This window comes from Drosophila subpulchrella, chromosome 3R, assembly GCF_014743375.2.
Source record: "Drosophila subpulchrella strain 33 F10 #4 breed RU33 chromosome 3R, RU_Dsub_v1.1 Primary Assembly, whole genome shotgun sequence".
Classification (NCBI taxonomy): Eukaryota; Metazoa; Arthropoda; class Insecta; order Diptera; family Drosophilidae; genus Drosophila; species Drosophila subpulchrella.
In genome coordinates, this window is record NC_050609.1 from 18,446,416 (window position 1) to 18,554,515 (window position 108,100).

The window sequence follows — 108,100 nt, forward strand, 5'->3', positions numbered from 1 at the left end:
GCTTGGCGCTTTGTTTACACAGCGCTTTTGGGGGCAAAATCGGGGGTTTCGTTCATTTAAAACACTTGTCTTTCATATATCTTGTGCAGTCCCCGATGCGATACAGGAAGTCCGCACATCGCTGTCAAAACTAAAGCCCCCAAATGCCAGCAATTGAAAGCGTTCGCTAATCAAAAAATCTAAATCGGAATCAGCGCAGAAAAATCAGACATTGTAAATCAGAAATCGGACAGAAACAGAAGGCAGAAGGTGAAATCACTTGAGATGGGCATCTTCCGACAGATGCCCCTGCCACAGGGCACCCTGTACAGGCCCCGTTGGCTGTGATGCACTGCCTCCACTCAGCTGTCGAACGCCGGCCAAGCCAAAGGAAAAATCTGAAAAAAGAAAATGGAAAGGAAACGGAAAAAAGAAAAGGAAAGCGCATGAAAAAGAAAAAGACAGCGCCAAATGCCGCCCGGCCAAATGGCCAGTCGGATCGGCCCAATATATTCCGCCCGATTCAGAGTTGTTTGCGCACACAGGGTATCCATGGAAAGACAAGGTGTTTTGGACAAGAGGGTAGGGAAAGAAGTATTAAAAAACCATTAAGAAAGTGATATGTAAGATAACATTTAAACTATAGGTATTTAACAAAGTTATAATAAGTTCATAGTACCAAAACAAGGAAACCTTTCTTATAAGACCTATAAAATTAACCAAGTTCACGAAAGGAGTTAAAGGAGTTTTTTTAATTTTGTAAAAGAAGTAGATATGCTTTACCTGATTATATTTTAAGATCATTCTCTGAAACCAGACTTACTTAATACTTTGACAAAGGAAAGATCTCCTTTGTACCTTTCCGTCTATATCATAACATTATTATCTAAATCATTTCTAGGTACCTTCAAGCCCATACTTTTTTATAATACTCATCATCATCAGTCTCTTTTTTCTGGCTATTGTTAAATCTACCGAAAATAGCTCCACGCACATTGACAAGGAGAGTGCGTGGGTCTTTGGTGGGGAGTACGAGGAGTATGGGTAGTACGGAGTATATGAGACAGCGAATGAGGGGTGGTGGCAGTGCGTCGGCAGAGCTTCACTTTTTGACGGGCCTCAGACGTCCGGCAGCCGCACTAATTGCACTCGCTTGGCCTAACGGAGAAATTGCAACAGGCGGACAATTAGCGAGCGAACTCATTCGCATTCATATTTCACATTCGCTCAAAGAAAGAACAACGACAAGAAACCAGTTCACGGAGAAAAAATATGCCATAAAATATCCCCTTAAATGTAGATGTGCACTTTAAGATCTTACATTAAAAGCATTTATACATTTTTAGGAGGCGCATCTTATAATTTTAAAGAAACGCTCATCGTTAGATAGGATCTAAATTTAAGAATTAATAGTGAAAGGTTGGATTATATCACCTAAACCTCCTTATCTCAATATGATATGAGACATTTATATCCAAAAGAACCCAAAATATATGTCCTATTTAGGTAATATTTGTTCTCTGTGTAGAGACAGACAAAGTCGAAAAGAACGGAAAGCAACAAAAGTTTTGAAACGAGACGAAGATCAACATTCAAAATTGAGCAGACGTCAGCGGCGGCAAAAGATCGGTAGCGAAGAGCGAGTGAGAGTGTGGAGAATTGCTCCCGCTCCCAAGAGAGACAATGGGGTCTCTGGCTGTCCCACTCACACTTGCTGCCAGCCCATTTGGGGCCTCTGCCCCACTCGACCCTCCGGGACTCAGGCCATCTCGCTCTGCTCTCCGGCGTCGGTTCCGGTGGCAGTCAGAAGATTCTAACTAGAAGAATTAGAAGAAGCTAAGACACAGGCAGCAAGTAGAAGACCCGTGATCGTGTAATTCGCCTCGTGTGCGTTCCGTTTTTCCGTAATTATTCCGGATCTGTTTGCGAAACAGGCTGAAGTGATGTTTCTTTAATAGCAACATTATTCAATTTGTTTCGCTTTCTCAGCGTTTTGTCATCACGGCTCTACGTTGTTCCGTTGTCCCATTGTTCCGTTCTTCCGTAGACCCCATTGTTCCGTAATTCCCGTTCTCCGTTGTTGTCGCGCCTTTCGTCGCCGCTGGTCGACGTTCCGCTTTTACAGTTCGAAAATCAAGCACTTCCCGAGAGGATCGAAGGCTCTAGCCCCCGTACAACCCAAAGGATCTATAAGACCGCATAACAATAGCGTTATCAAGTCAAAAACAAGTTTTTTAAAAAGCTAGCGCGCCGTGAAATTCCACTTGTTTATATAATAATCTGCGGCTGCCAAGAGCCCAGCGGAATATACAAAAAATATTCATTTTTCTAGCTCTGGTCGTTTATATTTTTTCAGGCAAAGAAAAAAACCAAGCATTTCTGCGTGTTATGTGTTATTGTTGTGATCAGTGATCAGTGGAACAAAACCAAGTGAAAGTGAACACAAGAACGAAAGAGAAATCAAAGTGAAGCAACTTGAGTCCTATCGAGAAAGGGATACAAATCAGAGATAATGTCGGACATTGAGGATGTTTTCGGTGGCTCCGCCGAGGAGACCAAGCCCGAACCCGATGCCCAAAGCAAAAGCAGCGTGGTCACCGAGCAAACCGAGGAGGTGATTCCCGGCGAGACCGAGAAGATGGTCACAGAGACCATCGATGAGGACGGCGATGTCGTGGAGGAAACCACCGAAGTTACCCGCAAAACGGTGAAGCGCACCATGAAGATCACTGAGGTGAGTGAAGTGTGATCTATCCAAGGTTTAAAGTTATCCAGTAACTTACTTTGCATTTCGGAAAAATTAATACTTTGTTTTATAAATTTCTTGAGTTCAGTATGCCTAAATAAAAATGATATAATTAGGGATCTCACAGTTTACTATATGAAATTGAGGTAGTTTTTCTCCACAGCTTTCTTTCAATTTAATTGAAAATTAGCAAAAATTATTTATACTTTCTGGAAAGATTTCGATTAGCTATAAAAACACTTGGAAAATTTCTAATGGGAACTATTTCTAAAAGTCTGAAAGTTAAGTGGATATTCACAATCATTTTAAAGAATATTTCATCAAAGTTTATCGAATAACATGGAAATTTTTATAAAGTTGTTTTCGTTTCGAGTGTTGTTTACGCAGTTTTCCTAGGAGAATAAGCCGCAAAACAATAAATTTAAGTATAGAAATAATACATACATTTCTTTCCGATAACGATTCCATTCATAAAAAACACTTCATATTTGTGAGGGACTTAAAAATAGTTTAAAAGGCCTTCTTCATAAATGTTATATATGGCTAAAATACGATTTCCTCAAAAATTCGCCACCCTTGAAGCGCTTTGCTTATGAAACATCATTAATCATTATTCACGATTTCTGAAGGGATCTTCGGCCATACTGATCTCTTCGCTTGTGAAATTGGCCAAAAATCTGGCGAACTCTGGCTATATTATTTATACCAAATGCCATTTCTCTATGTGCGTCTTAACAAATTGTTTATACGGTCCCACGAATATTATAAATCTTCCCCTACATTATACATCACACACACTGCGACACAGATATGGGCGGACATATAGGCGGTTATATATAATATAATATATGTATTGTATATATCACTCTGGTGCGGCCACACTTTCTATAGGCGACGTTGTCGAAGAAAAGCCAACAAAAAATAGGGGAAAACAGATTTTGCAGCTGTTTGATTTCGGCGCAAATTATCACAAAAGATTTCAAACAGCAGGCGTATAAAAAGCCAAAAAATAAAAATTAAATTATTATTAAGCAGAAATCACTTAAATACTCGATGCTGAACGATGCCAAAAAATCCCAAATCCCCAAAAAAATGTAAAAAAATTAAATGCAATAAATTCTGTGCCGCCAACAAATGCAGAAGGCAAAAAACAAATATCAGAAAAAAACAGAAACGAGAAAATCGCAACAAAAAATAAATATTGAGGTTTCCGTGTCTTGCGGTCTGGCGCGCACTGAGGAAAATTGCGTGGTGCAAGTGGTGGGGCAGCAATTAATTGCCACAAATCGTTGCACAAAATTACAAATTGCATTTCCGGCTTGGCGGGGCAGCCACGCATTTGCACCCGTTTTCCCCCACCTCGGAAAATCTTCGATTTTTCCCGCTGCTGTTTTACGACTGTCTGGCCCCCATACCCAAACAAAAACGGAAAAGGAACACCCCACCCGCTTTTCTTCAGTCGAGTTTTATGGCAGCCAAATTAAATTTGCATTGCAATTTGCTTCTTTTTTGGGTCGGTCTTCTGGCCTTTTCTCGTTTTTCTCGTTTTTATGGGCCCGAAATGGAAATGAAAACGCATGAGCTGTGTAAGCCAGAGTCCTGTGGCTAAGGATGGGTATAAGGATGTGCCGTTTCCCGGGCATATGTCCTTACACTACGCACATATGTGTACCTATAGGTATATATGGGATCCGCCTGGAGCAGCTTACCGAACTAATTGCACTGGGTCCCCGGCTAAAACCCGTGAACTGCTGAACTGCTGAACTTGCCACTCTCACTTTCCCACATCGACTTTCCACCGCCGGCTTTTCCTGGCCAGAAAACCCGGCTAATGAGTCACGTAGCGCCTTTGTCATTTTTATGCGCTTAACAGGTCAAAGTTCCAGCCGCAGGGATACGTGACCGGAGTCGAGTTCGAATTGAAAATGCAAAATTAGTTAAATAAAGTCGGAGATATGCTGGGTACTTTCCCACCTCCCACCGCCCCCTTTTATTATGCGTAATTTAAGGTAGCCGGAAAACTGTCATAAATTTCACAGTTGATTTCACCGCGGTCCGTTTGTTTGCCGATTTGATTCGCTCATTACACGGCTGTTATTTGCGCGATACAGGGTATGATTTATTATTCAGGGGGTATTCGCAAAATATATTAAATAATAGAGGATTAAATAACAAGTCGGGGTTATAAATAATCATATTTGTGACTTATTCATAACAAGGATTGATTAAATATGTTATCATAACATATTTATAGGAATTTAGCACTGCTCACAATATTTAATATCAAATACATAATAATCAATATGTACTACTAGTAAATCATTGGATTACATTTAATGGAAACATGATAAATATGGTATTTCTTTAACCCCCAAGAACGGGTAGTTTGTGGTCGTTCAGTTTACCCATATCATCTTCGGAATGTATTTAACCAAATCTTTGCTCGGATTCGCCGTCCCGATCAAATGGGGCATGCTAATTTGTGCAACAAGCCGTAAACTCACATAACCAGGCACAAACTCACATTGCACACAAGTCCGTAAACGGACATTCGAGGGACACACAGGATAATGGAATTTCCTGTGGCCTCCGAGTCGCATTGTCCTGCTGTCCCGGCCAGGATTCCCTTGATTAGACATCATAATATTGGACCGAGATTAATTGGAAATCCATGAGGGGGCCAGCTCAGCTCCGGAGGGATTTAGCTGGTTCGGGCGGAGATCTTTCAGGGGAAGCCATTCAGAGTTTTCCGAGCGATTAGCCGGGCCACGAATCGGTATCGTAGACCACAGCGTTTTCCCCGATGAATTCATTCTGCTCGCTGGCATATTAAATTGTTTTCAAATTTGCCAGCGCATTCTGCAAACTGCGGAAAGCCGCAGGGCTAATCAGAGCGGGGACAGCTGTGCACCACCCGCTGAACCACCCCCTGCACCACCCACCACCCACGCCCACCATGAGGTCCCTTCGCCCTTCACCCCCTTTTCATTGACAGCTGTCAACGCCGTGGCGCCTCTTGAAGTCCAAACAAATATTTCACTGGCAGCCATTGAAACGTGATTGCAAGTGTGTCTGTTAGTGCGGTATGTGAGTGCACTGAGAGAAATTTGAAATTAAAAAGTATTTATAACTGTCTTAGGGTTTCAGAAAATATAACCTTTGACTGATGACAAAAAGTACTAAGACAGTCCTAACCAATTTTAAATTATTATTTTGGTTCATCTTAAAGATCATTTGGAATAGAACACATTAGGTTGCCAATAATAACATATTATATTTAACAGGTAATTTTTTTAAATGTACGTTAAGTAATATAAAAGATTTTATAGAAGAATGATTAAATGATAGCCATGAAATGATTACATCTTCTTTTTTAAAGAAAAGTCTTCGATTAGTAAAGACAAAAATTAAATATTAAATTATTTAATCACTGCAAATTCATTGAAAATCTCTCACTCCCCAGCTTACTTTCAAAAAATTTCACTTTCAATTTATTTACAATTTTTCCCAGTGTACTTGCAAGAGTGTGTTGGTTCTTTGAAAGGCGTGACACAACAAGTTAGGCATTTCAATGTCAGGCGTCTCTTGGCCTTTGACGCTCGCTTAGCTTCCATTCACTTGTTGCAGTTCCCAAGGAGACTTCCCCAGATCACAGTCCCCCCCCCCCCCCTCCATTCACCCTTAAAAATCGAGAAGAAAAACCCACGTCTATTCCAAATTTCGAGTACATTTGGTCAGTTATTTATGCGCTTCGCTTTCATTTCATTTTGGTTCGTTTCGTTTCGGCTCGTTCTGGGTTCTGTGTTTTATTTATTTGTGCCTTTGGCTGCTCAAACAATTTATAATTTTAATGCACACACTGGCCCCCGCCACCGAGCACACTGAATACAATCGAAATATGTTTATATAATTGAAAAGCAAACGTTTTGCGTGAAAACATAAGGCGAATATGTGTGGGAAAGCGTACCATATAGTAGCATTCATGCTGGGGTATATAAATAAATCTGCCAAACTGTGTACACGGGGCGTATGATGAACGTGCCATTTATTCCGCCGAGCGATTTACCATCTCTATCTCCCTCTGCCGAAAATCCGCCTTATGACTGGCATATATTTCACTCAATTTTCAAACACTCCGCCTTATTTATTTGTCCAGATCAAATCGAAAATCGCTCCTTCGAATCAAATTGTTTGACCTGCCGCAACGGAAATTTAACGTTGCTCAGTGTCTTGAAATAAAAGCCCCTGGATTCTAGATTTCGAATTTTACAGCGCGTTACAAACAAATAATTTCATTGCCTGCCATCAGCTTCCGCCAACTTTTCGGGCGGATATTCCCATTGAGAATTTATTTCAATTACATTTGAGCGCGCCGCAAAAATCTCAACAAATAAAATTCAATTTACAAAATGTTTTGCGTAGTTTTCTGCGTGCCGGGCCAAGAAAATAAGGGGTTTGGGGGGTTAAACAACATTGTTTTCTGTTGGCGATTGGATGAGGAAAATTTGCAGATTTTCATGAGCCTTTGCAAAGGCTTTTAAAGCCCCGAATGCTAATGAAAACAGGGCAATCACCTGGAATTGGCTGAAACTAGGGGATCAGTCTGATTAAATAGACGTAGTCACCTCGGGTTATTAGCATTTCCCTTCAATTAATACGCAGAACCTACAAACTTACAAACGCAATTTGCAAATTAGTTCAGCCGAACAAACGTTTGCCTAACCCAATTCAACAATAAATTAACAACACAGCTCGACGACTGCAAACTGACATTTGCTTGTTTACACAGAATCATCTTGCGGCTTCTATTTTCCACTTTTCCCCCTCGGAAAAGCATGCAAATAAATAATCCCCATAAAATGTTATTTCCATTCGGATGATGACCAAAGCGACTGACCCCTAATCCGGTCTATATTTCCACAGACCGAAAATTGACATTCGGCCATGCCCTCAATTGACTTTGTTTTTCGTTGGTGCAGTGCAGAAAAACTATTTATTCAAATCTTATTTGAGTAGTTCGCCCTCTGGCTACTTTTACCTCACTAAAATCGATTTCCATAAAAGTAAAATATTTTAGAAGATTTTAATGCGACTAAAAATAGATGTGGCTGAGGGAGGGCTTCAAAATATAGTTTATGGCATTTATTAGAATTTAATTCAACAGATTTAATTTATTATATTTCATTTATTTAATGATAAAAGTAAAACCTTTTATTTTGTGAGTATTACATTTCACCGCTGACTTTCCTAAAACTCCCTTAAAATGTTACATTAAAACCAATTAAATATTTCGGTTTTCGTAGCATTTCTGAATGCGAATCGCGCTGTTCGCATAATTTATTCAGTTATCGTATTTCTTGTTTTTCATTACGGCCTATATATTTTCGCGAGCTGCAAATTAACGAATGTAATTATTGCAGTCTGGCTGCAATTTGCGGTTAATGTGCCATTAATATTCAAACGAAAGCGGCTTTAATTGCGACCAAGTGGCCATAAGTCCGAATTAAGGGGCCCCTTGAAGAATCGACCACTTGGCCCTGACAATGGCCGCCATTTCCGCCCGTCGTCGGGTGAAATAATAAAAAAAAGAATGTGCAAAGACCGCGGGGAATATTATATTAGCGAGAATGCCAGGAATTTGTCAACGGCGAGAAATCGAAAGTTAAACCCACACCGCCGTATAAACCGATATATAGAGAGCAACAGTATAGAAACAGCAAATACTCGACGTCAATTGGCACTTTGATTGCATTTCGATGCAGTTTCCGACTTGAATTTGCATTCGCATTCAGTTAGTTGCATCGCAAAAGCACCAAAACAAAGCAGCGCGCATCGCGCACCAATCGAACCGAAACTATTGATTTATATAGATACAGACAGAACCAGCTGGAATGGATTGAAATGGATTGACCCGTCCAGTCAGTCAGTCGGCCAAATAAATAGATTAGTTTCGGATTCCTCCCCCGATTTTAGTGACGCGCGATCTTCCTGGTTAGCCGTGTGTGTAGTGATTGTGTGTGCCAGTGAGATCCAAAAAATATATATAGAATATATACCATTCATCGCAGAACTAGGAAATTTCAATTGAGTTTCTGCGCAATAGCCAAGATTGCCCCATTCAAGTTAATTTCGATTTTGGCAAAAGCGGATTAGACCCCCAGGTTTTCCCCACCACAAATCCCTGCACCACCTATAGGAATCAATAGAAAACCACCCAGGAAACCACCCAAGTCCACCAGGAAGCCAAGCGGTCATCATGGCCATCACTGACGATAAGGTAAGTCGCCCAGCGGGGGGCTCAGAAACGGACCTCGAGAGGTTGGCCCATTGTTCTCAGGGATTTATTTGCATATGCTCATCCGAGCAGTTTTCATTGGAAATTAAAGGCTCTTAAGGTACGCCCACTGCTCTCGGGGATTTATCTTGATCTCGGTGCTGTTTTCATTAAATATTAAGAACCAAAGGTCACATAAGTTAGTTTTGGATATATTTATCTCACGGATTAATCTCTATGGCCATTGAGTTTTTAGTAAAGAAGCTTATTTTAAAGGCAGAAACAATAAATATATTTTAATTTTTAAAAACTTTTATAAAAATATATTATTAAACATATAAGTTTTGTCTTATATTTTATATATTTTATACAAAAAATCTTTTATATCAGGGTCATAAATACTATGTATTTATTTTAGAGCTTAGATCTATATGGCTTAAATAAACCTCAAAATTTTTCAATTTATCTATACCTGCTCTAATAAATTTCATTTTAAAACGTAAACTATTCAATCATTCCAACCAGATTTGTTTAGATAACGAATTTATCTAATAAATTGCCTCTCTCAGTAACTTAGTTTCCTAGTTTTTCCCACAGCAATTTACTAGATTTTATGCCATACCCTTAAAGTTTTCTCACTCAATCATTCGATCACATTGTGCCACATTTCCAATGGTCAGTTCTCCTCATTTTTCCTCTGGCCTCCGCCACTCAACAAATTAAAACCGCCCGGGGTGAGAAAATCTATCGACTTAGCTAACTGAGCCACACGAACAATGCCCCAAACAATTTCCTTCAACAAATTTTCCAAAAAATAACCTAACGAGGGGGGTTTTCGGTTTTCCGGGGGATAAGGCTGCCCCAAAACAACTCAAAACTTTTACCTGTTGTTGTTGCTGCTTTTGTGTGTTTTCCTGCGCTTGCCACTTAGGTGTGAAAATCACTTGTCAATCTTTTATGTAAAGAAGTCGCCGTCGTCGGTGCTTTTGTCACCTGCACACCCTGCCACGCCCCCTGTTCATCGCCGCCTCTTCGTTTCGGCTGCTTGGCTCGTAAAATTTTGTCGTCTGCTTCCGTTTTCTTTGCACTTAATTGTGTCTGATATGCACAGGGAGAAATGAAGTGTAAGTTTTAATAAAACCTTAAAATGTCACCATGAAGGTAGCTTATAATTTAATAAGCCCCAACATACTACAGAAACAATAAAAGTACAACAATATTTATAAGATCGTAGTAAATAAAAATTAGTTTCATAATATTTTGATTTTCATAAATCTGATGACATTTTAAGGCACTAAAAATTATACTTTATTAAAAAAACCATGCTCTTTTAACTTAACACTTAAAATTATTTACCAAAATATTAAATGGCTTATATATTTCTTGAAACACATTAGTGTGTTTTATTGAATGTACTTGATTTTGTCTGAAAAATAAAAACATTTGCTCTTGCTTTTTTATGGTTTTTAAAATATTTAAAATATTCTGTATGGGTAGAGATGATCAGCTGATGTTTAAAATTTTAAAGATATGTTTCAAAAGCTTTGTGATTGCCAATTCACTATGTCTCATTACATTCTATATTAAAGTAGTTAAGCGGGACATTCTGAAAACCTTAAAAATATTTGAAACCATGAACTATATTTCTTTTGGTTCCCCAATCTCTCCTCTTTATAAAAGTGTATATTTTAGCGAGCGTTGTGCGTGCGGTGTTGTTCGGTGTCGTGTTGTTTCTGGCGTTGTTGTGGTTCAAGGTGAGCCAACATCGAAAACGACAGCAACAACGACGCTTCGACGCATCTTTCAATCAGATATCCTCCGATTTGGCCCGCCCCCTTTTCCCGGCCGCCCTCCCCGGGGGAAAACCCGTTGAGTTCGGTTCGTGCGAACGCTTTCCCACTGCCAAGGACTTCGCTTCGGTCTCCCGCTTTTCTTTCCCTCTTTTTTTTTGGTTTTTGCCTTGGCTTTGGTCTGTTTATTTTGGCTGCGGGTTATTTTCTGCCTTCGTATTTTTCACTTAATAAAATTGTTTTCATTCGGTTCGACCGATGCCTTAACTTAACCGCTTCTTCTTGCCTTTTCAATATGTTTAAAAATAAACGCTGCCTGCCTGCTCTTCGCTCGCTTAATCGCTTTCCCGCTCGGAGTTTTCCTTTATTACTTGTACTCTGAGCTGCTATCGACACACTTTTTATCTGCCTCGGCCTTTGTTGCTTTTCCCGCTTTTCCTCTGCCCCTTGCCCTTTGCCCTCCCCGGCTTCCCTTTTTGTGCTTTGTGTTGGTTTATTAGCAATTTTGCTAAGCAGTTTGCGGTCTCCTTCGCAGTGTATCGCTTAAGCAGCTCACAGTTGCACTGAAAAAATTATTTAAAGCCAATGAGAGGGATGTAAGCTAAATTTGGAGAAAACAGGACTTTATTTGGCTATTTTACAATTTATTATTGACCTTTTACTCAGCTTTTTAGCTAGGGAAAAACACTTTTCACTTTAGCCTTAGCATCTTTAAGATTAGTATATTCTATTATTTTTTAGATTTAATATTAATTTAATTAATACAATATCGCTAAAAAATATTTATATAAATATATGTTAATATATTTGTTAATTTGTTAATCAGCTTTTAAATTAGATCTTCACTCCTATCCCAGCATTTCAAATTTTGTTATACCACTACTACTACTACTACTACTACTAACTTCTACTACTTCTATAGCCAACCTTATTTATTTTCTGATTTTGTATCCACTTAACTTATAGCTTGTAGTCCATTTTTCTCAGTGACTATACTAAATCGGTGGACTTCCTTCATCTTTCAATTTTGCTGATGAAGAGGATGGCAAATATTTATATCTAGCCTTGCACTTTTTGTGTTTTTTCCAGCTCTTCCGCTTCTTTTGAATTGTTTTAGTTTCAATGCTCATTCTTGTATCTTGTCTTTAGTCAAGAAATATCTATATATTGTTCAAATTACTCTTGAGCCACTGCCCATTTTCGCAACATTGTTTCAGTGAGCAGCTTTCACCTTCGGAATTGTTTTTATTTAATTAGTGCGTCCCATGAGCGATTGGGATTTTGAGGTGTTAATTTGATGAGTGCTCCCCAATGACTTGGGGTGTTTTTGGGGGCGTTCGGGGACCGAATGCATTAGATTGATTAAATGCAGACTGCGGTCACTGCAGTTTCCCACGCATTGGCCATTGGATTTTCACACAGAGCAGCCAACTTTCCGCCCACAGCTGCAGCTGTCATGAATATTTCCCCGACTCTCCTCATGATTTGAACATTTCGGAAAATCATTTCCCAGCGCCATTTCCCCATTGTCTTGTTCAGCTTGCAGCGTTCGCGCAATCAATCAAAATGCGCCATGCAAATGGGAGGAAGAATAGAAAACAGACACATGAACCTGTTTATAGACAATAAAACGAAGATTTTATGCTCTTGGTAAACATAAAACGGAATTAAACATTGGGGGATTATAACACTATCTGTTGAAATATGTTGAAATATTTAATATGGCTTTCTGTTTGGTTGCCAAATATTTGCCACATAATTCTACCAACGCCTATTTTACGTCATTGTAATTAATATTCTTGCAATGTGTTAATCCATTCTGTTCTCTGCTTGATTCGATGCTTTAATTCATTTGAATAAATTACGTTTTTTATGTTTATATTATTTCCGCAATGAATTTTATTACGCATTTTAACCATTTGCTGCTTTTGATTTAACAGCACTGATTTAATTTAATTACATTTTCTCCACAAAGCAGGCTAATTAATTCCGTGCGAATAATCCACTAACTGATGGTTAAGTTTATTAATTTTGATGGTCACTAATGTGATAAGTGATCCTGAAAGTATGCAACGAAGGGGCTCTCGAATTATGAAATTCCATGGCAGTGCATTATCGAATCCTTCTGATGGCTTGGGAATTTTCTTAGCCCCGCTGTCTGTTTTCCCTTCCTATTTTCCCAGCTTTCCAAGTAGAGCAAACAAAGCAAAGTCAGCGAAAACGGCGGATATGCACAGGAATCGGAGGAAACGACAAACGGGCAAGGCAAAAAGCAAACAAGCACCCACATATGTACTGCAAACAAAGATGGCTGACAGCTGAAAACGCTCGCAATCTATCACAACATACAAAATATGTTCCAAAAGATTTTCAATTTATTTTCACTAAAACGATTTTCCCTGTTTTCCCTCGCCCGCGATGCCAATGCATTCGGCGATATTGCTGATGCCTTTGCAATAGAAAACACAAAGAGACCAGCGAACAGAAAATCGATGAAATGAAATAGAATTGAAAAGCGCGACCAACTGCAAGTCCCCAATGAGAAGTCGATCGCCACATGTGCCTCTCTAATTAGTTGCCTGCCCCAAAAAGGGGAAAAGCAGGGAAAACGTGGGCTGGGGAGGTGGAAAACCCGGCAGAGAGAAGGAAAAACTGATCCCGGAAGTGGGCGACGACATTTAAGCACTGCGACATGCGAACAACTGCAATTTGATTGCTAAATCGGTTCGACTCGGCTATTCTGGGCATCTTCTCAAAAACATATATCTCCAATTTCGAATGCGTTCAACAGGGCGTATGATTGATGATCGAAAGACAAGAGCTTTCAAAATTTCAAAAAGTGTTAATACTTTCAAACATTTGAAATAAATGAAAAGAGGATTTATCTTTAATTTTAATTTTATAGAAATTACTTCTGGTAATTGCATATTTCCATACTATTACTTATTTTGCAAATGCAGAAGAATTTTAATTCAACAGGGCGTGTGATTGATACTCGAAACACCAATGCTTGCAAAACTTTATTTGTGTAAATATTTTTCAAGCAATTGTATCAATAAACCAAAAGGGGGATTTTATTTACATTTAAATGTATATCCCACTTAGTTTGTTAATAATATACTGCACTTTGCAAATGTTAAAATATATTTAGCAGAATATATTTTAAGTCAACTTTCTTTGGAGGTGTTTTAACATCTCTTAAACATTTCTAACATAAATCTAAAGAGGATTCATTTTACTTTTTAAATTCTTTCAACTTAAATAAACTTCTGGGTATTTCAAAAATGCCAACATATGTTTCCAAGCTCATAATAATTTAACAGGGCATATGATTGATATACAATCCACTGGGCTGAGAACTATTAGCCACAATCACAAATGCATAGAACCAGGGGACAAAAAAACATCCATAAAAATGTCAGATGGCTTTAGGTCTCGCGTCCATAAATCAACTGCCCATTAGCAGGGTCCAAATAAAATGGGAAAAATTATTAATTTACACGAGTCCAACATGCAGAAGCAGCAAATGCAGGGAAAACCACTCGAACAGCTCGTTAAATGCAAATTGAATATCAAAAGTCCGAGCTGAACCTCACTTTCTCCCTCCATTTCTTTATTTCTGTCTCGTTTTTATGGCTGTCATCGTTTGATGATCATTTTATGAGTACATTTCTAATGGACTCTATAGATAAACCACTGGCTGGTGGATATTTTTCAGCAGGGGCCTATAAAAGCAATATTATTTTATTTATAGGTATGCTGCACAATGCACAAAATTTATTTGTACGTTTTCAGATGTCTTAAAAAAGTGGTAATATTTTAGATGGGCTTACAGTTCATTGATCTGTATTTAACAGTATTTTATTTTTGTATTTTCTCGACTAGAACTCGAAAAAACGAATGAATTATGTTGACCATATAAGTATAAATAGATATCTTACAAAATTATATTCTAGTCGATACCTACATCTGGAAAAATGTATTCGAAAATATATCTTGATGATATCTCAGCTGTAGAAACATTTAAATTTAGTCCAGAGCATTACTCATTACAAAAATTGATTCATTGATAGACTTTGGTGGGCCCAAGCCCATAATCCCTGAACTTGTTATTTGGTCACCCATCTTCTTTATAGCGAGACCCATCAACACACTTTGACAATAACAAAATCTATAAATATTCCGCCTAACACTCGGTTCTCTCCGCTTTTCTCTTCTATATGTACTCGTGTTTTCTTTTTTGGGAGGGCGACCCCAGACGAGGTGAAATTCTTCAGCAGCATTTCTGCCTTCCATTTGATGTTTCGCCTGCTCTCTGCGTTGTTCTTTGTGTTTGATTATTTAAATTATAACCTACATAATTTTAATGGCTCGGAAAGAAACATATATAAAATTAAATAATATTTATGGGGCGTAGACAGGCACATGGTCAGGCGAGCCAAGCATTCCTCTGCAGAAGCGGTTAACGAGGGGATTTTCGGTGAGCGGAGTAGTCCTGGGATTTGCTTTATGTCTCTGTATTATAACCATTATGTGTGCTTAAGAACAGGCAAACTTTTCGACTTGGATTTCCAATGAGCGTTCTCTGAATGTTTAGCGTTATTGCCTTGAGATTATTTTATTCATCAAAAAGGACATGTTCTTAAAAATGTATATTAATTTTTCTTCTTTGAAAAGTTTGTTTACCAAATTTAACAATAAATTCAATATAAAAATAGATCATTTAAAAAATTCACTTCTTTCCAATTTCAACTTCAAAACTCATCTAAGTGGTGAACTCACCTTAATTTTAAAAGTGCTTATGAGTATTACTTTCAAAAGCATATTAAGAAAAAGACGTTCTCCCAAGATCTTCTGAAGTTGTCGTTTTCCAAAGACAGCACAAATGTGAAAAATTCGCATTCTCTTTTTTCCTATTTCAACTTCAAAACTCACCTCGCCGGCGGTGAACTCACCTTCTCCACGCTGAAATTGGAAATGATTTACCTTGAAAGCGATTCGGTCACTCAGCTGAAACTGTGAATCAGGTGGTGAGCACTCACACACTCACTCGAGAGCCAAATAAAAATAAATGAAAATGGGAAAAATAAAAGAAAAGGCCGCGGGAGAAGAAGAAGCAACAGTTTGCTCACCTCAAGCTCTTTGATTATTTTATTTTCATTTTTTGGCAGGAGCAGCAGGTGTGTGCGTGCCAAAAAGAGCTAATTATCGAAGAGAAAGTTGCTCTTAGCACACCTGCAACTCTTTGGCTGTGTGTGTGAGAGTTTTCCTCGCGGCTGTGTGTGTGTGGGAGAGTTTTCCTTGGCACCTGTGTGCGTGTGTATGCGACAATGTCAATGATCACTTTTGACACAAAGCAGTGGGCGGAAAATCGAGGGGGAAAACTCACCTTGACTCACCTCGCCAGTGCTTCTCAAACTGCTAGTGAATTTTCCTTTCCGCCGCGCATTTTCCTACATTTTCCGCCTCGCGGGGTTAAAGCCCTTTAACGCCTGTCACGCCCTTTTCCCCGCCGATGATTTATTTCCCCCCTTCGCTGTTTGTAAACATCGATAGGAAAATGCCAGACTGCAGTTGTTTTCCCCCATTAATGCTTTCCATTTATCTAGCCCGATTTTTACCTTGCAGTTTGTGTATTTCTCCCATTTTTTCCCCTTTTTGCGCTGCATTTGCATCTGTGATTTTTACATCAACATGCTGCAAATCCAGCTGCGAATTGGAAATTCAAAAATCATTTCGCTGCATATTGATATAGGTGCGCATACACACAGACGCCTTGGGCTATAAATAATATTTTATTTTCTCGCTTTTTTGGGTGGAAATATCCGAGCGATTTATTTTTAGCAGGCGCTGTGCCTACGAATCGTTTGTTGTTGTTTATTTATATGGACCAGCTGGAGGGGGTTTTCAGTACAACTTTGTGGGTCGAAAAGAAAGAAAAACTTTTTGGGCCCGCGGAGTGGGGGGTGAAAAAGTAAAAGGCGCAGCAATTAATTACACGGCCAAAGGGACAGCTGGGGATTTGGGATAAAGGCGGCCTTTATACGCGAAAAACCCAATCAATGCTATTCAAATTAAATGAAAATTTCGGTTTAATTAAAAGCAAACAGCTCATTAGCCGAGATTTCCGTCGTTTTCAGAGTGATTGCGAGATAAATCCGGGGAAAACTACGAGATCTTCCTGGTACACTGCAGCGCAATTTGTCCACCAGCATCTATAAATACTCTTAGGAAAAACGCAATAAGCACGCGACAAGGATGATGGAAAATCGTCAGTGGAAAGGGGGGAAAATCAGGGGGCTGACTGATTAACACCCGGGAAAGCATCAAAACAAAAGGTGAGACAAAGGCCAACAAAGCAGGCAAAGTAACATTCGATTGGGAGTGTGATCCGCAGTTCAGTTGGCCACCAAAGGCAGTCGCATCTACACACCGAGATCGAGGCAGCCAAAAGTCAAAATTCAGATTCGAAAATCACACTTTCGAGTGTGCGAATATATTTCGGAATTTCGCTTAATTTGTTTTTCGTGTTCGAAAGTCGTGTGTTCACCTGTTTTGGCAAGTTCGCGAACAGCAAAGAGAGAAATTACGCATACGAACCGTTGACAAGAGCCGCAAAGGGTGGAAAATAATGTGAAAAATATGATAAAAAGTGAGGGAAATGTGGCAGCATTTTCCCACACACACACACACATATGCATAAGACAAACAATAAAAAACATAAAAAATAAAGTGTATAACATAAGAGAGCAGGCTGGCTTTTCATTTTGAAGATGATGAGCGAATTGCGGAATTTTTCAGCTCCCCGCGGCCACATTAAGTGCTGATTGTGTGCGCCGCTCTATTAGCCAGCTCTCTTTTCTTTGGGGGAAAACGGCTCCCCGCCTTTCGCCGCCTTTTCCACACATTTTCCGACGGCCAGCCGCGCTGGCAAGGAAAATTCGGGCCCACTCAGTTCGTTCGACGCGCGTCTCTGTGGCTGAGGCTGAAAAACCGTGCCCGACAAATGTTGTTCCACCTAAAATAATGCCAATAATGCCATAATACACCCATGTAACACACCTCTGGTAAACCCAGGGAACCCGAAACCACGCGCTATCAATGCAAATCGAAGCCGATACAAAAACAGGCACTAAAAACACCACACACGTATACAAACAACACCCAAACGGACCCAAAAAAGTGCAACACGCCACATAAACAGAAACATGCAACCCAAATCAAACAAATAATAATCCAACAACACCACACACGCAAAAAACAACATCAACAACAGTGATACTAGAACAATTCAATGCAAACAAATGATTCAGCGCCATAAAAGTGCATTAAAATGGAAATGCTTTTGATATAAAACACTTTTTCGCCACAAAAACTGACACGAATTTAAGCCCCGCCGACACACAGTCCGCACAATGAAACACCAAAAACTGCAGCAGAATAAACAAAGGCCCATACAGATTTTTAAACATTTCAATTCATGAACTTTTTGCACTCCCCGGAAATATTTTTCCAACCCAAAGTTTCTTTTCACTTTGCATTTAGTGCGGATTTTAAGCCCTCAATTTTATTACACAATTCCTGGTTAACCCCAAAAAGGACATTTTCATGCACAAAACAAAATTCAACCACACAGCTTGTTTCCTTGGAAAATATAATTTATAAATGCGAATAAATACGAATGCTTAAAATATTTGTCAAGAGAATAGAAAACATGTCTCTTTGAATGTTCAAATATTTTCTGGGCAAGTTATTAGCCTCTTACACAATTTTTTTTGTCGCTTTACTTTAAATTGAAATTGAAAATATTTAAAATCGTTACGAATATTATTTAAGCAATTTTCTGTGTGTAAAGGGGTTTATAAACTGTGATTTCTGTATGAATCACAGCTGCTGAGTTCCCCAACCGAACATTTCTTTTAATTGCGATTTGGCTTATGAAAATTTCTTTCTAAAATTAAGGAAGTAATTCGCTTAATTATAGACAAAGTTCTCGCCTAAGAACCCACAAATGCGGTTCCCAGAAAAAAGGATGGACATAATTGTATTGGGGCAAAGGGGTTGGCTCTCCATAATTCATGAATGTCAAATCCTTATTTAATTTATGGATAAATTCCCACGCCTCTGGCGGATTTATAAGTTCATAAATCTGCGTCCATTGCCGTTTATTTACAAATAATTACAGAATTTAATTGCCGGCCAAGTTTGGCGCACAAATTCGCACTCGAAATTGCTGTTGATGTTGTTGGTGAACGCGTTTAATTAATTACGGCCAAGAATTTCACTTTTCGGGGCAGCTGCAGCCATAAATTCGCACCGGAGAAAGCCGCAGATTCTGGCAAAATAATAACAAAAATCAGCGTTCGAATCAAATAAATAAATAATATTTTATTCAAATTCAGGCGCAGATATCAAAATAAAAACCGAATGTGTTTCCAGTGAAAATGAGCGAGAAAAGATGTTCGTGAGTCACACACTCAAGGCGAAAAAGAAAGAATTCAGGAAAATTATACGATAATATTTGTGAGTGAGAAGAGTGAGAAGAAAGCATTTATGCGAAGAATTCGGGGCTAGAAAGGATTACAGCACTCTCGAAAACATACACTCAGCATGGCAGACTCTGCCAAAGACAAGGACGTCATCGAGGAGGAGGACCTGGGGGAGGAGGAGGAGGAGCAGGAGACCACCACCACCACCACGACCAAGAAAACCTCCCAGTGGCGCAAGACCCGCACCACCAAGGTACGAAGGCGGAAAAGCGGGTGGAAAACCACCCCGCCCCCTGAAAACTGTCAAACTGACAAATGCCCGACGGATTGAAAGTTCCACTCGTCGTTGATTTTTCCGAGAGAACGTCAGTGTGTCTTTAAAAATTCTTTATGTTTTTCTAGTCGTTTGGGAAGGAAAATGTCTGAGGAAAGGCATTGACTAAATTTCTGTTTTTATTGGGTTTTTTTCTGAATTTCTTGAGGAAATAGTCACGAGATTTTAGAAAAATAGTCATTTATTATCTTTTATATTGTTGTAAGAGAGCCAATAGTCCCTACACGTGTGCATTCCTTTGTTTTATATTCTAATATTCTATATTTACGCCCAGTTAAAAAAGAAAAATTGTTGATAAAAAGGAAAAACTAAATTCCTGTTTCACTAAGTCTTAGATAAATTTGTTCTATATTACCCATACTGTAAAGGAACTTGAAAATATATTTCCTCGAAATATTCTTAGCCAGCAAATCACATTTTTATTTAATACAATCAACTTAGCCTTTTAACAAAAATCAATTAGCACTCACTTTCCAAGATTTTTGCTAAAACACGTTCTTCATTTATAAACAAAAACATTTATTTAAAGCAAATTTGCGATACTGCCTTGGTTTATTCATCGATGGCTAATTAACCGGAGCATTTAGTGACGCTTTTGCGCCTGGCTGGGTTCCCAAAAATAAACAAAAACCGAGCCACATTAATCACCATCGAAGGCAGGGAATTTCCCCCAGGTTTCCACTAATGCATGCACATACTTTTCCGGGGGGAAGAAAATTCAGGGAAGGAACTGTTCGACCACTAAAAGGGTTCCAAACTTGAGAAGATGAAGCATTTCCACGTCGCTGGGCCTGAGTTTCAGGAGGAGGAAAGGGAGAAGTTCTGGGAAAACTGGGCGGATAATCTTGGGGGCGGAGAACGGCCATTGCCATTTTGATTGTACTCAGCCACATGGGATCCAATCTGGTGGTTTCGCTTGCTTTCCTTTGGGGGAAAAGCCTGGACGCATAAATTACTGGGGCGTACTTATGTAGATATATATATATATGGTGGGTAATTCGGGACCACCACTTAGTTGTTAGAGATTCTGGCCCACCTGTCGCCGCCGGAATTCAAAATGCTGAAGAGCAATCAATCAAGCTGTAAAGTATTTATTAAACGATATTATGGGGTTTACCTGGCTCTCGGATAAAATGCTGAAAATTGCGAAGGTGTCAGGAAAACCTACCCACTTTACACGGCACACATATAGAAAACTGAGGAGCTTACATATTTTTTTTAATAGCTTCATTGTTTCGCTTAACAGGATTTCATTTCACTTAATGTACCAACACTTGGGTGTCCTCGGCATCGCACCGCCCCCCTTTTAACCACACCCCCACACACTTTTTGTTTGCCCGCCTGGCGTGTTTTCCTTTGCCCGACGGCATTTTGGCACTGCCTTTCTCAAATCAGAAAAAAATATGGGAAAATAGGGAAAGGTACAGGAAAGCAGAGGAAAAGTAAAAAAGCAGGATGAAAGGAAAATAACATTCTCCGACTGACTCCAGCTGGCACGGAGCAGTCCCACATATGAGCATTCCTACCGACTAGCACTTATAAGCACACCTGGAGAAATCCCTACATTCTTGACCAGTAAACATGTTTCTAGGATGCCTTTATCTACCTTTTAATGAACCTAAATTTTACATAAAACCAAAAACATATAATTTGATATTAGAAATATCTTTAGAATGTCTTTTCCCACTTGTCCTTAAATTAAATAATTCTGTCTTCTCAAAAGGGTAGATTAACATAAAATATTAAAAATTTAAGAGAATTTAAACAAGTTCTTTTCAATATACAAAATATAATTTATTTACATTCCAATCATTTTTTCCCGTGTACGGCCCGAATAGTTGACTTTTTATCCGCAGGTTTTCATGGCAGCAATCAAGGCGCAACAATAACAACAGCTACGCAATCCACACACACACTTCCGCTCTGTCGCTCCCTGACTTTTCCTTTCTCCCCGTTTCCCCATTTCACCTTTCCCCGGCCTTCGTCTCTGGGTTTTCCTTTGGAAAACACCGGGCAGAGTTTATCAGGGAAGTGGGAGCGAAGCAGTCAATGCAGTCTGCGGATCGATTCAGGAGTTTAAGCCATTAAAAAATGCAGTAAACAGGAAATCGCAAAAAGGAGAGTAGAAGTGAAATCCTGGATGAGCCGGATAGTGATACAAATATCCGTTAAGCAAAGCCATCAAAGGGCTTTTGATGGGATTTTTAAAGTGCAGGTAGTTTGTTTATTTTTTATAACAAATGTCTGTAAAAGAATTCATTGGATAAGGGAGATTATCTTTGGAATAGTAATACCATTAAAAAGGTTCTTAAAGTAAATTATGTATAAAATGTTTCTAAGTCACGTTTATTTTATTTTAATTAAATATAGAACCATTTGGTATTTAGTCATAAATCAGTAACTATATTATTTATTAAATGAGTCTTAATAAAATATTTTTCCGTGCATTTATAACTTAATTTAAACCTCTTTGTTAGACCCATTTAAACTTGCCACTTTTACACTTGGCAATTTTAATTTGATCCCTCAAATGCACTGCTCTTCAGTTTGAATTTGATGATGATTTACATATTTCATTGAATTAAATTTTAATTGACTTGAGAGAGCGCTTTAAGCTCGCATTTCCCACACTTCCCACCCACTTTTCCCACTAGCAGTTTTCCATTTGGCCCTTTATGTTTTCCCCCTCGTCCTGCGGCTCGGATGCCACTTTAGCTGTGTTAATTTCTTTAACAGTTTCTCGTTCTTCGTTTTATGCGTTTTGACGCGTCACCTCCAAAGGCGCATTTCCCCGACCATTTTCCCCTGAACCCGAACCACCTCGTAAACCGTTGGACAGGGAATTTTTATCTTTTAATTAAAAGTGATGCCACTTCTCCGCCGCCCTTTTCCTGTCGCATTTTCCCGGGAAACCCGACTCCGAGCAGGACTGCCCCACTTTTGCACCTTCTCGCATGTAGGTGGGCATTAATTAAGCACTTTACGATTGTTTCCCATCTGCAAAGGCGGCCGGGGAGTGAAAATCCGAACAGGACCATAATGTGGAGCCTCCTCAGCCATTTTGTTTTATTCGCCGACTCTAATATATAAATGTTTATATGTGCCGTAAAATAAATTATATGTTCTTCAAGTGGCTAGGCGGCTGGCGGCAGCTGGTTTTCACTCATTTTGTGCAATTAACTTGGTCAGAAGGGGGAACAAAGGGGCTTCCCGGGATCATTAGGGTTCACTCAAGAGGCTAATTGACTTTGAGCTGCTTTTGGCCTTTTGTGGCTGCTTACTTTCGATGGGCGAAATAACCAGATAATAAAGCGATTCATTAGCAGAAATTATATACTTCAAATTTATTTTTTGCCATCTATAACATCTATATCTATTATGCGCCAACTCATTTGGCAAAATTATTATTTTTTGGCATTACTCACATGGTCAGCTTTGTTTATTGTTTTCTTTTCCAGCTCCCATTTTGCATATAAATTGCTTTAATTTGAATAAAACGAGTCGCACTATTAAGCCACATTCAATTATGGGTAGTATGTTAGGATTTACTTGAATTTGAAATCACCCAAATTTGTTCTTTAATGGAAATCTATCTGCAATCTTTTTCTATCTGAAAATCTTTTTCTATCATATTTATCAAAGTTTTTATATTTAGGAGTTAAACTATTTTTACATATGTACTTAACAAATTAATTTGTTTAATATAATTAGGTGGATTCCCTAATTCATCTATATTTTATTACATATTTATCTTCCATTTGCCAATAAATTTGTCTAGACAAATTAAACGTGCCAGAATTTATTCGATCAACAGTTTTATTTGTACTAAAAATAGTTTACAAGCTTTTTATTTTAAAATATTAGTATTTCATTTAAATTTATATATTTGCTTTTACTTGAATATTTAAAATCATTTTTTCGTCATATTTCTCTTTTAAAGGCCTAATCGGTTCTATCAGGAATTTAAATTATGGTTAAAAATACTTTAATAGCTATATATCAGTTTAATTATTTGTTTATTAGCGCAGTCGTTCATCTGCGAATATGTATATCTATCTGTATCGTAAATAGTCAACTAATTTTCCTCTTTCTTTTGCATTCTCTTTGCAGGTAAGCAATCCCCATCTTCTGACTTCATCCACGCCCAAATTGTAGTATTCCCGAGTAAGTTTGGTGTTCATTCATCTAAACAATGCATTCATTCACACACTCGCTCCATGGAAAATGCTACTCCAACTTGATCCCACGATCGGATGGAAATAATTCGAACTATCTTATACACATTCCTGCTGGCCAAGTTAACGCAGCTGAGCGAAAAGAGCCAAAGAGCGATTCGTTTCGAAAATAAGACACAGATACAGATACTTATCGTGTATAGATATTTGTGATTGTGCATGAACAAGCGGTTATAAATAATTCTGGCAAAAAATCAGCAACTTTTTCCGTTGATCTCCAAGTATAGAGCGTTGGCTCGCTGCCAAGGCGAATTGCGCATACGCCGTGTGGTCCATTCCTATTTTTCTGGCAGTGTGTTTGTATCGATATTAGTTTGTATTAGTTGATAGATGTATGTGGCTATTCTCCCCCAATTTTTCTCTCTGGAGAAACATCTCTTTTCCTAAAATTTCTAAATTCTAAGGGAGCTTCTATGAAGACTGCTCTTTTGTTTGACGGTTTATTTTGATAGTCCACCAGATTTCCTTCATTGGGGGTGGGGAAAACCCCTCCCCTTTGGCTGTCCACGCTGCCAAATTGTTTGTCAGCTTCTCACATTTTCACATCGCATTTTCATCACATTTGTTTTTCTTCTCATCTGCGCCTGCTGATTTTCTCGGTGATTCTGTTGTGGCATGGCTCATTAATTTGCGTCTAATTAGTTTTGATTTTCGTTTGTCAATTGGGTGGAACAAGGACCCATTTTCCTGTTTCCCTGCCCCGTCCCTCGACTTCCGCGCCTCATTTTCCTCAGCTGACTTGGCTTTGGCAAAGAACTTGTCGCTGCTCAGATCAAAGTGGGCAGGCGAATGACACAAAATAAATATTAAATAAATATTAAATAAGTACTGCGGGTTGTGTTGTCCACTTTTCCCCATGTAGTCGATCTGATTTTCCCGCATTTCCCACTCTCTTGGTTGCTTTCCCAACCTTCGACAGCTGTCGGCCAATGCCAAGTGAAAAATTGACTGTCGGCTGTTTTAAGCGTTTTTCGATGGGAGATCTGGCGATAAGTCCAACTCATATTTCTGTTGTGCTATCCAGATTTTAAATATCTGACATTGTGACATTTTACTGTGTATTTAAATATTATTCATAACTTTGCCATAAAAGATTTAAATCTCTTTATTGATTTTAAAATTTTGTTTAAAAGTTGAGATTGAATTATCTACAGTTTTTTGTAAAAATGTTTCCTAACTAATAAAATAATATCTTAATAATTACAGTACTACAAAATGTTAAAATCTTAGAACAGATAAAACAAATAGTAGTTTATGGTCTTCAAAAATTACAAAGCTATTCTGAAATGTATTTCGAATATGTTTTTTCCTCTGTACATTTTTTTCGCATCAGTTTCCCATTCATTTCGTTTCATTTGTTGACCAAATTTGGTCAAGGCGCAGTTCATTGTAATGCAATAAAATTCAGCAAACGAGACCAGCGACAATAATAATAACAAAAATCCATTTCGGTGGCATTTCGGCCTGCCAAGCCCCCCTGCCGCCCCTGCAAGCCCCTTGCCCAACGCCTCTGTTCTTTGTTTTTGCTGCTCGTCATGTCCGTTGGTCTTTTGAAAGCTCAGACATCTTGGCATGCAATAAAAACAAACCCCAGTAGGAAAAGGGAAAAGCAGCAAAAATGCAGTGGCCCCAGGAAAATTCATGGGAGGGGGTTTTTTGGGGCGGAGGAGACTTCACAAGCTTGTTGCATACAAGGAAAATAAACCAGATGGGAAAACCGAGGAAGGGAAAATGCCTGGCCGGCAGCTTTTCTTTCTGCATTCTGGACGAGAGCCAAAAGTTTTGTCCGAGGACCCAGTGACATGACAAGCGGTTTTCCACCGCTTTTCCCGCTCCTTACAGCTAAATGGCTGAAATAATGTATTCGTTTCTCCTCATGCCAATTGCCCAATGCCATTTAACACTTCCTCAAGGGGCTGCAAAGTGAAAATGGGAACGTTAATGGACTGGTCACTCAATTCGCCAAAGCGGACGAGCCCAGGGGGTCAAGAAAGGCAGGCGGGCCCAAGTGGGGTTAACCTCGATTTTTGATGCTGAAAAAGAATCCCAGATGATCCTGTGGGATGACTGCATTGCAAATTAGATGCAGATTTTCCGTAGTTTATTATGCATTTCAGCTTTTTAAATATTTTATGGAAACTTCAAAAGGATTGCTTAGGGGCAGCTGGTGATGTCATCTTTTGTGAACAATTTAATTTAATGTTTCACTTTAGCATAATCAATTACTTGGATTTATCCTTTATTCTTTTCAATCCTTCCCCCAAATAAAACTCCACTTTTTCACTCCTTTTTACCAAAGAACATTTATTCGCTTTATTAAATTTATTTCGATTTTCGCTTCGATTTCATTGTTCAGATCTAGCTACAAGTTCGATACAATTTAGGGTGTAATAATTGTTTAATGCTTAGCACTTATCGACCGACAACTAAGACTATTATTGTTCGAATGTATATATCATATATCTAAGTATGTATAGTTGAGTATATAACCGTACTCGTAAAATGTTCCATTATAATAGATTTGCATGTAAGTGTAAAACTTTATAATTTTCGATTAATACATTTTGATTCTCCTTCGATATGGGTGTGTTGGTGTGTGTGTGTAGGTTTCCAGTTTAAGTTTCAATTTAAATTTCCAGAGTGGCCCCTCGAAAAACTCTTGGCAAACTTGGCCCACATCCGCTTAGAGAGCTCTGAGCGTTTGATGAAACTTTAATTTCCATTTGGACACACTGACAGCAATCAAGTTAAACCGCCCCGGCAAGAGTTAAATGCCCGGCCACGCCCCCTGCTCCGCCCCCTTTCCGGACCCATTGTAAAGTTTCAATGCTCGGCGCTTTCAAACGGGGTCAAGTGTGTGTATGCCCCTCGAGGACTCAAGTGCTCAGGCTCAAAAGAAAACAATAAAACGCGCTGCGGCGTGCCAAAAAGAAAAACAACCGAAAAATATGAAAGCGCTACAAAAAAATGTAGAAAGTAAAACAGCCATTGAACAAAAAGCAACCCAAAAAGGCTGAAACACAGCCTAGAACTCGATAAAATAAAAAAGTTCCAACCGTTTTCAATTGTCGTGGAATTAAAGCCACCCAGAAAGAAGGCAATGAAAATTTAAAATGAAATTTTCTCGGTGTCACATTCAATCAATTACTTTAACAACAGAATGTGAATTAATTTCATATACTGTTGGAAAAGTACAGGAGTAAAAAGAGTGTAATGAAAAACAAACAAAGGGTTGGCAACAAAAGTGTTCGATAAAAAATGCAAAAAATTATGAAATTAATTTGTGCTTTTTGCCCGCTTTCTTTAACGGTGGAAACTCCACTGAATTCTTCAGCTCCTGCTGCTGGGAATTTTTCAGTGGTTTTTCCTTGCCTTTTCCCGTGGCGACCTGTCGCTGCGGAAAACTTTCTTTGTGTATGCAGAGAAAAAAACCAAAGCAATATCACTTTCTCGATTACAAAAAACATTAAAACCATAAAACGAAGTGTCTAAAAGTATGCAAAGATATATATCAAGACCGAAAAACGAGGGATTCGCTTTTCCATTGCATACTTTTAGACATCTTTCAAAGAAATTGTTTGATTTTAAATGGAATAAAAATCATTTAATGTAAAATATCAATGTTAATTTTAATTTTAAACGGTTCAAATATATATTTTCCCTCAGTGTATGCATGTGTTTCAGTGGCTTTCGTTTGTAGTGGTGTGTGGTGTGTATTGTGCACTCCCAAGACTACCGTTACTAATTAGCGAGCAACCTAGTTTAACAGTTCTTCGAGGGTTTATCTTCCTCCTGCGGTGATCCCCCCTCTGATCTCTCTTTCCCGCCATTTTCCGCGGAATTTCCCCTCATCCCCTGCGCTTTTTCCCACTTTTCTCGCTCAACTGAGAGTTGAACCTAGTTGAGTTGCCTTTCTTATTAAAAGGAAACCACAGCGACTTGACTTGTAGCCTTTGCTTCCGTAGCATCTTCATTTTCCAACCTCCTTTTTTTATCCCCCCAAGGGTGCACCGGAAAAAGGACCTATTATGGTAGTTTTGATTATGGATATGACTATTGTTCGATAAAATTTTAAAACTATATGCGAACGTAAACCTTACCTTATTATAAAGGCTTTCTAAACTGTTAGATACTTTTAGTTATAAAATAAAACTTGGGTGATACAGTCTCCTTTCTAAACCAATACATTTTGTTGGGTATTTATTCGCTATTATATATTACTAAATACTTTCTATTTTCGACTAATATTTTTTAGCTTGAATCCCTTTTTTAAGTTATTGAAACATTATTTCCTGTGTGTTTTTGGGTGGCCTGTGGGGTGCTGCTTGGCTCCCTTCTAGACAAATATAATTTCATTGCGCTCCGCTTTGTGGGGCGACGGCTGGCGCTGGAACGCGTAAACGTTGACGATTAACTGCGCCATGAAAATGAAGCAAAATAAAACGATTAGAACTAAATACAGAAAGATATCGCGCAGCATCGCTGGGATCGGGCTTGTCGGTTCACTCGGGCAGAGGCCAAAGCTCCAGACTCCGGCAGACTCCAGATGTCATGGCTCCTCCTCGGCTGAATTTCCCGCCGTAGCTTTTCCGGCTGCCCCGCGTCTCATTGCCTCATTACAGCCCTGCAAATGGAAAATGGGGTGTGGGCAGCGGAGGCGGAGGTGGATTAAATGGGGACCAGCTGCAATGAAAAGCAGAACGGGGAATCGTGAGTGAAGAGCAGATGGAAATAACGCGCAGATTATTCATATCCCTCCATCACGCACGTCTGTGAAAAAAACGGAACCAGAACCGGGAAAAGAAACCCAGCAAGATGGAAACACATCCATGAATGAGTGACAGTTGGGGAAGGAAAGCCACATATACTCTTACCCAGTTCTTAATTATTCATACAATATTTTAAGCTTTTTCGTATGAAAATTAGGTGCCTAAAAGTATACCGTAAAAAAACCAAAGGATTACTTAACTAAAAAATATTGTTGCATATTTTTAGACACCTTTAGGAAGAGGTTTTAAGCCCTCTATTCATTTCTGTGGCATCATCTAGTAATCAAAAAAATGTATAGCTTACTTAACTGTAACTACATTCAATATATATTATCGATTTCTATTAATATTTGTACAGTAAGAATGAAACTCTTCAGCTCTGAGAAGCTTTTACAATTTATACACACAAATAGGAAAGATTCCATGCCTAAAAGTATGCTGCGAAAAATAACCTTAGGACTCCTAACCAACAATATATCGTTGCATACTTTTAAACACCTTTTGGAAGAGTTTTCAAACCTCTATCAATTTTAGGGGCACTACCCAATAAATACAGGAATTAAAGCTTCCTTCAATGTAACTTCTTTCAATATTATTTTATATTTCTACAGTACCAAGGAAACTTTTCAGCTCTCAGAAGCTGTCACAAAAACACAATATTAATAAAAGGCGGTCCAAGAAATATATATTTAATGTAGCGTATTCAGTACAGTGATTTATCAAAATTATGGCCACAAGGTTACGGAAAAAATCCTGAGAGGAAGATAAAGGAGGAGCGGTGGACAAAGGATTATCTCCGTCCGTCGAGGAATCCGTTGCCTGGTTTCTGTGCTTCCTTCTCCCTGGTGAATTACATGCTGGTCTCAATCTTTCTCCCAATCTTTTTCCCAGTTGCCTGCTGGCAACACGAAAAGTTCTCGCCCGACATTTTCCCACCCGCGACTTTTGCGACACAGGGAACAGAGCACAAATTACGCATACGCCGCATGGGCCGTGGGAAAAGGATGAGACTGGAAGATGCAGCTGCCAAGGATTCAAGGATGTGTTGCACAATTGCATTTCTTGTTGCCAGATGCCACTGGTGTATTTCGCCCCCTTTGTTGCACATTTCTGCTCGGCATGTTGCCCAATATGTTGACTTGCAAAAAGAAAAAGAAAAAGGGCTCAAATTGCTATGTACGTGGTAAGGAAATTAAACAAATGAAATTTAAGCTGGGCCGCCACAAAGGGAATTAGATTCCCAGATTTAAATGGGAAACGGAAGGCAGAGCTTTCCGCATGAGCAACATGTGTGCTCGGAATGCATATGCCACTCGACCCGACTCTTTGAACCCCGCCCTCGAAATTCCCCCCGTTTTGGAAAGCCTTTCGCCTGCATTCTCAACTTCCACTCGAATCCACTCGAAACGCTCTCAATTAGTGGGGGAATAATTTAAACCGAATTGCATCCCAGTTGGGAGAAAAAACCAGCCGAATTTACGAGCAAAACTCAACAAAAAACACCCACAAACACCTGAAATAATTGAAGTGTTTGCTATGGACTTAATCTGGGTTTTTCGAATGGTTTAATTGGCCGATTCCGAAAATAATTCAAAATTAATTAGTCGATATGTCAGAAGTGATAGCTCTTAAAATTAAAATAAATGTGGAACAACACTGGAACTCACTTTTAGTTTATCCAAATTAAAATTATCTTAATATATTGTTTTATACTTCAATAAATGTATATATTAAATATATATTTTACATGCAGTTTTTAGCATTATACTTAAAAGATTTTAAAGTATTCTTTAAAATTTTTTAAGTATTCAATTATAATTATGTATAATTTTTTTGACTGTTTACAATATTGGTTGATTCTCTTGGCCTTGCGTTTTTTGTATGAACACGACTTTTTCTCGGGTGTAAGCACTCCAGCTTTTTTTAAAAAGGGTTTGCGGTCATGAGTTTTTGAGCTGCATCCGTGGATTAAAATGCAAAATGCAGAATGCCAACTGCAATCATCAGGCATCCGGCGACCTGGAACGGACATCGCAGTTGGAATCCGAATCCGAATCCTTTTGCCGCCCCAAAAATCCCGGGTCGCTTTCAATTAAACGCTTATCGCATTCGTGGCACTCGCTGAATAAGTTTTAGCCCTCGACCCCTAGAACTTTCTGCCCCATGTCCCATGTCCTATGACCTGCCGTTTCCCCCACCCCCCAAAGAAGAAGAAAAACAATTTTCAAAAGGACCCTGCCACATTCCATGGCTCGCACATCATTAGGCCGACTTTCGAAAAAGGGGCGGGAATTTGAAACAAAGCGAAGCGCATCAAAGATTATGAAACTCATTAAAAAAGTTTCGGCGGGGGCAACAAATCTAACAAGCTGAGGAATGCGACGCAGCTGCCACGCCCCCTCTTTTTCAACATAACTTAAGGTCAATGGGAAAGTAAAAAAGGAAGAAAGAAAGGGGCAGGAGGTGAAAGTAATGGGGAGTTGGTAGCAAATGGCCAGTGGGATTTCTTTTTTTGCTAAAGCTCTTTATTTTTAGCTTCCCGTCTAGAAAAAAATTGAGAGTAATAACAAAATAAAGAGCATACATTACGTTGAAACAAAACAAAGCAAAATAAATTTAACAACTGAAAATACAACTTTAATGAAAAAACAAGTTAATCATTGCATTAAACTGGATTCAAAAAAATTAAAATAAAATATTTGCACTACATATTTGAAGAAGATAAATAAAATAAATCAAAAATATTTCAATTTTCATAATTATTAATAGTTAACATTTAATTAAAAATAAATATATGTTTTAATATCTGTAAGGTTTATATAAATCTAGAAATCAAAAGAATGTATTACCATTATATAAAGTGTGCAATTGTTTTGTAGAATATTTTTCATTGCAAGGAGAATCATGATTAATTTGTCTTTTATATATAATTAAACAACTAACAAAATATCCTTTTAGGAAGAATTATATTGACAGCATTCAGGGGACACTTTAAAATCCTGCAGTCGCTTAAATTCTTCATACACAGTATAATCCTTATATTCATTTCAATTTCCCTGGGAAGCCGAATCATCAGACAAACTTGTTTTATTGCTACATGGCCACTCGCTATTAAACTTGTTTAACAGCACTATTATTTCGGCCCCCGCCGCCCAACATAGTAGAAGTGAATAAAACCGAACGACTACGTGATACCCCCTAATAAACGGGTCCCCCGAGGAAATAAAAGAAAACTTGTTGCTTGGAGCGGAAATGTGTGCCTCCTTTTGGATTTTCGAGCGCTTCATAAATTAGATGTCAAAGCCGGGGATCAGACAGCCATGGCAACTTGGCCACACGTGGGTGTGCGTGTGTGCGTGTGTGGAAAAGGGTCAAAGGTTGTCAGAGGAGTGGGGCAGGAATTTGCTGCCTTGGGCGAAAGTTTGCGGCGCCTGCCTGGCAAACTTATTAAAGAGTTCGAAGCCAAACAAATTGGCAAGGCGTAAAGGGGAAGATGCGAAAACTTGCCGAGGCATTGCGGCCATTAATTTTCACTGGCGGCGCACACGAAATGCAAATGAAACTTTTGCCGTGAAATGTTGACAGTCAGTCAGTCAGTCAGTCGGGGAGTCAGCGAGTCAGGGGTCAAAAGGACCCACAAAAGTCAATAAAGTGTTAAATGTCCTGCGGTGTTTCGGGCTTATCCCCGCACACACGTGTCCAATTTCCTGCGGCTTTCCATTTGCATTTCTGCGTGCCTGGCCACCATAAATGCCCCAAGTTTTCGCAGTCATATAATTAAAGCAACAATGCTGGAAAAACTCGCGGCATAAATCACTCGGAGCATCTCAGCCCAGCTTCATTCATGACTTTTCGCGCTGGGATTCCATTCATGGGCAAATACGCTGTGCTCACGCACTTTTATGAGAAAAATCCTACCCTTCCCAAGCACAAAAAGGGATATACACGTTACCAATTTATGCCGAGCCGCTCGTAAACTGCCCAAAAAGGCAACAAAAATTCCACTAACGAGTCTTCTCCCTTTTTTTCTTTGTATCACTTCACTTGCAATTCTTTTCGGTTCAACGCGGCGTATGCGTGATATTCCGCTGTTTGATATGGTATGGTATTTTGAAAGTTTTTTCCGGCCAAGTCGCGTTGTTTTCAGTTCGACGTTGCTGACGCGACTCCGGTTTTTGTTCAATGGATGCGGCTTCTTATAGCGCTCGTGGCCCAGCTTCGTCCTTTATCCTTCGTCCTGAATCGTCCTGAGCCGAGTCCTCACCAGTTGAGCCTCGGCTTCTGGGTTCGTCCCTTCGTGCCGGAAATTGTTGTTCAACAAATGCAAAGAGCTCCCAGTTCCCAGTCAACAGGCAGGAAAAACAAGCAGCAAAAGCTAAGGCATTGCAATCCTGGCACATCCTTGAGGAATCGGTGGAATCGATGGAATTTGCTGAATGGTGATCTTATCAAAATTGGGTGTTCTTAGGGAATTCTTGCAAAAAGGTTTATAACCTTTTTTTTTGGAATATTACAAGCTTTAAATGTAGATACTTCCAATAAAGTATTTGTATTTTTAAAAGATTTTTCATACAGGTTTGTTAAGAGAGGTCTTAATTATTTTTTTTTGTAATTTTCCCTTTATATTTTTACTAACGGAAGGTCTCAACTGGTTATTTATAAAAATTTGTATAGTGCTCAAAATAAATTAAAATTCTCAAAACAAGGAATTTGATAAAGTTCTTAACAAATAACAAAAATAAAGGGGTAAAGAATGTGATTTTTATATTATTCCTAATATAAATATTTTATTATGTTTCTTAATACCTTTCTTCCCTCTTCCTAAATCAAAAATCTGTAAATCCGTTTCTAAAGCCCCCTTCCCATGTTTTCATATAATCGTTTGTATCATATAGATCTGACAGTTTGCAAAAAGCCTGCCCCAACTTTTCCCCCAAATACAGTACACTCAACCCCCTCAAATATCTCTTGTTTGCCCCGCCTTCCGCCCTGTCATGTTTATATTTCCAGCCGCATCATAAGGCAAACATTTTAATTTGCCAAAGCCTGTGGTGCCACGCCCCCCAGGAGCCACAGAACCACCGCCCACGTCGAGGAGGTGTACAAATATTGACATTCCACTAAGCCGGCAGGCAAACGCTGACCAAAATCAACGTTGACACCCCCTATATCTTTCTGCAGATCCTTCGCTGATGACGCCAATCATGTTCTTGGGGGGGAAGTCAGGGGCGTGGGAAGGGGGTTTCCCGGCCGTCAGTTGGCGTGACAAGCAAGACTCTAGACTCACAGGATGTGGGGGGGAAAACCCAGGGGGAAAGCGGGGAAAGCAGGCTGAGCAGACATCGGCACAGTTTGTTATTATTTAAATCAGGAAGTCGACGAAATTTCCTGTGCCAGTGGGGCATGGCCAACAAATTGGCAGCTGACTTCCGCAGTCGAGTCAATTAAATTTTCCCTTTAAGTGATTTCTGTCGCCATCAAATGTCGCAGCTTCCCTTGGTCTCCGCTTTTCCAGGTTTTCCCCGGGTTTCCTTCTGCCCTGGCCCCCTCTAATGAGAAATCGATGTGTTGTAATTTGTTCAAATCCAATTTCGGAGCACGGCCGGGGCTGTAACCATAGTCCGGAGTCCAAAGTCCGGACAAAACACCTGGCCCCCAATCGTCACGGGATGCGGAGGGTGCACTGTGAAAAAATTGGATACATAACGTAACTTATGAAAACTACAAGAACATTACAACAACTCTTCTCTTTAAATTATTTTTTCCAAAAAGTTTTAAAATTTAAGTAACTAGAATCGCAGCCTTTAAGAGTCTACCTAAATTCATAGGTTTCCTGTTTATAATTTTCTAGAACTGTTAACCATTTTCCAAAATATTCAGAACTTTCAAACTCAAAAACTTTTAAAACTTTCAGTTGTACTCTAAATATTTTTATATAACATTTAAAATATAAACTTCTTTAACAAGAATCTCCAACATTTTCAATAATATTAAAATTCCAATTAATATTTTTAAATCCATTGAGTATCTCCACTTTCTCCCAGTGCACGTTGAGGGCTCATTTTAATGAGTTTTTATTGCGCTTCAGGTGCTTTGATTGCTGCGATTTTTAACTTGATTTACGCGAGTTTAGTGAGCGGGTGTTTTCGAGAGGGGGTGGCACACTATTGATTTTTCAATTAAGCCGGACCCCCCTCGGTGGATCCCCCTGCCCGCCCCTGTGCTTCCCAATGCATTTTGCATGTTTTTCGCGTGTTGGCAACATTTGTTTTGTGAGAAAGCCGCCAAGGAAGGACTGTCTTTTGTAGCAAGTTTTATGCGCCGCATCCTGTGCACAAAAAGCAAAAGGGTGGGGGGCTGTAATTTAAGAGGGGGTTCCCCAGTGGGTGGGGCTGCACTGTGCGGAAGGGGGGGTGTATGCCAGCGCAATTTATGCGGTAATTGCTTTTTTAAGCGCTTCGCATTTATCTTTTCGACACAAGTGAAATGAGTTTCTGCCTCCTTTGCGTGCCTTTTGTCGATTTGCCACACCAACAGGGGTAGCAACAACAACAACAACGGCAATAAGGATAACAGCCCGCAAGGATATCAGCAACAACAACTAGCAGCGAAAACCCCCTGTCACAATGCCAACAAAAGCCAAAAAAACAGAAAGCTCAACTACTTACAATGGCATTTTTATGACGTCTTCTATTTGTCTGCTCATCACGTTTTGGCCTCGCTGCCACGCCCCCTGAACCAGCCTACACTGCAGAAAAATTGTATTGATATGTGTTGAAAAATATTTTCGATTTCGGGGTTTCCATTATGATGTATGCTTAAAAAAAGTGTCATAGGAGTATTAATTTTTTTTAAAAATTCGAACTCAAAATATTTAAAAATTCATTTGGGATTACATACGCAATACATTTTATTAATATTTTTATTTTAGCAACTTTTTTATTTTCCCCGTGTAGTTAACCCACTGCCGCCCTATGCAGCATCTTCTGTTATTGTTGTTTATGGAAATACCGCGAAAGTTTTTCCCTCGCCCTTTGACCCCTCTTTGAACCCCCCTTTCCCCACCACCCTAATTAATTTAACGCAATTCGCTCAAAAATTACACAAGAAAAGTTGATAAAATGAAACGAGAATGAAAATGATATGCAGGGCGGAAAAAGGCCGCATCTGTATTCTTGGGACCGTGCGCTTGATTTATAGCGTGCATTCTGGTAAATTTTAATTTTATGTTGTGCCCATAAAAATTACCCGTATGGAAAATTTGTCATTTTATGTAGGTTTAACTGAAATTGGGTATGCTTCTGGTGCAGGTAATGGTCTATTTTGCGGCCTAGATTTTACTGAAGTCTATAAATTGTAATTATTATTTTCATTAATTGGCGAAAAACCCCCAAAAAAAAATGCTTGTGAATTTTTAAGACTGGGTTTTACTTTGTTTCAACTAAACTAATTATTTTGTATTCATTTAAAAAAAATATACCTATTGTTAGAAAAACGTTACATTTCTATAAGAATGAGCACAATCAACTTGATTTGTAAAATGTTATATTTTTGCAATGATATTGTAAAAGGTGTTAAGTTTATTCGATAATTTAGGAAACTATTTTAGAACTACTAGTAGTTGTATAATGTTGGAGTTCTCTAAAAAGAAGTGGCTCTCAAACTGTAAACTCCAAATTTTAATTTCTCTTCTCTCTTTTGAAAGGAAGAGCCCAGAGCTTACAATCAAAACAATAAATTGTTTTTCACCATGTAAAGCTAATGTTTTAGCTAAACTAAACATTTCTTAAAGTTAAATTATAATTCTAATTTTTTTTAATTTTAAAATAATTTGAAATCTGCGGTCACACTGCTGAGCGCGGTTTGAAGTATGACCGTACTGCAATAACTGCAGAATGCCATCCCGCACCTTCCGACAGTTATTTTGCCGCTACTCGCAACGGTCACTTTTGAAAATACACCCAAAATAAAATAAAGTTGCTCCGCAGTTGGCACTTAACTATTAAAGAATTAACAATTAAACAATTGCGCTGGCTGCAAATTGTTGCTGCGATCCGTGAGACAAGAAAAGTTCGAAAAACACGCGGGTTTCAGTCAGTAAAGGTGGTTTTCTAACGGTTTTCCGTGTGTCACGCCCAAAAGAAAAATCAAAGGCAACAAAAATTCTAGTGCGTGTCAAAAAGCCAAAAACAGTGCAATAACAACAACAAGAAAGGCAGCTAACGGTGAACAAAACGCTCAAACAAAAGCCACAAAAACAACAACAATGGAGGTTAGTAGTGTAGCAATTGTTGTTGCGCTCAAGTGTTTAAATTGTTTTTCATTGATGTTTTTTTCTTGTGGGGTTGTTTGCCTTGAATGATTTCATTTCATTAATTTATTTTTTGTTTGCTTCGAGTCTTGCTCTCTCTTTCCCTCTCCGCCGAACGATTACGTCAGTTTTATCTCTCCCTCTCTCTCTCTCTTGGGTTCTGGAGTTTGCGCTCTCTTAAGAGAGAGAAACTCTTCGTCATCAAATATTTATATGTTTTCACATTAAACTTCCACCCCTTTTCGCCCCGAACCCCCCTTAATTATTGATTCCCCTCCCTTTAATTAATTCACAGATTTAATAGCTCTTATTATGTCATCGCTTTCTTTTCCTGCCTTTTGTTTTGTGTCTCAATTTTGGCATGTTTTGCATTTTTATATAATATCGGACTAAATTCCTTATCGCGCTGAAACAGCTGTTTATATTCGTTTACCGCTATGTCGAGACCTTATCGCCCATATCGAGTTACTCATTCCCCCGCAATGACGTTATAGATATCGACCATCCGCCTTTCCAGAATTTAGTTCCCTCGGTTGGGATTTCGATTAACCATCCATAAGGCCAGGTACTAGAATTCTATATTTCAATTCTTATGTTCTGTATACTTTTTTTTTTAAATTGATCTAATAACTCTATTATAATGTATTTTTTCTATAACTCATCAGAAACTGTTTTCTAAAATATTATACCGAACCGTGGATGGTTTCTATTTGGGTATCAGGTAGCCAAAATTCTATCTTATCTTCTTACCTTAATCTTTAGTTAGATGAAAGGCGAATGTTGTGGTGACTAACTGATGTTGAATTTACCAAAACATAAAATAGTGTACAAATCTAAAGTAATAATTGTAATAAGCCCTGTTTTTTTTACTAATTATATTTTTCCGAAAGGTTCCTTTCTAAAAACATAATTTCTTATAAGTTATTACATCTTTAACTACTTAAAAATCACTTCAACTAACACAAAGCTGCTACTTAAGCCATCTTTTACTTAAACCTCAAGTTAAACTGATGCTTAATTTGCAAAATGTGGCTTATAATCCAAGGGATTACTTTACATAGGTGGGGTTAATTTTGCGTGGTCGGCGTGTAAATTTGTGATTTTCCTAATTAAGTTCTCCTTTTGAACGCCGGCCCCTTACCTAAACGCTTGGGATAATCCCACTTCTCATTTGCCCCCAATTAAACCGAGCTGCCTCCTTCGGAACCCTTCCACCTTCTTCCGTTTACCATACCATGCTATATATAGAACCGGAAGTAAGTCCGCGGGGGCGTCAAAAGCGCATTTAACATCGCTGAGCTGAGTAATTAATCGCCTTTCCTCCGCTTTGGCGTTTACTTTTCGTGGACGGATGGACAGCCATCAAAGCAGACATGAAAAGCTTTTCCCATCCACGGAATAGGGGCACGAGTTCAAAAAGTACTGAAACAGCAAAGTCGGCCAACATAAAATTGCTCATTTCCGTCGTTTAATTGACGCCAAACACATGAAAATTGACGAAAGACGAAACCATCAGTAGCCGCAAAAGCGCAAAAAAGATTAAACTTGTTTGCCCACCGAGAATCCACAACAAAGTGCTTATCTACAGTGCGAGTCAGCAGTGTAAAAGGGGTATTGGGATTAAATGTTAATTCTGATATTAAAAACATCCTCCTCTAACCATTTACCGATTGGAAAACATTTATAATTTATTTCTTAATAAATACTTTACAATGTAGGCTCTCAAAAAATAGCTCCTTGAAAAAAAATATATATTACAAATTCGTAGTAAGAGTCATTCAGAAACACAAAATGTCTGATAATTATAATAAAAAAGTCTGAGTAAATGAAATTAATACTCGAAGTTTTATAGTGCCACATATAATAAAGGGTTTTGAGTCAACAATAATGACACACTTATTCATAAAACAAAAATATTATCAGTTTATTCGAGTATCGACAATAAATGTCCACCTGATAAACTTTCCCTTTGTTTACTTATATCGATACAATGGGCAGCCGCTTTTATGCTAAACCGCTTATCAAGTAATAATTTATATTTACAATGGACTTGCCAATAAAGAGACTTACTGTATGCTTATAAATAGAAGACTGAAAGATGACACATAAAACACATGACATGATTGGATTTTAGAGCATAGAAAATAAGTGCTTTGCTAATAATGGGGTTTATTACAAATAAACCAAGCGGAATCGACCTGCTTTGTTCAATTAGCACCCATCGTTGCTATATTTATATAGATATATATTATATATGGAAGTGGTGAGCGCAAAAGTTGATAATATCGTTTAAAGCTTTTAAAAATTCCCAGCCCAGCCCCGCAAAGTGTCAGGCAAAGTTTTTGGAAAAGTTGTTGGCCACTTAGATTTTGGTTGTTAACAGGGGGAAAAACAAGCTGTGGGTTTTCCGGCGGCTTAAAACTTCTGAGAGTTCCGTGGAAGTGGAAGTGCAGCTGCCAGAAGACCGAAGACCACCGGCCCACAGTTATTACCCCGGCATTCGCATTCGCATTTTCATAAATTTCCACTTACTCATCTGAGACAGGATGTCTGGAGTGTGGAGTCGGGAGTCTGAGACCAGAATCTCCTAAATCTCCGGCCTTATAACACGCTCCGTTAACCGTTTCTGGCTTGGATGGCATTACCTCATCATTCCGGCTGGAACTTTGCATAATTTTCATTTATTACCGCAACCGCTTTTTTATATTTTATGCGCCCTTGTTGTGCGAGTATCTCTCCAGTCCCCGATCTCCCATCAAAATATATGTGTTATGATTCCCTGGGAAGTGACTGACACAACTGACAAGCCGACGACCTGCCCTCCACTCCAATTTATCTTACAAATTTAATCTCTTCACATAATTTTCTCTGCGTGGCTTTCATGTAATTACCTCTGCCGCTCTCCTCGATTTTTGTCCTGTATTGTTACACGTCTGCTGGGAAAGTTTTCAGCTGCCATTTTATCTCGCTCACAATATACATAAATCTGACATTGCCTTCTTTATTTACGACCAAAGTTTTCCCCTTTCACTTAATAATGCATTTTGTTCTCCTCGCTTTTTAATTGCAGGTGAGTTCGATTCGGGAGGTGGATGACCATCTGAAGGATGGCCTTCATATGGGAGCTTAAAGGGCCCTAAAAAGTGTGGTAATGTATGTGGGAAACTTTGAAGAGGAGTAATAAAAAGACTGGTTTTTTCAAACCACAAAGTAAAGAACTCCATCAGGAAATCTATGTTCTCAAAAGATCTTAAGAGACTAAATATTTCCATACGTTTTCCGCGCTTAAACCTTTTAACACAAATAAAAGACAAAATGTCATTGTTTTGCCTGTCAAACGCTGGTTTAAAACCTATTTTTAATTTAACATGTGGATTAGAAAGCAGCCCTAAGCCACTAGTGAAATAATCTTGGTAAGTCATTTTTAATTTCCATTTTAACCATGAAAACTCAACTCAAATTATTTTCTCATGACTACCAAGCATAAAATAAATCCCGACATATATTAAGGTGTATTGCACTACTTAACCTGATAAATTACAATCAAATGCCGCTCGTAACTGACTTATGAATAGTTAAAGTCTGCCATGTGTGGGAATTTCGTGGCTTACGTAAGGCTATAAATTTCATCAGCAATTTTAATTTGGCACTGCTTACCACACGCTGACTAACTGACTTGGCTTTTCATTTATAAATACTGTTGCTTGCCACGCCCACTGAAAAGTCGAAATTTATGGCGGTGGCGTTTTTAATCGCCCTGAAATCGCGTGCTCTCTGGCGACAAAGATTGCATGCTATTGTTGCCACACTTTGCGGTTTGTTTTTCTAATCCGGAAAATTACCTCATGGTGGAAATTCTGATTCAGGGTTCAGCGAACTCGCTGCACTTGCAACCGATTGTTTAAACAATTCCCAGGGAGCGTGTAAACAAATGCTGATTACGGTTGGGTATATACACAGAGTCAAAGACCCCAGAAAGAGTGGGAACAAGAAAGGAAGTTAGCTTCGGCAAGCCGAAGCTTATATACCCTTGCAGCTATAATTATTAAATTTAAAAACACAAAAAATGATATTCCCAATAGTATAAGATAATATGTCAAAAAACACCGAAGCTATAATTTGTTTCATAATATTTTTCTACCAATTTTCCGATCGTTACTATGGCAGCTATATGACATAGTCTTCCGATTTTGATAAAATTAAATTCGAAGTTCAGAACTAATTAAAAAATGTTATTTCCAAGCGTTGGAGGTTATATGTTGAAAAACACCGAAGCTATAATTTGTGTCATATTATTTTTCCAACAATTTTCCGATCGTTCCTATGGCAGCTATATGATATAGTCGTCCGATTTCGATAAAATTTAATTCGAAATTCAATACTAATTAAAAAATGTTTTTTCCAAGCTTAGGAGGTTATATGCCAAAAAACACCAAAGATATAATTTTATAAAAAATTTTTTTCCGATTATTCCTATGGGAGCTGTAAGATATAGTTGTCCGATCCGGCTGGCTCCGACTTATATACTACCTGCAAAAGATATAAGACTTTTGGGAAAGTTTCAGCCCGATAGCCTTAAAACTGAGAGACTAGTTTGCGTAGAAACGGACGGACAGACGGACAGACGGACAGACGGACGGACGGACAGACGGACAGACGGACAGACGGACATGGCTAGATCGACTCGTCTAGTGATGCTGATCAAGAATATATATACTTTATGGGGTCGGAAACGTCTCCTTCACTGCGTTGCAAACTTCTGACTGAAATCATTATACCCTCTGCAAGGGTATAAAAAGGGGAAAATTTACATGAATTTTTAATTAATTTGCATCTAAATTTGTCTACCACTTAACTTTCACTGGCACTGTGACACCATGACAGTTTTCACATCACCCCGCCCCAAATTTCCCTATTATTTACAACATTCCTGGGCACAAAAACATTTGCCGAAACGTGACCCAGAGCAAAGGCACTTTTGAAATGCAAAGTCAAATGTAAACTACATAAATTGGCGTACTCTTCAGGGGGACTTTCGAGAAGACTGAAGACCATAATTTATTATGATTCTCTGGGCCGGCTTATTTGGGCATCTTATTGATGATTGGGGCTCAGTCTCCAACTGAGAATGCGACGCACGTTTCTCATTTTGTCTAAATGCGTCTGCTGCTCAAATTTCACTTTTGCCCGGCCCCCTTCCCATGCAACTTTTAGCGACATCTGTGCATTATGTGCGGATTCAGTTCAGATCGGGAAAGTTGCCTCTGCACTGCAGCCAAGTTTTCTGGGGTTTCTACGTTTTCCATGGCCATGCCAACTGTCAGTTTCTGCCAGCACCCCAGTGATTCCTTACTTTGCTGCCCCCTAACCGCTTTGATATCGGAGATTTCTGGTTGCAACGATGCGGCAGAGGTCTACACCCTGTCTATGGGAAGGAATGGGGTATGCTCGGTTTTCGTAAAAAAGTAATGATAGTACTGGTGAATTTTTAAATGAAGTCAATCATTAAAATATTTATATCACTTACTGGATTTAATTAAATTTAATTATTTTAGATTAACATGCTTATACTAAAGAATTTCTAATATAATACAGAAACTCGGGAATATATTTTAGATGCACATTAAGAAAGGATGTTACCATATTTATCCATAGGACAAACAACAATCTTATTTGTCTTTAAGACTAATACCTAGATATCTCTATAAAAATCATAAAACAGTCCCTTAAGAATTCAAAAATGTTATACACTTTTTAAATACTTAGGTATTCCAGAGTGTGAAACATTCGATTCTCTTGAATGTTCCAAAGTTCACTTGTTTTAAATGCGAATGCATTGAGACGGAACTATCGACGTCTCAGTTTTCAGCAGTTGAAACGCCTGACTGAAGGCAGAACCAGAATGTATATGTACGTAGTTAAAGCTCGACCAGAAGCGGATTCCCTTTCGCCAGCTGACCAACTGGGTTCTCAACTTTCAGGAGGTCGACCTACGGGCACCTCCACCTTTTTTCCTCCTCGTAAGCTGCCTGCTGTTGGCATGCAAATTGCATAAAATATTGCCATATAAAAAGCATATTCGTGTTCACTGAATATGCAATTGACTGGCACTGGGAATTGGCTTAGGAGCACAAAAACTTATTTTCCATCTTACCAGGCTGCCGAAGTGCCCGGGCATATTTCACATTTATGCAGGCACTTTGGGGAGTTCCAGGAAAATGCAATAAAACATTTTTCACCCCACAGAGGAATAAAACGTATGGGTAGAAGGTGATGTGGCTTACAAAGCTGGCAATCCATCAATGGCTGCGAAAATTGCATTGTACCCAGATTGACACAGGGGAAAACAGGATCAAGCGGTGTATTTTAGACTTATATCATGCATAAATGTTATCAAAAATAATTTAATATATTAGTTGGGTTGTACAAACCAACAACGTTTTAATGGCCATAATTTAATAGATAATAAGATAAGAAAATGCAACTGCTTTTTCTGTTTTCCCCTGGTGCAACAGGTAATTTCCCCAGATACGCATTTTCACTCGACACTAAACGCAGCGCTCATTTTCATTGGACGCATCTTTTCACCTTCGGTTTCTGGTTTTCCACGCGACTAATTGTCGGATTCGGATGGCCATAAAAGCGAGCCGGCCTGGTCGCAAATGTAATTAACGTTTCTTGCTCGAAATTTCCTGCTACGATTTCCTCCAAACTCGCGAACTGCAATTTCCCTGGCCGTTTCCCTCGCTTCCTACGCGAATTTCCACAGCGTTTCTTGCTGTTGGTCATTAGCCGGGTCCATTTTCATTTTCCTACCTGCTTTGGAGGGACGTGGCGACGTGTGCGAGACCAACTTTTCATGCACTTCTGTTTGATTTTCCACAGTTTTTCCGCTCCGCGGGCAATGTGAAATTTTTCGCTGTAAACGTGACCATTGCCGTTTGTCGCTGCTGGTAAACTGTGCTGTTGTGTTGTTTGCCGCTTAATTAAATCGCCTAAGCACCTTGACCGATTTCGCATTCAGCGACCGCCGCCCATTCGTCAGATGCAAGATACGAGATACCTACTCCCAGATACAAGATACAAGATACATTTGTGCAAATCACCGAAAAACATGTTTCACATCGCCCCGCTGCTCAGGGGCTCTCTTTTGTGGGTCACACATGGCCAGGAGGATTTGTTCACTGGCCTTAAGCCGGATTTATTCCTGTTTCGGTCTGGGTTTAAGCGGTATTTTATTGTTAGTGTAGAGTTCTTCATTTATAGTGGCTAACTATGAAGTGGGTAGCCTGTAATTAAGTATCACGAGTTGTTGAAACAGACTTTTGAAGCGCATTTCATAAATTCTGAAATATATGCTTTAATAAATTCGTAATTTTAAGCTGTTAATTTGCATATTGCTACTATTTTTAAAGCTTAACGTAATCCCATATAAAAGAAATTACATCCATTTCCTTATTTGGATATATGAATTTTAGCAAATCTTTTTTGGAAGATTAAATCTTAAAATAATGTGACACGACATGAACATCTTGAAGTGTCAATAATTCATCTTAGATTTTATGGCGACATCATTCTCTTAATTCTGTTGGAGTTGAAGTCTTATTGATTTTCTAAATGACTCACCTTGTATTGGTTCAAATTTTAAACTGGCATATATGCATTTATTAAAAAAACCCTTCTTTAGGATTGCTAATCTGTATAATTCTTGTATTAACCATGTTAATCATAGTTATTAAAAGAAGCTTACATTGCACATGGTTTTCTTAATTAAAACGAGCGTAATCCTATTAAAGCGACTTACCTATGTCTATTTGCTGTAATGAAAAACTCATTGTGCTGCAACAAATGCATTTAGAATGCTCAAGTGTATCTGAAGCTGTTTTTGACGGAACCTTCAGAGCGTTTTAAAAGCAAAGCAGCTGCTTCCCATTAAATGAGGCCTTTCATTCAACCTTAACTCTTGACAAGTACTTGCTTTGTAATTGCATAAGTCGAGATGACAGAAGGCTGCAGGCTGTGGGCGGAGAATCTGCTGAGTTGAGCTCACCCAGTGAGTTGATTTATTTCGAACTACCGTTGCAAAGGCCCGTTGCAATTAATGAGCCTGCCACTCCATTTAGCTGGGATCTCGACTTCTAATTGGCTCTCCGAACCCAAAACACTGACAGATGTACGCCAGTTAACAGTTTTTAATGTTTAATGTGTTGACGACGAGTATCTGACAGATACATTTTGGTTCCCGTCTTGTTTACCGCACTGTGTGGATTTGCATGGTGCGCTGCGTTTCGGAATCCAAGAACAGGTCTCATATGTGGTACTCTTTTTGAGAAGGAGAATATTGGATCACAAAGTTATTATTTTTATACGGGAAAACGTAGTCGATAATAAAAAAATACCTTACAACAATCCGATTCATAAGAAACCGTATTAAGATTCCTCTTTTACAGTCTCAGAATTGAGAGTTATTAGTTTTTGAAAACCAAGATTTCATGAATTAGAACTTCCCATTCTAAAAGAGTGCTATTCATTTAAAAAGATTTAGCCGTTTTTAGAAGTTTTCCCTTGACCAAATACCTTGAAATACAAAACTACCCATAATTCATAAAATCACAATGATTTATATATACTGCTTGACTAGATCATAAATTGTACTTGAACAAGGGTGCTCGGAACTTCGACTACCCAAAATAACAACTTAATTTCTTGTTTTGGCTAGAATTTATTTGCTCGGCGCTCTAGCGTTTCGAAGTGTCTCCGGAGTGCCGTGAACTCAATTATTTTTGCAATTACTTTTTATGATTCCACAGTTTACAGTTGCTCCACCTCCGGAGGCCTTCTTTTTCGATTGGTTTGGATTCGAATCGAGTTTATATGCTGTGCTGTGTCATTGAGGGAGTTTGTTCTGCACTGTTCCCAATTGAAATGTCAACAATCGACTCCAACTTGAGGCGTTAGAAGCTGACATAATCGCCCCCACCAAAAAATAAAAACGAGGAGCTCCACTCGGAAGTGGGTCAGTGGCTGGCATTTAGCATTTAGCTGTATCCATCAGATACACGTATAATATCTGGGAGCGTCATCTTGGCCATTTGTGGGTTTGTTTTGCTAGTACTTGCTGGTCGAGATGGTATAGTATGGTAGCTTAGCTGTACCTATTGTGGCCGAAACCGGTTCCCTGCTAAAAGCACTAAGTAAACGGCCGGCCAAAGAGGAGTTTAAGCCCCGGTTTTATGGCCATTGTAGTGTCCGTCGCGGTTCCTTGGCACTCTTTTGCCCTCGGGGGAAACCAGTTTTCAATCGGCTCTTGACTCTGGATTTGCCTGCACTAAATACTATATACTAAATACCCCTTTTTTCGGTCACGCTCAGCTAGAACACATATTCCGCCCTCCAAGTTTCTTGTTTTCTTACAATTGTCTTATGCAAATCACTAGCTGATTTTCCTCCATGTCTAATGTCGATTTCGTGGCTTTTCGACGACTTCCGCTCGGCTTGTTTATGGGCCACAATTTGTTGACTTATTTATTTGAAATCTGGCAGAGTTGCACAACAGTTTCCCAGCGAGAAGTCGTTTAAGTGCAGACACCACCGCGGAGAAGTCATGCCACAGTTGAGTGCCCCTGTCCCCCGCCTTCTGCACTGAGAAATAAATTTGATAGGATTCAGAGAATACAAATAAATATGCCTTTATTGATTTCAAAAAAGATTTTTCAAACTTACTCAATCGAGCTGAAGAATTCGCGGTGTCATAACAATGTAACTACTGTTGGAGAATTCTTTTCTTTAAAATTTTTTAAAAAGGCAGTTCAACTAGTTTTAGCTAATGCAATACGTTAGAAATATTCCTTTAAAATTTCCTTGTATTTTGTTTCCTAAAGAATTCGCGCATTTCCTTGTATCTTACATCCTAAAAAATTCGCGTATGCAAAGAAGTATCTTAGAGTTAAATTCCCCTCCCGGTTTTTCTTTGTGTGCCTAATTTACATTGGCAACTCTTCGGGCCAACTGGCTGAGTGACTCGATTTAACTTGGCTCGAACTGAACGCCTGACTCACTGACTAACTGACTGAGTGACTGGATGGCTGACTGGCTGAGCGATTGCAGCCTGTCTTTTGGCTTTGGGTTGGCTCGAAGCAAATGTTGCACGACTCTCGCTTTGCTTTCGATGTGGTTGCCGTTGTCTCGCCTTAATTCGGTGGTCTGGTGGTGCGGTGGTCTGGTCTTTCGGCGGGTCTCTCTTGCCAGTCAGTCGGTGGTGGAACGCAGACCCAGTCCCAAGTCGCCAGAGTCTCCGGCTCTTCAAGCTGAAAGCTGCAAGTCGCCTCGGTGCATTCATAATTGGATTTGCCATATTGCGCGCTTCATATTCCGTATTCCTAATATCCGTATCGATTGGCACCTCCGAACTGTGAAGATAGATAGAATACTAGAATGGAGAGTGCCCTGCCGGTGGCCGAGTTCCAGCAGATCAAGCTGCGTCCGGTGCCAAAGGTCAAACGCCGCGCCCCCCAGCCGCCAGTGAGCCTCCGTCTCAAGCATAAAAACGTGCGAAAAGTAGCTTTAAGTACCTCAAAACCCCATTATTTAGACCTCGTAAACCCCTGTAAAGCATAAGTGAACTTTCGCTCTCTTTGGAAAAGCGGGAAACTGAAAAGTGAACAGTGCAAAAGTGAAAACAATGCAATTTAACCAAAGGAAAAGAAGAGCAAAAGCGTGGGAAGATTGCCCTGCGATTAAGGTGCAATCTTAGCTGATCCTCACATGAAAATTTATCTTGGGAAAACCAGACTATAATGCACTTCATTGTGATCTCTAAGCCTGCCATTAATACATAAAAAGTGCAATTATACTTCAGGAAGATTAATTTTAATAATCTATAATTAATGACTTCTGACTATTTCAAGAAAAATAGTATTAACTTAAGAAAGAACACTCGAAAATGAAGACAAGAAAGATAGTATTAAAAAACATATTTAGCTTTAAAACTTATTTTAGATGTCTTGAAAATTTTAGGATATTTCCTCGACTGACAGTCCTGAAATATTAAAAAGGAATAATAACCATTAACTATATTTCATAAATTTATCTGAAGAAATGTAAACGTTTTACAAAAGTAAAGTTATCTTGTTGAATAAAAGGATTCTAAAACAATCTTAACAATTCCTGAAATGCTAAACAAAATGATTTTATCTCAGTCGAAGGATAATCGAACTTATCTTTTAAATTGGCTGATGGGACCTTTATATTCTAATTATCTTCCTTAAAAATAAAAGTTTATTAAATGAACAATTTCCCATTTTGCCTTGTAGACTTCAGCCACCACAAAGACAACAACGCTCACCACCCCGGCCAAACTTTATGGCAAGGATCTGAGTGAGTACGATGATGTGGATGTGGAGAGCCTGCTGGCCCAGCTCTCGCCCGAGGAGATAACCATACTGGCCAAAGAAGTGGATCCCGATGTGAGTGACCTTTCGGAAAACAAAAAGATACCAGTTATTCTAACCATTTCCTTTTATCTTCAGGACAACTTCCTGCCGCCAGACCAGCGCAACAGCTATGAGTGCACCAAGGAAGCCACCGGTCCTCTGAACCGCAAGCAGCTGATCGAGCACATCAACAAGCAGGCCATCGAGACGCCCGACCAGCCGGAGTTCGAGCCCTATGTGCAGGGCAAGGTGCGCGGAAAGAAGTGGGTCCCTCCACCGAGGGATGCCCGCGATATCGAGGCCGAGGAACAGATCGCCATCGACATGGGCGAGGAGTACGAGCACGCCCTCAACGATGCCACGCAGGAGGAGATCATCGATCTGGCCGCCATCCTGGGCTTCCACTCGATGATGAACCAGGACCAGTACCACGCCTCCTTGCTCAACAAGGGACAGCCCGTGGGCCTGGGCTGGGATGGCATCACTAAGTCCACCCAGCAGAAGCTCTTCCCCATGGATCCGCCCAACAGCACAGATGTGGAGGAGTCCATCAAGCGGGTCAAGGACGATGACTCCAAGCTGATTGACCTCAACTTGAACAACATTAAGGTTTTGCCTTGGATTTTATTCACCATCCTGTGTCCTTATTAACTTGATTACTTCGTTTTACAGAACATCTCGGACGAGAAGCTCGAGCAACTGTTTGCCGCACTGCCTCAGAACGAACATCTGGAAGTCCTCTCGCTGACAAATGTCGGCCTCACCGACAAGACAGCCCTCCTATTAGCCGAGGCCATCGAGAAGAGCAAAACCCTGAGAGTATTAAATGTCGAGACCAACTTTATCAGTCCGCCCGTGATCGTTAAGCTGGTGCAAGCCCTGCTCAAGTGCCACACCATCGAGGAGTTCAGGGCCTCCAATCAGGTGAGTGCTCGATTTTAGCTGGAGGGTGACCATAATGTGTGATCATAATCTCATATCATCCTATCAATTACCCCACTAAACTCCTTGATTTTTCTCCCCAGCGATCTGCGGTGCTGGGCAACAAGATCGAGATGGAGATCACCGACCTGGTGGAGAAGAACTCCTCGCTTTTGCGCCTCGGCTTGCACCTGGAGTTCAACGACGCCCGCCACCGAGTGGCCGCTCACCTGCAGCGCAACATCGACAGAAGTAAGTTGACCCTTGGGATTGATAGTTGACCCCGCGACGGCGGTTACTCCACTCCCAGCGATCTGCAGGCGATCAGCGTTGGTTCCGCGTTCTAGTTCCACTGTTCCTCCTCCCCTCGATAGGATTAGGTATATTTCTTATTGACTGAGTTGCCTCACTCGCGCGTTTAGGTGAATTGCAACAAGGTATGTTAGCCAGCGGAATCACCACCATCGCTTCGCCACCATCATCCAGCAATCAATCGCCAAACCAAATCCATAATGACCATTCAGACTCCAAGGCGGCCAAGGATATCTCACCCACCAGGTTGAAGAGCCTGGCTGCCTTCGAGCAGTTCATCAAGGCGCGCACCTGGACCGATACCCCAGACAGTGTAACCCATAACTTGCCACCTGCAGGGCGTCTAGTGCGCAATCTCCAGGCGGAGGCATCCGCCTCCTCGTCCGGAACTGGAGCTGAGAAGAAGATTTGATGAGCCACCCCAGTTGGTAACCGAGCTCCACGTTCTTGTTGCGTCCTCCCCAGCCCCACTCTTCACTCTATCGTTTCTATATTTATCTATTGTGTCTGGTAACCAGGTAATCCGTTCTCGGCCTCCATCAGCCTCATCGTCACTCCAGATCTCCAGTCTTAACCCCATCGTTCTACATTCTCACATCGTCTCACCAGCCTTCGTTGCGTTATCGTTATCGTTCACGTTTCGTTATCACGTTATCGTTCGTTTTCACCTGTCGTTATCGTTCTGGGCTGGGCATCTCATAAGATATACTCGTAGATCGTATTAAGATGGTTTACTTACAAGTAATAGCACTGAAGAATTCGCGGTAATGTCGTTTGTTTAAATTTAATATATTACAGTGCTATTACTTACCTATTATATTTTACATACATTATTTATGGTAAGAGGGTTCCGTACGTATATCATTCTTCCATGTCCACTCGATGCTAACCCATGTGTTACCCCTATAGACTAGAGCCAGGATCTCGCCTGGTTGAGATCGACCCTCCTTTGTAATATTCTGTGCCACCCCTCGATTCTCTCTCGTCTCCCGATTCTTGTAATTACCATAGACTGTAAAAGTGATTTGCGCCAAGAAGAACATTAACCAATTATCCACTTGTCTGTTGTAAATTCTGCAACGCTACTCTCAAACTCAAAACACCCAAAAAATCGACAACACCCCGACAGTCTTCCGCGTTCAGAAACTCAAGCCCAATCTGCCGAAGTTGATCCTGCCGGGCAACATGGAGATTGAGCGGGATCTGGCTGGGTATAACCGATCGGCCACGCCCTCGCCGTCGCCCTCGCCGCAGCCCCCGGCGGACTACGAAGTGGAGGAGGACCCGGACAATATGGTCATCCGGGGCGGCGGCGATGCCTTCGACCCGGAGTTCGATCCCGACAACATGGTGGTGCCGGGCAGTCGGTCCGTGACGCCGAACTATGACGATGAGGGCGTCTACCAAGCGCACACGTGAGTGAGAAGTCGGGCAGCCACTGCAGCCGCACCACCGGAGCCACTGAATGCCACAGAACACGACCAGAAAACCACAGAAATCCACTGAAATCACAGCAACCACAAGTTCGAGCCATGTACAGACAGTCATTCGATCCACTCGCGCCTTTCTCTTTTCTGTCTCATTGGTTATGTAACCCTCGATGTTGTCGTTGTCGTTGCCCAACAAAAAATACACCCCAACACTCTGGACTCTGGATGCAGTCCATCGATCTTGCTGACCAAGAACTTGTACATACCCCATAAAGAAATCCAGGCGGAGAAGACTATCTCTTCTAGATTACCATCGATTCTCTTTGTTATATCAAAATAGTCGGCTATCGGCTATTTAGATATGATAAGATCCGAATCGATGGTGAATTCAAGAGATATTTGTGTACTGTGCAGAAACCGGAAACTGATTCCAGCACAACCCCTCTTGTTAATATCTGTTCTCCATGTCGTCGTTGTCAGCCGCTTTTTCCATACGAAATCGATCCGTGTAAATAATCCAGCCACGATATCCTATATCATTCAGATCAGACGCGTGCTATTAACCCACACCCAGGCACACCCGCATACACACTCATCGCAGCACTCTGTGTTTTGTATCTATGTGTCTTTCTATCTCCCAAAAAACAGACGAACTCAGAGATATCAGCCAAAAACGATTCAGAAATTCCGTTCTCGAGACAGTCAAAGACTCATGATTATTATTTCTTCCTCTTTTTTGTGACCTGTCTTTATCACCTTTTGTTTATGTGTTCTATTCTCTCTCTCCCCTCTTTCTGTTTCTCGTTTTCAGTAAGAAAAGATCTTGAGTTGCGACTGCAGTTCAGATTTTTTAATAATCTGCATAGAAAGTCGACAAGAATTCAATAAGCAGACCAGAAAGCAAGCAACTAAACCATTTTTAAAGCGTTTTGTAATCTAAACCCAAAGAACCGAAGAAAAACAGAAGCACATAACAACGAAAGAACGTGTATAATATAATATATATAAAGATGAAGGAAGCAGGAGCAGAAGTTTAAGCTAAAGATAAAGCAGCCACGAGCTTGCCAAAAAATATCTATATACTCTAGAGACTTTAACTAAGCAAAGCACACTGAAACCAAAACGAAGTGAAATATCAACTAAATACATAATCCATATATTATCGATAAAGATCGCAGATCGAACAGGCTCATGGTATATGGGCACTGCATAGTACCCATGTGCCATGAGTTGTGTTCCAAGTCGAGGCCTCTTCTATAACCCAGCAGAAATCGTTTAGGCGTCACGTGTATAATTTTCTCTAACGCTTAACACAGGTATCTATGAACACGGATTGTCCTTTCACTTCTTCAATTTCTTCTGCTAACTCGCAAGAATTGCCAAGTAACCAAAACCCCTAAAGAGCAACCAGCATTCTGCTATATATAGCTTCGATATATATAGCTTATAACGAGCTTTCGCAGATTTTCGATTAGAGAGAGTCCTCAAAGTGCATTTGGCTGACTGTTTGCATAAATATATGGCAGTATCGACTGTAAACTAAACCAAGATCTTTTAATACTCTTGCAAATAATATTTTTAAGAAGTACAGAAATATTTTCATGTCCGTTTATTTGTGATTTTCATGAATTTACAAGGAACTCCTTAAGTATTAGAACCCCTGTAAATTATTTAAAGGAAAACAGGGTTTGGACTAACTCTTATGTTGAATTATTTATTTATATATAATTCTTCCAAATTTATTTACTATATCTGCAAGGGTATCAGAAGCTTCGGTTCTTCGAAGCTAGACCTTCCCTATTTTGTTTGTGTAATACCCACTGATCAGTCATGTACACTAGCACCCAAACATCTTTAATTACGTTTATGTTATTTCTCATTATGTAATTTATATTGTTTATTGTGTAAGTCTAACCATCCCCTGCATGTTTTTGCTTTTACCCACCGTTTTGCACTTATTCCCCAGCCAAACCATTTGCATGCTATGTGTAATCACATCAGAACACTATCCACACTTCAGACAACTCTGTGCAGTGAGCTTATATGGCGGCTCTAATAAAGTTCTCTTCGTATAGGAATTAACTGCGATGTATGATCTAAGTGAGTCCCCAGATCCGAGTCAAAGTAAAGCGATAGTAGCAGAAACCCATAACCAAACTAGATTTGAGACACTTTTATGATTCAATCAGAGCCACCAACTAACAGCAGAAAACTAAAGCAGCACCACCGACAGAGAAGAGCCATGATAAACCTACAAAAATATTAAATACGATGCAGAATATCCCAAACAGATGATAAGTTGGTACCCTTCTGTCTAAGTAATTGTTGTGTTGATCTGCGGCCGAAAAGAAAAAACTCCAATTAACCCCGATTATTAACCCGAAAGCTTCCAGCTAATTGAAAGTTAGTGTTTAAGGACCTTTGCCCGATATGAAACCCAAAACACTTGGGCCGACTTGAATGTTGTACCTGCTACTTGATTGATTGTTTTATTGAATGATTGAAGTTCGAAACTAACCCGAAAACTAAACTGTTGTACCCTTCTCTATAATGCCATATGCTATATTCTCTATAATGACTAATGCCAATGTATTTGTTTCTTCTCTTCCGCCCCGCCCACGCACCAACACACTCTCGTTATCCTGTATCTGTGTTTCCAGTACGTGTGAAACGCCTCAATCAGCGTAAATAAAAAGACAATTACGAAATATATAGCAGCAACCAACCAACAACAACATGCCACCACCCAAGAACAACAATCAAGCAGAAAGCCATCTTTATGTGTGTGTGTTTTGTTTGTCCAACTCTTGATTTGATTGCCGAATAACTACCGAATTAACAAGCCAAGACCCAGCAAGAAAATCAAATTCAAAACCAAACCAACAAAGAACACCACCAGCAAACAAGAACAACTACAACAACATGAGCAACCACGGCAACAAGAACAACAGATTTATGTCTATCCACAATTCCCCAAACCAACCGACCTTCTGTGTACTCCTCCCGAAACCAATCCACCAAAAAAATCCAACCAACCAGCTGTGAACTAACACCGAAGAATGATGTGCTACATGAAGTACGTAAAGTATCTTATGGATAATAGTTATAACTATATCTACAATTTAAGTAGATCTATGGTAACTTAAGTATAAAGTAATGATGAATTCTGTTCTGTTTTGTACCCTTTATTTGAAATGTAAAATCTGTTAGAGTATTAAAATCTTCAATATTTTTTTCTGTTCTTGCAAAACATTTATAAAGTTATAGTGACATCATTTGATATACTACTGGAAAAGTGATATATTTTAATTTTACCATATCATGTGAAGCCTCTTAAGTTAGCACCTAAGATCTCCTGGTGACCCCGTCAACAGAAAAGCGTCAATTTTAGCGCTGCTAGCCGAGATTGGCCCGAAAATAGACCCTAAATGGGTTGGTAAATATGTACGGAAGAGGGAACCTGATTAGCAACTCTACTAGCTTAGCCTTAGGCCAACAAGGGCAGCTTTTTCTGTTAACACTGTACTATACCTATTCAACTGTTGTGCGTCATGCTTCGTTCTGAACCAGTCTTGTTAAATGCTAACCAGGAATATTACTAATTCTGATTTTTCGAATATTTTCCAGTTGGACGTCAGCGTCGCATGGGACATCTGAGCAGGAACTACACCATTGGCATGTGGCAGTAGGATTCATCGAAATTGGATATATGGAGTCTACATTTGGCTACACCGAAAAGAAAACTGCATCAGCCCACACATAGTGTTGTCATATACTTGTTGTTGTTCTCACGCGAAGAATTGTTCTATATTGTTTTGTTAAGTGTTTGTTGCGTTCTTCAGATTCAGATGATTTCGGTTCGAGTTTGTGTTCGGTTCACCATATAAGCATAATCATTTGTTTGTTACGAGTTAGGCGAATGTTCATTGTCACACACGCAGATCGAGGATTAACTTTCCATCTGGCAGCTCTTAAATAATTCTTCCTTAAGCAAAATCTTCACATTTACGCTGCAGCTATACACACGTTTACTTTATTTTACTTACCTTCCATTCTGTCCTTCGATTTTTTTGAAGCCCCTAGACGGGGTGATATTTCACAATTTTTAGTTTTAGTCGTGTTTATATCCACACATGCACACACACATGATACAAACACATAACATACATAATACTTATACACACTATATATATATGATACATATATAGCCATGGTCTCTGAAAACAATTTACTGCTATTGAATTATGAAAATGCTTAAACATAAATTTAACTTATGGTTAAACACACAAATCAAATGAAAAACAAACAATTGTATATTGTAATGATATATCTTACTTTATATGACATAATGCAATGCTTTTAAAATACAATTTTTAAAAATCATGTAAAAACTTTAAAATTAAATAAAAAAACTACAAAAGATATTTTTCGATTACTGTTGATGATTTATTGGGGGTATTTTTAAAAGGTTACTTGCTATACCACACGTTTTATTCGCAATATGCTTTCGTCAGCAAGTATGATATCAGCTAAAAATAGTAAGACTTTCTTTCCTCATTATAATCTTTACTATCTCAATGAGATAAGGAGATTATACAGTAGCAACCTGATGTTAGATAATATAAGCCATCTAAAAATCACTGTGTCTCATCACTTTCGATTATAAAACGATCTTTCAACCCGTAGAGGTGTACGATCACAGCTGGATTCCGATTGATGGAGTACTGTGAAGATCAATATTTACCCGGTGAACGACTAGTGCACACCTGATTAACGATTCTCCACAGATCGCGCTTGATTAATGGAAAAATTCCGATTATCAATCGGGGACACTTGTGCCAGTTGGCTGGCCGACAATATCCAAGATAAACATAGAAAAGGCGGGCGGTTGCAGGGGGCTTTGGCCATTGTCAAGAGGGTTTTGGCGTGTTTATGGAACCGCTGTGGATATAACTGAAAGATACAACCTGTATCCCGCTCCCACACACGACACGCGTCGAGATCTGGGCAAACAGCCTCCGGAGATAAGAGCGCGTGACGCAGCCCCTGGAGCATCAGGTTCCGGCGGCGTGTCGTCCGACCCGTCAGTTCACGCAGAGATCTCGGCCAGAATGTCCACGCTGGAGAACGAGGTGACCTTCCGCAAACAGGCGGAGGTCAGTCAGAGTCTGGAGGCGCAGTTCGACAGCTCCTCCACGGACTTCATTCTGATCACCGATCATCGCACCTCGAAGAGCAAGAGCCTGGAGCAGCTGGAGGCCTCCAAGGAGTCGGAGAATGCCGAGTCCTGCTGCTCCCGATATGCCCGAAATATCTTCCGAAAGAAGACCCTCCTGAGGCGACTGCCCTTCCTCACCTGGCTGCCGCACTACAACTCCAGAGACTGTATCGGCGATTTGATAGCCGGATTCACTGTGGGTCTCACCGTAATCCCACAGGGTTTGGCCTATTCGGGCGTGGTCGGTCTGCCACCAGAGGTGAGTATCCATGCACTCAAAAAAATATTAAGTGTTATTGCAAGAATCAAGAAGTTTTGTTGCGTGTATCACTTTTGATTGGTTAATCAAGATATCATCATGTTTTCCCAGCTTATTAGCAAGTTGAGCACAGTGGAAAAGCACCTAGTTAAGTGTGAGGTGACAACTTGATCACTTACCACAAGTACGTCTTAGGTGAAGCATATCTTCGCAGATATATCCAATTCAAAATCGTTATCCTTAACTACAGTGGGTTCTGCAAAGTATTACAACCTGTGAAAGTGTTTAAAGATCGTGATCCTTCGATCTCCTCTAAAGGACGTGGATTTCATTTATAAAAAAAACAACATTTTATAGTGTGAAGTATACAAAGAGACTCCTTTATTAATCCATAACCAGACTAAAAAGCGCGTGAATCCTTTTTTAAGTGGCACATCCTTAGTAAACCTTTGTTAAAATAAGTCCTAAGACCGATTTTCTTAAGTACGCGGCTTATTTCTTTTGACTGGATTACCCTTATGATCATAAGATATTCTTGGGCTGAAAACCATTCTTTTAACGTGATTTCTCTCCGGCATTGGTTCCTGTTAATACAAATCATAAATTAGTTTTATAAATCAATTGAAAGATTTAAAAAATATGAGTAATATGAATGATGAAATTTGACGATGGGAAAAAGAATTTACAAACCTCTAAGAGTGCAATGGGAATTCCGGCGGCATAGATTGTCTGTTAAAGGATAATAATAATTAGTTGGTATTGATCATCCTTTAAAGAAACTATCAACCGTTTTACCTTCTGGGTATTATCCATTTTTGTGAGTTCAAAGTCTGATTGGGGACTTATACTGCGTTCGTTTTTATTTCCACTAATGAGTAGAAATTCGTTCGTGAAGAGGAGTATCAGACAGAGGAGTATCATTCTGTCCGTCGTATTCGAGTTCCAGTTTCGGAATGATGGGACGGACTGGTGTTGGGTTTAAGTCATGTCTCAATTTTTTCCAGATATCTGGAATGCGGTTAGTGGTCCTTCCTATATTTAGATTGTCAATGAATTATGTATAGTAGGGGTTATTTTCATTTGTAACCATCACATTTTTCATGAGAAATTAGGAAAGGAAATCACTTGACTAATTTGGTATAGCATCATCAAATGAGTCAGGGTTTCTGAATGACCCGAATTTGTCTTTTCCAAAGTATATACATATGTAGCTATCAAATTTATTTATATATCTTGACCGTAGTATGGGCTTTATGGATCCTTCATGGGCTGCTTCGTCTATGTCCTTTTGGGCACCTGCAAGGATAGCACGATTGGCAGCACGGCGGTGGCCTCACTCATGACCTTTCAGTTCGCCCAAGGATCCTGGCAGAGATCCGTGCTCCTCACCTTCCTTACCGGCATTATAGAGATCCTGATGGCCATCTTTAAGCTGGGATGTCTGGTGGAGTTCGTATCTGGACCTGTGAGTGCGGGCTTCACGAGTGCCGTGGCCCTGATTGTGTCCACATCCCAGATGCGTTCGATGCTGGGTGTGAAGAGCGATGGGGGATCCTTTTTGGCCACCTGGATCAGCATGTTCCGGGACATCGAACATGTCCGGGTAGCCGACACCTGTTTGGGTTTCGGGTGTGTTTTCCTTCTTCTGTCCATGCGGAGTTTTGGAAAGTTCACCATTGGTCCGAAGGATGAGGCCAGGAGAAATGGTTTCCAACGTGTGGTCAACCACGTGATCAAGTTCCTGTCCACCTCGAGGAATGCCTCTGTGGTTATTGTGTTTACCGCCATCACCATGTACCTGGATGCCAATGGAACCAATCCCTTTAGACTGACTGGAATCATACCCAAAGGAATGCCCACCCCATCACTTCCTCCCTTTTCCATTGAAGCCCAGCCTGGGAACGAGACTGCTGGGATTCCCCCGGTGGAGGGACAGAATTTCCTTGAGATGGTTCAGAGTCTGGGATACGGACTCGTAATCGTTCCCCTGATGGCTCTACTGGAAACCATGTCGGTTTGCAAGGCCTTCGCCAAGGGAAGGCAGATAGATATCACCCAGGAAATGATTGCCTGTGGGATGGGCAATATTGCCACCTCTATTTTCTCTGGATATCGATGCAACGGCGGATTGGCCCGATCGGCGGTGAATAATGCCAGTGGCTGTCGCACCAACATGTCCAACCTGTACATCGGTATTATCGTAGTGCTGGCCCTTAACTTCCTCACCGACTACTTTGCCTTTATTCCCAAGGCGGTGCTGGCCGCGATTATCATATCGGCTGTGATCTTCCAGGTCCAGTACCAGGTGGTAACGCCCATGTGGCGCAGCAAACGTGAGTTGGGATCTAGTTAGTTGTATATGTTCCTAAATAATCCTAATCCTTGCAGGTTCCGATCTAGTGCCTGGAATCCTGGCCTTTGTCACCTGCTTGGTGCTGCCTCTGGAGATCGGCATTATGGTGGCCATTGGAGTGAATCTCCTCTTTATCCTGTACTATGCAGCCAGACCAAAGGTCACCCTGGAGCAGCTGGAAACGCAGCAGGGCATCCGCTTCGTGAAGATCACTCCAGATCGATGCCTGATCTTTCCCTCTGTAGAATTTGTGAGGAACATGGTTCTCAAGCTGGGCAGCAAATCCACTTTGCCAGTGGTCATCGATTGCACCTATATCTTTGCAGCGGACTATACGGCCGCCAAAGTTATATCCTCCATTGTGGACGACTTTCGTCGGCGGCAGCAGAAGATTATATTCTTCAACTTAAAGCCCAGTGTGGTTAGTGTATTTGAGGGATTGAACACGAGGCTAGTGCTCTGTTATAATACCCACGCCCTCAACCAGGAACTTCGGCCCGATGAGGCGGACCTTTCAAGATCCGTCGACTCCCTCGATCACGCCGAATCGGGAAATGGAGCTAGCGAGTGCGTCAGCATGGCCAGCACTCTTTCTCTGGCTAGGAGTTAGTCTTACTAAGATCTAAATAAAGCTAAGTAATCTATCGTTTATCAAGAAAAGGGTTTATTTTTAAATTTTTTTGTCTTGTGTTTCGAAAGTGTTTAACTACAAACAGAAACCTATGATATAGGGAGAGCATTTTAAATATTTCCCAATTTCTTTTCCAGAGATTACCTTGACAATCTTAACTCGTAAAATATATAAGGAAGCTACTTCCAGAACTTTCTTATAGACATGTTCTTCTCGGAGTCCTTCATCATGACCTTGGACACGGCCATTTCAAAGTCCTCCTGGGTGACATGGACGCGTCTCTCCCTCAAGGCATACATCCCGGCCTCGGTGCAAACACCCTTGACCTCAGCTCCCGAAGCCCCGGGCATAAGTTCCGCAATCCTCCGCAGATTTATGCCCCTGGTGAGGTTCATCTTGCGGGAATGTATCTTCAGGATATCCAATCTGGCCTCCTCATTCGGTGGCGGGAACTCTATCTTGCGATCAATGCGACCGGGACGTAGTAGAGCCTGATCCAAAACATCGATTCGATTGGTGGCCATGATTACCTTGATATTTTTAGTGGCCTCGAAGCCATCCAGTTGGTTCAACAGCTCCAGCATGGTACGTTGAACCTCCGAGTCGCCAGTTCCGGTTTCCAGTCGGGCAGATCCAATCGAATCAATCTCATCCATGAATATTATGGAGGGAGCATGCTCCCTGGCCATCACGAAAAGCTCCCTCACCATCCTCGATCCCTCGCCAATGAACTTCTGCACCAGCTCAGAACCTGAAACCCGGATGAAGGTGCACTCCGTGTGGTGGGCCACAGCTCGGGCCAGGAGGGTTTTCCCGGTGCCAGGGGGTCCGTAGAGGAGAACTCCCTTCGGCTGGGCAATGCCCAGCGCATCGAATAACTCCGGGTGCTTTACGGGCAACTCAATCACCTCCTTGATCTCCTGGATTTGCTTGTCCAAGCCGCCCACCATCTCGTAGGTGGAGTCGGGAACCTTTTCCACCAGCATCAGGGATACCAATGGGTCCACCTTGTTGGGCAAAATCTTATGGAGGGTATAGCTCTCATTTCGCAGGGCCACTCGGCAGTTGGGCGTCACATCCTTGATATTGATGGACTTGTCCACATCCACCACGTATTTTCCCTCGGGATGGACCTTCACAAGGACCTTGTTCTTATCCATTGGCTTCACCACCTCGGCAATATAGCTGCCCTGTTCCTGGAGGAGCTGTAGCTCTTCACGCAGCAAGCGAACTTTTGGTTAAAGAATGGGATCTTAAGAAAGGGTATTTTAGTTTATAGAACTTATGACATACCCTTCGAGTTGAGTTCATTCCGTTGAGCCTGCAAACGGAGCAAGTTCTTCTGCCGCTCGATTACGGTGAATTGGAGCTCGGATATTTTCTGCGTAAAATAAGGATGGAAACCGGGGCCTTGTCCATCCTCAGGGACTCCAATATCTATGTTCATCTGGCACAATTTAAAAAATAAATATCCAGAAATTTTAATAGATATTGCTATACCTTATACAACTCCAAAATGGTTTTATTTTGCTAGTTTTACGCTCTTAAGTAATCCCTGAATTCTTGATAAAATTTTGTTTATTTTCTTAAACGAACTGAAGCGGGCGATGAGACAACAGTTTTTACAGTGCTGGAAAATGTTTGACAAACAAGGGATGGAAACTTGATTCCACAGTTAAGCGGAAAGGTTCCTGACCAGGCTAACTACTTAGAGATAAAAGTTCAATACTTAAAGAAACTTGAAAAATGCACATAAAAAATTACATTTTCATGACGGCAAAGATTCAAAAGAATTGAAAAATACTTTAGCTAATGGATTTTATATGCTTAATTTTTTAACTGAGCCTAACTTTTTAGATTTCGTTCAACCAATCTTATCTTTTGTTGCGATCCGATTATTAATGATGCATTTGAGCCAAAAGATTTACTGCCCACATGAAGCGCCAATTTAAATCAACACGTCTTAGGTTTGAAGGTGGCCTCAAATTTTGGCAAAAATTGATTAGATATTTAATCTGGCTGAGTGGGTAATCAGGGATTTGAAAAATAGCCATACCATAATTTTTCAAACTCCCGAGATAAAAAGCGGTAAATGCACTAAAACTTTATTGATTTGTTAATAAAACCAATGTGATGAAATAGGTGTAAAAAATAAATAAATGCGAAACTAAGTGTCGTATATTCCCTTGCCAAACCATAGTAAATCCACTCGGTTTTTTAATATTTACTTGATTTATTTAAGTACTTATGCTAACACTCTTCGTTCGCTATTCGCAAATAATACTATAATACCAGCGGCAAAATCGCGGGTGGGAGGAACTCTGGCTCGGGATGTTTCGCTCAGCGAAATTCACAGCGACTCGCCAGAGGCCGAATAAATATAAATATTGTGCAGACATCTGCGGAAAGTGAAATGTTGCCGCAACTTAAATGCTAATTAAGGTGAGCTAGCCACATGGAATGGTAATGGTGGTACCTTCAACTTAGGCGATGAGCGTGGGCAGTCCACATTTAGTCTTAGTCGCTGGCCTCGGCGGGCAAGACTAGGCTAGTACTAGTGCTAAGACAGAGACTAGGCTAACACAGGGACCTAGACTGGGATTGGACTAAGACTATCGCGTGACGAGGTTGCAGCGTTGATCTCCCTCGGACTTCTTTGGATCCCTCCTCACGCCGGAGGGGACTTCTCGGCCAGCTTGGCGTGCAGCGTGGTGATGTCGTATATGACCACCAGGTCCTTGTTGAGCCCCTCGAACACCTGCGCCACCCGCGGCTGCAGGTTGTAGAAGAACAGCGGCTGCTCCCTCAGCTTAAAGTCCATCACCATGGTGGATATCACCTTGGCGGCCGTGAAGTCCGCTCCATAGATGTGCGTGCAGTCGATGACCACTGGCAGAGTGGACTTCTGGCCCTGCTTGTTGATCACCTTGCGCACGAACTCCATCGAGGGGAAGATCAGGCAGCGGTCGGGGGTGAGCATCAGGTACTTCAGGCCGGTAGTAGTCTGTAAAGGAAAGGGATTATTAAATATCATATCATATAATATCATATTATATTTAATATTTAATAACTTTTGAATAAATACTAAAATTTCTAATCTATTTATATAATTAAAACTTTTTACTAAACACTCCTTACTATATATACTTTAATACTAATATACTTTTAGTAAGTAACGATTTAAATAATTTCAGACTTAAGAGGTTTTAGAACCACTTAATAACAGAAATTAAGTCTAATGGAAAATAACTTCTGGCACTCAGAACTCATACGTTTCTTAGCATACTTTTAGCCACTGAAGTTATTCTCATGATACTATAGTGAGATCCCAAAGACCACCTTATCTTAGGTTTAGATGACTCACCGCCAGTGTTTCGATGCGCAGCTTTGGCCTGGCCGCCTGATAGAGAATGAAGACCACGTTTATGCCGATGCCCACGAGGATGCCCAGCTGCAGAGGCAGAACCAAACAGGCGAAAAAGGCTCCCAAACCGGGTATGAGATCGGTTTCTGTTGGCAACAAAATCACATACATTTAGCAACCAACTTCTTTTTATATAACTCATCTATTTTTAACTCACTTTTACTGTGCCACATGGGCTTGATCACTCGGTACTGGACCATGAAGATCACCGCCGCAATAATAATGGAGGCCAGTGCCGCCTTAGGAATGTAATAAAAGCAGGGCGTAAGATAGAGCAGGGCGATGATCACGATCACACCGGTGTAGAGATTGGACAGCTGGGTCCTCACTCCACTGGCGTTGAGGATGGCTCCGCGGGCGATTCCTCCGTTGCTCCGAAGACCCTGGACAAATGAGTTGGCCACGTTGCAAACCCCAGAGGCTATTAACTCCTGAGTGGCGTCTGTGGGCTTGCCATCAGCTAAAGGGGAAAAAACACACAAAGGGGGAAGTTATAATCCACTCGAAGAAAATATATGTATAAGATACCTGTTCCTCACCAAAGAATAAAGGAACCAAGGAATGACTCAAATTCAAATGACGAAACACCCAATTCCAAATTGTTTTATCAATTATGATCTTTCTCAATTAAAAAAGTGTGACTGCCGTCACGTCTTATTAATTTTTATTAATTCGTTTGGAGTAGGTTTTAAACCATATAACAGAATTATATATTTTCGATAAAGATATTCAGGAATGAGATTTAAAAGAAAAGAAAATAATCAAAGACAATTTAAATATATTTCAAAAATACACTAATTTAATATCCCATAATAATATTTAGAAAATGATAAGATTTCTAAAGAATGTCGCTCAAATTTATTAGTTCTTTAAAAACCCACCCATTTCGAGGTCAATTCAGAATACTTAAAAAAAATTCGCACGTGCCGTTAAACCGTTGACACTAATCTTGAACTACAGGCTCTGAGAGTTTAAACTAAAAAAACACGTTGCTTTCGTCATTCTGATTTAAAAACAAGCTTTTGATGAAAACTAATTAAGGATGAATCATTTCCTACTTGAATTTTTAAGATTCTTGAACTTGTTGGGAAGGAACGAGATCAAAATCGCAATCTTATGATATGCGTAGCTAATAAACCACAAAATAGATATGCAGAACTCACCGAAAGCTTGAACAACGGCCATTGTTTCCAGAAGAGCGATAAGGGGAACCACAATTAATCCGGATCCCAGGGTACTGACCATATCCCAGAAGCTCTGGGCCTCCTGAAGGACCTCTCCAGTGGTTTCGTTGATAACAGCATCCATGTGGAAGGGAGGTGGCTGGAAGGAGGGCAATCCCTTGGGCACAAAGCCCACGGTCCTCACGAGGTTCTCCTTTCCATTGACGAACAACCAGTAGCCAAGTCCTGCGGTTCCACAAACCAACAGAGCGTTTCTGGCAGTTCCAATGGTCCAGAAAATTCCAGTCAGCAGTTTTTGGGTGGTGGTCTTTCCCTCTTTGGGACCCAAAGTACAACTGGCCAGGGCTCTAAGACTCAGCAAAAGAGTAATACAGATGAGTCCCAGGATGAAGTCCGGCCAGCTTATGTTGTGTATATCATTCACAATGCTAATCCAGACTTGCAGGAAGGTATTGCCACTGGTTTTGATGCCCAAAAAGTCCTTCATCTGGGAGCTAAAGATGATCAGGGATACGGCACTGGTGAAACCCGCTCCCACAGGTCCCGAAACGAAGTCGATGAGGAATCCCAGTCGGAAGACACCCATCAGGATCTCGATGAGTCCTGTGAGAAAGGTCAGCAACGTGGCCACTTGCCAACTGCCTCCGGCGATTTGAAAGGACAACAGAGCTGATATGGCCGTGGGTCCAATGGGCACATCCTTACTGGATCCAATGAAGATGTATATAAAGCAGCCCAGGAAGCAGGCATAAAGGCCATATTGAAGATCCAGTCCTGCTATTCCAGCGTAGGCCAAGGCCTGGGGAATCACAGTCAGGGCCACGGATATGCCCGCCACTATATCACCGAATATATAATCCTTCTTGTACTGGGGCAGCCAGACTAAGATGGGAAATCGCTTGTACAGGGTTTTCTTCCTGAAGATATTGGACCACAGATTCGAGCAGCAGCTCTGAGTTCCCTCCAGGCAGCTCTCATTGGGACCCTGCTCCTCCTGAACTATACAGTCCCTCGAAGTGTGGTACAGGGTATTGGTGGGTATGTCCAAGGACACCTCGGAACCGCCATTGAAGCCACTGTTCGTGTGACCGTTGCCACCCCTTTGACTCATTTTTAGCGATTTATTTAAACGGTTTTTGTGGTTTTCTGTATTTAACTGTAGGATTTCCTTAGTTTCTAAGGCTTCATGGCACTCTCACTCAAACACTGGATCTCCGGAAAACCGATACTCTGATCTCTGATACGAATTACCAAGACGAAACGAACCGATCGCGTGGCCATCCACTGCGGGAATGATTTGAAGCCGCAGAAAGAGCAGCACTACTAACAACCGCCCGCCTGCTGGGAACCGATTATATAGTAAATAGGCATCGGTCGCGAAACGCTGGCAGCGCATTCGAGACTATCCGCCGGCTTTCGTTATGTTATCTCCACCTCTCGCGCTCCGAACCGATCCGAGAAATCTTCGCAGCGCGGCCAATTCTCCACCTCTCTCCTCGCGCGAGGCTACAGAAATCTTCCAGCTCCCGCTCTCGGTAGAAACCGGCTCTCCAGCGATCTCGGGGGCTTTTCATCTTGGCGGGACTTGGCAAGTCGTGTAACCGCCCGAAGAAATGGAAATGACGCAGCCCGTCGGTTGGCCACCGAGTGGGAGGAACTTGGGACAGGCCCAGCAGGTAAGACAACACCTTGTGGGAGGTTTATGGGTGCAGATGAAATTGCGACTCCGTTTATTGGAAGTTGGCTTAGGGCAGATACATATGATTATTCAGGCAGCGCAAATCGTATGCTGATTATAATTAATCTTTGTGTATTTCACAATATTATGGGGAACTTCGCATTGTGGGAATCCACCCAAGTAACTTATTCTCAAAGTATAATCTTAGTAACCAAACTATGCTGAGATAGGAATACACTTGAAATCATACTTAAATAATGTATATCTACTACTAGCAAGATTAACATTGATTGGTAATCATAATGTAGGAATTTCTGAATTTAATTAGGAAATTTCAAACTATAGGAATTCACCAATGTACACTAATTTCTCACTATAATCTTAATATCAACAACACCTAATAGGCTCCCTAAGCAATTGGCTTTTATTGTATGTATTTACAGGGTATTTTATGGTTTTATTAATTTATGCTTGATATAAATGATTTTCAGACGATTAGACTCCAATGAAGCAAGTTAAAATAGGCCGTTCGTCAATATTTTAATGGCTGTTATTCAGCCTGGAAGTAATCCTTCGATAAAAGATATTGGAAACAGCATTTTGAAAATAAATCAGAGAGTCAATGTTATTATGTGAATGATCACTTCCTCTTTTCCTTGAAGTATCAATTTAGTAATGAATTATTAAATTACAGGGTATTTGCAAGTCATTTTCCCTTTTCAGTTTGCTTTAGAAAATCAACAAACTTTGTTGTAATTTTCCGCACGTGCTGGCACCGAACATGGGAACCACAGTCGAATGCAATATTACGAATCCAGAAAATTATTTTATTGCATGCTAATTGAACGGATTTTCACACCCTGGATTTCTTGTTAACCGATAGAGGTCAGCCTTAAAAGGTTTCTTGCTCTGTTTTGATATTCCCATGGGATTTGCAAATTTCTCAGGCTTTTTAGCACTTGCAATAAACAAATCAACAAATCGAATGAATATTAATACAAATACTAATGCATCATTCGTCGTGGATGAGTTACTGTCAAAGTAATTTATGTTCTTTGTCTTAGAAGTAGCAATTTCTCCGCTCTACGGGAATTTCCCACAGAAATGGCCCAAATTTTGAACCCCTATATCTTTATGGGCCGTGACAATCTCGCGTGCTACTGACGTCTGTCGTTTGTCGACACGGGAAATCAATCAGCCGTAGGAACACTGCGCATATAAATCAGTTGGAAGAGTGCGCTCCATAAATAAAGTATACGGCCGAGATAATGGCCGGAATTTGCCGGGACTCGAGAGTTCCACTCCGCCCTGTGTAGTTGAGATGTTGACTTTTTGGCATCACTTCGAACCGGTTAGCCTGTCAATCTGTCCATCAGCTGTTGGTGGAATAAATCATCTGGCAATTGCATACCTCCGTACTTCGAAAAGTTGGAAACCCCTTAAAAGAGCCTTGTTTCCGGACAGGTTTTATCAGACAGACTCTTCTGGTTTTTGACCGCATTCGATCGACATCGATTTGCATGCAAAAAGCTTTTTGCAGAATTCGAAACTGGGGGAATCCAAAGTTGGGGACTTTTTCCTGGGCTTTTCCTCGACGACACGCTCTGGCGGTATGTCATCTGCTATCTGCCTGGGTCAGTCTGGAAGCCCTCAAAATTTGTGGCTTTAAGTCTGGCTGGTTATTAATCACCTACGTAGTCATTTCCAAGCACAGTCTTTTCCCCAAATGGCAAACACGCGTCGAGCGGCTGATCGATGGCGCAGAATCAAATATGAATAAGTTACGAACTACGATCCAAGTGGACTGATGAAAATCAAACCACTTTTACCCGAAGGTCGAAGACTGGATGCCCTTCTCTTGGGATTTTCACAGGGAAAAGCATCTTAACCTTCTCTTTTCAGTGTGACAACTATCAAGTTCCCTTCTCCTTTTATTACCCATTATACGATTCAGGTTAAAATAATAGTACTGCATGTATAGTATAGAATATTTAAAAGAGGTCAGATATTAATTATAGTAGTGATCTATTTTTATAATAATATGTTTAGTCATTTCCCTAATGATTCCTATAGACATACAGTCTCGCTTAACAAAAAACTATTCCGTAATAGCTTTATCAATAAAGATGAGGTAATAAGTAATGGTAAGTTGCCTATTAAGGTTAAATGTAATAAATCAAAATTAAAATGGTTAAAATATGCATAGCTGTTTTTCTTTAATTGAAAGGTACTACATTTAAGTGGAAATCTAAAAGAAAGTGCACTTAATGAGTTACTAGATTAAATGACACAGATATTTAAGAGATATTTACCACAATTGTACATTGATCTCCGTAACAATTGATCTCTGCCCGTTGCTGGGATACTTTCGCGGCACTTGTTATGAATATTTATAGGTCGCTGACTTGTTTAGGTGATTTGTCGACCGATCGGCGATTATGTGTCGCCGTTGGATATGTAACACTTGTGCGGTCAATTTGCATTACTCATACGCAGCGTAAACCCCCAAGGGGGAACGGTGGGCAAGCACATTAGACAACAATTAAATGTACGTAGCTAGCCCGCCAGCGAGTCAATTATAATTTTGAGTAAATTTAATTTGCTTTTAATTTCGCTGGCGTGCGGATAATTGCCTGTTTATCGTTGGGCTGTCTCCCCGTTGTTTTCTCTTCTATCATCTCGAAAAACAAGTAGATTTCGGAGATGGGGTCTTTGGACAGCACAAATCTTCTGTGCGCGTGGGCGGCCTACTTAAGGTGGGATTATTCAGATATATGTGTATATTTTGGCGGCCCTTGAGCATGGCCAGATTTCGGCAGCTATCTGGCCGGAGAAATCTCAAGGTGTGCGGCTATTTTGATAAGGGGAACTCATCTCTCCTTGAGGGTCACATGCCGGAAAGGCTTGTCCATTGGTATGCAATGCTTATGCCCCACAATCAAGCATGGGCCGCACGTAGGGTAACTGTATTCGTACACAGAGGAAAATCTTTAAAGTATGCTTTTTTATGTTGTCTAGTGTTGGATATTCACTTGGCTTAGGAGAAAATAAAAAATCGAAATACATTTTTTGCTTAAATGTTCTATGTTCCTGAGGTTTTCTTTGTGTGGTTTTAAATGGTAACCTTTAGAACCCAAGTATTTATGAGTAATGCATTTCCATAACCCTAAAACAAGTATAATATGAAAATAAAATCTGATTCTGCATATAAAAAGGTTTATAATGTAAATATTTTATACTTTGTATAACTATGGCTTGAATAAGGTAAACATTTTTAAAGCTCGCTGACTTGTTTAGGTGATTATTAAATGAGATCTGATACTTATTAAAAAAAGCTTGTAAGTGCTGGATTTAGATTAGACGTTATTATACAATGTTTGTATAAAAAATGAACGTGTCTTGAATTATTCCGACATTTTTATAGGTTGCTGACTTGTTTAGGTGATTGGTCCTATGAGTCAGTTAAATAAATTCAAAATTTTTATAGCTATTTCTCGCGGTGCATCGCTATCTTTGTATCTGAAACTGCATTGACGGGCGGGTAAACAAAGTTAAAGTTAAGCTCAAACAATTGCAATGAATGACAATCGGCGCTCAAATAAAACTGTTAATTGTGCATTCAGTTAATTGTATAAGATCCCAAACATTACGCAAGCCGATCAGCCGCCTGCCCCGCCCACTGAGCCCCTGGAAAACCCCCTTTCCCCGTCTGTGCAGCGGACTGCATTGAGGCGTGTAAAGTACCCGACGTAAGGCTTCACGTGACTCAAACCCGTCGATCGGGTATCCAAATTCATGATCTCTCTGAATTTACGATGCCGTCTGAGGTCAGCCTGTGCGACTTTTGGATGACTTCGTCTTAAGGAAGCTGGCGAAAAGCGTGTCAGGGACCAAGTTCAATGGCTACCAAAGATCGGAGCGCTCCTGGAATCCCCGCCATGACCACATATCCATCTTCTCACGTGAACCGATCCGCTTTGATCCGGTGAGAAGATTGGGGGAGTGGAAAGAAGAGGCGTAGCCTGTTTTTTTATCACGGCATTATTCGCAGTGACAACGATACTGAATTAATTTGGTCACATGACCGAGCCAGAAGAAAACAAAATGTAGATATATACCTAAACAAAAAACAAAAACACACGAGCATCTGGCATTCGTATATTTTTATCCATAACACACACTCATCAGGGGTACTCAAAAGTATGGCGAAAGTTGATCGACTGTAGCTTGAAAAAGGAAGGAAAACGCATAACTGTGGGAAGTCAAATGTTGTCAATAAACCAATAAGAGTATTTGCCAATAATGTTGCTTTGAGAATTGTCTACTTCTTGATAAGGAATGTTTGATTATCATATATTTGCACGACCCAAAGGCAGAATAAGGCATCAAGTAATAAAAATGTTTTAGAGAAGCTATAATATTTTAATAAGATAATGAAAAATGAATTTCTTAAGAACTAAAGCATTAAAAACTATAATTGTAGTCGACATATTTTGTTAAAAAGCCAGAGAATATAAAAAACTTTTGAACATACCGAATAGAGTAACCCTAACGGCGCTTATTTAAATGTAAAGCATATTCAAAATCATCAGAGTGGTAAATTCGAAATGGCCAACGGGTCGTGTGACTTGTTTGTTGTTGCGGCTCTATTCAAAGTGGTTCGTTCTGCCAGACAAAACGCAAACCATCGGAATATTTGGAGATATCATTCGCCAGCGGGCAGCTAATAATCATTGTGGCCAGTCCACCCACTCGGGAGCACGGGAGCGGGCAATCCCATCAGATTATGGCCCATTATACTTTAGACAATTGAGAGGTGCTAACCGCTGGCGTTCGGGCCAATCAGTTTATGGACCCAAAGTGTCGTGCTAATGACTTGCCAACAAGCCGGGCAAATTAACAAATCAATTTCGGAGTGATAAACAAAAAGCCAAACAAGAGAAACAAAAGGCGGAAACAACAAAGATACGGGACCCAAGCAATTGGCATTGCAGTAGGAATGCTATGGGAATGATAAAATAAACTAGCCGACAGGCTCCATTAAATGTAAAATGTGATGGACTGTTAATAGGTGGTGGCATAGGTATAAACCCCTGACGGAAGTCGGTTCAATGCACGCGAAAGCAAAGCCAGCAGGGCTAACATGGCGTATGCGCAATGCGGCTGCTTCACGTGACTCGTCGCTGGTGTCTGGAAATTCAAATGGGAACGAGATACCCCTTCGATCTCGGCTAGGGCTTGATTTGCATTTTTTACGCCACTGTATTCAATTTAAATCCAGCAGGTGCCCGAGTTCAGAGATTTGTGGGATTATCTTCAGCTTTACGATGTTTTTGTTTGCGATAAAAAAGCAGCAAGTGTCACGCTGAAGACCGGAGCTCAATTTCTGTTTGGTTTTCTGGCTGGCAAACAGCGCGCGTTTATCGCACTTGGCCTAGGCAGAGACCTCGCAAATATGCGCCATTGGGCAGGCCCAAATATTGGGTTTACGAATCCAGTCCCATTCCATTCCATCCGATCTCGTCACTGCTGGAACCGCATTCTGCGGCCATCCCTCTGGCATTTAGCAATGCAAATTTACCTACTTCGAGGGGCTGGAAGATAGGGTACTGACATACCTGATGCTTGATTAATGGACCATGATTTATGTATGAGCCACCTGCCCCGGCGGGATTCTCCGGTTCTCTTGTCACGAGTAGCTGCTCGGAGATGGGAACGTGCTATCTTATCTGCGCTGCACTCGTTTCCGCAACAGTCTTTGTCAAATAGGAGCGATGCGAGACATCTGTCGGGTGCTTTATTTGTTGATCAGGCTAAGGCAGAATGCAAAACGGCCTGCAATCGCCCATGTTGATTTACGACCTGCCCAATCAAGAAGTGGCCATAAATTCAGGCGGGCCTCAAGTACCCCAAATTGGCAGCTTTATGAGGGCCCAAACTTTCCAGAGTTGAGTACAATCAGCTTTTATTTGGACAAAGTCGTGGGATCTTAAGAACTAGAAGAACGTGGTTAGCCTTCGATGAACGCGCAACGTGTAGTACAGTGTGGAGTATATGTGGGGCCTAAAAGTGTGCTACATTTAGGTTGGATCATTCATTTTTATTTGAGCAAACTTTGCAATGATGTCTAAAAGCGAAAAACAAACATAGACCGGCCCAAAACGAGCCGGCTGCAACACTATTTTTGTGACTTGTGAGTGGTTGTGTGAGTGGTATGGTCCCTAGTCCTCCAGCGTTACGTTGCGGAACAGATAGGACATAGACTCCTTGTTGTGGATCCGCCGAATGGCCTCAGCGATCAGAATGGAGATGTCGATCGTCTTGATCTTGTGGCACTGCAGCTTCTGGATCTCGTGTGGAATGGTATTGGTGACAACGATCTGTTTGTTGATGGAAGCATGGAATATAATCATCACAAAACAAAGGCAAAAGAGGGGTAAAGGACTTCAAGACCCACCTCATCGATGGGCGACTCATCCAGCTGACGCGGTGCATCTGAGCTGAGCAGACCATGCGTGGCCAGCACGTAGATCTTGCAGGCTCCGTGCTCCTTCAGCATCTCAGCGGCGGCCACAAACGCCTGGACATCGTCGATCAGGTCATCCTGGGACAGATAAGGTGTGAGAATTGATCGAGGAACTGCAAAAGGAAACCAATACTCACCACCATGATGGCGATACGACCGCTGACATCGCCCACAATGGTCAGTGGGGGCTTGACCTTGACAATGTGCTCCGGAACACCCACCGAAACCGAGGTGGTCCGCTGGCGGGTGCTGCTGGTTGGGGCGTGTTGTGGAGTAGAGTTTCTAGTGGTTAGTGTGGGGCAGTTCACGTGGATTGCGGTTCGAGTGGTGCAATGTGGTGCATTGTGGTACATTGTGGGTTGGTTTTTGTCGAGGTGGTGGTGCGTTTCATTGGTTGGTCGGATCGTAATCGAAACCAAAAAAGAAAAGAATCGTGTGGGTGGGTTGGAAAGTTGGTGGAGTGGCGGCGTGGGGTGTGGGTGGTGGGGAAAAGTACAAATGGCAATTGATTAAAAATTATAATTAAACTTAATGGAAACAATAGTTAAAAATACGAACCTAGGCGTCGCTGGTAAGCACATTTCAACTGAATTTCCTAATAAATTGCTATACGCACTGCATAACACAAATAAAGAGAAATTTCGATTGTTTTTCTGTTTTCTGGATTTTAAATTTTGACAAGAGAACGGCTCCAAGTGCCCACCAAAAAGTGTCGAGGTTTTAGAGACACGTGCGGAGCGTAAAAATAAAATAGCAACATTGCCAAAACGCAAAATATAAAAACACTTCAAAAGTGAACAAAGCAGTCATACAGTATATTGCGAATATAGCTCAAAAATCTACGTTAAAAAGTGTCTGCCTAGGCTGTGAAGTACAAACAAAAGCCACTGACAGAAGCTGTAATAATAATAGCGATAGTGATATTATGGATGGGTGCAATTCAAAGTCAGAAAAAAAGGTTACGTACAGAACTTGAACTTGAAATTCTATGTAAGTATTATAAAACAGTGTATACAGCTAGCATAGCTTATCAAAATTAGTCATTAGCAATGCTTATGCGATTTTGAAGATCTTAAAGATTATTTTAGTCAACAAAAATTGAGTTCATCTTTTATCGAGCAAGGATTAAATTAGATTAGATAAAATGTTTTTTAATTGTATAAGAAACAAAATATCAGATAAAAAAGGTTTATTTATTTAATACGAAATATCTATATTATAGAGGATATGTTAGAGATTGATTATAATATTTGCTTGATGGATGATCGACATTCTAGTGTTTTTTAATCAACAAAACAGAGACCAGTGAAAGTGCCAAGTACTCGATGTGAAGTGCATCCAGCTTCAGTCATAGGAGAAAGCTCAAGATACACAGAAACTAACCAGCATAGCTAACAGCAAAATCAGAATAAATCAGCTAACAAATCAAACGAAAACCTCACAACTAAAAAACTTAGCTTAGGGATCAGCGAGGCCCACTTTTGGGACTGAGGATGTGCAACTCACCTGGTCGGTGGAGGGGAGTACCGACCGTCGACCTCGTCGGCATCGGTCTCCTTCTGTTCGCCGTGGATGACGGCCAGGCCAAGACGCAGTCGCTCGGCATAGGAGTTGGCCTTCTTGGCCACTCCAGGATTACGGGCCACAATCACCGAATTGCGATAGTCGGGAATCTACGGGGAGTATCACACTTAATTCCATTCTTAGTTTAGACAGCCTTTAGTAAAACCCACGCTCTCCTGAATGTATTGGAGCAGAAAGGGCGACGCCCTCAGATTGTCCACGGGTATGTCGAAGAAGCCCTGGATCTCCTTCTGGTGCAGGTCCATGGTGATGATGTGGGTCAGGCCCGAGGTGCACATCATCTTGGCCAGCAGCTTGGACACAATGCAGCCGCGCTTGCGCATCTTGCACTGCTTGGAATACGGCAAGTATGGAATCACTCCCACGATCGAGCGGGCCGAGGAAGTCTTGCAGGCGTAGGCCATGATCAGCAGCTCCATGATGTTGTTGTTGGCATCCCTTTTGGGGTAGAGAAAAGCAATTAACATACATTTCAGGATCAGGAGTATCCACTCACTTGGTGCCCGTTTGGATGATGTAGATGTCCTTGCCTCTTACGGAATCACTGATCTCCACAATAGTCTCCCTGTTGGACTTGTGGAACACGGAGCAGCCGCCGTTCTTGATGCCCATCCGCTCGGCCACCATGTTGGCCAGATCCGGATGAGAGTTGCCATTGATGATGACAATGTCCGAGGTGGAGGTGTTGTCCATGTCGCTCCTGCAACGCTTTGGTGGCCTTACGCTGCCTAATCTGCAAGGGATCAAAGGGGTTAACACAGGTCATTATGGACGAAAAGCAAAGCAAAACCATAACCAGACATTAACTTGGGTTAAGTTGAGTGCTACCTTCGTTTGGACATGCTGTCTTGGGTTTTTTCTGGGGTTAAGGGTTACGGGTTAAGCCAATGGGGTGTCGTCGGGTTCATTCACTGGCATAATCGTTAAAGTAACACACACGCAGTCGTTACGGTTCCCACGTTGCGATGTGCGACCGTATCGATTAGCCCCAGTGAACCAAATAGCCTCGGCTCTTTTTGGGTGAACGCAATTAGTCCTGCCTCTCCTCTCGGTTGCCCAGTTCTGGAAACTGCTCTCTCTGGCCGCGGAGGAGCCCAAAACCACAGGCGCACCGGAGCCCCTTAGCCGGAAACTACTGCGAATTATCGACCAAACAGCGGAAGGCGACACACGTGAGTGGCGTGGCAACGTCAAAGTGCCAACATGCGAATCACAGTTCCGGAATCCGCAGGCCGGATTCCGGATTCCAAGGCAGTCGTCTGATGTGCGGTGCGGAGGAAGCGGCGAGGAGCGACCAGGAGCTGCCCAGGATTAGCAGATAGAGATCGACCTCCAGCGCCAAGACTTCGCACGCGACTTCCTTGGGACTTGGGCGCCCACTTCAGCCGGGAAAAGTGAAAGGCCAGGAGGCGTCGGCTAATTGAATTTCTATTTTTGATCCTGCCCCAAGGAAAGCAGCCTCAAAGCAAAGAGAAGTTCGAAGCGGAATGGGCGACTCAGGTGAGTGAAATGGCCATAAATGTGCGCCAGCGATAAGGATGTTAAGGGGAATAGCTCAGCGCAACGAAAGCTGAATACACTTATGCTAATACAAATGTGATTAGGAAAATATTTCCAATAAATAGAGGCATTGCTTATTGGATCTCAAATACTAATATAAAATATAGGTGTAGAGTAATAGGTGAATACAACTTATTTTTATGGATTGGATTGGTAAAAGATATATCAAACAAGCCGTGATGGAAATGATATTATAGTACAATGTTTTAAAGTATTTTTTAATATTATAATAAGGCTTTAAATCTATTCTTCATACCCATCAAAAATTTAAAAACCCCAAGTTAGAGTATAAATGAAGCTATTTCAAGACCTTTCAAGCCTCGAGACATTCACCTCCGGCTTTCAACTCAGGATTGGGTTGGGTTTGGGTTTGGGTTTGGGGGCGACGCAACCGCGAGGCGACTATTCAATTTTAGACATTTGACGTCTTGAGTTGCTCGAGGCCCAGCCAAAAGGCGTTGGCAGGTGCAGCGATTGCAATGGAAACTTGCGGCACGCATATGTGGCACAAGGAAAATGAAGGCGGGATGAGGATGCCTGGGTTTAAAGATAGCAGCTCGGTGGGATTAGGTGGAGTAGGAGCCCCAGGCCACGAAAGTTATGACAGGCCGGGCTGAGGCAGAAACCTCGAAGGATTAGGGCCACTCCACTCGGCATTAGAAGAACCTAGATTTTTGCCAGAGAAAGACGCATTAGCGGAACATAGTCATCATGTTGGGAATAGCCTGCGATCCGCTCCAGCATACGAGCATGTACGAACGCGGCTCAGATGGTACTAAGAATGATCTACTTCACACACAGATTAGAAACTGAGTGATAAGTGTTTAAGATTGCAAAAGCTAAGATCAAGAACACATTTTTGGAAATATACTATCAGCTAAGCTCTTAATTCTTATCAGTATATTGTATTGTGTAATAGAAAATTGATGACTGGTTTAGCTCTAAGACTTTTGTTTATAGATTATCCCCTTCTTATGGTAAATCTTTACAGATAGCGAAGACAGCGATGGAGAAGGCGGTCTGGGCAACGTCTCCCGGGTTATCATCCGCCCGCCGGGTCAAAGTGGCAAGGCCAAGAGGGGCCACCTCTGCTTTGACGCGGCTTTCGAGACGGGAAATCTGGGAAAAGCGGAGCTGGTGGGCGAGTTCGAGTACGACTTGTTCCTGAGACCGGATACTTGCAATCCGCGCTTTCGCTTCTGGTTCAACTTCACCGTGGACAATGTGAAACAGGATCAGCGAGTGCTCTTCCACATTGTGAACATCAGCAAGAGCAGGAACCTGTTCTCCTCGGGGCTGACTCCTTTGGTGAAGAGTTCCAGCCGACCCAAGTGGCAGAGGTTGTCCAAGCGCCAGGTGTTCTTTTACCGATCGGCGATGCACCAGGGCCATTATGTGCTCAGTTTCGCCTTCATTTTCGACAAGGAGGAGGACGTCTACCAGTTCGCCTTGGCCTGGCCGTACAGCTACTCCCGTTTGCAGTCGTATTTGAATGTGATCGATGCCCGACAGGGAGCGGACAAGCGGTTCACACGATGCGTACTCATCAAATCGTTGGTGAGTCTTACGATTATCCAGGTTAAGGGGCTATCCAAGAATTTGTTTCCCTCCAATCCAGCAAAATCGCAATGTGGACCTGCTGACCATCGACCATGTGACCACCAAACAGCGCTCTACGAACCGCCTGGATCGCAGCTTCATCCGGGTGATAGTTATCCTCTGCAGGACGCACTCCAGCGAAGCTCCAGCCTCTCATGTGTGTCAAGGTCTAATCGAGTTCCTGGTGGGCAATCATCCCATCGCCGGCGTTCTGAGGGATAACTTCGTTTTCAAGATTGTGCCCATGGTGAATCCGGATGGCGTCTTCCTGGGCAACAACCGCTGCAATCTGATGGGCCAGGACATGAATCGCAACTGGCACATTGGCTCGGAGTTCACGCAGCCGGAATTGCATGCGGTGAAGGGCATGCTGAAGGAGTTGGATAATTCAGATGTGAGTAGAAAGTTTAAGGGGAGGCTTTTCATATAATCTAGTGATACTGAATCTCAGTTAGAAGCTTAAGGATGTAGTAACATATAAGGGAGGTTACTTCAGCTTAAAGTTATTAATTTATAAGAAAATATAGATATATATTAATATATTTTAATATATACCTATTTCTTTTTTAAGTGTCTTTTAATACAGTTTATATTTTTCAGTCCAGTATCACATGGCTATCATTGTACTCACTTAATCCTTAACCTCTCTATCTGAAACATCCCATCCAGACCTATCAGATTGACTTTGTGATAGATCTGCACGCCAATAGCAGTATGCATGGTTGTTTTATCTACGGGAACACCTACGAGGATGTCTATAGATACGAGAGGCACCTGGTTTTCCCCCGACTCTTCGCCAGCAATGCGCCGGACTATGTGGCGGATCACACGATGTTCAATGCGGACGAACGCAAGGCGGGCAGCATGCGGAGATTCAGCTGCGAGAGACTCAGTGACACGGTGAATGCCTACACTCTGGAGGTCTCCATGGCGGGTCACTACCTCAAGGATGGCAAGACCGTCTCCCTGTACAACGAAGACGGCTGTGAGTGCACCTTAGGGGACTTCTTTTATCAGTGGTTTTACTAATAAACGCCCTTTGACCTGCAGATTACCGGGTGGGCAGGAATCTGGCCAGGACCCTGCTGCAATACTATCGCTTTATCAACATCCTGCCCATGCCGATTGTAACCGAGGTTCGGGGCAAAAGGCGGGGGCGAAACCGCCATGCCCACCACTCTCGATCCCGCTCGAAAACCCGCTACGAGGTGAAGCCCCGACCCAAGACGCCTCGGTGCCACGCCCCCATTGCCTACACCAACCTGAGCATATGCTATGACTCGGGGGGAGGAGGCGGATCCTCGGACGAGGGTGGATTCTCACCCACCCGACCCTTGGCCCCCGGAAGCAGTTGCTTCAGCGGATACCGGAATTACCGGAGGGCTGCCACCGCAAGTTGCTCCCAGCACCCCGGACACGATCAGTATTCCCCCTTCGCGCTGGGAGCCCTGAAAACGGGCAGCGATCATGGCGGAGGTATTGGTGGATCCAAGGGAAAGAGGTCAGCAGCGGTCACCATCGAAGTTCCGCTGCCCGTGAATGTGCCCCCCAAACCATATCTGTCCATCATCGATTTGAACCAACTGACGAGGGGAAGCCTGAAACTGAAGTCCAATAGCTTCGATGCCGCGGACAGGAGATAGGATCAGTGATATGATATGCAAAAGGGTTAGTGATCACCGTCGTTAAGGATCCGGGCAGAATGATGGGTTGTTTTAGGTATAATCAAGTCTTTTCTACGCTTCCTGCTTGTTTTTCTAAATAAAAAGTTTACTATTAATCCGAGATATTACTCGAATTTATTGTTGCTAATATTTTAGTCCAAACTCAGATAATAGATACTTTTTTTATTTTAAACTTGAAAAACTCCACACTCAGCAAAGCATATTAAAATTACAAGCCCGGAAGAAGGTAAACAACATTTTGATTGTTTACTAAGAGATCGGCCTTATCAAAGAGCCATGAATAGAATAACTCAAACAAGTTATTTGATTCTTGGCACTACAATCAATACAGAATTCCCAGAGGCATGGATTTTGCTTATAAATAAATACTTCCCACTCCTGTTTGTAACTTACTTAATCGGTGCTGTCGATTCTTTGGGTTTTTGATTTGATTAAGGTTATTTATTGAAAGTGGCTAGAAGTACCAAATTTTGGACCAGATAGAGATTTATTTACATTTTTAGTAGTACCTATACTTGAAACCAATATGTAAGTTGTAAGGTTATTAAGAAGGCTAGTGGGTTTTATGTTTGACTCAGACGATAAGCAAAATATAGGTTCTTAATTCTAGTTTTTAAAGGTAGGGTATAGTTTCCTATCTAGTCTCAATCTCAAGATTCCTGTTTTGAAATCCATCAGAAGGTTATTCAACCCCCTCTCCTTTGTGTCCTTCTTCTAAACAAACAGTTATGCGAGCACTTTTCACTCCGAAAACGAAGGGCAACAAGTCGGGCGATTGAGTAATATTTTTGAGTGATTTGGCTTATCTCCTCCCGCACTGTTGTTGTTTTTCAGCTCTTAATTTGGCTCGCAACCAGAAAATAAAAAAGAACGAATTGCGCTCAATTGGCGACATGTGAGTTTTTATCACACTATTCAGATGCGGTTATTTACAGTTATTCACAGCGAACAAAGAGCCGTAAGTGCGATGAGTGAACCTAAATTTCACCGCAGCGCACGTGAGTGTGAGTGAAAGTTCCTTGGAGACAATCACTCGTCACTAATTGGATGGATTAGCTGGCACTTTTATCTTATCTTTTATCAAACACGACGTTACTATAACCTCCTTGGAATATGGAAATGCTGTACACACACAGTCTACACCCACTCACGCAGTAAAAACACGCGCGAAAAGTGTTGATAACAGCACAACCCGAGGGCGACTGAACAAAAAACGAGCTTCTCGGCTGATTAACGCTTTCAATTAACACGAAATCGGATCCGGAATCGGAATGGAATCAACAAAAAACTCACTTCTTTTTCTTATAAATAAAAGCGAATGACTGTGGACAAAGTTGAGCGAAAAAGCGAGGGCTGCGCGGCGTTGCCAGATCGCTGGAGTGAGGTGGTGGTGGTGGGAAACAGCTGTTGCCGTTGTGAGTGAAACTGGCAAGTAACTGTACAAATGGAGAGGCAATTTAAGATATTATCAGGTTAGTTAGTTTAGTTTTAGTTCAAGTTTTTAACAGTTCTTTTGTTAGTAACGGCTTTTCTGCGTTAGAACATGCAGAACACAACAAAGTGCATCTTTCTCTTTAAGCTTTTAATGCACATATTTAAAAGAGTGCACTGAAAAAAATTTATAATAAAAAACCTTTTAAAAATAACTTATGGTAAAACAAAGTTCTTTTTCAAAGTCACACAAAAAGTTAAATGGTATTCCAAAATACTGAAAGATAAATACAAAGTACTATACATTTTTCCTCACTGTACAGTGTACACACTCTCTTATTGAGCGCAATTCAGAAAGAGAGAGCTGCCACAGAAAGTGGAGAGCAAAACAAAGAGGAGATAGAGAGGCAGGCGAACGCCGATGAAGTAACCAAAACGAGTACGCCAAAAACAACAACAAAAGCGAGGCTAAAAATAAAAAGCAAACACAAATTCCAGTACAAAACAGGAAAAAGGGGGGAGGTTTTCGCTCTTGTTAGCACGCAATTGATAAAAAATTGGTAGACAAACAAAACAAGTAATTGAAATCTATCAAAACCTGGCTATAATCTTCGCGGGCAATGGAAAAAGACGGGGAAACGCAAAAGAACGGGTTAAACACATATTTAGAGTGAAAAAGGGAAAAATGTGAGAAAAAGGAGGCAAAAACACACGCAAACAGCGGGTCACTAATTAAATTATACATGAACAACACACAGAAATGATATAAAAAAGCGAGAAAATAGCCGCTTCAAAGTTTTACTTGTTCCTCTGCAGCAGCATGTTGTGGTTTTTAGGTAGATTTCACTGTATTTCGCTGTCGCTTATTGATTTGTATTTAAGTTTACTCTATTAGGCCTATGTATATCCTGTTTTTAACTGTTCTTAGCCGGCAGAAAAAAGTTGTAAATTGTTAAGGATAGGCACCGTCACACACTCGCTATCAATATGCACTATGAATAATTGGTAATTAGTAATTACTCTTTTTCGCACGACACTGCTATATTTAATTTTCACTTCTCCGAAAAGTCGGAGAAAAAAACTGGTAAAAATCCTCGCAACTTATTCGAACAGCTGTTGAATCGATGTTTTTATTTTATATATATCGATTGTCTTAGCTTAGTGGTGGCCTCACGACCATCGCGATAGTATCGGTGCTGTGAGCCTTTTTCATTAAAAACATGGAAACTCTGTTACAATTTAAAATTAAATAAATTCACACTATACATATATGATCTTTAAAAAATTGGGTGTCCTTATAAATACAATTTTCTCTAGGAAATCATCTTGAAATATGACCGATAAATGTAGGATCTGTACCTGGAACCAATTGAAATCCAAAATATGGCTTACTTTTTTTTCACTATTTCTAATGTATATTTTCTTTGACATATTAGAGCAGAACAGGGAAATGATTCTATAAACGTAGACGTACATAATCACGGATTAACTTTTTTCTACAGGAAGGGTTTGTCAAGTGTGAGTTAGCTTAAATATACATGTAGACATTGTGTGGTTTCTTAAAATCTAGTTAAGTGTGGACTGTGTTTAGGTGCCGCTTAAGACTAGAATGCTGATTAAAACTAGATGAGCAACGGGTACACTTGTAGGGTCGTTCTCCCGTGTGGGTGAGTAAATGCCGTTTGAGACTGGTCGGTTGGGAAAAGTATTTGGAGCAGGTGGTGCACTGGAATGGTTGCTCGCCAGTGTGGGTTCGCGTGTGGTTCTCAAGATGCTGTCTTAGAAAGAAGGACTTTGGGCATTCGGTACACTTAAAGGGTTTTACACCCCTCACTCGCCGCAAGTGCGCCTGAAGGTTTGCGTTCTGGATAAAGAACTTCGAGCAGTGGTCGCATTTGAATGGTTTTACTCCTGCGTGGGTTCTCAGGTGATGGTTGAGATTCGAAGAGCAATGGAAACTCTTCGGGCACAGATAGCACTTGTAGGGTCGTTCGTTCGTGTGAATTCGCCGGTGTCTCTGCAAGTTAGAAGACCTGGGGAAGGTTTTGGAACAATAAGAGCACTTGTGACGGTTTTCCTTGGCGCCGTTCTGGTTAGTACCCTTGTCAGAAGCAGGTAGTGCCTCTTTATCAGCAGGCACTGCCTCTTTATTAGCAGGTACTGGAGTTACATCAGCAGGTACTGCATTTTCACCACCTTCAGGGTCCTCGTCCGATGGCAAGTAGTCTGAATCATCATCAGCATCATCCTCTAGTTCGTTTTCCTTGTCGCAAAAATCATTTTCCTCGGGTAAAAACATTCCCTGCAAATCCTCCTCCATTTCACTGTAGAACTGAGAGCTCCTTTCGTAGGTTTTCTTTATATCGAAAGCGTTTTTCACTTCCTGCAGGCAAATGGCGCAAATGGTTTGGGGCAACATATCTCCATTCTCAACTTTATAGCCTGTACACTCCGCAATCATGTTACCAATGAAAACCCCGAGTTCAACTTCTTCAAATATGTTGACCATATTTTTGGAGTAGCCCAAACAAACTCGGCATAAAGATGACTCCATCGTTCTGAAATTGAATTATACTTTATTTGGTCCTTATTACAACTGAAATAGCTTTTTTACGGTAATGTTACAGCCAGAAAGTAGAAATATTTGATCAGAACGGGCAAACTAGTTTGTTTATTACTGGATATTAGAGATGACAAAATTTCAGTGATACTATCAATACTGAATAGAAGGTATTTATTAGGTACTGGCGGGAAGTCTAAGAACACTGCTTGGAATGATAACTCCGCTAAAGAAGAAGGCGCCAATCCTGAGTGGGTTCGTGTATTCTCTAAATGCTCTGTGAAACAGATTATATCTATTTAAATAGCTATTCCTAATATTATATCTATTTAAATAGCTATTCCTAATATTATATCTATTTAAATAGCTATTCTTAATAGTTCCTACAGTCCTAATACATTTCTATTTTAAACTAGGCTGCGTCTTATGCTGCTTTTAAACATTATTTTAACCAGCTCTATTTAATAAGCTTTTATCGTAACAGGATGTTTTTTGAGAGCTATTGGGGGCTGATGGGGATAGTATTTCGCATGTCTTTTGGGATTGGACGACACAGTGTACAGATAAGATTTTGTTGATTTATTGTGATTTTGACCTATCGCACTTTGCTATCTGGGGAAATGCCGGATTCGGCTGAGTTCGGCATAAGTATAGGCTCTCCTTCCAGCTAGAATTCAGTATAATTAAAAGTCGCCGGTAGCACAGATCGTGTGCTGATCGAAATGAACTACGGGTGTTTAGCGATTTCTCTGTCGATCTTGGCCTTGGCCGTGCTATCCCACGGTGCCAATTTGCCGTCCAACAAAATTGTTGAAAAGAAGAGTCTTGAACAGTGTTTTCCTGTTATAAAGCCCATCCTCGAACATTTTATAGAGCTCACTTCGGCGGTCGATACCACCAACGAACTAAACCAAAAAATAATTTCGTTGTCGGGTACTATTAAGGATTTGGAGAGCAAGCTGGCCATTGCTGAGGTGCAACTTAAATCCAAGAATGAGGCAATTTACGCAGAAAACTATTTTATTAAAATGCAGTCCCAATTAGCGGATGCTAGGTCCAAGGATCAAGACAACCTAATAAAGTTAAAGGATGAACAAATCGCGGATTCGAAAGCAAATATTAACGACTTGAAAAAGCAGTTGCTAAGTGCTGAGGATCAAGTCAAAACCGTAGAAGATGTTTTAAAAGTTAAATCTAGGGAATTGGATGACAAAACCGAGGAACTCGAACGTAAAGATGACCTTATAAAACTAAAAGATTATGAGATCAGCCATCTAATCGAAGTGATGAAGAACAAAAGCGATGAAATTAATGAGCTACGTACTCAACTTTCGGCTACAGACACCGAAATTGGGGCTTTAAACTATCAAATGATATCGAATTTCGAAGAAATGACTGATAAAGAATTTCAACTTTTAACGTGCATTGCAACAGACAGTTGTCTAGCTGGCTGCCCAAGTGATATTTATAAAATGAAGTTACCCGAAATGGATTTATTCGAAGCTCCCTGCAATTCAAGTGGCTGGATGACTATCCAAAGGCGTCAGGATGGCTCGGTGGAATTTGATCTGGATTTTAAGGAATATAAGGATGGATTTGGCGATTTAGCTGGAGAATTTTTCTTGGGACTAGAGAAACTTCACCGGTTGACCAAAGATAGACCTCACGAGCTCTTTATCAAGCTAGGCTTGGCTGATGAGTCCACAAGCTATGCTCACTACGACAGCTTTGAAATTGCCGGGGAGGAAGATAATTACCTTCTAGTATCGGTGGGCGATTATTCCGGTACAGCCGGAGACGCCTTAAGTGAACTGGTGGGGTCAGTGTTCAGCTCCGTTGATCGGCCTAATCCAAAAGATTGTGTTACAACTAACACTGGCGGTTGGTGGTACAGCAAATGCTCATACATAAGGTATGTTTCCAAAATCTATTTAAAATATATGTACTAAACAATTCGAATTGCAGTGCGCTTAATGGAAAATACCACGAGGATGGGAAGTGCCCAGAATTTACCGGAATTCGTTGGATCACTTGGGAGGAAGATGATGCGGCTTCTCTTACCTTTACTGAAATGCTGATAAGGCCCAAATCCCAGTAAGCTTTAAATGTAAAGGAAAAAATATGATTTCTTTTGCAAATAATTAAAATACAAGGAACTTATTAATTTTTTGTAATTTTCATTAGGTCTTGTCTATGAAATAAAGCAAATACATACTAAATTCTTTTGGGAACCCACTTGTTTTTGACATAATAATTTTATAAATTTCCTTTGGGTGCCCCTTTTGATTCATCTTTGACGCAATAATGTCTACAGATAACCTATTGGTCCACTTTGATTCTACTTCGAATTAAACAAGATTTTGCAGGTGTCACGAAACGTGATTAATAAAAACTTGTACACCTTAAAAAATGGATACTTTTCATTAAAAGTACAACACTACTTAGTCACAGTTGTTAGGCCAGGGCGAATTCATTAGGTTCCAGTCCAGGTGTACTTCCTTCTGAAGATCATTTTACCTCAAAACACATCCACGTCATGGCTGTGTCACCTTGGCCGCTGATTCTACTGCTGATCCTGGGCTGTCCCAGCTTCAAGGCCCTCGATGAGAAGCGGATTCGGGGAGTGCTGAACCTGGAACGCGATCTCCTACAGACCCTCCGTGAATATGCCGAGAAGCTAGAGGAGAAGATCAGTCTTATAAACAAGTGAGCTCGTAAAGGTGGAATGGTGATTAAGGTGTAAGCTTTCCCTTCCTTGTAGTTCCTTGGATGAGTACGCCGACGAGATAGACGAGGCCAATAAGGATCCGGAGGAGTACCTCTCCAATCCCCTGAATGCCTTTCGACTGATCAGGCACATGCACCAGGATTGGGTCGGCTGGCAGGTGTACATGGAGGAGCAGGTGGGCCGGGAACAGGTGGCGAAGATGGAGCGCCTACTGCCAAAGCTCCCTCAAAAGGGGGCCTTCAAGAAGGCGGCCAAGGATGTGCATAATCTGACCCGATTCTACGGCTACGAACCCGCTGATCTGGTGGCCAAAAATGAGATAAAGAGGTTGGATATGTGATATATGCGATAATCAATACATTTTTAATATTTCCCTTTCACTTAGCCCCCTCCATCTTTCCCCTCTGGACTGCTATCACTTGGGAATGGAGCTCTACGAGGAGCTGGATTACCTGGGAGCAGCTAAGTGGTTGCAAGTAGCTGCCCATAACTACACCCGCTCGAGATACAGTGATCTTTTCCATCTCTTGGGGGCACCACGCTGGCAGGTCTTTCGAGATCTGGGCAGAACCCTATTTAAGCTGAGTAAGCTCTGAATCCACCCGGAAGTCCATTAATAATGCATGTATATCGTATATCTCACAGATCGGGAGTCCGCCTATGCTGCATACGATTCGGCCCTTCGATTGAATTCCCAGAACGTCCACCTCATGCAGGAGATTGGTCAGATGGAGCTGTACAGGTGCCGCTTAAGACTAGAATGCTGATTAAAACTAGATGAGCAACGGGTACACTTGTAGGGTCGTTCTCCCGTGTGGGTGAGTAAATGCCGTTTGAGACTGGTCGGTTGGGAAAAGTATTTGGAGCAGGTGGTGCACTGGAATGGTTGCTCGCCAGTGTGGGTTCGCGTGTGGTCCTGAAGTTTATTCTTTTGAAAGAAGGCCTTCGGGCATTGGGTGCACTTGAAGGGTCTTTCACCACTCACTCGCCGCAAGTGCGACTGAAGGTTTGCGTTCTGGATAAAGAACTTCGAGCAGTGGTCGCATTTGAACGGCTTTACTCCTGCGTGGGTTCTCAGGTGATGGTTGAGATTCGAAGAGCAATGGAAACTCTTCGGGCACAGATAGCACTTGTAGGGTCGTTCGTTCGTGTGAATTCGCCGGTGTCTCTGCATGTTACTAGCCCTGGGGAAGGTCTTGGGACAATGAGGGCACTTGTGACGGTTTTTCTTGGCGCCGTTCTGGTTAGTACCCTTGTCAGAAGCAGGTAGTGCCTCTTTATCAGCAGGCACTGCCTCTTTATTAGCAGGTACTGGAGTTACATCAGCAGGTACTGCATTTTCACCACCTTCAGGGTCCTCGTCCGATGGCAAGTAGTCTGAATCATCATCAGCATCATCCTCTAGTTCGTTTTCCTTGTCGCAAAAATCATTTTCCTCGGGTAAAAACATTCCCTGCAAATCCTCCTCCATTTCACTGTAGAACTGAGAGCTCCTTTCGTAGGTTTTCTTTATATCGAAAGCGTTTTTCACTTCCTGCAGGCAAATGGCGCAAATGGTTTGGGGCAACATATCTCCATTCTCAACTTTATAGCCTGTACACTCAGCAATCATGTTACCAATGAAAACCCCGAGTTCAACTTCTTCAAATATGTTGACCATATTTTTGGAGTAGCCCAAGCAAACTCGGCATAAAGATGACTCCATCGTTCTGAAATTGAATTATACTTTATTTGGTCCTTATTATAACTGAAATAGCTTTTTTACGGTAATGTTACAGCCAGAAAGTAGAAATATTTGATCAGAACGGGCAAACTAGTTTGTTTATTACTGGATATTAGAGATGACAAAATTTCAGTGATACTATCAATACTGAATAGAAGGTATTCATTAGGTACTGGCGGGAAGTCTAAGAACACTGCTTGGGATGATAACTCCGCTAAAGAAGAAGGCGCCAATCCTGAGTGGGTTCGTGTATTCTCTAAATGATCTGTGAAACAGATTATATCTATTTAAATAGCTATTCCTAATATCATATCTATTTAAATAGCAATTCTTAATAGTTCCTACAGTCCTAATACATTTCTATTATAAACTAGGCTGCGTTGTATGCTGTTTTTAAACATTATTTTAGCCCGCTCTATTTAATAAGCTTTTATCGTAACAGGATGCTTTTTGGGAGCTATTGGGGGCTGATGGGGATAGTATTTCGCATGTCTTTCGGGTATTAAGGAATAAAGATTGGACGACACTGTGTACAGATAAGATTTTGTTGACTTATTGTGATTTTGACCTATGGCACTTTGTTATCTGGGGAATCGCCGAGTTCGGCTGAATTCGGCATAAATATAGGCTCTCCTTCCAGCTAGAACTCAGTATATTTAAAAGTCGCCGGTAGCACAGATCGTGTGCTGATCGAAATGAACTACGGGTGTTTAACGATTTCTCTGTCGATCTTGGCCTTGGCCGTTCTATCCCACGGTGCCAATTTGCCGTCCAACAAAATTGTTGAAAATAAGAGTCTTGAACATTGTTTTCCGGTTCTAAAGCCCATCCTCAAACACTTTATAGAGCTCACGGCAGCGGTCGATACCACCAACGAACTAAACAAAAAAATAAATTCCTTGTCGGGCACTATTAAGGATTTGGAGAGCAAGCTGGCAATTGCTGAGGTGCAACTTAAATCCAAGAATGAGGCAATTAACGCAAAAAACGATTTAATTAAAATGCAGTCCCAATTAGCGGCTGCTAGTTCCAAAGATCAAGACATCCTAATAAAGTTAAAGGATGAACAAATCGCGGATTCGAAAGCAAATATTAACGACTTGAAAAAGCAGTTGCTAAGTGCTGAGGATCAAGTCAAAAACGTAGAAGATGTTTTAAAAGTTAAATCTAGGGAAGCGGAAGACAAAACCAAGGAACTCGAACGTAAAGATGACATAATAAAACTAAAAGATTATGAAATCAGCCATCTAATCGAAGCGATGAAGAACAAAAGCGATGAAACTAATGAGCTACGTACTCAACTTTCGGCTACAGACACCGAAATTGGGGCTTTAAACTTTCAAATGAAATCGAATTTCGAAAAAATGACTGATAAAGAATTTCAACTTTTAACGTGCATTGCAACAGACAGTTGTCTAGCTGGCTGCCCAAGTGATATTTATAAAATTAAGTTACCCGAAATGGATTTATTCGAAGCCCCCTGCAATTCAAGTGGCTGGATGACTATCCAAAGGCGTAAGGATGGCTCGGTGGAATTTGATCTGGATTTTAAGGAATATAAGGATGGATTTGGCGATTTAGCTGGAGAATTTTTCTTGGGACTAGAGAAACTTCACCGGTTGACCAAAGATAGACCTCACGAGCTCTTTATCAAGCTAGGCTTGGCTGATGAGTCCACAAGCTATGCTCATTACGACAGCTTTGAAATTGCCGGGGAGGAAGATAATTACCTTCTGGTATCGGTGGGCGATTATTCCGGTACAGCCGGAGACGCCTTAAGTGAACTGGTGGGGTCAGTGTTCAGCTCCGTTGATCGGCCTAATCCAAAAGATTGTGTTACAACTAACACTGGCGGTTGGTGGTACAGCAAATGCTCATACATAAGGTATGTTTCCAAAATCTATTTAAAATATATGTACTAAACAATTCGAATTGCAGTGCGCTTAATGGAAAATACCACGAGGATGGGAAGTGCCCAGAATTTACCGGAATTCGTTGGATCACTTGGGAGGAAGATAATCAGGCTTCTCTTACCTTTACTGAAATGCTGATAAGGCCCAAATCCCAGTAAGCTTTAAATGTAAAGGAAAAAATATGATTTCTTTTGCAAATAATTAAAATACAAGGAACTTATTAATTTTTTGTAATTTTCATTAGGTCTTGTCTATGAAATAAAGCAAATACATACTAAATTCTTTTGGGAACCCACTTGTTTTTGACATAATAATTTTATAAATTTCCTTTAGGTGCACCTTTTGATTCATCTTTGACGCAATAATGTCTACAGATAACCTATTGGTCCACTTTGATTCTTTGTACTAAGAAGATGATAATGCCTAAAAGGCAATTAATTCTTTTGAAAAAAGGCTGATTCATTATAACTAATTGTAATTTTATTTAAACTTGTCATAAAATCAAGTAAATTTCGAATTAAACAAGATTTTGCAGGTGTCACGAAACGTGATTAATAAAAACATGTAACCCTTAAAAAATGGATACTTTTCTTAAAAAGTACAACACTACTTAGTCACAGTTGTTAGGCCAGGGCGAATTCATTAGGTTCCAGTCCAGGTGTACTTCCTTCTGAAGATCATTTTACCTCAAAACACATCCACGTCATGGCTGTGTCACCTTGGCCGCTGATTCTACTGCTGATCCTGGGCTGTCCCAGCTTCAAGGCCCTCGATGAGAAGCGGATTCGGGGAGTGCTGAACCTGGAACGCGATCTCCTACAGACCCTCCGTGAATATGCCGAGAAGCTGGAGGAGAAGATCAGTCTTATAAACAAGTGAGCTCGTAAAGGTGGAATGGTGATTAAGGTGTAAGCTTTCCCTTCCTTGTAGTTCCTTGGATGAGTACGCCGACGAGATAGACGAGGCCAATAAGGATCCGGAGGAGTACCTCTCCAATCCCCTGAATGCCTTTCGACTGATCAGGCACATGCACCAGGATTGGGTCGGCTGGCAGGTGTACATGGAGGAGCAGGTGGGCCGGGAACAGGTGGCGAAGATGGAGCGCCTACTGCCAAAGCTCCCTCAAAAGGGGGCCTTCAAGAAGGCGGCCAAGGATGTGCATAATCTGACCCGATTCTACGGCTACGAACCCGCTGATCTGGTGGCCAAAAATGAGATAAAGAGGTTGTATATATGTGATATGTGCGATAATCAATACATTTTAAATATTTCCCTCTCACTTAGCCCCCTCCACCTTTCCCCTCTGGACTGCTATCACTTGGGAATGGAGCTCTACGAGGAGCAGGATTACCTGGGAGCAGCAAAGTGGTTGCAAGTAGCTGCCCATAACTACACCCGCTCGAGATACAGTGATCTTTTCCATCTTTTGGGGGCACCACGCTGGCAGGTCTTTCGAGATCTGGGCAGAACCCTATTTAAGCTGAGTAAGCTCTGAATCCACCCGGAAGTCCATTAATAATGCATGTATATCGTATATCTCACAGATCGGGAGTCCGCCTATGCTGCATACGATTCGGCCCTTCGATTGAATTCCCAGAACGTCCACCTCATGCAGGAGATTGGTCAGATGGAGCTGTACAGCCTGAGGGACCCTATGGAACCCATACTTGATCCTGAACCAAATCCCACCCTTCTGGAGAGCCACTGTCGAGGCAATATTACTCCAGTACAGGGTAGTCTGAAGTGCGAGATCAATACCTGGGTCCACTTGTTCCTGGAATTCGCTCCCTTAAAGTTCGAGGAGCTCGTCAAGGATCCTTACACCGTCCTTTATCCGGGAAGCGTCTACGAGGAGGAGATAAGGCACATCGAGGACGCCTACGAACGATGTCCGCCAAGCGCCCAGTTCGAGCTGAAAAAAGGCATCAACGGGTGTTCGGTCTCCGATGGATATAGCCCAGTGCTGAGGACCATCAACGAGAGGATCATGGACATGACGGGAGTGGAGGAGACGTTTGGTACTTTCTATATAGTCGAATACGCCCAGCTGACGACCTTTGATCCCTTCAAACTTTTTAGGAACTCTAGTAAGGTAAGGGTTTGTATTTTTTATTTATACTTGTGTTTTGAAATCACATAGGAAGGTGTCTAAAGGTGTAGTAAAAAAAATCGGAATGAATCAGTCGGACTTACAGTTTCAAAATATATTGTTGCCTACTTTTAAACACCCTTACAAGTGATTTCAAGGCCCCAGTGAACTTGTATCTTTATAAAGTTATGTATTTATAAACTTAATATCACTCTAATTTCAGTTCCAAAAGCTAAATGCCAAAAATTTGGATAATGTCGATGCCACTGTAATTATATTTGTGAGTTGGCAACGGATATATTTTTTGTCAGATCTTATTACTTTAATAACCATGAATTTTAGCTGAAGGATTTGGCCTTGGGCGGGGCTATTACCATTCCAAATGAAGGTCTTTTAGTGCAACCCAAGAAGGGCAATGTCCTGATCACCTTCCAAAATAAGGAACTCCCCACTACGGTTTGCCCAAACATCGCGGGTAGCGGACTAGGTAAATCTAATCGCTTTGTAGTAATATGTAATTAGTATTGTTAATTTTTTTTTCGTTCCAGTCATGATCAAGTTTATTTTCAAGAAAGAGGAGTAAGCGAATTTTTTATTCGAAGCCGTCTGATGCTATATCATTATAAATGATATCATTAATAATATCATCATTTATTATCATTAATAAATAATTTATTATTATAAAAAAAGGTGTAGTTGCATGTTAATGTAATAAAAACCCACTTTCTTCATACGCTTATTTATTTATTCACGGAAAATTGACAATTATTCACAGAGTGATTGTATTAAATAAGCTTCATATTTAAGTGCACCATACGATCTGATCAATTTTAAAATGTCGCTGCTCCAAAGTGTCCGCATTTTTATATTATTGCTTTTAATTTGTAAATCTAAAATCACGGTAAATGGAATAAATCACAAAGAGTTCCTTATAAGTGAGTCAGCAAAAATGGATTTAATGCAGTTGGACACGGAACTGATCGGCAATCTAGAGAGATATGCCCAGCAAGTTGAGGATAAGGTTGCGAAACTACGGAGGTTAGTTGGAGATATTTGAAATGGAAATAGTTTTCCAAATTGTTCTGTGTTAGAATTGTTCAGGAGCTAAGACAGCCTCTGGAGGCTGCAAAGGGCAAAGAAGAGGAGTACCTGGGCAATCCTCTACACAGTTTTCCACTTATTCGGCACATGTACCAGGACTGGCGGTATATCGAGGAGTTTATGAACAAAACAGTGGGAGAAGGTCAGGCAGAAATCCCATTTAGGAGTACCTACAATTTTAATCAATTCGATTCCAGAACAAATTGATTTTCTAAAAAAGAAACTACCAGAATTGCCCTGGCAGGCGGATACCGAGGAAGCCACCGAGGCCATGATCCGAATGGCGGAGACCTATGGAGCGAAGCCCTGGGAGATGGCTCAAGGTCTCATCGACAACGTGGCCTTCAAGTAGGTCTTTAGTAATCTGGCTATACATTTCTAATTCCGTTCCTTAGCACCACACTTTCAGCTCTGGACTGCTTTGAAATCGCAAAGTTGTACTTCAAGTGGGGTTACTTTGTGGAGGCCCATCATTGGTTGGTCAACACTAAGTCTCTACTGTACCAGGAGTACTCAGGAGTTAATGAGGTGCTGGGAATGAATGAAAAGGATGTGGCATTGCTGCAGGCCCGCTGTTTAATGGAATTGGGTAGGCATTTTTAAAAGTTCATACACATTATAGTTTCTGGTCACGATAGATATTTACAATTGTAATATTTCAGACCTGAAGAAAGAAGCTAAAGATGTTCTGCTGGCCCATCCCGACCTTGCGGAGAATTCGACCAACTTACTTAACCAATTCGAGGCCAATCCTTACAGGGTAGTGGATTCATCGCCCATTTTGACTGAAGACTACAAAAGACTGTGCCGTTCTTCGTTCTCCCCGAAACCTTCCAGGCTCCACTGTCGCTACAACTCCACCACCTCGCCCTTTCTGATCTTGGCTCCCCTCAAGATGGAGGAGATCTCTCTGGAACCCTATATGGTTTTATACCATGACATCCTACCAGATAAGGACATTGAAGAGTTGAAAATCCTGGCGGAGCCACAACTGAAGGCAGCCGAAGTATTTAAGAAAGATGGTGTCTCAAGGGGTAGCGAACGCACCTCCTTGGGAACCTTTCTACCCTTCAAGGACATGGACCCCTCTGGGGAACCCCTGTTGGATCGACTGACCCAGAGAATGCGCGATATCACCGGCATGAAACTGTCTGACAGATATCCTGACACTAACTTTATTAAGTACGGATTCGGGGCTCACTACGGTACACACTATGATTTTTTCAACGCGTCGAACTCGGATACCGAAGGTCGTGGTGATCGGATTGCCACCGTTATCTTCTATGTAGGTTTCAAAACCCACTCAAAACTCACTAAACCTCATAACCCTTTTCCTTTTTAAATATTTCAGTTAAATGATGCACCTTTCGGTGGAGCCACTGTTTTTCCACGCCTAAATATAAAAATACCTGCGGAACGAGGCAAAGTTCTGTTCTGGTATAATATGAATGGAGAAACACACCATGTGGATCCCAACACATTACATGCCGCTTGCCCCGTCTTTTATGGCTCCAAATGGGGTAAGAAATTTAAATATAAAATTAATGGCAAGTAATAATATAATTATTTTCCAGCCATGGCAGCTTGGGTCCACGAATGGGATCAGATGTTCATCCAACCCATATACCGGGAAAAATAAATAAATAACAAATGAATAAAATATTCTAAGTTTTTAATGTAACAAAATTTTTGTTCCAACTTTTCAGATTGTGGCTTAGTTCATATTTCCATTTTTAACTTTTTGTACGCCCTAACTAACCGTGAAACAGATCGAATCGGATGTCTAGTGGCTTAGAATTTATTTTAACTGTCTGGACAACAGTCAGATGTTTTTGATATGATCACCAGAAATTATGAGCTTAATAATATTTCTAATAATGCCTGTTCTTCTAAGTCCCAACTGGATAGCTGAAGGCTATATAAGTCGTAAAAACTACGTTACCTCAGCGGAGGAGAAAATGATCTTGCTGGAAAAAGATAGGAAACTCATTATCCTACTCAATAGTTACGCAGTGGAACTGCAAGACAAGATAAACGTGCTGCGAGGGTGATTAAAATGTGTTTGGGATGCCTTATACTAGTTTCTATACATTTTAGGATAGCTAAAGAATTCAAAAAACCTTTGGAAGAAGCCCGTGGTAGAGAAGAGGAGTATTTGTCGAATCCTATAAACAGGTTGACTCTACTCCGTCAAATGCACGAGGATTGGGAGCCAGTGGAGAAATTCATGCAGCAGCCAGTGGGTCAAGGTAGGATCTCATATATCAACATATTGTATTATATTACTAATTTTCTTACAAATAAGCCCAAATTGAGTCGATTATGAATATCCATAAGGGACTTCCAATGCAGGATGACTTGAATGAAGCTAACCATGCCCTGTTTCGCATAATCCAAGCTTATGGCTTGGAACCCAAGGATGTGGCTAGAGGATTGGTAGATGGCGTGCAATACAGGTAAGGTCACTTTATAGCTACCTCTTTAAACTGTGATAATAGGCATTTTTTCCCATATAGAGGTAACCTATCTGCTAGTAACTGCTATGCCATGGGAAAGTTCTCCTTCAAAGCGGGTAATTACCAAATGGCATCTGAATGGCTTAGCGTGGCAAAGGATTTGTTGATGGAACAGACACGTAAATACCATGAGGTGATCGGGGTCACCAACATGGACATTACCTTGCTACTTGCTCGCTCTTTAATAGCCAATGGTGTGTATTCGCTATCAAGGAAGAATGCCATTTCTGGTCTTAAACTGGTCTTTCGCAGGAAATATAAACATCGCACGTGATATGCTGATGGACGATTCCATTCTCAGTGAAACGGGTAATGCACTCTCCTTGCACTTTATAAGGAATTCACCCAAGCCAACCATTAACGTTGAGTCCTGGGAATCCGCTGGAACTTTCAATGATCTCTGTCGTTCTGCGAGCAGAAGACAGTCGAATGAAACCAAGCCCTCGAGGCTTCACTGTCGCAATAATACCACAACATCGCCTTTTCTTAAACTAGCCCCCTTTCGAATGGAGGAACTCTCGCTGGACCCTTATATAATGCTCTATCACAATGTTCTGAGCGACCCCGAGATCGAAAAGCTGGAGCAGATGAGTGGGCCGTTTTTGGAGCGAACCAGGGTCTTCCTTGCGGAAAACGGAACCGAGCAGATAGCCCCCAGTCGTTCCGCCGATGGGGTGTGGCTTCCTCATCTGGAAACGAAACCTGAAGATCTGGAAATTCTAAGCCGCATTGAACGGAGAATTGGAGACATTACGGGTCTAAATATGGGCACTGGAGGAAAAATGCAGTTCCTAAAGTACGGTTTCGGTGGTCACTTTGTCCCACACCACGACTATTTCGACTCCAAAACCAGTTTCTTGGAGATGGCTGGCGATCGTATTGCCACTGTTCTGTTTTATGTAATAGGACATTTATTAAAAAACTTTTTTTCTGATAACTTTACTTTGTAGCTAAATAATGTGGAGCATGGTGGAGCCACTGCTTTTCCGAAAATAAATTTGGCTGTGCCAACCCAAAAAGGATCGGCATTGTTTTGGCACAACCTTGATGGAGAGTCCTACGACTATGACAAACGCACCTTTCATGGCGCCTGTCCCCTGATATCTGGAAATAAGTTGGGTAAGCAAAAAAGTATAATACTTCTAAAAAATAATACATAAATAAATAATTTAATGATTTCTCCTAGTAATGACTCGCTGGATTTACGAGTTGGATCAGATGTTCCTTTTGCCCACTATACATCCTCCTCGCAGTCGTAACTTTAGCAGAACTATTCGTAATCAAGTGTAAAAAGTTGTTTTATTTAATCGAAATACTTTAGCTTAAATAAAAAGTAAAACTAATCGTTAAGCTAAACAAGTTTTAAAACGGGATGATATTGATTTAAACTAGATAATTGAATTTACTAAATGATTCAGATATGATATTGAATGAACTTACTTCCCTCTTTGCAATACGCAATTAATACGGAAGCTTGCTTACTCATCTTTATTTATTAGTTATTTTCCTCCCAACTCTGGATAGTTTTCCACCCAATTTCCACTCCATACCTTGAACTTCGAATCGCTTTTCTTGCCAGGCATTGGTCATCAGCTCATTGCACCATTAAGTGGGCAATTAAATTCAATTAGCCGCAGTTCTCCGCCTCTTGCCGAAGAACTTCCCTGTGGTTCTGGATCTGGCCATTTATCACGCCTGGCTGAAAGTCCCCCCCTTTCCCATCCCCAAATCTTCGCCCATTCCCTTCAAGAGTTCTCTGCAAGTTTGCACTTCGATTTCGATTGGCGCTGCTAATAATTTTCCAGATTTATTGTTTGCTCGCTTCCTGTTTGCTCGGCTCTCCAAAGGAAAGTTTTCCAATTCCGACTTGGATTTCAATTAAGATTGATGGCCTGCACTTTTCTCCTTGAGGAGTGCGCTGCATTTGTCTTGATTTCACCTTGCCGGATTGAGTCCTTTCATCTGCCAGACAACATATGTATGCAGGTTTATCCTCCCCCAAAGGTAAGGCCTGCAATTTATCAAAATTTGCGCACACCCTGCGGATGAGTGATGTGTTGGAGGGGCAGGAAGTTGGCTACAATTGGCATGTGTGGCTTCCTGTTTGCATTTATCTATGTGTTTCGTGGTAAAAGTGGTGGCTAAGGTACTTTTGTACCGCACTATTTTTTGGTAGAATTTATCTGGATGGAGGAAGTACCCTGACACCCGCTAACAACGCTTGATATAGCCATAAACTTACCTAAACGGTTTTTAGTTTTTAATGAATAAATAAACTAGTTAAAAAGTAGGTTCTTAATAAATAAAAAGAAACCCAAAAATCCTGGAAAATAATGGTACTTAGATGGAAATATATAGTCTGATGAACATGTCAAAGAAATCACATTTAATTGACACTCGATACTGCAAGCTTTAAGAATATTTTCGAAATAAATCCTTTTAAAAATTAAAAAAATAATAAAACTTAATATTTTGATAAACAAGATATATAATGGACAAATACTGCAACACAAATCGCAATCCTTTAGAATTAAAGTATAATTTTTTAATTGTGCCTAAATAGGCTTCAAAGTACTCTCAAGTATTTAAGGACCTTTCACAACTGATTTGTACCTACCTACCTAGAGATGGCATCCTGTACCACTCTGGCCCAGTCTGTTCCTGACTTAAATTGCTTTTTTCAATGCCAACGGCTGCTCCTGCAAGGACCTCCTGCCCTCGAGATCCTGCTCCTGCACATCCTGTCACATGCGGAGCCAAATGTCATTTCAGCAAAATCCCTCAAGTCGTTCATCTGCCCTTTTTGGTCCTGTGTGCGTAGGAAAACATTGTGCAAAATATGTTGGCAACATTTTTCTGCGGCTGCTTAAATTGCATTGGGAAATAGGTTGGGGAGCTGAATAAAAGACAATGAGCTGTGTGTTTCTCTGCTGAAAGGTGCATTTGTTACATCCTGGGAATTTGTGAATGTAATTTGGGTTTGTCGAATTTTTGGGCATAATTTTAAGGTATACTAAGATAAAGATTTTTACTTTTTTAAGTGATGATAAGAGTTCTTGCCATAAATCTGGATAATAAGTAATTTTTTTAGATTTTAAGGCCTATTATATAAAACCTGTGATCTGTTTCTCCTTAAGTGTTTTTGTATTTTTTATCTGAGACATAGATCTACAACCAGAAATCCCTTCAAGGGATTTTCCTTTATCCCTCGCTTGTTGCTCCTGTTCTAATAAAATTAAAATGCCAACCATTTGCACTCGACTCGGTGACTCCCCTGAAATGCGATATTCCTAGCTTAAGTCTCCGGAACTTCGTCTCCGTTGACTGTTAAAAAATTAGCAACAATTTTTCAGCATCGCATCAAAACGCGCGCGACTGTCAACCGCATCCCGGGATGAATCCACCCCTTGAGATCCCAGTGCCAATCCCAATCCCATTTCCACTTACCAAGGAGCTGACTTACTTCCAGCTACACCTTGTTACATCCCCGTCCCCCCGGAAAACCACGCACTTTGTCATCTGGCAGCATCTCCGCTTCTGCCATCCGAGGGGTAATTTGATATGCTGTGGCTTACATTTTTTATCCACCATTACCACAAAACGATTTACTTCCGCGTAGCAATTTGCTTTAAATTTTTATTTAAACAACAATTTGCTCGAGCGCAGATTGAGATTTCCGCTGAAAGATTTGTTTGTGCAAAAGGGAGGGACTGGATTTGGGTTGGCAGGAGGGAAAAGGGAAATCGCTTTCCACATTGTCAGCTCATTGATGCACCTTCAGCGCGGTGTCCTTCGCCTCAAGGATCTCTGGCTGCAACGGACACTCGACAAATTAATTCGCTCTAGACTGTTCAGACAACTGGGCGTGGTCATGTCCTTGCTCCCTGATGAGTGTCCTTCGTCCTGTCTAAGTTACTGGGTCCTCCTTTTTATACTCTTTCGGAGATTTTATACATTTAATTCTGAGTCTAGCAACTCATTTTCTAAAAATTAGCTAAATATATCTTATTTTGTATTAAGAAAAAAAGCAAATTGTTACAGAATTTTTTAAACAAACCCTTTTTAATAAATATTTGATTTTATAGGAAATTTTGTAAGCGTATTTAGTTTGGATATGACTCCTTTTTTTTTCTTCTTCATCTTAAATTGGTTTTATGTTCGCTGGTGTTTTTGCCTTTTTCTTTCGCATCTTTTTGTGTGGAAAGGAGTTTCCTAAAAATATATTTAATCTTCAAGGTGATTTCACACCCTCAGAATCGTTTTTCTTTTCAAGTCGTCACTTTTTTCTTGTTTTTTCGCGGTTTTTAATTTGATTTCTTGCACCTTGGCTAATTGGCAATTGGATGCGCTGATGTTGCTGACAGTTTCCACTCAAGCATTTTCACCGCCCCGAATTTAAACGCTTTAAATTATCCCCAAGGATGTGCGAGGATGTGGGCGGCGGAAAAAGGGGAGTGGCTGCTGGTCCAAACTCCTGGCGTTAATGGCTCTTTTATGGCCGCCACTGTGCGGTCCCCGCTTTTGTGGCAGCTGCAAATATTCGCCACTGCCAGGCGTAGGAGGAGGGCGTGGCATCCAGCTGAAATCTAATCTATGCAAGTCCCGCACATATCCCTCGGATACCGCTCTCCATCCATCGAGAGAACTATTTTTTTCGCTTGATTTTGCACTTTTTTGATGCTTTTTTCCTGCTTGGCAGCTTAACAGTTAATTGCCCCTTGAAGAATACCGCTCCAGAGCTCCAGAGCCCCACTGCTCCGTTCCGGAGTGGACTACAATGGGACTACCTATGTGGACAGGAAAGGACACGGCCGGACCATCGAGCTGGGACTCTGACTACGCTCTTTGTGTACCCTGTATTCGCTTGTAGGGTTTGATGTACTCATAAGTTAAAAACACCCAAAAATAGAAACATTAAGATCATATCCCACATATCATTTCACTGGGTTTATATTTAGTATTGAAAATTATTTTCTAATTTTACTACGAGCTTAAAACACATTTTAAGGATTTTCGAACTGTTTTGAATATATTTTAGGAAATTAGGATGGTTAACATTTTGTATAATATTTTTTTATAATATTAAAAACTTTATAAACAGAGACTCTATAGAATTTTATATCTATTTGGTCCGCAATTATAAAGTTAAGTGTTTTTTTTGGTAATGCCTACATTCAGATTATTGATATTACTCCCATTTATTGCAGAACTTAGCTTTCAATAAACCTGAATCGTTTTGTTAGAGGTATCTGTCGGTCGAAACCCCTTCTCTAGCAACCCGACTTGTCTGTCTCTAACCCCGTGCGTGTGTTTTAATCGGTTTGACTTTGTTGCCTGACCTGCGTGGGGTCAATTGGAGGGGGAAAAGGAAGTGGAAGTGCACGGGTACATACAGCCATATAAAAGGATGGGTCGGGGGTAACAACAACAAGAACAAACAACGTAGCCAGTGTTGCCCGCAGCAGCAGATTGAATCCTAATCGAGGTTTTGACTTTGGTTACGTTGCGTAAACACGCAACAACCGGCACACACGTCCCCTCACATCCTCCCGCGAAATATCCTTGCTGGCAACAGTGCAGCGTGGCTCAAGGATATTAAATGGGTGGATCTCTTCGGGGCAGTAGCTCTGTAGTAGGCCTTACTGTACGTCCTGCAGTGCAGTTTATTGTAGCATGCTTGCAGGCAGCTGTTGTTTGCTTGTCCTTGGGGCTTTTGGATGGAAAATGGAAATGGTGGTGGCAGGTGGAGGTGATTAGGCAAGGTTTGGCCTTTTCGATCTTGAATTTCATCATGTGCTTAAAAAATATTTAAATTTAAGGAGTAAAATCTGGCTAAAATCCAAATAGGTATAATGTTCTAGAGATAGGGGATCTCCACAGTTTTAAAATCACTTAAAAATGTGTCTAAAAGTATGCAGCAACGAGTAAGGCTATTAGACAAATAATATTAACAATCGTTTATGTCTGTGGCATTTAATTTTTCCTATAATGAACCCTGTGAAACCCTTTAAACTCTTTTTGCTAATAAAAGTTATATATGTGGTTTTAACCACTGTTCTCAGCTTTTGGCAGAATTTAACCCTGATTTCCCCCGTTTCCCAGCTTTAAATGCACTTTTAATCGCCGAGTGGTTGGCCAGAAAGTTGAATCAATATTGAACCGCGTCCTGCGTTTTTGAGGAGCAGCTGTTGACAGGCGGCCAAATGTGGATGCCTCACGTAGAGACAGAGACGGGTAGAAAGTCCCAGAAAGAGATGGGTTTAGAAGGCGGGAAAGAGATGGCGAAACTTTTGACAGTTTTAAGTTTGACTGGGGAACTCTTTCTGGAGTCGGGAAATATGTGTTGGCAACTTGTGACACAAAGGCGCCGTCTCCGTCTTCCAACTTCACTGCCCCTTCTTCTCCGGAGTTTTCCCTCTTTTCCCAGCTTTTCCTTACGTATGCAACAATGCGCTGACTTGACTTGTCCAACTCCTTCTAGCTTTTTTCCTCCTCAACCTCCCTACGACCTTCACACAAAACTTGAACATCACGTAAGCATTTTCCAACCCCCTGAAAAGAGTTTTCCTTGCCTTTCACAACTGACCCCCCACATTTGTACATACATCAAAAATTTTGTTATGTCTTTGTACGATTTTTGCTTAAATTCTGCTTTTACTTTTCGTCGACTTCTTCTGCTGAAAAGGTCAGACATTGTCAGTTAAGTGTCCATGTCCAAGTCGGAAAAGTGTTGTCCAAGATTTCGAGTGCTTTTCACAATTTTTTAGAGCTCCCTCCATTTTTTGTTGGCCCTGCCTTGTCTTTTGGCTCTTATTGAACGCCTTTCGGTTAGGTGTCAATGTGCGAAGCAGAATTATGGCAAATGGTATTGGAAAACTTTGCCAGCTTTCGCAGTAAATGGATATTACAATTTAGGAGGATAGGAGAGGAAAAAGTGGAAGTTTAGAATTTAGGTATGAATAAAGTAAGTAAGACTTTGCTATTTTTATTAGATTTTGAAGAAAAAAGCGTTTATTGAAATTGAAAAGTATAATATAAGTATAAAATAAACACGTTTCTGATACAAAGGTGCCTAAAAGTATGCAACTAAAAGGTTCGTTAGCCTTCGGAAATTTATTGTTGCATACTTATGTGCCCCCTTTTCAAGCACATTTTGGAAAATCTCGACTTTTTCCCCGAATTTTTAAGCGGGGGTCATTTTAAGAATAAACTCTCCCATTGGTCCATTAACTTTCCCTCTTCGGCGTTATCAAAAATCCAAAACACAGAGCAAAACCACCGTGACATAAATCACAAAATCAACAACTAGCGCAAAATGGTATAAAAATCGAGTTATGGGGGCCAGCAATACAGATTTTGATTTATTGGCTGCTGGCGTGACTCTCTATCTGAACAACCAAGCCACTAAGGTGGGGGTACACACATATATATATAGAGGAAAGCCCCCTAGTCAAACCTCCTAAGTAGACAGCTCAAAGGCCTAAACGAAGCGAAGCCAACAAGAAGAACATGCGAAAACAAAAACACACCGAGTGGAACCAAAAAGCAAAAGCCAAACAATGGCGAGCATTTTGATTTGTGACTTGCGACTTTTCACGTAGCAGCCTCACAAACACGCACCGGGGAAATCTCCATAAAAAATATGAAAATAAAAATCACGCAACAGGATATTGAAACGTCACACATATGCCACAAGTGCGAGAAAGTGGGGGGTGGCTGGGTGGGGAAAGGACTTCATTCGGCATTAAAACTGTCAGTGGCGCAGATTGCCTGCGGTGGCTAAGGACACCTTCGCACATGATTTATTTGCAGCTGCATTTATTCGGGAAAACGTGTGGGCGACTGTGTTTGCGTAGGAAAGTGAAATGGTGCAAAAAACTGCGCAAATTTCCCGTAAACAGTTGCAGTTTTCTTCGCCTTATTTCGATCCCCCAGCTCGAGCACGTGCCTCTGCGGAGTGGGCGAGTGCCCCGAGTCCCTGGCACCCCGAATGTCCTGGGTATCCTGGAGGTCCTGGCCAATTGTCAGCCAGACGGCAAAAGGCAGGACTGATTGGAACTTTGAGCCTGCAGCTTCTGGCTGAACGGACGTGCAGCGAAAGTTTAAATAAACACGACCAGCAATGCGAAATGGCGTGGGATTTTCCAAAAGCGAGCGGGAAAACAAATTAAAGTGGCTCGAAAAGTCAGGCAATCGCTTCAAGAGCAAACGCAACTTGAGCTTGAAAGGATGAGCGGCAAATTGGGAATCGATATGGAGGAGTTTCCAAAGGAACTTTTTTTATTTAACAGAAATGCTTGTTCTAAAGTGTCATAAATTTAATAGAAACCATTCCACGATTTCTTTATAATACTTAAAATATATATGCGCCTTAAAGTATACAACAAAATTAGTCCCTTAACATTCGAATTAAAAATATTTCGTTGCATATTTTTGGATACCTTTTGAAGAGTTTAAAAATATTCATTGATCATCAACATTACAATGAAATGAATTTAAATTTAAATATGTCTTTCTAAGGTAGCTTTGCGTCATGAAGTCGAAGAGGTCTAGCTTTTATAATACCACACTTCTTTAAGAATCTACCACAGTTACCACAGGGTAAACAAAACAATGTCTTTCCCCCAATTTGGTTCCACCTCCTCAGAGCTCAGAACCCAGAGCCCAGATCTCATCGTGTGTGTGCCTAGCCTGAAAGCATATCCATTTCACGCCCAAGTGCCGTGGCTTCCTTGGAACCGTGTGTCAAATCCATTAACCTTCTGTTTACTTTTCTACGTCCAGTGGCCGCAGCAGGAAAAAATCAGAAGGCGATGCCGTGGTGAAAGTGTTTTGTGGGAGAAATTTGATACTTTCGCCAAATTGCGTTGCACACTTGAGGTCCTTGGAGTTCCGAAATGACTACTGTGCCCCCCACTCTCCCATAAATCTTACCTAGGCGTGCGAGAAATGGAGCGGGAAATTCGAAGCACATATCCTTGGAACGGTCGGAAAAACTCTTGCTCAGAAATGAGTATTAAGTTGACGTAAATTGCGGTCCATTACATTAACCAGAAGGAGGGTCTCTGGAATTGGGGACTGAAGGTCGGGGGCTGCCAATTAACCCCGTGTCCCTGTTAATTGCTTTTGTAGTTTCGCTTACAATTGAACAAATATCGATGGTTTTGCTATGTTGGGAATTGATAAGGAAAAGTTATACGCCAAAGAAATATGGAAGGTTTTCCTGTCATTTAAGAAAGTTTTTACGTCTATCATATCTGGACTTAATGCTGATTCTGTTGTAATGTTTTTGTGAAATGAATAATAAGCAAATTAAATATTTTTGTTCTATACGAAATGCAATTTCCTAAAAAATAGTTTTAAAAGTCCTAGAAATAAACAAATTATTGAATATTTACTCATTTGTAAAGTGATTATTAACTCATTTGAATACTTTTCCATTTAAATTTCAATCTTGCAAAACAATTTATTTAATACCTTTACAGATCGTTAAGCTTCCCTTTCATTTTTTCGGTTTTTTATATTTACCTTACCTTTCCTTACGCAGATGAATATCTTATTCTTAGCCCCAGGAAAATACGGTCTAAGGGAATTAAAAAACATAAATCCGGATCTGAATCTGGCGATAAAATAAAAACTCAACGCAAGCATTAAGCAAATGAAAACCGCATCGCGGGAAAAACAAAGGAAAAGGCAAGGAAAACGTAAAGGATTTAAGAACTTTATCGGACATCAGCGAGCAGCAGGAAAAAGTGGTCAAAACACAGAAAACGAGGAGCTCGGAGGACGGAGTGCAAAGGACACTTGCCAGGAGCTTAAATAGAACGCTTGTAGGTGATTATGCAGCACATAATTTATGCAGGCAACCAGGACCCAGGACAACAGAACAATGACCAACCTGCGAAAGCGGGGAAAAACGGGAGCTGGGCGAAACTGATTTAATTAAGCAGGTGATTAAAGTTGATGCCGGTTATTTGTAGCAGCCAAAAGAGCAGCAAGGATGGTCCACTCCGCATCCTGTTGCTCCTTGCTCCCATCTCCAGTCCCAAAAAGCGTGAAAAGTGCGAGCAAAGTTTCCCGAAAACAGAACTGTTCATTTGGCCTCCTCCCCAGAAAAGGACAACAATGCAAATTTCGTTGGCTTGTTGCGGGCCAACATGGCGTATGCACAACTTTTTTGTTTGCAGAGCGCAGAAAGGTCAAAAAGTGCAATCAATGGAAATTAAAATTCAATTAGAGCTGCCTTATAGAGGGGTTTTGCTATAAGTTTTATGTTAGGGAAAGTGCAAAGCTTAAAAACTCTTAAAACTGCCTAAAAGTATGCTATGAAAACTGTTTCGAAACTCGAAATAACTTGTAGTATGCTTTTAGACACCTTTTGAAGAGGTTTTAAATCCTGTATAATTTCTGAAGGAGATCCAATAAAGTGAATTAAGATCTGAAGAACATATGTAGATAAAAGTGAGTTAATCCAACTGCAAAAGTATTCAAGAGTGGTCCTAATGCCCACATTTTGTGTTCACCTCAAACATTGCCTACTTATTAGCGCTCCGAATGAGGTCCTTTGCAGCCATCTTGACCCTTTGGTTCACCCTGAGCCCTGGACTTGTGCTTTATCATCAGTTTTGGCCCTTGAATTTTACACAAAATCGATTCGGCTCTGAGGACAAGGCCAGAACGCACTCGACAATAAAACGCAAGAATCAACAATTATGTTAATTTCCTTTGTGGGTCAATGTCTCTCGGCTTGTATTTTATGGCCATATCTTGGGCCAACTGTCAGGCGAAGACAGCTGCAGTGGCTAAAATTTTCTTTTGTGGACCTTACAGACGATATGTGGCCATGTTATGGTACCCCTGAATTTCCCCTGCTGTTAGGTTAACAGTGAAAGTGGAGAGAGAGCTTCGAGAAACTGCGCATGTCCTTTGCTCACACCTCAGAGAAAATACCTAGACACGTGCTTCAAGTCTGGCTGAGATATATATAATGTACCTTACGCATCCACCAATCTACCTGCGTCAGAAGCCCCCCTCCCCCATCTATATATCTGTAGACATATATGTGGGTCCTGTATATGTATACCTGTTTTAGGTGTTGGCCCATCGTCTTCGTTTCGTCGTCGTTTGGCCAGAAGAGTGCGGCATGCTGAGATGTAGGTGCCAGCTGCGCTGCCACCTCTCTCTCTTACCTGTGGGAGTCCCCTCCCCCTGATTTTCCACCCCTCCCCCTGAATTTCCCCCCTTTTTCGGTTACCCAGCTGCAACCTCAACCGCAAGTAACAGTTGTTATTCGTCGTCCGTTTTTCGTTCGTTGGCTTCGCTCTCACAGATACATTCGCACACACACAGATACGTCCTGGCCAACACACACACACACACAGTCACAGCCAGGTTGTTGCCTGTCCTGCTGTCTCGCTCGCTCTTATTGGCCTTTATGGCAGTGCTACCTACGCTTTTTAAGGTGAGCACGAAAATGTTGGCAGCCAACCAAAGTTGAGCACCTTCGAGGGGTTTTCCACGAGAACGGGGGTGGGGCTCCATGTGTTTTCCCGACGGCCAAAGGAAAGTCTCCAGCTAGTGGAAAATGCTATAGTTTGTGGTTTATCTATATATATAGAGCTATCCATTTGAAACCAAGAGTCAATGCTATCCTATTGTACCTATGGAATTATAACCCTTAAGCTCTATTTCTTTTGTAAATAAAAAAGCAATAACCTTTAATTTTACGATTTTTTCAGATTTTATTTTTATATTTTCCTTACTTTCCCCCATTTTGTACTTATTTAGCCATATTTTTCCTACAATTTTCCTTTACTATCCCCGCTTTTCCCCGCCCTTCCCTCTACTGCTTTATATTCCCCATCAACGTCATCGTCATTTTCCTCGTCGTGTGCTCGTCAACGTCGTCTGTTCTCATCTGTTGGCTCGGCTTTCACCTTTTCCGCCGCCTTTCCTCCCCCGCAGTTTTCCCATTTCCCGCCTGCCGCTTTCCCCCGTTTCCCAGTGTGCGTGAGTGTTTGTGAGGTGCTCTCAGCTCGTCTGGAGTTTTTGTGTAGCGCAGGTTTAGGTGCGCAGCTTTCGCTCGTTAGGTACTCGGTTTTTTGCCAGCTTTTCTTTTTTCCCATTTCCACTTTTGCACTGTGCTGTCTTAGGTAAATACAAATGAGAAGGCGAGTGAGTGAGCGAAAGAGAGCGAGGAAAGCTGAGAGAGAGGAGCAGGTGCGCCGGGAAACTCGAGCTAACTAAGACCCAGCCCCTGCTCCTGAAGGTGTGTCTCTCCGAGTGCGTTAGGTGCTCCGCTCGTCAGGAGGAAAATGCGAGGGAAATGCGAGGAAAATGCAGGACGGCGGGGGCCACTGTGATTTATGCCAGCCAATGGTTGAGCTCCTGGCTACGTGTGGTAGGTAAGTAGGTGTGACACCAGGCTCGCTCCGTCTCCGTCGCTCATACGCCACGTGGGCTAAAAAATGGCGACTCGGCTGCTCGCACCTATGAGCGTTCAGCTACTCGTCCAAATGGAAAGGGGAAACTTTTCTAATTAGCCAGTGGCCAAGGGAAAAGAGAGGGGGGAGGGGGCTGCAACAGTAGGAGCCGGGGAAAAACTTTTCTTTTCGGCCCCTCCGCAGACGCGCCTCTTTATGGATTTTCCGACTGCCCGCTGCTTTATTTTTCCCTTGTTTCTTTTCTTTGCCTCGCTCTTCCCTACCCCCCTACATTTTCCCCCATTTTCCTGCCATTTTCTCGGCGGTGTCAGTGTCCTCGTTAGGATGCTGGAGCATTTTCTTGTGCGCAGCGATTTTCCTTCTCCCATTGTTGCAGATAAAATCGATAGCTCTTTATGGCAATTTAATATGACCTTCGTGGCTTACTTATACACATAAATTCTGTACTTTTGCTAGGCTCTTTATGGCCCTCCTCCTTTTTCCTTTCTCGTAGGCTTTTTTTGTTTATAATGCTGCGTTTTTATTCGCTTCTCTCTGGGGCTTTTTGCAACTGCGACTTTCGACTGTTTCAACAGGTCGTATGCGCAATCTGTTGCCACCCATTTTTCGGCCATCCTCTGCCAGAGGTCAGCTTTTTGACTTTGAACTCGAATCATATTCGCTTCGGCAGCTATTGAACTCTTTCTTTGTGGCCTCAAATCGACGAGACCATCATAAACAGATATCTCAAGCTATCATCAATGTTTTGGAATAGATCAAGGATTAGAGCCTTTTGTTTCGATGGGTTTCTTCGCTTCTGTTTCTAGACTCAATGTTTTTCAGCTCAGTTAAGAAATATTTGAAGCTTACCAAACATGAAACTTAACAAAAATT

The 108,100-nt window shown here is 41.1% G+C and overlaps 13 protein-coding genes and 1 long non-coding RNA gene across 44 annotated transcripts; 8 read left to right on the forward strand and 6 right to left on the reverse strand.

Moving 5' to 3' along the window:
- Nucleotides 1-1,824: 1,824 nt before the first annotated feature.
- LOC119562635 (tropomodulin) lies at nt 1,825-55,421 on the forward strand. Of its 15 annotated transcripts, XM_037875871.1 has the most exons (11): nt 1,825-1,866; nt 2,336-2,713; nt 48,240-48,392; nt 48,456-48,968; nt 49,032-49,283; nt 49,385-49,532; nt 50,722-51,007; nt 51,834-52,338; nt 53,098-53,320; nt 53,683-54,098; nt 54,650-55,421. In XM_037875871.1, the coding sequence occupies exons 2-8, from the start codon at nt 2,492-2,494 to the stop codon at nt 51,847-51,849; spliced, it is 1,590 nt and encodes a 529-aa protein (XP_037731799.1). In that variant the 5' UTR covers nt 1,825-1,866; nt 2,336-2,491; the 3' UTR covers nt 51,850-52,338; nt 53,098-53,320; nt 53,683-54,098; nt 54,650-55,421. The 15 variants fall into 15 exon arrangements, with proteins under 15 accessions (XP_037731799.1, XP_037731856.1, XP_037731794.1 ...); XM_037875866.1 differs by lacking the exon at nt 1,825-1,866 and having other exon boundaries at nt 2,138-2,713; XM_037875890.1 differs by lacking the exons at nt 1,825-1,866; nt 2,336-2,713 and adding an exon at nt 8,523-9,002.
- Nucleotides 27,676-32,773, reverse strand: LOC119562746. Its single transcript, XM_037875953.1, has 2 exons — nt 32,569-32,773; nt 27,676-28,530 (listed from the first exon to the last, which is right to left on the reverse strand). The coding sequence occupies exon 2, from the start codon at nt 28,325-28,327 to the stop codon at nt 28,184-28,186; it is 144 nt and encodes a 47-aa protein (XP_037731881.1). The 5' UTR covers nt 28,328-28,530; nt 32,569-32,773; the 3' UTR covers nt 27,676-28,183.
- A 442-nt stretch (nt 55,422-55,863) lies between the features above and the next one.
- Nucleotides 55,864-59,510, forward strand: LOC119562627 (sodium-independent sulfate anion transporter). Its single transcript, XM_037875858.1, has 3 exons — nt 55,864-56,499; nt 57,743-58,832; nt 58,888-59,510. Exons 1-3 carry the CDS (start codon nt 56,134-56,136, stop codon nt 59,460-59,462), a joined length of 2,031 nt encoding a protein of 676 aa, XP_037731786.1. The 5' UTR covers nt 55,864-56,133; the 3' UTR covers nt 59,463-59,510.
- On the reverse strand, nt 56,914-57,414 carry LOC119562756. Its single transcript, XR_005222011.1, has 3 exons — nt 57,295-57,414; nt 57,190-57,228; nt 56,914-57,083 (listed from the first exon to the last, which is right to left on the reverse strand). It is a non-coding gene; the product is annotated as an uncharacterized LOC119562756 (long non-coding RNA).
- Nucleotides 59,504-61,132, reverse strand: LOC119562734 (26S proteasome regulatory subunit 8). 2 transcript variants are annotated; one of them, XM_037875937.1, is made up of 3 exons: nt 60,984-61,132; nt 60,777-60,930; nt 59,504-60,714 (listed from the first exon to the last, which is right to left on the reverse strand). In XM_037875937.1, exons 2-3 carry the CDS (start codon nt 60,928-60,930, stop codon nt 59,663-59,665), a joined length of 1,206 nt encoding a protein of 401 aa, XP_037731865.1. In that variant the 5' UTR covers nt 60,984-61,132; the 3' UTR covers nt 59,504-59,662. The 2 variants fall into 2 exon arrangements, with proteins under 2 accessions (XP_037731865.1, XP_037731872.1); XM_037875944.1 differs by having other exon boundaries at nt 60,777-60,920; nt 60,984-61,114.
- A 564-nt stretch (nt 61,133-61,696) lies between these two features.
- LOC119557738 (sodium-independent sulfate anion transporter) lies at nt 61,697-65,409 on the reverse strand. Its single transcript, XM_037870627.1, has 4 exons — nt 64,071-65,409; nt 63,065-63,367; nt 62,848-62,993; nt 61,697-62,487 (listed from the first exon to the last, which is right to left on the reverse strand). The coding sequence occupies exons 1-4, from the start codon at nt 65,200-65,202 to the stop codon at nt 62,152-62,154; spliced, it is 1,917 nt and encodes a 638-aa protein (XP_037726555.1). The 5' UTR covers nt 65,203-65,409; the 3' UTR covers nt 61,697-62,151.
- A 6,415-nt stretch (nt 65,410-71,824) lies between these two features.
- On the reverse strand, nt 71,825-81,275 carry LOC119557805 (phosphoribosyl pyrophosphate synthase-associated protein 2). 11 transcript variants are annotated; one of them, XM_037870719.1, is made up of 8 exons: nt 80,957-81,275; nt 74,376-74,612; nt 74,029-74,317; nt 73,802-73,968; nt 72,854-72,910; nt 72,433-72,544; nt 72,227-72,373; nt 71,825-72,149 (listed from the first exon to the last, which is right to left on the reverse strand). In XM_037870719.1, exons 1-8 carry the CDS (start codon nt 80,974-80,976, stop codon nt 71,991-71,993), a joined length of 1,188 nt encoding a protein of 395 aa, XP_037726647.1. In that variant the 5' UTR covers nt 80,977-81,275; the 3' UTR covers nt 71,825-71,990. The 11 variants fall into 11 exon arrangements, with proteins under 11 accessions (XP_037726647.1, XP_037726731.1, XP_037726713.1 ...); XM_037870803.1 differs by having other exon boundaries at nt 72,433-72,577; XM_037870785.1 differs by having other exon boundaries at nt 81,175-81,254.
- LOC119557748 (cytosolic carboxypeptidase 6) lies at nt 74,663-79,056 on the forward strand. 2 transcript variants are annotated; one of them, XM_037870648.1, is made up of 5 exons: nt 74,663-75,379; nt 76,431-76,996; nt 77,058-77,432; nt 77,708-78,023; nt 78,089-79,055. In XM_037870648.1, the coding sequence occupies exons 1-5, from the start codon at nt 75,367-75,369 to the stop codon at nt 78,679-78,681; spliced, it is 1,863 nt and encodes a 620-aa protein (XP_037726576.1). In that variant the 5' UTR covers nt 74,663-75,366; the 3' UTR covers nt 78,682-79,055. The 2 variants fall into 2 exon arrangements, with proteins under 2 accessions (XP_037726576.1, XP_037726566.1); XM_037870638.1 differs by lacking the exon at nt 74,663-75,379 and adding an exon at nt 76,110-76,211 and having other exon boundaries at nt 78,089-79,056.
- A 285-nt stretch (nt 81,276-81,560) lies between the features above and the next one.
- On the reverse strand, nt 81,561-82,836 carry LOC119557843 (zinc finger protein 808-like). The gene is made up of 2 exons (XM_037870825.1): nt 82,769-82,836; nt 81,561-82,712 (listed from the first exon to the last, which is right to left on the reverse strand). The coding sequence occupies exon 2, from the start codon at nt 82,706-82,708 to the stop codon at nt 81,725-81,727; it is 984 nt and encodes a 327-aa protein (XP_037726753.1). The 5' UTR covers nt 82,709-82,712; nt 82,769-82,836; the 3' UTR covers nt 81,561-81,724.
- A 548-nt stretch (nt 82,837-83,384) lies between these two features.
- On the forward strand, nt 83,385-84,945 carry LOC119557798 (angiopoietin-related protein 7-like). The gene is made up of 2 exons (XM_037870705.1): nt 83,385-84,626; nt 84,680-84,945. Exons 1-2 carry the CDS (start codon nt 83,437-83,439, stop codon nt 84,810-84,812), a joined length of 1,323 nt encoding a protein of 440 aa, XP_037726633.1. The 5' UTR covers nt 83,385-83,436; the 3' UTR covers nt 84,813-84,945.
- Nucleotides 84,946-85,126: 181 nt separating this feature from the next.
- On the forward strand, nt 85,127-91,856 carry LOC119557758 (prolyl 4-hydroxylase subunit alpha-2). 4 transcript variants are annotated; one of them, XM_037870666.1, is made up of 8 exons: nt 85,159-85,420; nt 85,476-85,769; nt 85,828-86,027; nt 86,088-86,184; nt 90,720-91,170; nt 91,391-91,447; nt 91,510-91,654; nt 91,716-91,856. In XM_037870666.1, the coding sequence occupies exons 1-8, from the start codon at nt 85,251-85,253 to the stop codon at nt 91,748-91,750; spliced, it is 1,449 nt and encodes a 482-aa protein (XP_037726594.1). In that variant the 5' UTR covers nt 85,159-85,250; the 3' UTR covers nt 91,751-91,856. The 4 variants fall into 4 exon arrangements, 3 of the variants coding, with proteins under 3 accessions (XP_037726594.1, XP_037726602.1, XP_037726585.1); XM_037870657.1 differs by lacking the exons at nt 85,159-85,420; nt 85,476-85,769; nt 85,828-86,027; nt 86,088-86,184 and adding exons at nt 89,688-89,953; nt 90,009-90,302; nt 90,363-90,562 and having other exon boundaries at nt 90,623-91,170; XR_005220118.1 differs by lacking the exons at nt 90,720-91,170; nt 91,391-91,447; nt 91,510-91,654; nt 91,716-91,856 and adding an exon at nt 88,012-88,148 and having other exon boundaries at nt 85,127-85,420; nt 86,088-86,260.
- Nucleotides 87,721-89,439, forward strand: LOC119557783 (angiopoietin-related protein 7-like). 2 transcript variants are annotated; one of them, XM_037870686.1, is made up of 3 exons: nt 87,721-89,050; nt 89,104-89,232; nt 89,412-89,439. In XM_037870686.1, exons 1-3 carry the CDS (start codon nt 87,861-87,863, stop codon nt 89,422-89,424), a joined length of 1,332 nt encoding a protein of 443 aa, XP_037726614.1. In that variant the 5' UTR covers nt 87,721-87,860; the 3' UTR covers nt 89,425-89,439. The 2 variants fall into 2 exon arrangements, with proteins under 2 accessions (XP_037726614.1, XP_037726622.1); XM_037870694.1 differs by lacking the exon at nt 89,412-89,439 and adding an exon at nt 89,323-89,350.
- A 146-nt stretch (nt 91,857-92,002) lies between the features above and the next one.
- LOC119554166 (prolyl 4-hydroxylase subunit alpha-1) lies at nt 92,003-93,968 on the forward strand. The gene is made up of 7 exons (XM_037864959.1): nt 92,003-92,205; nt 92,259-92,410; nt 92,466-92,616; nt 92,664-92,857; nt 92,931-93,553; nt 93,620-93,788; nt 93,843-93,968. Exons 1-7 carry the CDS (start codon nt 92,003-92,005, stop codon nt 93,905-93,907), a joined length of 1,557 nt encoding a protein of 518 aa, XP_037720887.1. The 3' UTR covers nt 93,908-93,968.
- Nucleotides 93,969-93,999: 31 nt separating this feature from the next.
- LOC119554177 (prolyl 4-hydroxylase subunit alpha-2) lies at nt 94,000-96,074 on the forward strand. Its single transcript, XM_037864970.1, has 7 exons — nt 94,000-94,315; nt 94,366-94,517; nt 94,574-94,724; nt 94,785-94,978; nt 95,037-95,683; nt 95,735-95,903; nt 95,971-96,074. The coding sequence occupies exons 1-7, from the start codon at nt 94,122-94,124 to the stop codon at nt 96,072-96,074; spliced, it is 1,611 nt and encodes a 536-aa protein (XP_037720898.1). The 5' UTR covers nt 94,000-94,121.
- The last annotated feature ends 12,026 nt before the right edge of the window (nt 96,075-108,100 follow it).

Coding starts and splice junctions, on each gene's coding strand:
- LOC119557758 (XM_037870666.1), top strand. CDS start 85,251: ATGGCTGTGTCACCTTGGCCGCTGATTCTACTGCTGATCCTGGGCTGT. Junction 85,421..85,475: donor AAGATCAGTCTTATAAACAA/GTGAGCTCGTAA, acceptor CCTTCCTTGTAG/TTCCTTGGATGAGTACGCCG. Junction 91,655..91,715: donor CATCGCGGGTAGCGGACTAG/GTAAATCTAATC, acceptor TTTTCGTTCCAG/TCATGATCAAGTTTATTTTC.
- LOC119557783 (XM_037870686.1), top strand. CDS start 87,861: ATGAACTACGGGTGTTTAACGATTTCTCTGTCGATCTTGGCCTTGGCC. Junction 89,051..89,103: donor AGCAAATGCTCATACATAAG/GTATGTTTCCAA, acceptor TTCGAATTGCAG/TGCGCTTAATGGAAAATACC.
- LOC119557798 (XM_037870705.1), top strand. CDS start 83,437: ATGAACTACGGGTGTTTAGCGATTTCTCTGTCGATCTTGGCCTTGGCC. Junction 84,627..84,679: donor AGCAAATGCTCATACATAAG/GTATGTTTCCAA, acceptor TTCGAATTGCAG/TGCGCTTAATGGAAAATACC.
- LOC119562746 (XM_037875953.1), bottom strand. CDS start 28,327: ATGCTGCGCGATATCTTTCTGTATTTAGTTCTAATCGTTTTATTTTGC.
- LOC119557738 (XM_037870627.1), bottom strand. CDS start 65,202: ATGAGTCAAAGGGGTGGCAACGGTCACACGAACAGTGGCTTCAATGGC. Junction 63,368..64,070: donor GGCCGTTGTTCAAGCTTTCG/GTGAGTTCTGCA, acceptor TTTCCCCTTTAG/CTGATGGCAAGCCCACAGAC. Junction 62,488..62,847: donor TGCGCATCGAAACACTGGCG/GTGAGTCATCTA, acceptor TTTCCTTTACAG/ACTACTACCGGCCTGAAGTA.
- LOC119562635 (XM_037875871.1), top strand. CDS start 2,492: ATGTCGGACATTGAGGATGTTTTCGGTGGCTCCGCCGAGGAGACCAAG. Junction 48,969..49,031: donor TCAACTTGAACAACATTAAG/GTTTTGCCTTGG, acceptor TTCGTTTTACAG/AACATCTCGGACGAGAAGCT. Junction 49,284..49,384: donor AGTTCAGGGCCTCCAATCAG/GTGAGTGCTCGA, acceptor TTTTCTCCCCAG/CGATCTGCGGTGCTGGGCAA.
- LOC119557843 (XM_037870825.1), bottom strand. CDS start 82,708: ATGGAGTCATCTTTATGCCGAGTTTGTTTGGGCTACTCCAAAAATATG.
- LOC119557805 (XM_037870803.1), bottom strand. CDS start 80,976: ATGCTGCTGCAGAGGAACAA. Junction 72,578..72,853: donor TGCTTACCAGCGACGCCTAG/GTTCGTATTTTT, acceptor ACTAACCACTAG/AAACTCTACTCCACAACACG. Junction 72,150..72,226: donor ATGAGTCGCCCATCGATGAG/GTGGGTCTTGAA, acceptor ATCAACAAACAG/ATCGTTGTCACCAATACCAT.
- LOC119554166 (XM_037864959.1), top strand. CDS start 92,003: ATGTCGCTGCTCCAAAGTGTCCGCATTTTTATATTATTGCTTTTAATT. Junction 92,206..92,258: donor AAGGTTGCGAAACTACGGAG/GTTAGTTGGAGA, acceptor GTTCTGTGTTAG/AATTGTTCAGGAGCTAAGAC. Junction 92,858..92,930: donor CCGCTGTTTAATGGAATTGG/GTAGGCATTTTT, acceptor GTAATATTTCAG/ACCTGAAGAAAGAAGCTAAA.
- LOC119557748 (XM_037870638.1), top strand. CDS start 76,151: ATGTTGGGAATAGCCTGCGATCCGCTCCAGCATACGAGCATGTACGAA. Junction 76,997..77,057: donor GCGTACTCATCAAATCGTTG/GTGAGTCTTACG, acceptor CCTCCAATCCAG/CAAAATCGCAATGTGGACCT. Junction 78,024..78,088: donor CCTGTACAACGAAGACGGCT/GTGAGTGCACCT, acceptor TTTGACCTGCAG/ATTACCGGGTGGGCAGGAAT.
- LOC119554177 (XM_037864970.1), top strand. CDS start 94,122: ATGAGCTTAATAATATTTCTAATAATGCCTGTTCTTCTAAGTCCCAAC. Junction 94,725..94,784: donor GTAGATGGCGTGCAATACAG/GTAAGGTCACTT, acceptor TTTCCCATATAG/AGGTAACCTATCTGCTAGTA. Junction 95,904..95,970: donor GATATCTGGAAATAAGTTGG/GTAAGCAAAAAA, acceptor GATTTCTCCTAG/TAATGACTCGCTGGATTTAC.
- LOC119562734 (XM_037875937.1), bottom strand. CDS start 60,930: ATGAACATAGATATTGGAGTCCCTGAGGATGGACAAGGCCCCGGTTTC. Junction 60,715..60,776: donor GAATGAACTCAACTCGAAGG/GTATGTCATAAG, acceptor TTTAACCAAAAG/TTCGCTTGCTGCGTGAAGAG.
- LOC119562627 (XM_037875858.1), top strand. CDS start 56,134: ATGTCCACGCTGGAGAACGAGGTGACCTTCCGCAAACAGGCGGAGGTC. Junction 56,500..57,742: donor TGGTCGGTCTGCCACCAGAG/GTGAGTATCCAT, acceptor TCTTGACCGTAG/TATGGGCTTTATGGATCCTT. Junction 58,833..58,887: donor GCCCATGTGGCGCAGCAAAC/GTGAGTTGGGAT, acceptor TAATCCTTGCAG/GTTCCGATCTAGTGCCTGGA.